This window comes from Medicago truncatula, chromosome 6 (assembly GCF_003473485.1).
Source record: "Medicago truncatula cultivar Jemalong A17 chromosome 6, MtrunA17r5.0-ANR, whole genome shotgun sequence".
Taxonomy (NCBI): Eukaryota; Viridiplantae; Streptophyta; class Magnoliopsida; order Fabales; family Fabaceae; genus Medicago; species Medicago truncatula.
In genome coordinates, this window is record NC_053047.1 from 41059048 (window position 1) to 41203226 (window position 144179).

At 31.9% G+C, this 144179-nt stretch overlaps 9 protein-coding genes and 1 long non-coding RNA gene across 11 annotated transcripts; 3 read left to right on the forward strand and 7 right to left on the reverse strand.

Moving 5' to 3' along the window:
* Nucleotides 1–21053: 21053 nt before the first annotated feature.
* LOC25496945 (lachrymatory-factor synthase) lies at nucleotides 21054–22121 on the reverse strand. The gene has a single exon (XM_013597694.3). It carries the CDS (start codon nucleotides 22051–22053, stop codon nucleotides 21544–21546), a length of 510 nt encoding a protein of 169 aa, XP_013453148.1. The 5' UTR covers nucleotides 22054–22121; the 3' UTR covers nucleotides 21054–21543.
* A 6059-nt stretch (nucleotides 22122–28180) lies between these two features.
* LOC25496946 (disease resistance protein RUN1) lies at nucleotides 28181–32060 on the forward strand. Its single transcript, XM_013597695.3, has 4 exons — nucleotides 28181–28913; nucleotides 29096–30200; nucleotides 30313–30582; nucleotides 30679–32060. Exons 1-4 carry the CDS (start codon nucleotides 28414–28416, stop codon nucleotides 31768–31770), a joined length of 2967 nt encoding a protein of 988 aa, XP_013453149.1. The 5' UTR covers nucleotides 28181–28413; the 3' UTR covers nucleotides 31771–32060.
* A 4350-nt stretch (nucleotides 32061–36410) lies between these two features.
* On the reverse strand, nucleotides 36411–37257 carry LOC25496947 (lachrymatory-factor synthase). Its single transcript, XM_013597696.3, has one exon. The coding sequence runs from the start codon at nucleotides 37202–37204 to the stop codon at nucleotides 36695–36697; it is 510 nt and encodes a 169-aa protein (XP_013453150.1). The 5' UTR covers nucleotides 37205–37257; the 3' UTR covers nucleotides 36411–36694.
* Nucleotides 37258–40322: 3065 nt separating this feature from the next.
* LOC120575954 (uncharacterized) lies at nucleotides 40323–41073 on the forward strand. Its single transcript, XR_005642199.1, has 2 exons — nucleotides 40323–40434; nucleotides 40768–41073. It is a non-coding gene; the product is annotated as an uncharacterized lncRNA (long non-coding RNA).
* Nucleotides 41074–49919: 8846 nt separating this feature from the next.
* Nucleotides 49920–50960, reverse strand: LOC25496950 (uncharacterized). Its single transcript, XM_013597699.3, has one exon. It carries the CDS (start codon nucleotides 50871–50873, stop codon nucleotides 50283–50285), a length of 591 nt encoding a protein of 196 aa, XP_013453153.1. The 5' UTR covers nucleotides 50874–50960; the 3' UTR covers nucleotides 49920–50282.
* Nucleotides 50961–60474: 9514 nt separating this feature from the next.
* Nucleotides 60475–61584, reverse strand: LOC25496952 (uncharacterized). The gene has a single exon (XM_013597701.3). The coding sequence runs from the start codon at nucleotides 61472–61474 to the stop codon at nucleotides 60887–60889; it is 588 nt and encodes a 195-aa protein (XP_013453155.1). The 5' UTR covers nucleotides 61475–61584; the 3' UTR covers nucleotides 60475–60886.
* A 10005-nt stretch (nucleotides 61585–71589) lies between these two features.
* On the reverse strand, nucleotides 71590–72762 carry LOC25496953 (uncharacterized). The gene has a single exon (XM_013597702.3). The coding sequence runs from the start codon at nucleotides 72661–72663 to the stop codon at nucleotides 72073–72075; it is 591 nt and encodes a 196-aa protein (XP_013453156.1). The 5' UTR covers nucleotides 72664–72762; the 3' UTR covers nucleotides 71590–72072.
* A 6158-nt stretch (nucleotides 72763–78920) lies between these two features.
* Nucleotides 78921–79933, reverse strand: LOC25496954 (uncharacterized). Its single transcript, XM_013597703.3, has one exon. It carries the CDS (start codon nucleotides 79869–79871, stop codon nucleotides 79284–79286), a length of 588 nt encoding a protein of 195 aa, XP_013453157.1. The 5' UTR covers nucleotides 79872–79933; the 3' UTR covers nucleotides 78921–79283.
* Nucleotides 79934–109942: 30009 nt separating this feature from the next.
* LOC25496956 (golgin candidate 1) lies at nucleotides 109943–120053 on the forward strand. Its single transcript, XM_013597705.3, has 21 exons — nucleotides 109943–110348; nucleotides 112105–112185; nucleotides 112639–112688; nucleotides 112766–113389; nucleotides 113482–113544; nucleotides 113690–113767; nucleotides 113869–114072; nucleotides 115255–115311; nucleotides 115407–115481; nucleotides 115561–115632; nucleotides 116253–116315; nucleotides 116431–116529; nucleotides 117789–117866; nucleotides 117977–118045; nucleotides 118199–118246; nucleotides 118327–118422; nucleotides 118503–118579; nucleotides 118968–119013; nucleotides 119098–119196; nucleotides 119283–119327; nucleotides 119458–120053. Exons 1-21 carry the CDS (start codon nucleotides 110321–110323, stop codon nucleotides 119539–119541), a joined length of 2136 nt encoding a protein of 711 aa, XP_013453159.1. The 5' UTR covers nucleotides 109943–110320; the 3' UTR covers nucleotides 119542–120053.
* A 1329-nt stretch (nucleotides 120054–121382) lies between these two features.
* Nucleotides 121383–125363, reverse strand: LOC25496957 (uncharacterized). Of its 2 annotated transcripts, none has more exons than XM_024785556.2 (3): nucleotides 125222–125363; nucleotides 123204–123409; nucleotides 121383–121885 (listed from the first exon to the last, which is right to left on the reverse strand). In XM_024785556.2, exons 2-3 carry the CDS (start codon nucleotides 123384–123386, stop codon nucleotides 121625–121627), a joined length of 444 nt encoding a protein of 147 aa, XP_024641324.1. In that variant the 5' UTR covers nucleotides 123387–123409; nucleotides 125222–125363; the 3' UTR covers nucleotides 121383–121624. The 2 variants fall into 2 exon arrangements, with proteins under 2 accessions (XP_024641324.1, XP_013453160.1); XM_013597706.3 differs by having other exon boundaries at nucleotides 121387–121885; nucleotides 123204–123405; nucleotides 125222–125355.
* Nucleotides 125364–144179: the final 18816 nt, after the last annotated feature.

A 144179-nucleotide genomic window follows, 5' to 3' on the forward strand; every position in this document is an offset into this window, starting at 1 on the left:
TAACCAACCACAAATTTCCAAATATAGGTTCCAAAATTAGAATCCTTAACCAACCATTTGACACTAAATATTTGACAGAAATTTGCTTAGGGAAAAAGATATGCAGCGAATTTGTCTTTCGTAAAATATCACGGATGCTTTTCCACCGTGATACTTTTTTTGACGTTAGATGATGGTTGGTTTTCATTTGCTTATGTTTTTATTTATTACTAAAACGCGTCGAAACATAATTGGCTTTAATCAATTTCATGACATATAGGAATACTCTTTATCAAATAATAATGCAATGGTAAAATTGGGTGGAAAACACAAACAATACATAATGCTTCAAGATTTGGATTCGTCTTTCATGAATCTAACCCAATATACTAATCGACGCTTTCCGTTATTTCTCCTTCTTCTTGATGCTCGTCTTTCTTTCCTCCAATCTCGTTCGATTTCTTTCTGGTTCCCTTGTTTATTTACGGATCTCTCGATGTGGTAACTAGGATCAACATAGTTATTTCTCATGTTTGCAAGTGTTTCTCTTAGTTCTTCTTATTGTCTCGTGCACTTTGTTTCCCTCTATCTCCTTCTTGGTATTCATGGAAGATACTACCATAACTCAAACATGCAAGAAACCAAAATACCTCAGTTGATTTCAACTAAGCTGCTACCATTAGTGATATAATATGAACCCTAAGAATGTTCAATGTGAAATCTCCTTCAGTCACACAAAGAAACTATCAAGATATTATAGGTCAATATAACTTAAAAAATATGCAAAATATCTTCAAATATTAATTTTATCATATAATTTTTGCTAAAAGACAATTAAATATATATTAAAGGTCAAATCATGTATTAACATTTATAAAACAGCCAACTAAGTCACGTATTTTCAAACGGGGCGATGGGTTACGTCAGCCCAATCATGATAGTAATTTTGCTTACATTGCAAGAAACATGCATTATCGCCATTCTATATCTATATTTTTGCTATTTAGGGTGTAGATTTTGATTACTATAGTAAGGAGTGATTTTACGACTTACATATGTGCGTGGGAATAAGCTAAATCGAGTTAAGCTTTGCAAGGCCAAGTCTGGCCCGTCCAAAAATTTTAGGCCTAAATATGGTACGTGGCTTGTCACAATCTATTTTTTAGGCTTGATTCTGACTTTCTGAAAGTCTGATATAACACGTTAGTCTATTTAAAAACCTATTTCATATAAACATATTTAAATATATAATGTAATATAAGTTTAAATAGATCAACGAACTAATATATCAATGAGATTGAACTCTCTTTTGATATTTAACATGAATTTTTAGAAAACATGACTATTTATTAAATCATATTTCAATTTTAGTTTATAATAATATATTTAAATATGTAAAAAAAAATAATGTATACAAATCAGTTTAAATTATCGAAGAAGATAACAAATTATAACTTCATTCAAAGTATAAAATAGAATATAAATAATAATATTATTCATGTTTATTTAATAGGCTAGTCTAACAGGTTGAGAGACGTTTTTAATGACAAATGACTTTACCTTTAATTTTAAACTAAATAAACTTCTAAAAAAAGTAGAAAAAACATAACCTTGCTTAATGTGTGGTAAATTAAACTGTCAATCTACGATAGACCGGTCTGATCTATTGGCACATGTATACTTACCTATTGTAGAGGTTTGAACAGCTATTTGTGTTTAGAATTGTCACAAGAATGCAGGGATATTTTGTCCAAAAAAAGGACATATTTTGTCTTTGGGTGAAAAGAACAGAAAATTTGTGAAAGACGTGGTTACTGGCCACATATACAACTCAAAAACTTTGAGACAAAACAACATCAAACAACAACCACACACCGCCGCAAACAACACCGCAACCCTTTTTATTTTCTTTGACCAATGTCTTTTTCCTTTTATAATAATTGCTTATTGCTTCCAAAGGAAACATTTGACTTAAACTTAATCAACATTTCTTGTCTTTAACTTCGTAATATTGCATCATCATTTTATTTTATGTTGACTCTTACTCCATTTTTCGAGAAATTTGATAGGGATATAATGTACTAGATCTTAAACGAGGCTTTCATTTTAGAATATGCGGTTGATTCTAACACAACTCCATAAAATTGGTTTGTAAATTAAAAATTACTCTAACTTGTAAACATGTGGTTGACTTTATCACAATTTGACGCATTACGGAAACGTAGGCTAACAAGCGCAAAACCTAGATAGAAAAAGAACAAGTTTGCAAGCGACAAACTTGTGAAAATAGGGTTTCAGAATTCACCATAAATTGAAAAAACTCTCTAAAATATTATTTACTGATTGAGTAAAAGTTATCTCTTAAGCTACAACTGTTAAACTTAAATAGGGAAATAACAAACCCTAGTAGGTCTAAAAATAACAAACTGAAAATAAAACAAACAAATAATAAAGATATACTTAAACAATAAAATACTACTAAATTACTAGGGAAACCCTCCTACATCACAACTCCACTAAATCGGTCGGTATATGAACCGAGAATTACCATCACTTGTAAACACTTGTTGAGACCATTTTTCATCCCGAAACTCTAGCACACTCAACCATATCCAATATTATATATAAGCTTAATGTGTGGATATAAATGATAGATGACCTGATTAGAAAACATTATAGGAAATGACCTAACAAATTTTGTTGGAGACTGCAATGCGAATTAACTTATAAAAACGATTTGACCTAATTTTGATGGACACTACAAATGACCTAGCAAATGCCCTAACTTATCATTACAAAACCGATTTGTAAAGTGAAGATAACATTAACTTATAAAACACTTATTTCAGACAAATTTTCTTTCAAAGTGAGACTCATTAACGTATCTTATTATCATATTTTCAATTATATGGACAATGGGGTTTGAAGTGACGAGGAAGAGACACATCGTCGGCGGTGGAACCCCGTAGGTTAATATGTTACTATCAAACATAGAATTGCATTTGTACGAAAAAAGAAGTGAAAGCTCAGGTGAGAGAATGCAGTGTCTGTCGGCATTGTTACCGTCACAGCACGTGCACCCCCATGCAACCACTTCATTTTCTCTTCTTCAATTCCAATATCACTTTTCTCTAGCAAAAAGGTAAATGAAATCTATAGCAAAACACAATATAGTGTGTCTTTTTCTTCTTTGGGACTAGCACTAAGTGTCTTCTTGTTATATCTTGTTAGTATATGAAAAAAATCCAAACTATTTTCAGAATAGATTGAACATAAAACTATGCCTTATATAAGCTTCATTCAATGAGATAGAAGTATTGAAAATAATGTCTTAAGTGAACATTTTTAGAAATCTTTAAGAGAACTACTACTATTGTAAGTACAAGCACATGCATGCATGCCATGATAAATACCTGCTGCTCTCACTGTTGTAAATCACGATGATTAAAGTTTTTTTTTAAGGAACAATGATCAAGAAAAGGGAAATGCTAATAAACCAAAGATAAATGTATTTTTTTTAAACTTGTGTATTCAATATTAAACACACCATCCCACCATCCCATTTTCCATAACCTAATTTGAAAATGTGTATTAATTATATAAAATATTTTAACATATTTTTCTACTAATATATAAAAACATATTGTAGCATGTGAAATGTTGGAATTGTCTCTATGAATATTTTTCAAAATATCAAATTTTATACTTTTTTGTTATAGATTATTAAAAATATTTAAGATTAAAGTTATATATTATCATACGTAAAAGAGGATCAACTATGTCATATAATATAAAACAGATGGAGTATCTTTAACATTCATTTTTTATTGGATGAATTTAAAAATGACTGACGCATATTCATTTCATCCGATGGATAAACAGATGTTAGAGAAAATGTTAGAAAAATGTCGCCTTCTAAGAAATACTGTTGCTAACACTGCTGGCTAGACATTTTAGGGCCCATTCCCTTTTCTGGTTCTTTACTCCTGTGGATTCTAAGAACATTGTATCTCTGTCTACAGTTTCTCCACTTGTCGTTTTTATCTCTTTTTCTTTGGTCTTGCTTCACTCAATTTTTGCGGCTGTACAAATTGTTAATGGAGATTGAATAGTTGAAATATTGGACCCAACAAAAAGGAGAAACTTGTAGTGGAGTTTAGGCCCATCCTCCTCCTAGTGAAAAAAGATCGAATAATTTTTAGAGAGAAAGTTAAGAAAAAAAAATTTTGAGAGAGAAAGTTAAGAAAATTGTTGTTGTCTCTTTCGTTTTTCTCATTTTTTAATTCAACGTGAATTAGTTTACGTTTGGTATTTTTCACATGAGTTAACTCATGCTTGACATTATTTAACATGAGTTAACTCACGCTGACATTTTTAAGATCGGTTCAATCACTTGCTAATCCGGTTCAATCGATCTTAAAAGTATCGCTATCAGTTAATTCACGTTGAAAAATGTCGAGTGTGAGTTAACTAAAACAGAATTAAGAAAATGATCAATTTTAAAAGAGAGAAGAGCAATCTTTGAAAGTTAATTCAACAATTTAAAGGATGTGTACGTGATTCGTATTTTTATATGATTGTCGTTTAATATTAATTTTGTATTTCTTGTCTTTCAATCAAATTAATATTTGTATTGGCGTATAAAAATTTTATACGGTTGTCTCAAAAGTTTTCAATTTTTTGTGGTTCAAGTATTATTCCTCTTGTTGAAATATGTTGGACTAAAAGATTTAAATGAAAAGTAAAAATTTCAAAAGTTTAAATATTTTAATAATATTAATTTTAATTATATATTTTAAAATAAAATCTTCAATTTTGGTGAAAGAAATTATTTCTTCAATTTTAATAACCAAAAATTAAAATACATAAAAACAATGTCACCTTAATTATTATTAGTCTAGGACTATCTTTTATTTGTGTTAAGATGAAAGCCCTTAAGCCAAACTACAAACGGACACAATAGATTAAAGAAAACACCAATGTACTCCTGCCATAACAGGTTAACATAATTCGACGGAAGATGATTAAGATAGTGGATATTTGTAAGTAGAGATAAAGCGAAACTCGCAATCTAGTCAGCAACCTTGTACGCCTTCCTATAAATGTGGTTGATAGAAGACCCGTCAAACACTCATGCTAAGGCGATTCACAAGAGAGACAATAGAAGCACAAGGATGAGTTAGGGGGCATCCTTTATTAATAAGGTCTACCGAAACCAACTCGATGTCGATTTGTCAATATATCCACATTACTGTTAGAATGCCCCACAACTCTAACATAAGCACCGAACAAAACTGCCTAAATTTCAGAAGAAGAAAAAAATGCCTAGAATGGAGTGTGAAGAAGAAATGAAGTTCATTGATGAAATGAAATTTGAAGATGAATGAGAGTTTGAAGATGAAAGCACCGTCGATATAAATTAGGAATTAATAGTGGTAATTATTCCAATTCGAGAAAGAATATATCTCCATAGAAATATGAAAAAGACTAAAGTTTCATTATTTCTTTATTTATATCTTGCTTACACATACAATGGAAAATTCTACGGTGAAGTCATGGGAAATACTTTTCTGGTGAAGTCAACACTATCGCATCAAAAGTGTAGTGAGTAGCAACCCATTATTTGTACGGTGGCATCAAAAGTTCAGTTCTCATAGTATCATCAATTCATCAGATTAACAAGACTGCACTTAATCTAATTTTATCCTACCAGTGTAACACCCTAGAAGTGTGACACTTAAGAGTATCGCATAATATCATCAACTATGTTTGCATGTTAAGTTAAAGATGCCAACGATAAAATAGTACATGTAAGTCCAATATGTTGCAAGCATTACTAGATGAATTACTATTGATCATTAATGATCAGCAATCAACAATTTAAAAATGAATCGAACATTAAGATTAAAATTAACTTTTTAAAAAAAGTCAATTTCCTCATAAACTCCCACAATATTTATATAGTAGAAGAGGTAGTTTCTTAACCACCATTTCCTAACTCCATAAAACTACTAACTACCCATATATAATATATAACTAATAATAATATAATACTGACTACTAATATACATAACAATACATTATTACCAATCTATTACATTTGAATTACATATAAAATACATATTAATATTTATTTATATATTATTTAATATATGTAACACTACGCTCCCGATTCATCTCAAATACGGATTAGGGTCCACAAGCGGCGTAATGGTCATTTCTAACCAACACTCCATCCGTGTTGCATTTTATCCAGTCTCGTTGGAAAATCTCAACCAGTCATCCCTATAGAATGATTTTGAATCATGTGAGGGTAAACTGCATTGCAATTTATCAAATCAGCAAAAAGATTTCTAATTTGTTGCTGCACCTCAAATCTTTTCCCAGAGAAAATCATTTGGTTTCAATATAACCTAATGTACCACATATAGTAACACTAAAAGTCAAATACCTCTTACCAATCAATCACATGATCACCACTTAGTTTCAAAAACTGATGCATCCATTGCATGCAATGATTTTGAGAGTGATCCTTGTGGAATCTAAAACCAAGTTGCTCCCATATGGATTGGACAACATGACAGTCACGCAACAATGGAAAGTATCTTTTGATAATTTTGAACAAGAGACAATAAATAATGGGACGGTGTCGGTATATATATGATTATAGCCTTTTAGGAGAATGAATAAAATGTTAAAATTATTTTCCTTTTCATGAAGCTCTTTGGTGCTGCATGTGTTATCTCTTGCCATTTCTTTTCTTCTTCTACTTGATTGCATTTTGATATCTAAGCATTGTGGTTGTGCCATTTTGACTTTTCAGCGTTTTGTCAATTATAACCCATATATGTTTTTCACCTTTGTGATTTTGTAGTCGCTCCTTTCCAATTTACTCTAAAAAGGAGAAATATTTTGGCACACAAAGGACCTCTTTTCAACATTTTAACGCTCTTATTTAGGTTACAAATCTCTTTTACAAAGCTCGACAATTTTCTCCAAATTTAACTTTAATGTGACAATATTTTTAATATTAAAGAATGGTTACATTTGCAATAAAAGTTGGAGTTTAAGACAATACTAAATAATGCCAACTCAACATAAATTTCATAGAAATATTGGGATGAAAACTACCAAATCACAAAGAGAAAAATACAAGGGTCAAAATTGCTCAAAAATATGGGAGTCTGAAATCACTAAATCTATCGTATTTTTGGATCAAGTGCAATTAGGCTTGTTTTGGGTAGAAGAGGGGCCAAGGACCATGTTTTTGTGCAAATTCTAATCATTTTATTTGTATGTTCAATCGAATTCGAACAAAAATCAAGAGAAAAATCGTGTTAAGCTTGATTTTGCTTTTGAAGAAACCAAACTAACCAACTAAAACTAACATCAGAAAGAATCAAATATCCACACTTTTAAGTGGAGCATACTTCAAAATCGAAACCAACACAAGTGGATAATATTTCGATATTATTGAACAGGTGACAATAAATCATGGGGCTGTATTGGTATTATTTTAGTCTTTGAAGGGCATGAATAAAATGTCAAAGTTAATTTCCTTTTCATGAACTTTCTCCATCAAGTACCTATGATAATCTTTTTTATTTTTTGACAAGTATCTATCATAATCATGTAAGTTATGAAATAACCAAAAAAATAATCTTGTACGGTAATTTTTTTTTTTTATTGTGTGTGAGATGGGTAGCTCACTGGGTTCAACCGAGAGAATAAGGGGGTTAATGAGCTAAAGGTTCATGGGCTGAATATAGACAAGAGAGAAAATAATAATTAACGATTGACATATTAATATTTGTCATTAAAAATAATTTTTTTTCTTCAATCAAATTTGAAATATTTTTTTAGAGAAAGACCACATTAAGCTTAGTTCTTTTGTGTTTTTTTTTTCCATGGATTTCATTGGAGGAAATTCTCTTCAACTCATGTGAGACGGTGAATGTGAATACCTCTCCAAACTATATTGATTTATTACATTGTGGGAGTCTATCCCTTTTCATTAGACACAAGTACTTAAGCTCATAAAGAAAGACTCAACTCCTATCGGTGCAAAGTTTATTTCGTGACTTTTGTTTAACACAAACTACAAATAAAACTATTACATTTCATGTAAATATATCATGAAGAATGGGGACTAATCGTAAGTTTTTAGATGTAGCTAATAAAAAACATCCCCTTGTCTAGAAGTCCTAGCTCAACTGGCAAATGCCGAAATTGCAAGGCCGGACGTCATGACCCGGGTTCGAACCCGGGACCTCACAGTTGTGTGTGAGTTTAATTTCAGTGGTTTACCACTTCATCTAAGACCAAAAAAAAAAAAAAACATCCCCTTAATTTTAAAAATAAGAATTTAATTACTATACTATATCAGTGTACACTTATTTTACTAAAAGAGTTGGAGTCTAAGACCGTGCTAAATAGTGTTACCTCAACGTAAATTTCGTAGAAAAATTGGAAAGGGAAACTTACTTTTCTCACATGTGTTTTTTTCTAAAAACATATGGAAAATATGTTTTTGCCCCCCACGGTAGTTAACTACCATTCAATCTTTCTGGCTGCAGATAACTACCGTTAGCTCTAGCTGCAGTTAACTACCGCGGATTCAACCGCACTTAAGTGAAGTGCAGTTCCTGGCAGAGCATCAATTATAATTTTGCGTGTTTCGGTCGGAAAAAAAATCTAGATTTATTCACAATGCTACAGAACTTTGCAAATCTGATTTTGCATGTGTTATCTCTTGACATTTGTTTTCTTTTTCTACTTGATTGCATTTTGATATCTAAGCATTGTGGTTGTGCTATTTTTACTTTCCATTGTTTTGTCTATTATGACCCATATATGTTTTCCTTTGTGATTTTGCAGTCTCCTTTTCAATTTTCTAAAAAAAATAAAAAATATTTTGGCACACGTTAAAGGACCTCTTTCAACATTTTAACGCTCTTATTTAAATCACAAACTGGCTTTACAAAAAAAAAAAAAAAAAAAAAAACTGGCTTTACAAAGCTCGACAATTTTCTCTAAATATTTAACTCTAATGCGACAACATTTTTTTTTATTAATGTGACGACATTTATTAATGCAACATCTTATTGACATTTTGGAGTTTTTAATTTTAAAGAACAGTTATATTTGCAATAAGAGTTGGAGTCCAAGACAGTATTAAATAATGTCGCCTCAACATAAATTTCATAGAAAAATTGGGATGAAAACTACGAAATCACAGAGAGAAAATACAAGGGTCAAAATTGCTCAAAAATACAGGAGCCTAAAATCACTAAATCTTTGTATTTTTGTGTCAAGTGCAATTAGGCTTCTTTTAGGTAGAAGAGGGGCCAAGGACCATGTTTTTTTGCAAATTCGAATCATTTTATTTGTGCATGTTGAATTGAATTTGAACAAAAATCAAGAGAAAAGCTTGATTTTGATTTTGCAGAAGGAAAACTAACCTATTAAAATTAATGTCGAAAAAGTCAAATCCAAAAGATTGAGAGGAACACACTTCAAAGTCGAAACCATCACTACGATACCAATATGATAGAGATGGGGATTATTCCTCTGTTATAGGACAGAGAACAGTGGCGGAGCTAGGAAAAAAGTCTAGGGTGGGCCATAAATAGTGATGGAGCTAAATTTTCTTACAAGTACATTTTATCATTGGTTAGTTCCAATGACTACATATTTGTTATTTGTTGAATATAATTCAAACCAGGATTTCAAAATCTGAACCGTTTATCAACCTTGATAAAATACAAGATAATTGATCAAACAACTAGGACATTGAACCTAACGACTGAGTTAAAGAACTCGACTTCAATAAACAGATGAATAGGTATTAAATCGAATTGAATCAAACGACTGAGTAAAAAAGGAATTAAAATAAACTCATGACATACATATTAATGTAAAAAAGATAATTACATAAGAAAATATCCTTATAATCAAGTACAATAATGAAATATATTTTAATTTAAGAAAGAATATAGTTTGTTTTTTTTACCTAAAAAATAATGTTTATACAATTAAATATTTTTATGATATCATGTTTTTTAAGGATATTTTAACATTTATGTTATATGTTATGCGTTATAAAAGATAGTTGAGGTCCTCTTTTATATAAAAAATATGTTATGTGTTTTAAAAGAGAATTTTTTTGACAAAAAAAGAGTTGAAGTCCCCTTTGTATAAAAAAAAATAAAATAAAAGAGTAAAGAGACAATTGTAACCCAAAAATAAGAGTAAGGAAGGAAAATATTATTTTAAATTGAATAAAGGAGTTATGTTTTATTAAAGAAAGAAAGGATTAGGTAACAAAAAAAAAAAGGATTATTTTAACAATTATGAATTATGCTTTTTTTTTATACAAAAGAAAATAAAAGAATAAATGAAAATAGTTTTGGCAAGAGTTCAACCTAGCACATAAGACTTGGGAAGAAGGCTCTTAACCACTACAACATGCTACACAATCATCATAAAATTACAAAACATAATATATATAATAAGAAAAATAAATTGGGGGTGGGCCATGGCCCACCTTAGCCCATGAGGGGCTTCGCCTCTGACAGAGAATGAGAACCTCCTAATAATTGAAGAGAAAGGAATTAGACTTAATTTCATTGATGATTATAAAAGAGAAAGTAAAAGATCTTATATAAAAAATATTATTTTAGATCCTTCCTAACAAACTAGTGAGTCATCAATCCTCTAGAACGATAATGAGTCACAACTAAACGACAACATAATCATTCTACTTCTTGGGTGTAGCATGATCATTGGGTTCGATCTTTAATCTCAAATCATTGCACTTCTTGCTCGTATCACAGTACAAGGGGGTAATCTTTCCATATTTTTGAACAGGTGACAATATATAATGGGGACTGTAGTGTCGGTATGATTATAGTCTTTTCAGGGCATGAATAAAATGTCAAAGTTAATTTCCTTTTCATGAACTCTCTCCATCAAGTATCTATCTATATCTATCTATAGATGATAATCTATTTTATTTTTTTGACAAAGTATGTATGATAATCTTGTATACGCTATGTAATAACCAAAAAAATAATCTTGTACGTTAGATTATTGAGATCGACCGTGTTATTGGTGATGTTAATCAAGTAGCTGATACTCTTTTAAATATTGGCTTAGTTTAGATTTCCAAATAAATGTTTTTCATTTTGTTCGTGTCTTTAGATTGGAGCTGTTTTTTCTAGGGTTTTCTTGTTTGTTTAAAATTAGCTGCTTTTTCTAGGGTTTTTTAGTTTGTTTAAAATTAAAAAAATGTCTATATTCAAATCGAAAATTGAGAGTGAATAAAATTTATAATTAGAATTTCTAACTTATTGACATTTTTTGAGTTTTCAATTTTTAATTTTAGAGAAAAGTCACACTAAATATGAGAGTTGGAGTTCACTAATAGGTTAGTATATTGGGGCTAACTTATTCTTATAAACTTCTCTTATAAGGTGATGTGTGTCTCTTTTTATAAACTCCTCTGTTTAGGTTTTTCCCATAATATCCCCTCACGTTAAACAGTATTGGACTTGATGTGTGGATATAAATGGTGGATGAACTCTGATACCGTAATAAACTTTTATATTTGGTCAAACACGTCTTTCTAAAACCGACTTCAAGGATAACAAAATACCAAATCACAATGAGAGAAACATTGAGAGCCATAAATGCTCGCTCAATCATAATTCTTTTAGGCTGAAGTGTAATTAAGTTTTTTCTTTTTTTTTGTAGAAAGGGGCTAAGACCCATATTTTGTGTGAATTCTAATATATTTTTTGTGTGTGAGATGAGTGGCTCACTTAGTTCAACCGAAAGATTAAAGTAGTTAAGGATCTAATGGTTCATGGTTTGAATATTGAGAAGGGAGAAAATATTAACATAACAATTGACATACTAACATTTATCATTAGAATGACCGCATTAAGCTTTCTTTTGTGTTTTAGTTTCTTTTTCCCCATGGATTTCATTGGAGGAAATTATCTTTGATTCATGTGAGATAGTAAATGTGAATACCTCTTCAAACTATACTGGTTTATTACATTGTGGGAGTATATCCCTTTTCACTAGACACAAGTGTTGTGCTCATAAAAAAGACCCAGCTCCTATTATTAGTGCCGTTTTTTAAAACGTTTGTTTTGTGACTTTTGTTTAACAAAAATCAAACAACAAATAAAACTATTATATTTCATGTAAGTATATCATGAAGAATGGGGACAGATCATAGAAGTACTCAAAGTTTTCAGATTTAGTAAAAAACAACACCTTAGTTTTGGATGATTTCTTAATAGGACCCTTAAATTGCTCATATTTTATGAAAAAATTGATTGGGAGTTACGACTCGGTCGAAGTTTGCACACAAAGTAAGTCAATTGAGAGTTACGATCTAATCAATTGGGGGTGTATGAGCAATCCAAGAGGCCTATTGAGCAACTATCTATATTTTTATATTTTTAGTCAGTTTACTACAAACCTTCGCTTGGACATCAGACATGGCCCAACTAGATGTCTGGAATGAAATTGAAGGCCCATAATTAATAAACTTAACTCCGAACCTTTTTTTTTTTTTTGAGGGAAAACTTAACTCCGAACTATATAGCTTATTTAATCACATTTTCAAAAATAATCCTAATCATTTTTTGTTTTTTTTGTCACCTCTAAATTTTTATTGTCTTATTCATTTTTATTTATTATTTTAGTAATTTTTGGAATATTTTCAAGCAAGGGCCTTTACTTTTAGTTAAATAAAAATAACGTCATATTATCTAAAATGCACACAAATTTTGTCTCAAATTATATAACATTTTGATCATTTCACACAAATTAAGAATGTAAGTAAAGTTGTTTTTATATTTCCATTTTAGCTTGTTCAGGGAAAAATGTTCTATGAAAGAGTAATTATAAGATATTTTATAAAATTATCCTTCATTAATGGTATATATGAAATATAAATTAAAAAATTGAAACAAGAGAGTAATAAATAGTTGATGATATAGTAGAAAAAAAATCATTTAATGATGTAATAACATTGTTAAGCGACTTATAATTTAAAACATATTTTTTTTCCAAAACAACTTATAATTTAGAACGGAGGAAGTATACAATTATTAACCGTATATGAGTATATTATTTTGGTAGAAGAACAAATGACAATAAACCATTAAAAATCACATATGTATGTTGATGAGTCGGGTTTTGAACCGTGATTTTGATGTCTGGTCTAACAATTTCACATTCTGATATTGTTTTTCTTGATCCCTATAGGTTTAGCTTAGTTAATATGATATTATATTATATGTGCAAGAGTTGGGGGTTTGAATACCAAATTCTCCACTTAATCATCTTAAAAAATAAATTTTTAACCGTTAAACAATGACATAAAAAATCTGCAAGTTGAACAAGTGACCATAAATAATGGGGCAGTGTCGGTATGGTTATAGCCTTTTAGGAGCATGAATAAAACGTCAAAGTTAATTTCGTTTTCATGAACCTTTTTGGTGCTGATTGAGGTGGTGTTCTTCTATCAAGTATCTATCATAATCTTGCACGTTAGATTATTTAGAATTTAGATTGATTGTGTCATGGGTGATGTTGAGTGGATGCATGTTGTTCCTAAAGCTAATCAAGTAGCTGATTTTTGGTTTTTTTGACGAACAATCTAGTCACGTAGCTGACGTATTAGTTAAGATTATTATATAAAGGAATGTTAGTAACACTTTCTTTTTAAACACTCTTTTTAACATTCACTTTTTTTATTAGTAATCTAAATTTTGGAAATAAAACTCGCATAAAGTCAGATAAAGTAGTTGGACATACAATAATTTCATCCAATATGTGTTAAAAAAGAGTATTTGTTGACTATCCTCCATTCTCATATAAGGTGGAGAATCTAACAATCAGGTTATAGAGAGAAACCCTGATTTTCTTTCCAATTGCCTTCGGGTCAACTATTAGGTTATTATTGAATCTAACTTATTGTTACAAATATGTCTTGTAAGGTGGAGAATGTCTTCTTTATATATATAAAACTATTTTTAAGCCTTATATATTTTTTCTTAGGAATTATTTTTTTTTTTCCAATAACACCCTTTCACATCCAACATTATTAAACTTAGTATGTATATGAATGATGGATGTACTCGTATTTAGGGTTGAGAATATGCTAGGTCAGCTTACAGTGGTCTACGACCTGACCTGTTTAAGCCTGGTTTGACCTGTTTATGAAAAAGGCTAGGCTTACGCTTTTCAAAAAGTCTATTTGACTAAATAGGTCAGGTTTAGGCTATGAAAAAAAGCATATGAAGTCTGATAGACCGACCTATTTATGCAAATTATTAAAATTTATTTTTTATTTATATTAAAATATAATTTATATTAGAATAAAAATCAAGAAAAAACTCAAATAATGGACTTTTTAAATAGGCTTTGAGGCCTTATAGTAAAATAGGCTTTTAAAGCCTTATAGCAATAGACATGCGTTACGATGAAATAGGCTTTAAGGCTAATTTGACCTATTTATAAGTATACAAAATTGAATATATAATAACTTTAATATGAAGTAGACATGTAAATATGCTTCTAGGCCAGACCAAGCTTTTAAATAGGTCAGGTCAGACCAAAAAAATAGTCCTATGAAAGGCCATGGGTCAGACTCAAACTTGCAAAAAATTTTGTAGGTCAAACTAAGACTTATCAAAGTCTGACCTAACCTGACCTATTTCCATCCCTACTCGTATATCATAATAGATTTTTATATTAGTTTTAACTTATATTTATAAACTGATTTCTAAGATGTGAATTGTCTATTTTATCGACTCTTGTTAAACCTTGTATATATTTTCTATGTGAAACTTTTGTTTTTCCCAATATCAACATCGCTAAATAATGCTACATAAAGAAATGCCACATAAGCATAAATTGGAAAGAAATTTAGGATGATAATTCCCAAATCACAATGAGAGCCAAAAAATGCTCAATTGTAATACTTTTGGGGTCAAGTGCAACTTTATTTTTGTGTGTGTAGAAAAGGGGCTAAGCTCCAAATATTTGTGTGAGTTGTAATTTTTTTTTTGTTTGGTCAATCGAATTTGAATAAAAATTTGGAGATAGGCCACATTAAACTTGCTTTTAGGTTTGAATTTTTTTTTTCTATAGGTTCATAGGAAGAAATTCTATTCGAGTCTTGTGAGACGCTAAATATAAATACCCTCTAAACTATGATTCAAATGTTGATTTGTCAATTGCTCAAAAAAAAAATTGATTCCTCAAGTTATGAAAGTTTATCTCCATTAATTTCCGGTAGACCTAAATCCTTTTCATGCCTTTGTGAAGTTTTAAACGTTTAATTTGTGACTTTTATTTAACACAGACAACAAATAAAACTATTACATTTCATGCAGGTCTCAAAAAAAAAAATGCAGGTCTCAATTCATGTAAAAATATCATGAAGAATGAGGATTAAACATAGAAGTACTCAAAGTTTTCACATCTAGTAAAAAACAACCCCTTAGTTTCAGAAATAATAACATCTTATTTTGTTGCCTATTTAGATAAAGGAATGATAAATTATTTTACAGGGTTTCTTTGTTTAGCCTAGTGGCTAGAAATTCACTTTTAAAGTGAATAAGTGGGGTGTCCGGGGTTCGAACCCCAGTGACATATAATAATGCATTGTCCCTGCCAACTGAGCTATGTTCACGGGGACGGGTTTCTTTTCCTATCCTATTTGTTTTTTTAAGCACCGTACGAATTTTGGATTATAAAGTAAAACACGTTCAAAAACTCTTTAAAACCCTCCATTTTTTATTTTATTTTATGGTATAAAATATGGTGCACAAGAATATTGGAGGGTGAAAAATAAGCACTTCAAATCAAAATATATTTCTTGAGTTTGTTTGAGACAAACCTTTGCTTGGACATTAGATATGAGCCCAAACAATTTTTTTTTTGAAGGAAGCCCAATCAAATGTTTGGAATGAAAATTCAAGGCCCGCAATAAATAAATAAAGAAGAATGTTGTTCACACTTCACTCAATGCTAGGAAACAATAGTAATTTACCAATATAATCTCATCAATATTAACTGCTGATTGATTTTTGCCGATGGCAGTTAACTGACGCTAGACATTTACGTCTTTTTCTGATGTGTTTCAGCCTTGTTAAAAGTGCGAACAACAATTTTTATAAATAAACACGGCAACCAATCTTATGACATGTTTTTTTTTTTTTTTGGAAAAGCCAAAATGAAATTATATAACAATGTAGTCCCTAAAGCACAAGGTGTGCCATAGAGACTACAACAAGAACCAAGAGTTACAACAAAACAACCAACCCAACAGAGCTACATCAGCCTATACTCAAACACACAAGAGGGCATGACCACCACTGTTGAGTACCAAACACAAAAGTAGTTTTTTAGCTTTCAACCAAGCTAAGGACAACAATTTGACCTTGTCTAACAAACGGGGAATGGGAGTTATTATATTATTAAACAGGCGATTATTTCGTTAATTCCACACAACCCAGGCACAGAGAAGCCAAATAAGTTGCATAAAAGAACGTCTAGACTTAGCACCATCTGTCAAATAAGTAAACTGAAGAAAATGGTCAGATAAATTATCAGCATCCACCCCCGAGCAACCAATCCAATCACGCACCATATGCCAAAGCGAACCAAAAGTGTTACACAACAAAAAGAGATGTTGGGCCGTTTCCGGATGACCGCAACCAGCGACACATAAGGACATGTCATTCGATAACACCCGTCGAGCAATCAAATTAGTCTTTGTCGGTAAACGATCTCGGAGGAATCTCTAAGCAAAAACTGAAATCTTCAAGGGAACATGTTTGTGCCACACCAACTCCGCAACAGTAGTCGCACCAGAGTGGTCCTGAGAGGTTAGCACATTATAAGCACCACTAACAGTGTATCCATCTGACGGAGCAGGAAGTCAAACCCATCTATCTGAAACATTCGGAAACAAGAGAACATCAAAAAATAAAGCCCTACACTCCGCTAACATCTCCTCCTCCCACTGCCACAAACGACATGTTTGAATTTACCTATTTGAAGTTTTTTTAAAGGAAAATTTACCTATTTGAAGTTATTTACTTACATAAGTTTTATGAGATTGTTTAAGAAAATTTATTAAAATAACTTATGACGACTTTCATAAGTTTTTTCTCTGTATGCCTAACAGCCTAAGTGTATATAATGGTAAGCGTTTGTGCTATAAGATGCAAACAAGTAGTTTATTTTAATAGGCCTTTAAACACTTTTAGAAAATACTCTCATGCATTCTTTGTCTTTTTTTTCACCCCTGTATTTCATCGTGTGTACATGTTTGTGTAGAGCAATTCTTACTTAATTACAAACCTAAATAAAAAATATTAGGCTACACATACATAAATGGAGAGAATTAAAAGAAAAATAAATTAGTCACATAATTTTTTACTTTTATCTTTAAGTTTTTCTTATATATGTTTGTCGAACTCATTTTTATTTGTATTTGTGACCAACTTATACTTTCTCTTTAGTGTAATTATTTTTAAATGAACATTGTAAACCATATATTTAAGGTACCTATATGATGGTTCTATCTGACTCAAAGAGATTAGTCTGCTACAAATGAACATAGAGACCACTTGTTTTACTCCCAAATAATAAGTACACAATTTTAAAATATACACTATAATATACTGTCAACCATAAGTATAACTCAGGCATAACCTATAGATCACTCTAAAGTTTCCCAAAATAAAACCTTGTTTTGTGATATCATAGAAGAGAAGAGAAAGGAAAACAAAGTAAAGTAAATTAAACACCAGTAGCAGTAAAAGAAAAAAATTGGAGGCTAAAGACATTCTGTGAAGTAATAGACTATGTGTGTGTCTGTAAAGAAGTTCAAAACCTTCCTAGTTCCTCGTTAGGTGCTTTGAATTTGTTTAGTCAGGTTTCTGAAATCACAGAATATCTTTGAGCTATCACAACCATTGAAACCAGTTAATAATATCAAACAATAATTGAGAAAGTATGTTATGGTACCACTAGTATATGGACAAAACAAACCCAGTACACTTTCTCAATGACCACTTCCATTATATGGTCCACCAGTTTTGTATGAATGGTTTTTCATTTTAATTTAAAGGATCTTGCTACACAATCATTCATGTGTCCCCCTAAAAACAAAAAAAAATCATTCATGTGTGTACAATATGGTAAGGTAAGTTTCTGTGTTAAAACTTACAAAATACTAATTCTTTATCCCTTGATGCATGTGTGTGAGTGTGTAAAGAAGTTCAAAACCCCACAAAACCGGTTTATATGGTGAGGATTGCCCCCACTTATAAACACATCCCCTCACGACCAGCACTATTGAGCTTGGTTAGTGGACATAAATGGTGGGTGTCCCGATAGCAGAAACCTGATATCAGGTGACCCAATAGATCTTGGAGATGCTCTGATATCATCTTAAAAATCATGGTTGGACCTAACTCAACCCCACAAAACCGGTTATGAGGTGAGGATTGTTCCCACTTATAAACACATTGTCAGGTCATCACCTATCCGATGAGATTCTTAACACTTACAAAATACTAATTCTTTATCCCTTGATGCATGTGTGTGAGTGCGTAAAGAAGTTCAAAACCTTCCTACCTCCTCATTATTCATGTTTTGTAAATTGAATTTAAGTGCTTTGATTTGTTAATTCAAGTTTCTAAAATCACAAGATATCTTGTACCTATCTATCGCAGCCAATGATACCAGTTAATAATATCAAATAATAATGGAGAAAGTATGGTCATGTACTAAAGTGACACTTCCTCAATTTCGTGGCACCACCACTAGTATATGGAACAAAAGAAACCTAGTACACTTTCTCAATTAGTACCACTTCCGCAAGTTTTTTAAGATTGGTCTTTCATTTTAATTTATAGGATCTTGTTAATAAATTTCGTTTTATGTCCGAAGGACATTTTTTAATTGTGTGTACAGTATGATAAGGTAAGTTTGATGTGTTAAAACTTTACAAAATACTAATTCTTAATCCCCTGTTTATAACCAAAAAGTGGAAGGAGGGAGAAATATTGGTGATGGATCTTTTTATAAGAAAACTAAATAACATAAATGTCTCTTTCAACTTTACTGTTTTTCACTATGATATTCCACATGCATCCATAAGGTACGATGATTTTTTTTAAAAGAATAATAATTATACGCAATTTTTTTTATTTACTTGCATTTTTTTTATAAATTTTGAAGAAAAAAAAATTATCAATAATGATAGCACTAATTACTATTTTTTACTCCTTCAAAAAAAAAAAATTATTTTCACTTTTTTTATTATAAAAAAATAACTTCATTATCCTTTGAAAATTTGAAAAAGGAGGTTGGAGGATTCGGGTTAGGAGAATTAAAGAATTCAATGTAGCTCTTTTTGGTAAGTGGAATTCGAAGGTGAGGAAAGAGAGGGACAAATTGTGGTATAGAGTTTTGGTATTTTATTACGGGAGGTGGGCGACAGGACTGTTGTAGGTGGAACGTTGGATTCGGTTTGGTGGAAAAAATCTTTCTAGTATTAGTTTAGGAAACGAGTTAGGCGTTGGGAATTGGTTCATGGATATTTAGGCCGTATTCTTGGTGATGGGTCGGCTACGCTGTTTTGGTGGGATCCTTGGTGGATGGGAGTGTTTTAAAAGATAGATAGATTCAGTCGTCTTTTTGATCTTTTCTGAGAACAAATTGGTGACTGCTTTACAAATGAGTCTTTTAGGGTGGGAAGAGGAAGGGGTGACATGGAAGTGGCGTAGACATCTGTTAGCCTGAGAGGAGGAGCAGATCTGGAGTGTAGTTCTTTATTGCATAACATTGTGTTGCAGGTTAATGAATCTAACAGGTGGCAATGGAAAGTTCATTCATCACAATGTTACACAATTAGCTCAGCTTATCACTACCTGACATCTTTGGAATATGGTACAACTCATGAATCTTCAGACATTTTGACATCTTCAGATATCATTTGACATATGGTGGTTCCTTCCAAGATCAACATCTTTGCTTGACGTCTTCTTGAGAATCACATCCCTACTAAAGATAATCTTATGCGGCCTGGTTTATACTTCAAAATTAGCAACTTTCTTTGTGTGGGTGGTTATGGAGCTAATGAAGATATCAATCATCAGTTAGTGCATTGTAATTTCTTTAGATCAATCTGGCATCTGGTTTTGCAATGGTTGAGTGTCGTTTTTGTGAGTCCAGTTATCATTACCGATCATTTATGTCAATTTGATCATTTAGGAGGATTTTCTAAACATCAAATGGTCAACTCTGCATCTGTTTGGTTATCTGGTGTTTAAGTAATTTAGGGTGAAAGAAACAACCGAATTTTCAAGCATATGGAGCACTCGATATTTAAGCTACTTGACACAATTAAACTTCAGACATTTTGGTTGTTGAAAACAAATTACACTGCTTTCTCTTTTGATTACCATTTTTGATGGGCTTAATCCAAAATAATGTTTGAAAGTTATTACTTAAAAATTTGTATCTTAATTTCTCTCATTTTGGTCCCTTTTTAGACTTTGTAATTTATTAACTTAATCTTATTTTCTTGCACATCATGTGCTGGAAAGTCTAAACTCTAAACTCTGTGGTAATATAATATTATTCTAGCTTCTAAAAAAAATACTTCAATTATTTCCGTGTTTGAATATTTGTAGCCTATTGTGTTCAAAACAAACACTTGAGAACAAATAATAAGTGAAAACAATGTGAAATTTCTTTAATCAAAATAAGAACATAACAATAAAAAAATTATCAAATTAAAGAGCTCTAATTTTTTATTTATTTTTTTATCATTTTCTCTAACCAAACAAATAAATAAATTATTTTATTTTATTTTATTTTATTTTCGTGCTTGCATCATCTTCTTCCATAGTTCTACATCATTCTCTCAATCATGTACACATGCCGCTAGAGATATAAATGGACCAGGCGCTATAAATATGCAGTGGATGGATGATATAGAAAAGCAATTAATGTGGTGGAATATAAAATTGAAGGGCAAACCATTATTTTCTTCATTATATTAAACAGTTGAGAACCCAACAAAGTGTCCAATACATACTTATTAATAATCTCAACTAACCTTAAAATAATTTGGACTCCTTCAGATTCAAAGAAAGAAAAGGAAGTGACATGAGAAATAGGGATTAATCAAAATAAGCTAGAAAATAAACACACTTTGAGATCCACCTAATAAATTTGCTACAAATACAAAACACACCAAAACAACACAATCTTAACACGCCTCAATTTTCTACTATTTTTTTTGACAATATTTTCTACTAATAATAAGTAATGACAAACTAATTGATACACAAAAATATAAGTAAACATGAGGGAAAATAGGTCATAGAAATCCAGAATTTGATCGAGATGTAAGTAAATAATGCCCAAATATTATTTTAGCTAGTACTCAAACTTGGGTAGAAATTAAACTTTAATGCATATCTTAGTGATTAGTCAAGATCTGTGACTTCAATTTTAGGCTCCAAGTGCATCTTCCATGGTCTTGAAAGCTTCTTGAATTCTCTTACCCATCACATCCAAGCCATTACCAATGAAAAAATCAAGATACTCCAATTTCCACCCTTCAACTGGTTCAACCTCATATAGCCACTCAATCTCACAACCATCATCTTTTGGCAAAACCTTAACAGTTGAAACATAGGAATAAAATCCAACATTTCCATCAATAATTGCATAGGTAAACACCCTTTGAATTGGATTAATTGAAAGAAGTTTCTGCTTTGTCCAATTCAAAGATTGTTTGCCATCTTCATCCACAGGAGTCTTGAAACCGGCACAAAATCGGACACAACCGGGTTTGCCGGATATTCCTTCAATTGGAATGCATGTAGAGAGAGTTGGAAACCATTTGTCAAGGCCAAAAAAATCCTCCAAAAGTGGCCATACTTGTTCAGCTTTGCATCCTACCACTTCTGTTTTGGCTTTGCCCTTCCATTTTTCTTTTGTTTGTTGAATAGGGTCCATGATTTCAAGTAGGAAGCTGCAATGCCACACAAACACAAGTTAGAATGAGGTGTATATCTTATATATAGTAATAAAAAAAAAACTAATGCGTACTATGGTAACCAATAAAAACAAACTTAAATGCATGTTTAGATTGACACTGAGTTTGATAAAATCGTAGTAACATTGTGATTTTTTTTAAGGTCTAAAATGTAATTTTCACTAAAATTATGATGAGATGGTCCAACCCATCTAATTCATTCAATATTCAAATATGCACTAAAATGCAATGCTAAGTGTATCAATTGTGTGGTGTAGAACCTATGCATGGTTATAACATGATCATATTGATTAAAACGTGCTTCTATTTATTTTACTAAAAAAAGATAATGTGCAATCATTGTACTTCAATCGGCACAAGCTACTTGTGTTATTGGAGGAACGGTCTGGATAACAATTTTTGTGACAACAATTAATTTACAAAGAAAATGAGATAATGGTACAAAATTTAAAACAATAGAAAGAGAAAATAAAAATATTGAGTATGAGAGAGAAAATTGTCACAAAAGTTGTTAAAAAATGGCTGTAAAATCATTCCTCCTACTTTTAATTGTGTAATGATTTTTTTTTTTTTTTTTCAGCAAAAATGTGTAATGTTTAAAGTTTGATATTTATAAAATACTAGATACATGAGAAAGCGCAAGGAGCTTTATTGTAACTAATTATTTGTCAAAAATAAGTAGTTTTATAGACTAATTATTTGTCCAAATAAGTAGTTTTTAGTGTTCCCTATATAGTGGCAAACATTAGTCACATGTGTACTCATTGTTCTAAGTCACCCACAAACATTATATATCTTCTTCTTACCCCTCCATTTGTTCAGAAAATCTTTCCCATCAAATCTACGAGTGCTACACCCGCAAAAATTGCACTTATATTAACAAAAATCTTATTAAAAAAGTTCGGCTAAGAGAAAATTATTATTAATAACGGCATCAATATATGAAGAACAAACATAAATATCGGACACGACATAGACACATCGACATTGACAGTAATTTGAAAAAATGACATATTCATTGTAATTATATATATTGATGTTGTCTTGAATACAATACATATTTGACATTAGGACACGTATGCTTCATAGACATCAAAAAAGGTAAGTTATTTTACCATTTTCTCATATAAGATTTGAACTCTGTCACTAAAGGTAGGTTATTTTTGGAAAAGTAGTAGTCGGTTCTCATGATGTGGTGGGTGATGTTGGACATTGGTTTTTATTTTATTTTTGGGATTGTGACAAAGGGATTTGGATGGATTTGTTTGTGTAGAGCTATCAAGTTTGATCACAGAAGAGATTGTTTTTATGGGGAAACTCAAGTGTTAATACATGTAGATAAAAATACAAATCATATGCAGATAATAAGATTTTAAATGACTCTACTTTGATAAAGAATGTATGAGTATCAATCAAGAAAATCACAGTAGCAGTTGAGCTGACGGCAAAAATGAATAAACACGGCGAAAGGACATGGCAGATCTCCTTCGACGAAGATGGTAGCTGGAGCTTCGGTGATGGAAGCGGTAGACAACTAAAAAAAAAATAATTAGTGAGGGAAGTTTAGTGAGGGAAAACATAAAATTTCTCTATAATTTCATCATTAAATTTTACGATCAAGAAATTTGGTGGTTCAAAGCTGTTTTGAAACCATGTAAGACCTTATTTTAAAAATAAATAAAAAACTAATAATAAGTAAATTTCTTTTGGAGACCTAAAGCCATAATGCATTTGTGTTGGTCTGTAAAGAAATCCAAAATTTTCCAAGATTTAACTTGCTTTCTCTTATGCTTTTTGTGAATATATATATATATATATATATATATATATATATATATATATATATATATATTCCTCCACAATCCTGTTTTGAAAATTTAAGTTAACTGGTTTGAATTATTTATTTATTTCTGAATAATTAACTGGTTTGAATTTGTTAACTCAAGGTTCTAAAATCTCATAATATATTGGACCTATTATCACAATTCATAACCAATGGTAGATGTACTAGAAAGTGACATTTCCATTTTGCCACCACAAATATTTGGACCAAGAAAGGCTGGTCTCTTTTAATCTCGAGCAGGGAGTGTTGGTGGTTGGTTTCCATTGCTATCTACGAGATAAATTTTTGGATAAATACCTCTCTCTTCGTACATATAATATTAGCAAATTTTAGTTTTAGTCTTGTAAATTAAAGATTTAGATTTTGTTCTTGTAATTTTAGATTCTTCCACTTTTGGTCCCTCCTTTCATTACGTCAGCAGAATCTGCATAGATTACGTCCCTGTAATTTCAGATTCCTCCCACTTTTGGTCCCTCATTTTACGTGTTATGTATGCAGATTCTGCTGACGTGGTGGAATGAGGGATCAAAAGTGAAAGAATATGAAATTACAGGGACAAATCTAATTACACAGACTAAAACCGAAATTCGGTAATATTACAAAGATGAAAAGAGGTATTTACCCTAAATTTTATTGAGTCTTGTGTTGAGGTTGTAATCTTTTGGCTGGGACTAGTGAAGTGGGAAGTACTCGATATTATTAAAGAATGTGACTTTATATTATGGGTGTCTTACAACTTTATATTATGGTACTAGTAAAAATGACCAAATATTATTTCAGCGAGTACTCAAACTTGGAGAGAAAATTAGCTTTAATGCATATATTGGTGATTACTTGTGATATACGACTTCAATTTTAAGCTCCGAGCATGGTTTTCAAACCTTCCTAAATCCTCTGACCCATCACATCTAAAGCCAAAACCAATGAAAAAAATTGAGATCCTGTAGTTTCCATCTATTGAAAATTCGTTTAAATTTCAAAACTTGTGATATGAAGATTGAAGATCAATGGTTCTTATAAGGTCTTTGAAGATAATACAAAGTGAATAAAATTCGTTTAAACCCAATACAATATTTAATAATAAATTCAATAGATGCATACATGACACAAATTTTATTCACTTTGTATTATCTTCAAAGACCTTATAAGAACCATTGATCTTCAATCTTCATATCCTTGATCCTTCACTTGATATATTGTTTTGCCGATTTACATGATTTCTCACTAAAACTAACCTAAAATATAATAAAAATGAATTACAATGACTTGAATGAAAACATACTAAATATTTTTCAAACCATTGACAAATCCTCTAAATGGCCTCTTAATTGTATTCAAAAGCAAATAAAATAACTAAAAAAATAGCCTAAAATATCTTATAATGTTCCATCATCAAACTTTAATTATTGCTTGTCCTCAATAAAAAAAAACAAAAAGTCAAAATTTACATGAATATAGAAATTGGAACATACCTTTCTAAATAATGTAATTTTACCACATCCATATTGTTGAGAAACATGGCATCCATGAAAATAGAGAGAAAAAACTTTGAAAATTATTGTCTTGATAATAATTGAAGAGATACAAAAGTTAAAAGAGAGATACAAAAGAGTCAACTTATGACTTATATAACGATTAAACTAATACACTAACTAACTCTAAAATAAGTATAACTCCTATATTTCAACACATATGCTACTAGTTTGGCCTTAATTTTTTTTTTTTACAGGAGCCCATACTTTTTTTTAGAAGGCATACATAATGTGTAACATCCCACATCTAATTAATAACAAGAGCAATTCTTTTAAAAAAATAATAATAATAATAACAAGAGCAATATTAATTTGAGCTTCCGATTGTATATTACACATAAGAATAAAGAAAATTATAATGTGCCAACCCCATAACATAGTTCTTGAATTAGTTGAATAATGGATTGAGGATTAATTACATTATTATTAGTTCCCCTTTATTAATTAGTTAATGATGTTTTATTTATTCTATTTTATATATTAAACATGGGAAAAGACATTGTGAATATGAAACGGTGTTTGAGGGGGGGCATAAGGGAGATTGGTTTGTTCTAACGCTAGGCTAAAAATATTGGACTTGTGATTTATTTTTATTTTTTTTCAACAATCAAAAATGAAATTATATTAACAAGAGTCTCAATAGCACAAGATGTGTCACAAAGACTACTTCAGAGTTCAGTACAACAACAAAAACAAGTTAGCCGATACCCAAACATTGTAACGGGTTTGACCACCAACTAAAAGTGTCAAACAAAAAAGAAGCGTTTCTAGCTTTCAACCAACCTAGGGACAAATATTTAACTTTGTCAAGCAACCTGGGTAAAGGAGTAATAGAATCATTGAAACACATATTGTTACGTTCAGTCCATAATACCCAGGCACAAAGAAGCCAAATAAGCTGGAGAAAAGACTGAGAAGCCTTATTGCCACCTGTTGAGTGAACAAACTGAACAAAGTGATCAGACAAAACATTAGTGTCCACTCCAACAAAACCAATCCAATCACGAACCAACGACCAAAGTAAAGCAAAATACGAACAAGAGAGAAACAAATGTTGTGCCGATTCCAAGGCACCGCAACCAGAGACACACAAACCAGCTTCTGTTGGAATTACACCTCTATAGATCAGATTCGATTTGGTAGGCAACCGATCACGAAGAAGCCGCCAAGCAAAGACGGATACCTTCAAAGGAACCTGTCTGTGCCAAATCACCTCCGCAGCCGATTCCACCAACGGTAAATCATTAGAAGTCAACACGTCATAAGCCCCCCGAACAGAGTAACCATGTGAAGGTTCCGGGAGCCACAGCCATTGATTTGAAACATTAACAAGCAAAGAAACATCAAGCAGAAAAGCCCTACACTCCACTAACATCTCCTCCTCCCACGCCCACAATCTCCGCCTCCACTGCCACGCCTCACCACCCTCCTCAACACCAAGAGAAAACATATCTGACACTGAAACATATTTATTAACAAAAAGCTCAAACAACCTACGGAAACGAACACACAAAGGAACCGACCCCAACCAAGTATCAATCCAAAAAAGAGTATCATTACCATTCCCCACCTTCTTGCTAACACAATCCTTAAACCAATCCCCCCCAACACCACCATCCCCATCCCTAATCCTCCCCACCTCCCGCCACCAAGAAGAACAACTCCGGCCCCCAACCTCCAACCTCCCACACATCTCGCCATAACGGGCGACTAAAACTCTATACCAAAAACCACCCCTATCCACTAACATCCTCCAACACCATTTCCCTAGTAAGGCAACATTAAACTCCTTCAACTGTCTAACCCCTAACCCTCCAAACTCCTTCTGGAGACAAACAGAGTTCCAACCTATCCAAGACATTTTCCTATGATCCTCACTCCCACCCCAAAAAAAATTATTAAATAAAGATTCAAGGGTAGAAATTATACCCGACAGAGCTTTGAAGAAAGAAAGAGCATAGACAGGCAGAGAGGTCAACACAGATTTGAGAAGAACCAAACGGCCACCAAAAGAGAGGAAACGACTATTCCAACCTGACAGTCTAGACTTTATACGATTCACAACAGGGTCCCAGAAACCATCCAAAAAAAGGAAGTTTCACAATTTCCTAAAGTTGTTAATAAAACTATCTAAAAAATAAACTAGTTAATTTCTTCAAAAGGTCAACTAACACCACCACCGCAACCCTAACTTGCGTCGCAATCACCGACGTCGAAATCTGAATTTCCACCGTTGGAATGCAACCATAACTGGTATGTGCTCCCATGTTCATGGTTTGAAAACTCAGGGAAGAAAGAAAAAAGAACGTTTTATTTCAGGAACAACGTGTTACTGTAAAGGTAACTATTCAGTAAACGTTTCAATCTTTAGGCTTGTTGAAAAGGAATTGGGTTTTGAAAAAAATGGGCCAAAAAAATGGCCAATTTTTTTATTTTTTTTTTAAATGTATACTCTTAAAACTCAGTAAACTCGGTAGAGTTTGCACGAGTTTATCGAGTGTTAACTCGGTCAAACCTTATGATTTTACCATTAATTGAGTTTACATCAGAGTTAACACGATTTTGATACCTAAACTCGATAAATTCGAAGAGTTAACACTCGATTTACGAAATATTGTGTACCTCACGGCATGAACCACTCTCTCAATGAGACCAAAACACCAAATGGCCCACGGGGAAGCTGTCAAGAAGGAACCCGTGAATTCCAAAACTCCATTATTGAAAGCAAGAACCATACGGCTTCATTCATGTTTACAAATAGTGATTGACTTATAAACCAATCAATAATTATTGAAAAGAAGGTGCCACGAAATCAACGCTTATAAACTTGTTCATAATATTTATATATGCATTTTTTAAGTTCATTCATAATATTGATATGTGCCTTTTTTAATTGATAGATTCACGTTGCCCAATCAACTTCTCTAAAAATTTAGCTTACTTAGATGGCTAGTAGCAGCAACTCATCTTTAGCTCTTGTAACTTCTTCAAAGAAAAATTATTATGATGTGTTTGTCACCTACAGAGGTGAAGACACTCGCAACAATTTGACTGATTTTCTTTTTGATGCCCTTGAATCAAAAGGCATTATGGTATTTCGGGATGACATTAATCTTCAAAAAGGTGAATATATAGGATCTGAGCTTCTTCGAGCAATCGAAAGATCTCATGTTTACGTAGCAGTCTTCTCAAGAAACTATGCTTCCTCAACATGGTGCCTTCAAGAATTAGAGAAGATTTGTGAATGCATTGAGGGATTAGAAAAACATGTTCTTCCTATTTTTTATGATGTTGATCCTTCTGAGGTACGAAAGCAAAGTGGAATTTATTGGGAAGCTTTTGTCAAACATGAACAAAGATTCCAACAAGACTTTCAAATGGTGTCAAGATGGAGGGAAGCTCTAAAACAAGTGGGGAGTATCTCTGGTTGGGATCTACGTGATAAGTAAGTAATTTACAGTTTTTTTTTTTTGTTTTTGAAAATATAAGGTGAAGAGATGGTGCACGAGTCTAGAACAGAAACTCAAAGAGTGTTTTTTTTTCCTCTAGAACAAATATTTGGAGTTCAAACTTTTTTTTTTTTTTTGTACGTGATGATTTAATGTTATTGAACAAATTGAATTTCAGGCCACAAGCTGCAGAGATTAAAAAGATTGTTCAAAAGATAATCAATATATTAGAGTGCAAGTCTTTAAGTGTTTCAAAAGATTTAGTTGGGATTGATTCTCCTATAAAAGCATTACAAAATCATTTGCTTTTGGACTCAGTTGATGGTGTTCGTGCTATAGGAATTTGTGGAATGGGAGGAATAGGGAAGACAACCCTTGCTACGGCTTTATATGACCAAATATCTCATCGATTTAGTGCATCATGTTTTATTGATGATGTAAGCAAAATTTATAGATTACATGATGGTCCACTCGAAGCACAAAAGCAAATCCTATTTCAAACTCTTGGCATAGAACACCATCAAATATGCAATCGTAACATGGCAACTGATTTGATACGACGTAGGCTACGTCGTGAGAAGGCCCTTCTGATTCTTGATAATGTTGATCAAGTTGAACAATTTGAAAAAATAGGTGTGCGTCGTGAATGGTTAGGTGCAGGTAGTATAGTTATTATCATTTCTAGAGATGAGCATATATTGAAAGTGTATGGAGTGGATGTAGTTTACAAAGTTCCACTTTTGAATCAGACAGAATCTTGCAAGTTGTTTTGTCGAAAAGCTTTCAAACTTGAGAAAACTATTATGAGTAATTATCGAAAGTTGGCATCTGATGTACTACGTTATGCTAATGGTCTACCACTAGCAATTACAATATTGAGCTCATTTTTGTTTGGTCGTAATGTAACTGAATGGAATGGTGCATTGGCTAGATTGAGAGAAGGTCCAGATAATGATGTTATGGATGTGCTGAGTTTAAGCTTTGATGTGCTAAAGGAGAGTGAAAAAGAAATATTTCTTGATATTGCTTGTTTTTTCAACGGTTATCACGAGAAATATGCTAAAAACATTTTAAATTGTTGTGGATTTCATGCTGATATTGGGTTAAGAGTTCTCATTGATAAATCACTTATAAGCATTGATTATTCAATGAGGATTGAAATGCATTCTCTGTTAGAAGAGCTAGGAAAAAAAATTGTGCAAGAAAATTCAAGCAAAGAGCAAAGAAAGTGGAGCAGGCTGTGGTCCAAAAAACAAATCTACAATGTTGTGATGGAGAATATGGTAAATCAGCTGTTTAAAAATAAATAAATAAATAAATATATATTTCCATTTTTTAAAAACTATACATATTGAAAGTAATTAATTTTTTCTTTTATTTTTTTCAATGCTTTAGGAAAAGCATGTTGAAGCCATAGTTTTGGAATATGAAGATTATGATGAAGAGGAAGTTGAATACTTGTCAAAAATGAGTAATCTTAGATTGCTGATCATAAAGTGCGGTTGGCATATCTTAGAAAGCCCAAGTTGTCTTTCAAAGGAATTAAGATATGTTGACTGGCATATGTATCCTTTCATGTGTTTGCCATCAAATTTTCAGCCCAATCAACTTGTAGAATTGTTCTTGAAGAAGAGCAACATTAGACAACTATGGAAAAACAAGAAGGTAATATAAATTCTCTTATATATTATTAATGTTTATCTTACAATTGTCATACAATCAAAGTAATGTATTTATTTTTCTTGGCTTTTCATGTCACAGTATCTTCCCAATCTGAGAAGATTGGATTTAAGTGATTCTAGAAAGCTAGAAAAGATAATAGATTTTGGAGAGTTCCCGAATCTTGAGTGGTTAAATTTGGAAGGATGCGTAAACCTTGTGGAGTTGGATTTATCTATTGGACTTTTAAGAAAGCTTGTTTACTTGAATGTAAAAGATTGTGAAAATCTGGTAAGCATACCCAACAACATATTCAGTCTTAGCTCTCTTCAAGATCTAAATTTGGGTGGTTGTTCCAAAGTGTTTAACAAGTATTCGTTGCCATCCTTGCATAGCTTATATTGTTTGCGTAGCATTGACATTAGCTATTGCCGTCTAAGCCATGTTCCTGATTCAATTGAATGTTTACATTCGCTAGAAAGATTAAATTTAGGGGGAAACTATTTTGTGACACTACCTAGCCTGAGGAAGCTTTCCAAACTTGTATATTTAAATTTGGAACACTGCAAGTTGTTGGAATCTTTGCCTCAACTTCCTTCCCCTACCACTATTGGGCGGGAACGAGATGAGAATGACGATGTCTGGATTTCAGGATTGGTCATTTTCAACTGTTCAAAATTGGGTGAGAGGGAACGTTGCAGGAGCATGACATTTTCATGGATGATACAATTCATTCAGGCAAACCTACAATCCTACCCAACCTACTTTGATAGGACTCAAATTGTAACTCCAGGAAGTGAAATACCAAGTTGGATCAACAATCAAAGTGTGGGTTATTCAATACAAATAGACGAATCTCCTATTATGCATGACAATAACAATAATATCATTGGATTTGTATGTTGTGCAGTATTTACCATGGCACCACGTCGTAGGCGGGTTCCATCGTCGACCATTATGGAACTAGTTTTACCTAAGAATTCCTATATGAATTTTTGGAGAATAAGTGTTCCAGTAATTCTCGATGGTGGTCTTATTACGACCAAATCAAGTCACCTATGGATAATCTACTTCCCTCGAGATTCCTATAATGAATTTGGAAGAATCTATTTTGACATTTTTGAGAGGGAAGGTCTGGGTATGAAGGTGAAGAGTTGTGGGTATCGTTGGGTATGTAAACAAGACCTACAATAGTTCAACTTAACAATGATGAATCACAAAAATATCCTTAGCTCCGAAGTGTAAGGTTTGGGTATGAAGATGAGGCAGAACCACAACCGCAGCCATAACCACTTCACAGATAAGAAGGTAATGAAGAGTCTCAACAAATTGAACAAGAATCATCTATCTGTTGCCACCTACTCATTGTTTGTCATCAACCTGCAAAATACAAACATATTTTCATGGGTATATGTTCTGCTTCATACCATGAAGTGTTTTTTTTACTTTTATGTGAAAATTGAAGTTTTTTATTTTAACGTAAATCCTATTGCATAATTTTACCGTTTTAACCCTAATGCTCACACCTAATCTTATATTTTCATGAACAACCCTAACAACGCTAATGCTCACACCTAATCTCCTATTTTCATGAACAAAGCAAATCGGCATCGCTTTATTTCCCCTATTTCTTCAAAACAAATCGTCCTATTTCTTCAACAAAACAAATCGCCCTATTGGAATAAAAGGGTTTCGAAAGATTATAGCAACATTTTTTTTGTTAATATTACACTTTTCATCCAAATTAGAACTGAACTCTCTTTGTTAAATATTTACCACAAAATGCACCTGAATTTTGCAATCTATATAAACAGGTGGAAGAAACATTTCAACAAACAGTTAAAGGGTATCATTTACGGTAAAGGCCAAATATTCGATAAAAGGAAAATTATTTAAATAAAACATTTTACATGTTGAGGTTAAGAATGAACTATTTTTAGGTACATAATATAACATTAACATATAATTTTTACAAAAGAATGAAGTAACATTTTTTCAAAAAAGAAAAAAGAAAAATATGAAGTAACATACCAATAATATAATATTGACATATAATTTTAACAAAAGAATGAAGTAACACACGATTGATAAAAATTAATATTTTTTTGGTGAATAAGCGTGGTGTCTGAGGTTCGAATTCCAACATCTGCATATATTTGGAACCACATATTTCATTCTCTTTGATATGCATTGAGATTTGTTTTTGTCTACTATATCTACAATGTATATGACCCGTGCGGCAGCACGGGTGGAAAGTCTAGTAGTATTTATTTTTTTCTTTCTTTCTTTTTTTAAATGTACTATCCTCTGAATTCACATTAGCTCCGATCAGTTAATTGCTTCACCTGCTTTAAAACTATCCACGCCTCACCTGTTTTGCCCAGCCCATCAAATGCATTAAAATTACAACATTGTTGTTTGGTTGTGTTATGAACAAATTTAGACTCTATAATTTGAAATAGTCAAAAAATCTTCAGATTATAAGATCCGAAAAGACAAAATGAGGGTTTTGGAGGGTACATGAGAGAAGTAGATTCTCGTGTTTAGGATTATAAATGCTTCAGATTTTAAAAATTTCTCAGGTTTCAATTTGTGTAACACCTCATTATGTTTTTCAAATAAATCAACGAAGGCTAAAGATTATATAATCAAGATTTTTCTAGTTAGATTATCAAATCATCGATAAAATTATTGTATTAGAACCTATCTATATAATCAAAGGAACACATGTTCAAGAATTTTACACCTTTTTGCTTTAAGTGAGAGAGGTAAGTTGAGCCTTTCATGAATAATTGATAAAACTTATAATTTTTAGGGGGTAATTGCTTATTTACTCGATTATGTTTTATAGAATGGTAACGTTTACTTGCTTTCTCTTATGTTGTTTGTGAAGATATATTCCTCTATAATTTTTAGACTTAAATATGTATTTCATTCATCCGTTGGTAGGGATATTGCATATTTATATGCAGGGGTCGGGGTTCGAACCTCGGACACCCCACTTCTCCACAATTAAATTGTGTGAGCTCTAGCCACTAGGCTACTTGACCAAAAAAAAATATATCTATTTCATCCTTACAATTAAGGGTCGTTTAAAAAGTGATCCCTGTAATCGCTAATCTTGCCAATTTACCCTTGCATTATTTAATCATTTAAAATTTCGTCTCTCTCCCCATTTAATCACTGCCACGTCACTAATTTGATGACGTGGCAATCACTGTCACACATGAAATTCCAATTTTACCCCTGTGTTTCCAATTTTTTGTCCTCTTCTTAAGGGCAAAATTGGAATTTCACGTGTGGTAGTGATTGCCATGTCATCAAATTTGTGACGTGGCAGTGATTAAGTTTGTCAAAGGACTAAATTTTAAATGATTAATGATTGCAAGGTTAGTTTGCAAGGATTAGCGAATACAGGGACCAATTTTTAAACGACCCCTAATTGCAAGGATGAAATACATATTTAAGCCTAATTTTTATTTTGAATTACAAAAATTTCATATATTAAAGAATGAACCAACTACAAAGAGTATTACATCCAAGAAAAGGATAAAGTTTTAGGGGCACTTTGCCCTACCAAAAATACATAAAAAATGCAACCTTGTTACTACCTACTATTACATCATTGCTACTTTAGATTACATTCTAGGTGGCATTTCACGTTGGAAAGATCAATCCTTTCCCACAATGGAAAAGTTGGTATTTAACCATTAGATCAAATCAATAAAACAATTTTATCATATTTTCTCCACACTAGATTTTTGTACACACTTTTACTAGCATTCCAAATTAAAAAAGGATCAGATTTTTTTTTCAAACATTCTAAAAAGTTTTTTTCAAAATAAAACTTTTTTTTTTAGTATAAAAACAAAAAACTAGATAATATTTTTTTGAAAATAAAAAACTTATTTTCCAGAATTTTATTTTATTAGAAAAAATACAAAACTTTAATTTAAAAAAAAATTATGATTTTTATTTTATTTTTCAGAATATCTCATTTTATTACGAAATTAAAAAAATAGAAAAATAAAAACTTATCTTAGTTTTCAGAATTTTATTTTTATTGAAAAGTAAATAAATTAATTTCAATTTTTCAAATTTTTTTCTAACATTCAATAAATGAATTACAGAATTTAAAAAAAAAAATTATCTGAATTTTTTTCTTTTTTTTATTTTTGGAAATTAATTTTCAAATTTTTTAAAATTGTTGGAAGATAGTGTGAAGAAAAATCTAGTGTTGAAAGAACACGTTAAGAATATATTCTTCACTTAATTCAATCATTGAATCCAATTTTCCTATGGTGTGAAAGAATTGACCTTTCCCATGTGAAATGCTACCTACATTCGGTATTGAATTATAAACCATTCATAGTACTTACAAGGATTCCTATCACAATTGGCCAAAAAGATATTGCTCTATAATCTTGTTTTGAAAATTGAATTTAAGTTTGAATTTGCTAACTCAAGGTTTTAAACTCACTTAATATCTTAGACATATCACAACCAATGATTTTTTTTTTTGAAAGAAATATCACAACCAATGATAGAAGTTAATAATAATAATAATAATAATTGAGTGAGTGAGTATGATTTGGTCATGTACCAAAAAGTGACATTTCCACACTTCCTCAGATTCCTACCACCACTGATATCTGCAAGGCTTTTATATGTGTTTAGTTGATGTAAATAAGATCATTTAAAAAATGGTCAATGTATTTTTTAATCATGGTATTTTGTCATGTGAAAATTTAATCACTTAAAAATTGATCCTTCAGCCTGATTAATTGCTTCCACATCATTGTAATTACAAAAGTGAAATTACAAAAATACCCCTGTAATTAGTGATGTGGCAGTAATTAAGTGAGGAGAGGGAAGAAATTTTAAGTGATTAAATTTTGACAGAAAAAATGTCATGTTTAAAAGATATAGAGACCAATTTTTAAATAACCTCTATTTACAAAGACTAAACACATATAAAAACCTATGTAGAATAAAACAAACCTATAGTATTGTCCGTCCACCTACATTGCTTGTTCAAAAAAAGTATTGTCCACTTCCATTAATTTATGCAGTCCATGTGGTCCACTCGTTTGCCAAGATTGGCTTTTCATTATAAATTTAAAATTGCTAACGGTGGCCCAAAAACACATGTTAATTAATTAAATAGATGAATTTTTACGAGCATTTCTTTCATATACTTCTTTCGTTTTAAAATAATTGTCTTTTTAATATATTTTTTTTCTCTGTTTCAAAATCACATTAATTAACACTCATCAATGTTCAAACTTTAAAATTCAGAATCCAAAAATAATTGAAAACTCAAATTATTTTTTAAAGACTCGATCATCATCTCTTCTCCTTTCAAAGACTCGTAAATTCAATATTAAAAATTGATTAAATTAAAATAATGTAGTAATAAAAAATATTTATCAAATTGAAGATGCTCTATTTTGTTTATATCATGTTCTCTAACAAAACAAACAAAAATATCTTCTAATGTTCTCTTCATTCTATATATCTTCTTAAAGCCAAACAAACCACTGAAGTGCAAATGTTTTATAGTTCATAGTTTATACTCAATTACAAGTTCATCTCAAAACAAAAGAATGTAATACACAACTGAGTCCTCTTATGCAATCTCAACAACCTTAAAACAGAATTTGGACCCCTGCAGATTGAAAGAAGTAAAACAGGAAGTGGCAAAAGAGACAGAGAATAATCAGCTTAAGCAATAGAATTCTTAAAAAAATTTACCCTTTGAAATCAATCAAGCTTATATTCTAACACATTTATGATCAATTACGGTAAAAAAAATAAAAAAATAATAAAAAACATTTATGATCAATGGAATCCAAATAATAACTTTTTTTTAGGCATCCAAATAAAAACTTAAAATGTACAATCTTCGGAATTCACATTACTTCCGGTCGGTACTTTTTTGCATTCATGTAGTCGACAATATTTGGATATGAGATTGATAGATCCAAATTTCAATACATGATTTGATTATTTAAAGAAAAAAAAAACTAAAATACCGAGTTTAAAATCGTTAGCGTCCGATTTTGATCCAACGGTTAAATTTCATATCTTGGTGGGTCTAACAATGACTACTTCAATTTTAAGCTCTAATTGCATCTTCCATTGTCTTCAAAGCTCCTTGCATTCTCTGACCCATCTCATCCAAGCCTGAACCAATGAATAAATCAAGATACTCCAATCTCCACCCTTCAACATGTTCAACTTCATATATCCACTCAATCTCACAACCATTATCTTTTGGCAAAACCCTAACAGTTGAAACATAGGAATGAAATCCAACATTTCCATCAACAATTGCATAGCTAAACACCCTTTGAATTGGATCAATTGAAAGAAGTTTCTGCTTAGTCCAATTCAAGTTTTGTTTGCCATGTTTATCAACTGGAGTCTTGAAACCGGCACAGAATCGGACACAACCGGGTTTGCCGGATATTCCTTCAACTGGAATGCAATAAGAGAGAGTTGGAAACCATTTATCAAGACCAAAAAAATCTTCCAAGAGAGGCCATACTTGGTCTGCTTTGCATCCTACTAATTCAGTTTTGGCCTTGCCTTGCCATTTTTCTTTTGTTTGTTGAATAGTGTTCATGATTTCAAGTTAGGAAGTTGCAATGCCTCACAAACACAAGTTAGGATGATTTATATATCTTATGAGCCTAGACCTTAATTTATGAATTTCATGTGTATATTTGTGTGATGTAGAACCTATGCATGATTATAATATGATCATTGATTAAAACGTGCTTCTACTTATTTTACTAGGAAAGAAAAAGGTATTGCCCAATTATTGAACTTCAGTTGGCAGCACACGCTACTTTTTGTTGTGGAATCAACAAAGTTAGATTTTTCTTTATAAAATATTTATGTGAGAAAGGACAACGAGTTTTTAGTGTGACTAATACTTTGTCCAAACATTAGTTTTGTAGTCGGTCCAACCTTTATTGAATATATCGATTCTCGAGTTCCACGTGATTCAAAGGTCCTATTACCTTCTTACAAAATGCGCTAGTAGTTTTTCCTTCAGAATACACAAGTAGAGATTAATTATTACTCTCTCGTCTTATTTAAAAGAGAAATGATATTTGAACATCTATTTTGTAATAATTTTTGTGACAACTTTCTCTCTAATACTCACATTATATTTTTATTTTTTATCTCTATTATCTTAGTTTTTGTACCAATACATAATTTTCTTTGTAAAAATATGGTTGTCTATTTGATTGTCAAACAAATGGATGTTCAAATAACACTTTAAATCAACAAAAGTCATAAGGCTTTCACTGAACCAAGGTGTGTGACATACCAAAGTCTTACCTTTGAACATAGAAATATAGCAAACACACTTTTTCGAACGTTGCATAATAATTTCATTCTTCTCCCCAAGGTAAGGTAGATGAGATAGAATTGTCCATTTATAGAACGACTAAAGTAAGAAAGAGTATGTTATGAACTTCTAAGATTCATAAACGAAGTTAAATCTTTTAGATGACAATTTAGGAATTTCAATTCTTTTATGTAACATCCAAATTTAAGTTAAAAATTGAATGAAATATTTTCTATATAGAAACTTTATTTCTCTTTAAAAACTTCATTGAAAAGTTTACAACTTAAAAAATGAAATTTTACATTAACATCTGACATCAAAGTCCTAAAACTCTAACTCTTGACGTGATTCGATTCTGACTGAGACTTGGATGGATGACGAGCTACAAATACTCCCAGTCCTCCAATGTGTACTTCTATATCTGGAAACGTCACCCCAAAAACATAGTGAGCAAAACTCATTAACATAGAATTTAAGGAAAATAATCTAGAATGTTTCCAGCCATGTCAATGTACTAAACATGGAAAAATCCTCTCTTTAACTTAAAGACAAGTCTTACACTTATCATACTTTTAACCATTACAGAAATTTCAACAAAAAAATTAAAATGTAATCTTTTATAATGTGAATTGACGTACTCGATTTCAATGTCAACAATTAGTCATTTCAGTCAACATAATCTTGTACATTAACCTTTTAATATACTTTAACTTTAGATATATCATTAGGGTAAAACCCACCTCATAAACATAATACTTTATTTAATTACATAACTCATTGTTTCCCGAACGTGAGATAATTCAAGAACTCAATAAAAAGCTGATTAGGCTACTTCAAGTTAAACTTATAATATGTATAATATACTATATAATATATACATAAGAAACATTCATACGCAAGGTATGTCTTTAATCCTCAATTTCAACTAATAACCTTTAATATTTCATTACATGAACTTATACAATTCGATACTTAAAAGGACAAGACAAAGCATTCTAAATTCACATAGAATTTATATTTAGATCAACCATCACTAATTAGTATAGTATCTATCATTGAATACCTCATAGGAAATCATAAAACATGAAAATAAACATGGAATACTAAAATAGTACCAACCAGAATTTTCTGCAAAACTATCCATCAGTTAAAACCATGAATGATATTAAAACGAAATCAAACATTTTTGTAGAATTTACTAGAGATAACCAATTAGCATACGAAGGCGATGCAATTGGTCCCATATCATTGAATATCTCTTTCGATTCTCTTTCTCATCCCTCTTTCTCACTTTCACTTCTCACCCTCTCAGCCCTCTATCTCTCTTTTTGTTCTCCATCTCTCTCTTATTTTAAATCCAACAAGTAAATAGAGGAGATTCGAAGAATCCTAACCGCCGTTAAGATTCTGCAATCAAATCAGGTTACTAACTCATTACAGTTTTGCGCAATTAAATCGAACTTGCAAAACCCCCTAATTAAATCAAATTTTATTTTCTGTTATAATAAGTAATGCTAGTTGCCGAGTTGAAACGACAATCTCTATGAAGACGATCTTACTTATTACATTGATACTTGTGAATGATTTGATACACTTGCCGAAATTTTCCATAGGTAAAACTTCATCTACTTGGAGTTTTATGTACACATGAATTTATATTAGAGTATTCTAATTGTTCTCGTATACTTTTGTATCATTTAAAGTTAAGGTCTTATGTTCTTTGACTAATTTTGGCCTAACAACCTTTTGGAGGTGGTTTCTAACTAGGAAAATAGGAAGACCTTGTATATATTTTGAGTGGTTCACAAACCCTCTTCTTTACATTATTTACATAATATTTAAAAATTTTAAATAATCTTTTATAACACCATTTTTATTCCATATATATCATTAATAGAGTTATTAAAAATTATAAATTAAATAAATGACGTAATTTATTTATGTAATAAGTCTAAAATATAATTTTTTTTTTTTTTTTTTTATAATGAATACCACTATATAATAAGAAAAGGGAAATGCTAATGTGTTTCCAAATGACACATGTTAAAAAATTACATATTGAAATTATGCGTTGAAAATTGTGTCAATTTATTTTTTACAAGAATAAAATTTAATTATTTTTAATAATATTTGCTCTTAATGAAAACTTTAACATGTGCCCTAGCATGACCCATAAGAAAAAGCAAGTGCAACGAAAAGTATTTAAAGAGAAATGCAATAATTATTTTTCAGTCAAATATTTTCTTAAAAAAAAGATATTTGAAATAAATAAGATCTTGTTCAAATGACGTATTTAATTTATTGAGTCAAGACAAAAATAATATTTTTTTACTAACAAAGAACTCCTTCATAAATAGTCTATTGTAAAGTGTTATTTGTCAACCTATCAGAAAACAACTCCTTCAGATAAAACTATAAGAAAATAATGGCATCCCACATCAATCACCTTCATTTTACCTTCACAATTATGTGTCTTGCTTTTGTTGTGATTGCAGGTAACAAACCAGTTCAATATTTAAATGTTGTCATATTTTCAATGAAATAACTACAATTGTATAATACGAGAGTGGTGTTCTAAATACATTTTTTTTTTTGTCTTAAATGAAGTGATAATTCATTGAAATTAAGCTCACATAACTGTGAGATCTTGGGTTCGAACTCAGGTCACGACGTATGATCTTGTAATTTTGGCATTTGCTAGTTGAGCTACGACTCCTAGACAAATGCATGTTTTTTTAATCTCTAAATTCTTGGAACTATGTTTTTTTTTTTCTTATATTTCTCCAGAATATTAGATGATATTTCTAAATGTGTTTTATTGCCTGTAGCAAAAGCTGCTGTGATAAATCCAGGACCTTGCTTTTTTTTAGGAGCATGTCCAGATGATTCAGAAAAATGCCACCAATTTTGTAAAACGTCAAAAGGCATCGATAAAGGAAAGTGTCACAAAGACACGAACGCATGTTGTTGCAATAACATTGGATAGATTTATGTTTGATCATTACAATTTTTCAATATGTTTGAACAAATATATCTACAAACAAGTCTTTAAGAATTTTATTGAATAAGTTGGAAAATTGTAATTTCAAATAAAAAATATATTGCTATAAGTGCAGTTTTGCTCTAATTTTAAATGGGACCTTCGCAAGTAAACAGTGGGATTAGGCTCATCGAATTAATCGGTTCTTGAATCGGATATCGAATTTAAAAAAAAAAATGAAGATAGATTTATGAAGAAGCACGTGCTTAAGGGGATCAAAATGTATGCAATAGAAACTACTCAAAATGAAGGCAAACGTTAAACCGAAATATAGTTGATGCAAGCTAAGGGGTTAGACCACCAATGATTGTAAATCGACACAAACAATAACTTTATGCGTCTTCAACCACCACCACGAATGAAGCTTGATGTGATCAAGAAGCTTCTCCAATTTAGACTATTTGTTTAAAAAAAAAAAAAAAAACCTAACATTATGCTCATTCCAAATTATTCAGATACATGCCATCCAACCAACGTGAAGACAAAAACGAATATCCTTGTTGAACACTTGCGCACCACCAAATTGTTGTGCATACTCACAAAGGTCAGCTAGGTGTACAACGTAAATACCCATCAACCTAAGAACAAGATGTTAAATATTGCCAAAGAAATCAAAACCGAAAAAATTGAAGATTAATTGAATTGACTCATATTTTCCACAACCTCTTGAACAAATCACAAAACCAAAAGTACCATTTCACGCCAAATTAATTTATCCTTAGCTGAAATTCTCCTTTTAAAATTACTCCATGCAAATAAAGACACTTTTAGAAGGATTGGCTCGAGAAAAAAAAAAAGAGGGGGGTGCAAAATTGCACAATTAGCAAAAGATAAGGGGACAAGTGCAATTAAGCCTTAATTTTATTACGCAACTTCTTTTTATCACCCGAAGTGAACCAACCCTGAGATAACGGTAATTAGAAAAGTAACATACCTAATATCAATGAAAACCTACATGACTCATGAAGTAACTAAGATAACGGTGTAACCACCTTAATTGGGGGAATAATACTAACAACAGTAACTAAACCTAGGAACTAGTGTGATAACTTTACTCTTCTTATATCTTTGCTAAGGTAGTCGAGATATGGTTGCCATTTTGTAGAACTACCGAGAGGAAGAGTATGTTGATGAACTTCTAAGATTCATAGACGAGTCAATCTTTAGGACCATTGAGAATTTAGGAATTCTAACTTAAGTTTGCGTTTCAATTACCTATGAGAGAGTAAAAACCCCACATACATCTACGTTTGAAGGTGCATCCCTCTATAAGATTGATGACCCTAAGCATTGACACACATAGGAACTCCAGTGTAAGGTTACAACTCGACAGCTCGAGGGTTAACACCCCATCAAACTCATCACTGAAATAGAAGACATATAACCAATTTTTGAATAATGTTCAACCATTAATTAATTTCAACAAATGAATAGAGGGGATTCGAAGAATCCTAACTACCACTAACATTCTGCAATCAAAACAGGTTACTTCTAAACTATCGCTCTGAGCAAGCAAACAAATCAATTTGCACAAACGCTCCCCCCATTTATTGTATTTTATTGTTTTATTTAATTGTTTTCTATTCTTAAATAAGTAATGTGAGTTGTCTAGTTTAAACGACAATTCATGTGGATACAATATTTTACGTATACTTTATTACTTGGTAAACATTTGGTACAGTCGCCTAAATCCAACCATCACTAACTCACTAATGTTTTCTGCAATCAAATTAAACTTGCAAAACCCCCCTAATTTACTCGCTTTATTTAATTTAGTTGGTTTTATTTTCTGTTCTAACAAGTAACGCTAGTTGCTGAGTTGAAACGACAATCTCTATAAAGACGATCTTTCTTATCATTGTATTAATTGTGAATGATTCGATGCACTTTTTAAATTGTCCATCAACATAACTCATTTACTTAGAATTACCTGCACACATGAACACATATTAGAGTATCATAATTGTTCTCATATACTTTGGTATCCTAAAAACTTAAGGGCTTATATTCTTTAACTAATTTTGGTCTAACAACCACTTGAAGGTTGTTTCTAACTAAGAAAAAAAGGAAGACTTTGTATGAATTTTGAGTAGTTCTCAAACCCTCTTCTTTACATTATTTAAATAATATTTACGTACTTTAAATAATTTTCTATAACACCATTTTTATTTTATATCATTAATAAAAAGGGTGTTATTAAAAATTATAAATTAAATAAAAGACGTAATTTATTTATGTAATAAGACTAAAATATGATTTTTTTTGTTTTTATCAGAACTGTTATATCGTGCGAGCAAGGTTCCACGAAATTTCACGAAACAGTTACTCAGGTGCAAAACTTTTAGTTTTTTAATTTTCAAAAGTACGGGAAGTAATTTAGTTAAGAGAAATGATATTTGTACAAATATTTTGTAACAATTTCGTGACAATTTTATCTCTTATATTTATAGTATTATGTTTTTGAGAAATAATATTTGTATAACTATTTTGTGACAACTCTCTCTTTCACTCACATATATTATAGTTTTACTTTATCTCTCTATTGCTTTTGTTTTCATGTCAAAACCTATATTATTTTTTTTGTAAATTTATGGTTGTCAAATAAATTGTCAATCAAATGGTTGTTCAAATAACACATCTCTATATTTTTATTTTCTATCTCTTTTTCTTTAATTTCCGTGTCAATATTTACTTTTCGTTGTAAAATTATGGTTGTCACAAAAATGGTCACATGAATAGTTGTTCAAATAACACGCTGCGTCAATGTCATGAGCTCGTCGTATTCAACTCACACATTAACTTGTTTCCTCCACCGTTCCAGCAGCCATAATGATTCATATCAATGAAAGTGAAACAATGTCTATCACTTATTTATCAACTCTACAAAAAGAAAGATAATTAACTCCATCAAACTCGTTATTTTCTATATGTATTAAATTCTCAATCTATACTCATGCTTGCATAGGAATTCAGCTATGATATCAGGCTATTCTCTATCTCGCATTTGGTGTAATATTTGAGTTTTACACGATTACTTAAAAAACGATTAACCGTGTTAGTAGAAAAAGTAATAATAAATCATGTATTTGTATTATAAACAGAACGAATAATTTAAGACAAAAAAATAAAATCTAATGTGAGATGGATAGAGTATCTAACTATTGTGTTCGCAGTGTGGTTTAGATCGATTACCAAGCAAAAACATATCTTATCCAAAAATTTAAAGACATTCGATTTGGTTTAGATAACTTCTTAAAAAATTTGGTCTAATCCAATTTCATTTTTTTAGGAAACCTAATCCTATTTCATGTATTTCGAAAAAGAAATCCAAAATTTGATAGCTTATGACTTTATTTTAGATCGGTTTTGATGTGAGTAAATTGATAAAAGGAGAAGGGACACCTTTGTGTTTTTTTTGTTTTTTTTGTAGAAGGCACCTTGGTGAATGATTCATAAACGTACTATTTTCTAAAATTGAATATTCCATCATAACCGTTCATTTGATCCTGTTAAATGAAGTATTCCATCATAACCGTTCAATTGATGCCACTAGAAAAGGAGTATGATGTGTCATTGAGGTAGGCCACAATTTCCATTACCGTGCACATCATTCGTGAGCTTTCGTCGAATTTAATTCGCACCATTAAGTATTTTCCAAAAGCAAGTGCAACGAAAAGTATTCAAAGAGAAATGCAAAAATTATATTTCAGTCAAATATTTTCTTAAAAAACAAATATTTGAGTCAAATAAGATCTTGTTCAAATAAGGTATTAAATTTATTAAATTAAATATCCTCTCAAAAAACATTGATTGAGTCAAAGAAAAAATATATTTTTTTACTAACAAAGAAATAACCCCTTAAAAGAATAATGGCAGGTAACAAAGAAATAACCCTTAAAAACATTGTTCAAATAAGGTATTTAATTTATTGCATTAACCACCTTTAGTCATCTTAAATAGTCTATTGTAGAGTGTTACTTGTCAACCTATCAAAAAAATAACCCCTTAAAAGAATAATGGCAACCCGCATCAATCATCTTCATTTTACCTTGGCAATTATGTGTCTTGCTTTTGTTGTGATTGCAGGTAACAAACCAGTTCCATATTTAAATGTTGTTATATTTTTAAGGCTTAATTGCATTTTTCCTCCATTTTTTTTTGTTAATTGTGTAATTTTGCAACCCCTTTTTTTTTTAGCAATTTTGCTCCCCATCTTTTTGCCCCCTTTCTGGTTAGATGGACCTTCTTGTGTTTAATTGCACTTTTGCCCTTTATCTTTTTGCCAATTGTGCAATTTTGCACCCTTTTCTTCTTTTTTGAACGATTTTGCACCCTATTTTTTGCCCCTTTCCCCTCTTTTAATGATGATTTTGAACAAAACACAATTGACAAAAGACGGGGTGCAAAATCGCTAAAAAAAAAGGGTGTAAAATTGGACAATTAGCAGAGGGAAAAATGCAATTAAGCTTATTTTCAATGAAATAACTACAATTGTATAATCTAAGCAGTGGCGTATCCAGAACCTTGGGTCAGGGGATGCAGAGTCTTGGCGTAAATAATTTAAACGACAAAATTTATAATTTCATAATTTTTTTACTTAACCAAATACTATTTTTTCCAAAAAAGTAAGCACATAAATTTTCATGTTTTTCATGATTCAAAAGTATGTAGACAATATTAGTTAGAAGTATAATTAGATAAATAATTAATATAAAATTGAAAAAGCAAAATGATATTTATTTTAGACATTTTTATATGACAAATTGATGATCCACAATAATTTTAGAATGGATATAGTAAAAAGAGAGAAGGAACTATCCGAGAGTGGTGTTTTAAATGCATATTTCTTACTTTTTTGTTCAAATATGCATATTTCTTTAGCTTTAAATTGTAGGAACTATGTTTTTTTTTTTTTTATTTATGAAAAATTATATAAGAAATTTGAAATGCCAAGTATTTCTCCAGAATATTAGATGATATTTTCTAAACGTGTTTTATTGCCTGTAGCAAAAAATGTTGTGAAAAATCCAGGACCTTGCTTTGTTATGGGAGCATGTTCAGTCCCAGATGATTCAAAATGCCACCAATTTTGTTTAAAGTCAAAAGGCATCGATGCAGGAAAGTGTGCAAAAAACAATGCCGATTCCACATGTTGTTGCAATAATATTGGATAGATTTATGTTTGATCATCATTACAATTTTTCAATATGTTTGAATCTTCAAACATAGTCTTTATGAATTTTATAAAAATAAGTTGGAAAATTGTAATTTCAAATAATAATAATATTGCTACAATTTTTAGTTATGAATGAAAAGTTGTATTTTTAGTTATATAATTTTTCTTAAAACACTGATTTCATTGTCACTCTAAACTTTCAACCTCTTTCACCCACAAGCAATCATGACATGATAAATCAAAACATGTTAAATTCATACTCTAATGCATATAGGTAAGTGAATTTTAGTTTTTTCAATGATGTTGAGTTTCTATTTTCTTCTTGATGTTTAACGTTGATATGTTCTGCACGTTATTTGATGGTGCAACACACACACTTGATTTAATTTAAGTAATCATTTTGAGATTAACTTAAATTCAGTTTAAGTACGTATGTTTAAACTCAGTTTATATGATCTACTTAAACTGAAAGATTAAGTTGTACCATCATTAATTTAAGAGGAAACTCGGTTTACATGACCTTAAATTAATTATATTTAAGTAGGTCATGTAAGCCGAAAGAGTTTAATGATGGTGGGTTGACGGTACAAAATAACTTTGCATATACGACCAATAAAAACATTCTGAATTACCCCATAAATTAAAAACACTAATATATATGTGACGATTTTAAAAATTTTGATTGGTTGCGTTTGCAAAAAAAAAAAAATTAGATTGTCGATCCACTACCATTAAACTTTAAAAACAAACTAGAGAAACGGTGAAGGGAAAATTTAAACTGAAATATAGTCAATGCAAACCAAGGGGTCAGATCACCCACAATTGTAAATCAATGCAAACAATAACTTATGTATCTTCAACCACCACGACGAATGAAGCTTGATGCAAGTAAGAAGCTGCTCCAACATAAACTTTCTGTTACCAAAAAACAATCCTAGCATTATGCTCATTTCAAATTATCCAGATACAAGTCATCCAACCAATGTGAGGACAAAAACGAATATCCTTGTTGAACACGTACGCACCACCAATTTCTTGTGCATGGTCTCAAATGTCATATGGGTGTACAATGGAAATACCCAGCGACGGTAGAATATGACATCAAATATTGTCAAAGAAATTACAACCGAACAATAGAAGATTAATTGACTCATATTTTGCACAACCTCCTGAACAAATCAAAGAACCAAAAGCACCATTCCACGCCAATTAAATTGTCCATAGCTGAAATTCTCCTTTTAAAATTTCTCCATGCAAATAAAGACACTTTTAGAGGGATTGCTTTGTTCCAAACAAAATTTGAATAGATATCAATGTTGTGTTGTTTAGTTTGAGTGAGAATGTTATATCTGTTATGAAAATAAGTAAATAGAGAGAGTAATTGAGAGAGAAGAAGAGAGAATAAGGAGAAATATTCTTATTCACCGATGTGTGTATCTCAATGTTACAAATGAACTCTATTTATAAGAAAATAGAGTAGCTTATGAACTAAGCCCAATAACCTAGTAATATGGCCCATAAACCTATTTGCTATTTGGACATCCACTATTAATATTTATAACAATATCCTTGTTGTTAATTCTGTAACAAAGGTTTTTTTAACTAAACTGAAACATAATAGATAAAGTTGTGCCGAGATCGAATTTCAATAACTATTACTCGTATGTTTCCTCTTAATCGATCATATACTTCTTATGCTTCAAATATAACTCAACCTATCCCTTAGCGTACTCTACTAAGGTTAACGACGCGAGATCCATGGAAACTACTGACTTCCAATGCATCTATGACAAGATAAATGATTATTTCTATGACATAAGATCGGATAATTATACCTGAACCTACCCGCTATCTCTAGGGTGATAACACCTACATAACTTAAACCACGTCCTTTAGATAGTCAGGTGATGACACTAGGTCATATATCAGTTTTGTATAGTTTTTATGCAATGTTAGGTGAGTTCAGGTGATTCTACATGAGTTAGAAGCTATAAAAGGACAGTTTTTAAGTACTGGAGCAAAGAGAAAATCGTGCTATGATTTCTGGCATCGTGCTACGATTTTAGGCAGCTTTTGGGAGCTTTTTCTACGTAAAAAATCATGCTACGATGAAATCTCATCATGCTACGATTTTGAAGACGCGACAGTGTGGAATTTGAATTTAATGAGCAATTGTACTACGATTTTTAGCATCGGCTAGTACGATTTTGGCATGATTCAAATTTTTTTTCTAAGAGAATTGTGTTTCTTACCATTTATATCAACAAGCGTTTGTATTGAGTGTCTTGATTGGAATTCATAACCATATTATAATTTATTTTTTTGAAAGAGTAACATATTATATATATTTTTTTTTGGAGTAACATATTATATATAATATGTAGCTGTTACTACACATTTTATAAACTTTTTTCATAACTCAATACGGACACAGTTATACTGATAGAATTAGTATGTAACTGTTGCAGTAACCATACCCCAAAAAAAAAAAAATAGTAACTGTTGATTCTTAAAAAGTTAAAACAATTCAATTACATTCTTTAAACATATTTGATGTAAGATGAATAAATTAAATTTATTGTATTTTTTGATTGTCGCAAAACTTTTATGCATATGTTTATATAACTGAAGGCCTATGTATAATGAGCTACGAAAATGTTTGTTCTAGATTTTTTTTTAAAGAATTGGTTTTAGATGTTAAGTGGTGCAAATGAAATGATATAGTTCAAAACATTTCAAATGTTAAACAAAATAAACTTTACAAACATTCCTGAATTTTTTTAATTATTAATTAAAGACGTTGACATGAATAAGAATTTAGTATCATATGGTTGTGATTTTAATTTGTTCTAGGAAGAAAAGAATATGGTTTTTCCGGAACTTCTTTGCCGTCAATAAAATTCGACATTCGTCGATGTGATATTAACTAATTGATAGGGACAATTCATTGTAATATGTATAGTCGAGGTTTGAACTCGGACACTCCACTAATTTATCTATAAGAGATGAATTTCTAACGATAAAATGCTAAAATGTTTGAAGTTAAAGTTTAAACAACTCATTAATTAAAAAATGATAAACAACTATCTCTTTTTTTTTGGGGTACATTAAACAACTATATCTACCTTAATTTGAATAATGAAAGCAACAATTCTGCGGATATGATAGTCCTAAGGGTCATAGTACAGCTCATGTCTCTAGAGTACAAGGACTATTGACTACGATAGTCATACAAAATTTCAGTTACATGGCAGTCATAATATTTGAGTGATATAGCAATGTTTGACTGCCAAACTATTTCAGTTCAAAATTGTATCTACAAATGAATAACAGTGGTGTTTTCAGTGATTAGTCAGAAAATAATAGTACACTGGTTCTCTAATATGAGAAAAAAGTAAGCACGCTGATTTTATAGCAGCCAGCCATTTTGGCATATGCCTTATGATTTTTAGGCCGAATGAGTTAGCGTTAGACACGACTTATTTTGAGTTCTGTGGACGATTTTCGATTTTGAACAGCAGAAATAATTGGTGTTAACGTTGCATATACGTGCTGCATAATTGGTCGTTTTAAGCATTCGATCAGACAACTCATGTTTCAAGATTCAGCGAGTAAAATAAAATTCAAAATTTTATCTTAGAAAGACAAGAAAATAACCGATGAAAGTTAAACCTTTTTACTATCAACACAAGAAAATATAAAAACATACATATATGATATATGTATCTATACCAAATACATATATGATAATGTACAAAAGACAGTTTTACAGAGATCCAAAACCATATATAGTGTGAATTAAACACTAATCAATTACATAAAGACAACATCATAAGCACCACCAACACCTCTCCATCTTGAAAAACCATGATCCAAGTGGGGGCAAAGAAAAAACCACAACATCATAGTAAATCAAACCATGTGCTATCAGACCCATCATCACGTGACTTTTTACTTGACAAAGTAGTAAAATGTAAAAGATGCTTATACATATGTCAAAAAAAGAGAGAAATCCATAACTAATTAAATAGATGGAAAAAAATTAGTCCAATTAAATCTCACTAGTTGAATTGAATCTTAATATCAATTCAAATCAACCATGCAATTTTAACTGGACTGATAATATTCTATCTATTGCGGGAGTTGTTATAAGGTGACTGAATCGCAGCTAATTTTTGCTGCAAGTTGAGATTTTTATAAAACCTTTTAATAAATTCTTCAGCTGCAACATCAACATGACTATGATCATCACCTTCTTCATCCTTTAGGGGAAATGGTGAATCAGCGACTCTAATTTTTTTCCCAATGGGACTTTTTCCAAATCCAGGAAATGTCACTAAAGGAGAAGGAGAAGAAAAAGAAGAAGAATCAACATCATTAAGAATTTCTAGAACCTTTTGAATGGTGGAAACATCGTTGTGGTGGCGGCCGCGGTGATAGTTATTATTTTTGTTGTGGAATTTAATGGCGGCGGGGCTGTTGCTGCAGCTGAACTCGTAGTCGTGGGGAGAGACGAAGGAGGCAGTCGAGTGGTGGCGGAGAGCTAGAGTGTTGGCTATGGCTTTGATGGCGGCGAGTTTGCTACGTTTTAACAAGAGATTTAATTCTGCTACCATTTTGCTTTTGGCAATGTTTTTTGTAAACATGAAGAAAATTATACGTAGTGTGTTCCATACTTTCTTTGTAACTACCATTGTTTGGTTTGTTTCAATTTCCATTGTTGTAACGGTTTGATAAGTTTGTGAGTGTTTTTGTTTTGTTGAGAGAGAGAATGAGAATGTGTGAACGTGTGTAATTGGATTGTGATATGGTTTGTGTTTGTGATAGGAGAGTTGGAGTTAGGTGGTATATAAAGGGGTTCCAATTACAAATTATAATTATCCACTAAGAAATTAGATTATGATAAATTTATAATTAATCGTTTCTAAAAAGATAACAACACTACCTGTCAAAAAAAGAAACAAAAGATAACAACACTAACTTAAAAGTTCAACTTTTCCAATGTATGAGCATTGACTGCTATGGCTATACAAATTCAGTTATATTGTGGTTGCCAAATTATAACTGTTCAAAATTGTACAAAGGAATGGCACAGTGCTTTTTACCTTGTTAGAAAAATAGTACACTCTTTTTTCTTCATGAGCTAAAAAACAAAAGTTATTTACATAGATAACCTTATCTTTTTTACTCATTCAAGATTTCTTCATTTTTGCATTTCTAAAATATGGATGCATACATATATTATGAGAAAGAGAGATTAGTTATAAGAAATATATGAAGAAGAAATGTATGTTATATTAATATCGTGATGTTAATCCATTACTTTGTGTCTAGGATGAAAACTTGAGCAATTTGAACCGCACCTTTTATTCTCTTTAGGGTTTGCCTGGTTTTTGGTTGTATTACTGAGCTTTTGTTCTGGGTATCCATATGCAACTAAGTTTTTATTCCCCGGTCCTTCTTTGACACAACTTGTGCTTGAGCGACTAGGATTCTGGTGAATTTATTCTATTATAGTTTCTTCAAAAGAAAAAAATTGAACCACGGCTACGTGTTTCTTATAGTGGTCTAAATGGCTATATGTGGGCTTAATATTAGATATGTCTAAAGCTTATGGTATGATGATTCATTGAGTGGTCTTTTTTTAAGGCAGTTTTGAATAGCATCAATTTTCATCAACGCCTGATTTCCTTGATAATGAATTGTGTTTCTAATGTGTCCTTTTCTGTTTTGTTGAATAGTGGTCTTTGTCTACCATTTGTGTCCATTGTGTGCTGAAGTTTTTTGAGATTTTTTTTTCTTCTTCTAGAGCTATTGAAAGGAACACTCTCCATGAAATCCATATTGCAAGAGGAGTATTTGTATATTCTCATTTATGATTTACCTTCTCAGTGTACTATTTGATATTTAATGAAATGGCTTAAGCTTTCCTTTGCTAAAAAAAAGAAAGAAAAAAAAAGATCAGGCTAGACCACAACTGATGTATCCTTTTCAATATCTAAGGCGATCAAGACTAGGTTGTGAAATAAGATGGGAGGTAAGTTAGTAAATGAAAGCATTATATTACTATTTTAAATTTTTAAGATATGTAATTTAATTTTTTTTTATATCAACTTTGTGTTTAATGTTATTACAACATAAGTTTGACGTTTTGAAATTCTAGCGCACTTGTTTTAATATGTTCTGTATGATGTTACGGTGTTTGCAATGTTACGATTAATGTTTTAACATCACACGATAAACAGAAATAAAAACAAGAAAATAAATGATAGGAAAGTAAATAACACAATGAGTTTGTTGACCTAGTTCGGTGACAAACACACCTACTCTGGGGGCTACTAAGCCAGGAAGGAAATCCACTAGTGTAGTCCTTATTCAATAGCTCTCAGCAAACTCCTCGTTTACACTATATGACATAGGACCTACCCGTATAGACTTCAACCAAGGAACTCCTAGATCTGAGATCTCATCTCACTATCCTAATGATCAGTCAAAGCCCCTATGACCTATCAGACCTAAACCAAAACAAAGTAGAAGTTACATTCCAACACAAACAACTAGCACCTTGTTTCACAACTTCGGTGTAGTACAAAGGAGTATCAATACTCACACACAATCCTAACAAGTATCACAAACGATACAAGAAAGAACACACGATATATTCTAAACTTGCATCACAAGCGATACAAGAGCATAATACATGAAGACTCAAACCCTAAAAATCTAAACTTTTAGAATGATGGCTTGAATAAACAATTAGGTCTTGAAGTCTTCCTTATATACTGAAGCAGCTTGGGCTAAATAATTTGTTGGGCTTCAGCAAAATGCAGATCGGTTCAGCTTAATCTGCAAAACAATAATCAGAAACAAATCTGGAAAGTCCTAAAATGTCGGAACATTATAGGATCGTTCCAAACAATAATAAATATTTCCTAAAATATAAAATACACTTTAGAAATATTCCACAACTGATTCTTAGAAGTTATGCGCGTTACTTGATCAATAAGATAAGGAAATATTGTTTCCTTAAACAATAAAGGGTGCGCGTAAAAACAGGCGAGAACTCAGGCACACTGAACCGTGCCAGGATGTTGGAGCATCATATCCAACATCTTCCAAAGACGCCTAAACACATGTTGAAACATTGGTTCCAACTTACATCAAGGATATTTGTTTTAGCAACAATGCAGCCAATACAAATACCCAACACATTTATATATATATATATATATATATATATATATATATATTAACAATAAAAAATGAGATATATTACCACAAGGATTAACAGTCCTACTCTCTAGTTCAAGGTGTGCAAAGGAGAGCAGAACAAAAGTCTACAAAGAATCCTGAATAATTACAGACAAAAAAGAGTCAACCAATGCCCAAACAGACAAGACGTTGCTGCCACCACATATGGTAACCAAAAGGAAGACACGCATTTGTAGCGTCCAGCCAATGTAAAGTAGTAATTTGGACTTTTTCCAAAAGTTGCATAATAGATTTAGCTTTATTAGAGAACAATATGTGATTCCTTTCATTCCATAGCACACAAACGCTGCAAAAACGACCGACGGAGTTTAAAGCTTCCTGTGGAATAAGCAAACTGAGAAAAATGATCCAAAATATGTTGGGAATACACTGAATGAAAACCAATCCAAATTTTGACTTGTTGCTAAAGCACACTGAAAATAGGACAATGAATTAAGAGATGATATGCGTTTCATTATAACCACATCCGGACTCACATTGTTGAGCATCAACTGGGATGTTACCTCTCCGCACCAAATTGTCTTTTGTAGGCCACCTGTTGCGGAGAAGACGCCACACACAAATAATTTTAATGGTCGACCCGTATATATTTTTTCTTTTAAATTTCTAGCTTCGTCATTGGTGTTTTTATTAGAGATCAATTAATGTATTAAAGCTCTTCTAAACTTGATTTAAGGCTAACGATTCGGGCTGTTTTAGATATACGAGGGTGATGTTTGAAGGTGATTTGTTTATTCTTTGAAGGAAATTTTGGATACATGCTAGATATTATATAAAGGCAAATGTTAACATATGCCCTAAAGGCACATGCTAAGAAATTTGAAATAGAAAATTACATTTTAGTAAATCCAAACAATCAATTCTTTGTTATTAAATTATTATTTCGAGCTCCCTATGGGACATTCATGTACCTGAATTCAGCGCATTTGGTTGAAGAAATACGAACAAAAACTTGTGTGTATTTTGTTAGCAACTTTATATTAAAAGAATACATGAAGAAAAGTGGCAATTTAACAAAAGAAAAAGGAAAAAAGCAAAACACAAGCTAGTGGATAAAATTACTCTAATAAAAAGTTGGTGAGGAATTGAGATATGGTTGTGCTCTATAATTGACGGAAATCACTATAAGTGAGTCTTTTCTTCCTCTCAATGTTTTCTTTGATTTATAATAAACTAGTAGTTGATACTTATTGCACGTAACCAACGTGTAACGTACATATACAATTACTTAACAAACTCATCACTTTGAACTATTGTTGATATTTTTAACTTTTTAATTCTTGCAGTTAATTTTGATATATACTTACCATTTTTCAACACATGGCATACAAATTATATGGACGTCAATCATTATTGACATAAGACACCTAGTCACATCAATATCATTTTTTTAACATCAATCACATTCCAATTGACGTTGATATCTAAACTTGTCTCAACGTAACAACCTATAAATATAGGTGGCATTTCACATGGGAAAGGTTAATCATTTCCCACCATGGGAAAGTTGGATTCAATGATTAAATTAAGTGAAGAACATATTCTTAAGATGCTCTCTCAACACTAGATTTTTCTTCACACTATCTTCCAACAATTTAAAAATTTCAAAAATTAATTTTCAAAAATTAAAAAAATCGAAAAAAATTCAGATAATTTTTTTTTTTAAATTCTGTAATTCATTTATTGAATGTTAGAATTTTTTTTTTTGAAAAATTGAAAAAAAAATTCCAGAATTTTATTTTCTTAGAAAAATAAAAAAAAAATTAATTTCAAAATATTTTTTTAGGATTTTTATTTTATTTTTCAGAATATCTTATTTTATTATGAAATTAAAAAATACATTCTTTTTAAAAAAATAAAAACTTATCTTAGTTTCCAAAATTTTATTTTTATTGAAATAAAAAAAAAATAATCTAACATTCAATAAATGAATTACAGAATTTTAAAAAAAAATTATCTGAATTTTTTTTATATTTTTTCGATTTTTTAATTTCTGAAAATTAATTTTCAAAATTTTTAAATTGTTGGAAGATAGTGTGAAGAAAAATCTAGTGTTGAGAAACATGTTAAAAATATATTCTTCACTTAATCTAATCATTGAATCCAACTTTTCTATGGTGGGAAATGATTAACATTTCCAATGTGAACACACACCATAAATATAATAAATCTATTTTGTTCTAGTTTTCTTTATTTGTTTTTAATAACTCTCCGACTTCTGTTTTATGTAATTATTTTTTTAATGATCCCACATTTTTCTTAGACAAATATAATCCCTCTTCTTTTTTACCAACACATACAATATCACATTGCTTATTGATAGAAACGAGATAAAGTCTTAATTAATAAAAAAGAACTAACTAATTTAATATATTTTACTAGATTAGTTGATAAGTCAGGTATTCCCGGCCACAAGCAAAAACGGTAGTTTCTTGGTCATGACCAGCTAAAGCTAAAGTTCTATTAAAGAGCGTTTCCACGTGGTAGAACCTCATCAGGGAGTATAAAGCTTTCATGAGGTTGATCTTGAGCCGCCTTCCACGCACGAATACCTTCATTTAGGAAAGTATTTTTGGTGTAGAAAGTCTCAAATTCAGGATCTTACACTGCAAGGGTTTCTTAAGAAATGAAGTCGTAGACACATAAGTTCAGGGCTAGACTGGCTACTCCAAGAGAATTCATCCATAAACCAATTACTTAGTTACTGGTAAAAATAACATAGAGAAATGTAACTGACATTTACTGGAAAAAGGAACCCCAGATTTTTGTGACCAAAAGTGGTTAGCGGTGATCATTGAACAAGTTTTTTCCACTTGAGTTGGGTTAAAAGCACAGAATGTATTTGCGCCACCATCATCTTCAAATAATGTATTTTCTACTAACACTGTGAATAGTCAAGATTGTTACATTATCTGGACATAATTAAAAGATGTTTTTATATAACTCTGTAAAAGGGTAATGACTACTCAATGATATAAACACACATTAAATTAAACAAGTACTTGTATATTTTGGAGAATAAATGTGAAGACATAAGACTTCTCATAAGGGACAGTTATTTAGTGTGACAATATTTAGAGGTAGTAGTTGATTGGTTTGTCGATTTCTTATATAAAAAAGAAATATAGAAAGCAGTGGAAGTAGCAGTAGTGGAACTATTTTCTAAACAACGAAAAAGACAAGTTGATTTGGTTTATCGAATAGGAAAACTTGGAATTGTTGCTTCAATTAGTAAAGAATGGGATAAAAGGGACTTTATAAACTTTAATGTTCTAGTTTATATTTATTTATTATATAGTTGTATATGTGGTGTGTCTATGAACACATGGAAAGCCCTCTCTACTTTATGCAAGAGATAAAAAGCTTCGTAACGGTATCTTAATGGATTCAATATTTGTATAGAATTATAATATTTTACTAATTCAATAGTAAAATTTTGAAGCTATACTAGGTTACGTATTATATCTAATTCTTGGAGATTATTGTAATATGAAGGCGCATGGTTTCTACTTTTTGGACCAAAGAGAAAAGACATGTGGGATCAAAGTGGAATCTCTTATCCGTTTTCGAGAAGAAGTTTACTAGATTAATTCATGTCAATTGAAATTTGGTATAGGACAAGAATAAAATGACTATTACTATTTTTACCCTATAAGTTTTTCACAAGTTCTACTTTTTATCTAACATTTGTATGGATTATATAATCGAAAACTTTTTATAGTGATTTTTTGGATTTTACAATCTGGAACCTTGTATTTGTTAGTTTGTTTGGTTAAGATCACATAGTAATCAAGTTAGTTTTGTTTGTTATGAAATTAGTTACATTTTTGCTAGATTTTAGCATTATGTTGTTAGGGTTTGAGAGATGACTTGTTTCTCAAGCAACTCAACAACACCTTGTATAAAAGCAATTGTATTGTATGATTCACATCTAAATGAAATCACATACTTCATAATTCTAATCTCCTCATTCTCTATTTCTTCTTATTCGCTCAATTCCAATAAAATCAAAACCCTAGCTTGAAGAACAAGCTTTGAAGCTGCGCTAACAGTATTGCCTAGATTTTTAGAACAACATTGACATATAATGTTAAAAAGACATAATTGAAAATGATCAAAAATAAAATTAGTTTAAAGAGACAAAAATGAATCAAATTTTCATTTTATTGATGGATCATATATTTCGTATTACATTACATTAACGTTGAAGCTTATTTCACAAAATTATTACACATCTTTTACAAATTATTTTTTATTAAACACCTAATGCTAAATTTGTGAGGGAAGGAGACTCGGGTAAGGTTTCTTTTCTCTCTAGGAAGAATGAGACGTTGATGGTCAACCTTACGCCCAAACAGATTAACCTTACCTCCGCACAGATGGTGCAAATTTACAAAGTGACACATTGCCCTTTAACCATTCAAACAGCCCTTAAAATATTAGAGTAGTCTTTTTTTTTTTTTTTTTTATCAAAGGCCAATGGTGGAGAAGCACATATTGCATGATTTTTCGGTAGTCCATATTGCATCGACGGTTTCTGTGGTTCACAATGCACAAAAACTTGTATAAATAGATGTGTTTGGCTCATTTAATGTAAAAAAAAAAAACACAAAGTTATGAAAAATTATCTAGTAGATCTAAACACCGAGAGGTTGTCATGAACTTAATCTTACTGCCCTACCAATAGACCTATGTCAGTTCACATGACAGCATGATCAAGCTCAAAAAAATATCTTGAAACACCTTATATGGCACCTTATATGAGTGATGAACTTATATCATCGCTCATCTTATTATGTTATTTTACATCATCACTCATCTTATTACGTTGTTTACGCTGTTGAATTGTGTCATTTAATTTTTTTTTGCTATGAACATATATGTAAAACTCTTAAAACCTCAAGTTTTAAAACAGTTTGGGATAAATATTTATATTATATAATCCGAACTATCTTTGAAGATTTCAAATTATATAATCTGAAGCATCTCGGATTGTGGATGGTGGCGTTACAACCTATGGTTTGGACGGTTTGTTATGCGTTTAATTTTATTTTTAGTCGGTTTACATTTTGTAAACGTTTCCTTTGATTGTACCTCGACTCTGCATATTACAGTGAATTATCCGTACCAATTGTAATATGCAGAACCGCGGTTTGAATCTCAGACGCCTCACTTATTCATCTTTATAGAGGTTAATTTCTAACGATAAAATGTTTGAAATTAATGGGAATGACATAATCCCTCAACATATGCTTAAAGTTTAAACAACTCAATAATTAAAAAATAATTAAAAATTTCTTTTTTTTTTTTTTTTTTTGTACCTTAAACAACTATATCTACCTTAAATGGAATAATGAAAGAAACAATTCTTCTGGGACAAATTATTATTGCAAATGTTACACCGAAAACGGTTATATGTTTCATTATGCGATATGATATGCCTAAGGGTCATAATACAGCTCATATACATATACAAGGACTCCTAGAGTACAACCAATGTATAATTATGTATGACTATTGACTATACCATAGTCATACAAAAATTCAGCTATATGGCAGTCATAATATTTGAGTGATATAGCAATGTTTGACTGCCAAATTATTTCAGTTCAAAATTGTATCTACAAAAGAATATCAGAGTGATTCTTTCACTGATTAGTCAGAAAATAATACTCGTACACTGATTTTTACCCTAAAAAATAATAGTACATTGATTTTATAGTATGAGCAAAAAGTAAGCCATGTAGCTTTAGATCAGGTTCCCCGCCGTAGAAAAATCCTACACTTACATGCAGTTTTAGATCTCAGCCATCGATTTCATATGTCGGTTTTTATTACATCTTCATAAAACAAGTACTAAACAATCTCTACCATTGATTTAATATCCGACAGCTAATATTCATTATAGCGACAAGATGTAACTGTGTGTGACCCGCATTTGATTTTTAGGCCAAATGAGTTAGCGTTAGACATGACTTATTTTGAGTTTGGGAGACAATTGTTGATTTTGAACGACATAAATAATTGGTGTTATGTATTCTTCAACGATACATATTCGTGCTACATAATTGGTCATTTTAGACATTCGATCAAACAACTCATGTTTGAAGATTCAGCGAGTAAAATAAACTTCAAAATTTAATCTTAGAACGGGTGTCATCTAATCGTTATGAGGTAAATGTAGATTTCTAACCGGTGATACATATATTAATAATAAGGGTAAATTACACTGACCTCCCCTGAAATTTCTTTAAATGACACAGACACCTCCTCTAGTTTCTTAATTAGTACTAACCTCCCTTGATATTAAACATTGTTTAACTTCTGTCAAATTATATTAAGGAAAAAAACAAAAAACAAAAAAGCACTCATGTTAATGTTGTCTTTTCATCTCCTCAAAGCCCAAAATTTTCATTCCTCCATGGAAGCAACACAAATGAAGCTCATGTATGTCTCTTTGATTCTTGTCCATTCCATTCTCGTACATCATGCTTTTGTGGATATATATTTCTCTGTTCGTTTTGCTGGCATCAAAATCCAGGATCAAAAAAATGTCAGTTTCATGGCACAATTTATTTGAATATTAAGTTCGTCCCAAACCCATTTGCCTTTGGAATAATCACAAGATTCAATTGGTTGAAATTTTTGTGAATTGTTTGGAGGAATATGTGACAAGAAATCAAAGCCAAAAAAACCTTTCCATTGAAGGTTACAAAAAATGGCTAATAGAACGAGGAAAAAAAGCTTAGAATTAAAACGGTTTGCAGATTTTTTTTTTTAGGTAAGAATTGTTTGCAGATATTCTACGGTTTAGTAGATGAAGATTATCATAACTAGAAATAGAAAAAGTAGTGACTTTAATTTTAACGGATAATTAACGGTGTTAAGTTGTAAAGGGAGGTATCTTTCTAATTATGAGACTTTGGAGGAGGTTAATGTCTATTATAAAATTAGAGGGAGTGTTTGTTTCATTTAAGAAAACTACGAGGGAGGTTAGTGTAATTTATCCTAATAATAATAACCAATGGAAATTAAACTTTTATACTATTAACACCGGAAAATAGAAAAACATACATATATGATATATACAAAAGACAGTTTTACATAGCTCCAAAACCATAGTGTGAATTAAACACTATTCATTACAAAAAGAGCAACATCATAAGCACCACCAACACCTCTCCATATTGAAAAACCATGATCCAATAGGGAGCAAAGAAAAAACCACAACATCATAGTAAATCAAATCACGTGCTATCAAAACCATCATCACGTGAATTTTTACTTGACAAAGTAGTAAAATGTAAAAGGTGTTTTTACATATGTCAAAAAAAGAGAGAAATCCTTGACTAATTAAATAGATGGAAAAAAAATTAGTCCAGTTAAATCTCACTGGTTGAATTGAATCTTAATATCAATTCAAATCAACTGTCCAATTTTAACTGGGACTAATAATATTCTATCTATTGCGGGAGTTGTTGTAAGGTGACTGAATCGCGGCTAATTTTTGCTGCAAGTTGAGATTTTTATAAAACCTTTTAATAAATTCTTCAGCTGCAACATCAACATGACTATGATCATCACCTTCTTCATCCTTTAGGGGAAAAGGTGAATCAGTGACTCTAATTTTTTTCCCAATGGGACTCTTTCCAAATCCAGGAAATGCCACTAAAGGAGAAGGAGAAGAAAAAGTAGCATCAACATCATTGAGGATTTCTAGAACCTTTTGCATGGTGGAAACATCGTTGTGGTGGCAGCTATGGCGGTGGTTTTTATTTTTGTTGTGGAATTTAATGACGGCAGGGTTGTTGCTGCAGCTGAACTCGTAGTCGTGGGGTGAGACGAAGGAGGAAGACGAGTGGTGGCGGAGAGTGAGAGTGTTGGCTATAGCTTTGATGGCGGCGAGTTTGCTACGTTTTAGCAAGAGATTAAATTGTGCTACCATTTTGCTTTTGGCTATGTTTTTTGTAAACATGAACAAAATTATACGTAGTGTGTTCCATACTTTCTTTGTAACTACCATTGCTTGGTTTGTTTCAATTTCCATTGTTGTAACGGTTTGATGAGTTTGTGAGTGTTTTTTTTTTGTTTTGTAGAGACTTGAGAGAAAGAATGAGAATAGGTGAACGTATGTGATTGGATTGTGATATGGTTTGTGTTTGTGATAGGAGAGTTGGAGTTAGGTGGTATATAAAGGGGTTCCAATTACAAATTATAATTATCCACTAAGAAATTAGATTATGATAAAATTATAATTAATCGTTTCTAAAAAGATAACAACACTACCAGTACAAAAAACAATTCAAAAGATAACAACACTAACTTAAAAGTTCAACTTTTCCAATGTATGAGCATTGACTGCCATAACCATACTTACAAATTCAGTTATATCACTGTTTTTTACCTTGTCAGTAAAATAGTACACTTACTTTTTCTTCATGAGCAAAAAAACAAAAGTTATTTACATAAGAAATGTATGGTGCTAATGAATTGTGTTTCTAATGTGTCCTTTTCAGTTTTGTGAAGTTTTTGTATATTCTCAATTGTTTTTTGCACATCTTTTTTAGAGCTAACCAGTCACACATGCTATCAGTAGCCAAGGTATTCCCCAACTATAACAATATTCTTCTAGTCAACTTGTGAACTTCGACAAAGCAAAGATCTCTTTTAGAAGAAATATTTATAATGAGCAAAAATTGACTTCCAATGATGGATCTATTTTAATATTGTGGAGATATAATCAAAATACTTGGGACTCATTCTCATGACATTTAATTTGCTCGTAACAAGTCTTGTTTTGATAGAAAATAATTTCTCGTCGAGAATTTTTTTTGCTGCGCTTGGGCTGCTACTTGATGACTATGATTTAATGTTGAACATATAGATAATAAAACAATTTTAAGTTTTTCAACTCCCTTATTTCTTGAAACCCTCGTCGTTCACCATGTTAGAAAGTTATTGATGATGATGATGATGATGATCGCCCGATCAACGATATATGGGGCATTGTGTTTAGTAACGACGATATGTATACGCCCAGGTGGGTTAGGATCCACCCCAAAAAAAAATCTATCCGGGTAATCATCAAAATACTTTTGACTTTAAAAAAAATCAGGCTAGACCATCTTTCCCAACTTTGTATTTAATGTTATTACAACATAAATTTTACGTTTATATATCAAAATAATTTTAGTGGCCCACCCGTATATTATTTTCTTTTAAATTTCTGGCTTCGTCACTGGTGTTGTGATTAGAGATCAATTAATATATTGAAGCTCTTCTAAATTTTACTATACACAAAATCTGATTTAAGGCTAACGATTAAGTTTGCTTTAGACATATACAGATGATATTTGAAGGTGATTTGTTTACTCTTTGAAGGGGATTTTGGGTACATGCTAGATACTATAAATTACTACATTGTAGTAAATCCAAACAATCAATTCTTTTTTATTAAGTTATTATTATTTCGAGCTCCCTATGAGTAGACATTCATTGTACTGAATTTAGCGCATTTTGTTGATGAAATACAAACAAAAACTTGTGTGCATTTTGTTAGCAGCTTTATATTAAAAGAATACGTAAAGAAAAGTGGCAATTTAACAGAAGAAAAAGGAAAAAGCAAACACACAAGCTAGTGGATAAAATTACTCTAATAAAAAGTTGGTGAAGAATTGAGATATGGTTGTACTCTATAATTGACGGCAATCACTATAAGTGGCCTTTTCTTCCTCTCAATGTTTTGATTGATTCATTTTAAACTTGTTGATACTTGTTGCACGTAACCAACGTGTAACGTACATATACAATTACTTAACAAACTCATCACTTTGAACTATAAGTTTTGCTTTTAGCCATTGTTGATATTTTTAACCTTTTTAATTCTTGGAGTTATTTTGATATAAACTTACCATCTTTCAACACATGGCATACAAATTATATGGACTTCAATCATTATTGACACAAGACACGTAGTGGCATCAATATCATTTTTTGCACACCAATCACTTTTGTGTTGACATTGATATCCAAACTTGTCTCACTCTTAACAATTTATATAAATATATCGATTTTGTTTTAATTTTCTTTATTGTTTTTAATAACTCCAATTTTTATTTTTTTTTAATAATCCAACTTATGTTTTATGCTTTATTTGCGAGTTTGGAGGGGAAAGAAGGAAAAAAAAAAAGGAAGGAGTTAGTGGAAGAAATAGAGGACATTGGAAGGAGCTCTTTGTGGGCTTATTTTTCTTCAAAATATAAAACTCTCCTCATTTTAGGGAACTAAACAAGTTGAATTGGACTAGGGTTTTTGGGGGTTTGAGAGAGTTTATATGAATTCTTTAAATTTAATTGTGTTGTTATAATATTCTTAAAATTAAAAATATATTAATCATAAGCATTAATTTATCACTCTCTAAAATACTCTTTCAAAAAATGTGACAGATTTCTCATCAATTTTTCTCTATATTTCTTTCCCCTAAAGTCTTTCCTTCCTCTCCCCTCCAAACACCCAAACAAAGCCTTAAGGAATTATTTTTTTAATGACCCCACATTTTTCTTAGACAAATATAATCCCTATTCTCTTTTTACCAATACATACAACATATAACATTGCTTATTGAAAAAAAATTATTGAAGGAAACGAGATAAAGTCTTAATTAATGAAAAAGTACTAACTAATTTTAATTTATAGTTTACTAGATATGTTGATAAACTGGGCATTCTCGGCCAAACAATAGTTTCTTGGTCACGAACAGCTAAAGCAACAGTTTCATTGAAGAGCGTTTACACGTGGTAGAATCTCCTGATCAGGGAGTATAAAACTTTTATTAGGTTGATCTTGAGTCGCCATCCATGCACGCATACCTTCATTTAGAAGAATATTTTTCGTGTAGAAAGTCTCAAATTTAGAATCCTCCGTTGCGCAAATTTCTTAAGAAACGAAGTCATAGACGTGTAGGTTCAGGGCCATATCGACTACTCCATGAGCACTCATCCATAAACCAGTTACTTACTGGTACAAATAACATAGAGAAATGCAACTAACGTTTATTGGAAAAAGCAACCATAAAGATTTCTGGCCAAAACGGTTAACGATGACTATTGAATAGTTTTTCTACTTGAGTTAGGTTAAGAGCATGGAATGTATTTATGTCATCACCATCTTCAAATAATGTATTTTCTATGGTAGCACCGTCGATAACGAATGATAACGGGTAAAAGTAGTTAACCTATGATTTTTTTTTTTTTTACACAAAAGTTAGCCTATGATTGTTAAAACATGTTTTTATATAATCCTGTGCAAAAGGAAAATGACTACTCAATGATATAGACCACATTGGATTAAACAAGTATAGTTGTATATTTTGGGGAATAAATATGAAGACATAGGGGACCGTTATTTAGTGTGACATAGTGGATTGGTTTGTCGATTTCTTATATAAAAAAGAAATATAGAAAGCAGTGGAAGTGGCAGTAGTGGACTTTATAAACTTTAATGTTCATTATATATAATTGTATATGTGGCTTATACACGTATCCGTGCTTGTCAATGAACACATGGAAAGCCCTCTCTACTTTATGCAAGAGAGAAAAGCTTTGAACGATATCTAAATGGATTTTAGATTTGTATAGAATTAATATTTTTTTACTTAATAGTAATATTTTGAAGCTATACTAAGTTACGTATTATATCAGATTCTTGGAGCTTATTTTAATAGGAAGGAGCATGGTTTCTCCTTTTTGGACCAAAGAGAAAAGACGTGTGGGATATAGCTAGGCCAGATACAAAGTGGAATCTCTTATCCTTTCCTGAGAAGAAGTTTCCTAGATTAATTCATGTTAATTTCAATTTGGTATACACGAAATTTAGGACAAAAATAAAATGACTAAATTATTTTTTCTACCTTGTGAGCATTTGTGAGTTTCTTACGTGTCCTTTTTTTTTTTTAAATATCATTTATTCTGATTATACAATCTAAAATTTTGTATTGTCCAAATTTTTAGAACAACATTGACATGTAATATTAAAAGGATATAATTGAAAATTTGTTTAAAGAGACAAAAAAAAATTATTACATTAACATCGAAGCTTATTTCACAAAATTATTAAACAACTAATGCTAAATTATTGAACACATAATGTTAAATCTGTGGTACAAAAGGATAGACGGGGAATGATAAATATTTGGCAAGTGTACCAAAAAAACTATCGAAGTAGTACTAAAGTTCATATCCACGAGGACCGTTGTTAATTTCTACTTAACAAGTTAGTTAAAATAAAGGATGTATGAAATTTATGGGTTGCCCTAGGACAGTTGGATTTGGTTTTATAAAACTTAAACAAAGTAAATAAAATGGGTTGATAATTGGATTAAAACAGATGATCAAGCCTTTCGAATTCTTTATTGCTCACTGTGAGTAATTTGGCTCTCTTCTCTCTCAAAGAAATTAATCTAGCTTTACGACGGATTAACTAAGTGGTTTTGATCAATCTCTTAACTCAAAACCCTTTCGTAAGTTATAACATTTTAATCTCTTAAACCGATTGAATAACTGCGGAAGCATGGTGAGAACGTTAATCCATATGTCATAACCTTCAATTTTCTATATCTAGGTTCCTAGGTTGAATTAACATAATTACTATTTCAGGATTAAAAGCTAGGGTTAGTAGTCATTCAATTCCTAAGATAAATTTATGTGATTGAAAGAAGTTAGGGTTAATAGTCATGCAAACAATCATACGAAAAGCAATGAACACAAATAATTCTAAATAAAGACTAGGTTTTCATTGATGTCAAAGAGAGTTCTTAACAAATTACATACTTACATATTACAAAGATTCATCTCATGGCTTAATCAATCTAAGAGTTTAGCTACTCATAACTAAACAATCAAATACATAGAAATAATATAACATACATAAATCAGAACCAACTATTAGTTGGGTGAGATCCATTACGTGTTCTTCAACTTCCTGGTGTTGTCTATGCTCTGTTTAGGTCTCTAAAATCGCATACTAAGCTTCTGGTTGCATCTGACTTTTATAGACAAAGAATTAGAGTTTCAGAAAAGCCCACCATCGTGCCACGTTTCGAGACCATCGTGGCACGATTTGCTCATTAATCCTACGTGGCAGCAAATTTACTCAACCATCATGGCACATTACACATCCATCGTGCGATGATTTTTCTAGTATTTTCAGGTAAATTCCACGCTTCAAACGTGCCATGATTCAGGTCCATTGTGGCACGATTTAGGTCCATCTTCAGGTAAATTCTTGCATTCTTCTCCAATTTGTGCAAAACTTCTCTTATGTGAATCTTGAGCTGATTTATCCATGTATTCAAACATTTGACTCTCAAAACATTACAAAAAGGACACAAATATGACTAAAAAACTAGTGTTGACGTACTGTCATCAGAGAAGAAAGCTCGAGTAAGGTTTGTTTCCTCTCTAGAGAGAATGAAACTTTGATGGTCAACTCCACACCTAGACAAATCAACCTTCACTTCAGACAAATGGTTCAAATTTACAAACTGACATGCCCTTAAACCATTCATACATTTCTTAAAATATTATAGTAACCTTTTTTTTTGCATCAAAGGTCAATGATGGAAGCACAATGTAGAAGAAAAGAGAAGGAGGAAATGTGAGATGAAATGAGAATTTGTAAAAGATTGGTGGGTATTTATAAGATGAATTTTTGAATAATTAGTACATAGAGTGTAACATCCTTCAATGCATGGTCAAAAAACATTTTAAAGTCTTGTTGATCAGTTAATTCTTGTTGTCGAACCCAAAAAACATGTTAAATGAGTCGTGCTTGATGATCAAGCCATTGTATAGTTTATGTGGTGGTTCAGATCATATAATTCAGAATATACCTATAATTGTTCGGATTATATAATCGAAACTGATCCTAGACTATGTTAAAATTCATACTTTTTTGGGTGATGTAAATTTCATATTATATAATCTGAACCAGTCAAGTACATAATTTTTCTGTGGTCCACAACCTACTCAACTGGAAGCATCTAGTTCATCCAAATGAAGCTCAGGGATGACGATGATGTGAAAACCATGTTATTGATATTTGGTCAGAATAGTACTAAAGGACCAATTGAGTTGAACACTGAATTGGTCAAAGATTTTGACGATATTTGAATAAGTTTGACCGGACTCAAGAAATTAGGACTCGTGTAGATATACCAGATGAAGAAATAAGTTTGGCTGATCTATGACCTTTTATGTTTGCACTTCATTATGTTGTTTTATGTTAGTGTATTATGTAACACTCTAATTTTTATTTAATTATTTTTAATTGTGTGGTGTTATTTATTTGGTTTTGGTGAGTTATGTGGTGTGTATATATATATATATATATTATATGATTATTTTATTAAATAATAAGAATAAGTGGAAAATATGATTAATTAGAATTTGGGGGTTATGAAATAATTAGTATAGTTAGTGGGAGTTAATTGCTAATTAGGGGAGTTACACTTTGGGAGTTAAGGAAAGAAAAACAGAGAAAAACGTTTTACGTGAAAACAGTCAAGTTTTGGGGAGAAAAGCTAGTGCAAGGGAGAGGAGCTTAGGAACCATTTTCTGCTGTGTTTATTCTGCAATTCTAAGGTAAGGGTGAGGTTTACCGCAATTCTATAGGTTCTGAATTCTGATTTTGTTCTAACAGGTTTATGTGAGAATTGGGAGAAGTTAGGTTTTGGTTGATTAAGGGGTTTTGGGTGTAGGAATCGTGGAATTGAGGTTAGAAGTGGGTTCTGGGTGCATAAAACCTTTCATTGCATATCTGTAAACTAATTTGGGGAGTGAATTGAGGAAAAATGGAATTTTTGGGAAAAACCTGCATTCTGCCCGTACAGAAGTTCATCGCTCGCCTCGCGAGTGATACAACTCGCCATGGCGAGTAGCCTTGTGAAAATCTGGATTTTTAAAATGTTGTTATAAGCCGTATTTTGGGTAGTTTCATGTGCCTAGATGATTTCTAAGAGGACTGGAGCAAGTTTTAGGTTTAAAAGATGATTAGGGAGCTTAGAATTGAGGTTTGAGTGAGAAAAATAGCATTTTTCCCGAGAGCACCATATTTCTGTTCGCCTCGAGTTCGCCTCCAACTCGCCATGGCGAGTACTTGATTTTCTGAGCTCGCCATAGCGAGCAGATGTGCTCGCGAGGCGAGCTGCCCAGTATTTTGTTGGTTGATTTCTGTTGTTGTTTGGATGGTTTATTTGGTTGAATTATTGCATGGCTTGTATGCTGATATATACTTCCCTGGATGCTTTGGTTGGTTGTGATGAATGGATGCTGACTGAATGTACGTTGTACTTAATTAAAATTCCCTTAAAGTTGTAAATTGGATGGTGAATCATATATTATGTATATGTATAGGTTGGTTGGTATGTAGATATACTCAAGGGGATTAGTTGCATAAACATAACAGTGGGAGAGCTTTGGCTCTGGAATGCTTAGTCGTTCAAAGTGGTGGAGTACTAGTTACTCAAAGTGGTGTAGTGGTGAGGACTTATGTCCTGATGAGAATGCTTTAACCATTCGACAACGGTGTGGGTCACGGCCCTGATTTTTGGTACCACATGCATGGGTGTTTAGAGGAGTCTTAGTGGAGTGGTGATAAGTTGCATTTGTTGTTGAGAAGTTTATGAATTAATATTGTCGATAAGATGCGAAAATGATGTTATGTAAATAATAATGTGGATGAATTATATGATAGGGTGTTAGATTCAATTGATGTATTCTTTACCTATATTTTGTTGTGAATCTCACCCCTTCTGCTTGAAAATGTTGCCCTTCCTATGGGTAACTTGCAGGTGATCCTGAGTAGTTGGTGGTGGCTCAATGTGTCTAGGACTCTGATGCGTGGGATGGGATTTATAGTTTAAATTTCTACCTATGTATCAAATTTTGGAACAAGTTAACGTAGTCCATGTTTATTGTTGAATTTTTATGTTGAGGCCTAGTGCCAAGATTAATGTTGGATAATAGAGTTTAATTTTGAAGAATATTCCGTTGCAGTTTAATGAAGTTTTATGAAGGATGTTGTTAAATAGTTTTAATCTATTTAAGAATTTATGTTTAGTAGTGTGACATGCTGTTTGGTGTTGAACTCTGATTTTATAATTATAATTAAATTGATTTTGGGAAACGGGGTGTTACATATTATGTCGTTTTTATTTTAAAGTATTTAAAATTGTTATATTTACTGTATGTTGCTGATATTAAATTACATGTGTTAAAACTCGTGCTTTATAGGGTGAAGGACACGATTTTACAAACTGAACCTGTCAAGTACATGATTTTTCGATTGCTCATATTGCATCGACAGTTTATGTAGCTCACGATGCCCAAAAACTCGTATAAATAGATGTGTTCGGTTCATTTGCTATAAAAGACAACACAAAGTTATGAAAATTATTTGGTAGATCTGAGCACCAAAAGGTTGTCATGAACTTATTCTTACTACCCTGTCAATAGACACATGTGAGTTGGCATGACAACAGGATCAAACTCAAAAAAGATCTTGAATCACCTTTCCTTTCGCTTTCGTCATCGATCATATATATGATATTATGTTCTTTTATATCATCACTCACCTTATTATGTTTTTTCTACATCATCGCTCAACTTATTATGTTGTTTTACGCTGTTAAATTATGTTGTTTTATTTTATTTTTTTGCGAATGTACACATATTTTGGAAAAGATAAATGATATTTATATATTTATTTTTTGACAACTTTTGAAACTACCCTCTCTCTCATACTCACATGTGTTTTTATTTTCTTTCTTCTTCTTTCTCTCTCTATTGTTTTAGTCCAATAAAAAGAGGAAAAAAAACAATTGTGAGAAGAGTTGTAAAAAATTAATTGTACAAATATCACTTCTCTTTAAAAAATGATTATATGTTTCATTCTTTGGATATGATAGTCCTAACTAAGGGTCATAGTACATCTCATATACAAGGACTCTGTCTCTAGAGTACAACGATGTATAATTATGTATGACTATTGACTACCATGGTCATACAAAAGTTCAGTTACATGGCAGTCAAAATATGTGAGTGATATAGCAATGTTTGACTTCCAAATTATTTCAATTGAAAATTGTATCTACAAAAGAATATCTCAGTGATTCTTTCACTGATTAGTCGGAAAATAATAGTACACCGATTTTCGCCCTAAAAAATAATAGTACATTGATTTTAGGGTTAAATATGTTTTTGGTCCCTATAAATATACCAATTTTTCCTTTTAGTCCCTCTAAAATTTTCCTTCAACTTTTAGTCCCTATAAAATTTCAATCACTACTTTTGGTCCCTATTTTAAAGTTAATTTTAGTATTTTTGAATGAAATTGTGCAGAAATGTGTAGAATATTGTAAAAATATTTCCCAAAAAAAAATTAGAATTTTTTTAACTAAACATAAATTTAATATGAACTTTTAACCATAAAAAATATAAAAATTCATATTAAATTCATGTTCTTTTAAAAAATTCGAAATTTTTTTGGGAGAGATTCTTATAATATTATGAATTTTTCTGCAAAATTTTATTCAAAAATACGAATTCTACATATGATTTTATTTTAAAGGAGGGACCAAAAGTGAAGATTGAAAATTTTTAAGGGACTAAAAGTTGAAGGAAAATTTTAGAGGGACTAAAACGAAAAGTTGGTATATTTATAGAGACCAAAATCATATTTAACCCTTGATTTTATAGTATGACAAAACGTAAGCCGTCTCCCTATGTAGAAAATAACTAAGGTTACATGTAGTTTTAGATCTCAACATCGGTTTCAGATTCCAGTTCTTATTACATTTTCATAAAATAAGTATTAAACAATCTCGACACTGATTTAAAATCGACTAATATTCATTACAGCGATAAGATGTAACTGCGTGGATCGCATTCAATTTTTAGGCCAAATAAGTTTGCGTTAGACACGACTTATTGAGTTCTATGGAAGATTTTTGATTTTGAACGGCAGAAATAATTGGCGTTATGTATCCTTCAACGATGCATATACATGCTACATTAATGGTCGTTTTAGACATTCAATCAGACAACTCATGTTTCGAGATTCAGCGAGTGAAATTAACTTTAAAATTTCATCTTAGTACAGGTGTTGTTTAATCGTTATGAGATAAATGTAGATTTTTAGACTGTGATACATATATTAATAATAGTATCCAATGAAAAACATACATATATGATACATGTATCTATACCAAATAGATATATGATATATACAAGAGACAGTTTTTCATAGCTCCAAAACCATAGTGTGAATTTAACACTATTCAAATACAAAAAGACCAACATCATAAGCACCACCAACACCTCTCCATCTTGAAAAACCATGATCCAAGAGAGAGCAAGGAAAAAACCACAACATCATAGTAAATCAAATAAAGTGCTATCAAAACCATCATCCCGTGACTTTTTACTTGACAAAGTAGTAAAATGTAAATGGTGCTTATACATATGACAAAAAGGCTGTAACCCGTGACTAATTAAATAGATGGAAAAAAATGAGTCCAGTTAAATCTCAGTAGTTGAATTGAATATCAATTCAAATCAACCGTGCATATTTAACTGGACTAATGATATTCTATCTATTGTGGGAGTTGTTGTAAGGTGACTGAATCGCAACTAATTTTTGTTGCAATTTGAGATTTTTATAAAACCTTTTAATAAATTCTTCAGCTGCAACATCAACATGACTATGATCATCCCCTTCTTCTTCCTTGAGAGGAAATGGAGAATCAGTGACTCTAATTTTTTTCCCAATGGGACTTTTTCCAAAACCAGGAAATGCCACTAAAGGAGAAGGAGAAGAAAAAGAAGAAACATCAATATCATTGAGGATTTCTAGAACCTTTTGAATGGTTGAAACATCGTTGTGGTGGCGGCCGCGGTGATAGTTATTATTTTTGCTGTGGAATTTAATGGCAGTGGGGCTGTTGCTGCAGCTGAACTCGTAGTCGTGGGGAGAGACGAAGGAGGCAGTCGAGTGGTGGCGGAGAGCTAGAGTGTTGGCTATGGCTTTGATGGCGGCGAGTTTGCTACGTTTTAACAAGAGATTTAATTGTGCTACCATTTTGCTTTTGGCTATGTTTTTTGTAAACATGAACAAAATTATACGTAGTGTGTTCCATACTTTCTTTGTAACTACCATTGCTTGGTTTGTTTCAATTTCCATTGTTGTAACGGTTTGATGAGTTTGTGAGTGTTTTTTTGTTTTGTTGAGAGAGAGAATGAGAATGTGTGAACGTGTGTAATATGATTGTGATATGGTTTGTGTTTGTGATAGAGAGTTGGAGTTAGGTGGTATATAAAGGGGTTCCAATTACAAATTATAATTATCCATTAAGGAATAGATTATTACAAATTTATAATTAAGCATTTCTAAAAAGATAACAACACTACCTGCCAAAAAAAGAAACAAAAGAGAACAACACTTACTTAAAAGTTCAACTTTTTCAATGTATGAGCAATGACTGCTATGGCTATACAAATTCAGTTATATTGTGGTTGCCAAATTATAACTGTTCAAAATTGTACAAAGGAATGGCACAGTGCTTTTTACCTTGTTAGAAAAATAGTACACTCCTTTTTCTTCATGAGCTAAAAAACAAAAGTTATTTACATAGATAACCTTATCTTTTTTACTCATTCAAGATTTCTTCATTTTTGCATTTCTAAAATATGGATGCATACATATATTATGAGAAAGAGAGATTAGTTATAAGAAATATATGAAGAAGAAATGTATGTTATATTAATATCGTAATTGTTGAACATTAATGTGATGTTGGAAAATAAATTGGAAGATTAAACATCAAATAATTATACTTTGATCTAATTTTGTGTGAATTGAAAAAATAGAGTGTGGGGTTCCACATAAAATAAAACTTACAAATTAGTAGTGTTTAAACTGTGGTATTTAGTTTTAAATACTTGGTAATGATAAAAATAATAGTAATTATTATTTTTATTCAATAATATCACTTTCCATAAATTTAGTTTAGGGTGATTGTGATAAGAATAATAATTAAATTGAATTTCTTATATTTCATTCATTCAAATCTAATAGTTTGTTTCCTCCACTTTTGTGGATCTGTTTCTTTTGATCATATCCACAACTGTTGTCGAACTGATTAATGGATAAACTCCCTTTTAATCTTAACCATTAGAGTAACTGCTGTCGCAATTTTTGTTAAAACAATTACAGAATCTCTATATAAATAGAGGACTCCACTCAGTTCAAAAACACACCAAAGAGTTTCATTGAGTTGTCGGGAACTCTTTTTCTCTTCTCCCTTTCTTGACTTGTGTTGACGAGTCTTTCTTTTCTTCATCTCCTTTTTCCATCCCTTCAGAATTAAGAGTCTTCTTAAGACCATAGTCCCTTTTTCGGTTTAATGTCCCTTCGCAATTAAGTATGGTCTTAAAACATAGTCTCTTCGATAATATATGTTCCTTCGGAATAAAGAGTACTTTTAAGATCATAGTCCCTATTTGGAATAACAATGTCCCGTCGGAATTAAGAAAGGTATATAAAAATTATTTCAATATTTTTCTACTTGAGGAGAAATGGTGGTATCACCATATTTGAGTGGTAGAATGGTGGTAACATCATATTTGAGTGGTCTCGGCACCATAACAGAGTGGTGACAATATCATATTAAAGTGGTTTCAATATTAAAGAGTGGTTTTAGTACCATATTTGAGGGTGTAAATCTCGAAGGATTTTCTACAATGCAGTAGTTAACCGCACAGTTGTAGTTGAGTTTGTTTTATCCTGGAGACGGCATGGTTGATAGTCTGTCTTGCACAATTTTGGCCAGTGCCACGAAACGTCTTAAAGAGAGCGACCTGGTGGTAACTCAACCTAATAACAATTTCGGTAGATAACAAAATTTAAAAATCCAAATACAACAGTTTGGAAATCCAAAAACAACAGTAATGTTAATCAAATTACTTGGTGTCTAAGATGAAATCTCTCTTTTGGTGTTAATCTTGCTGAAAGAAAAAAAAAATTGAATCACGGTTATATGTTTCTTATAGTGGTCTAAATGTATGTGGGCTTGATATTAGATATAGTCTAAAGCTTATGGCATGATTCATTGAGTAGTCTTTTCTTAAGGCAGTTTTGAATAGCATCAATTTTCATCAACGCCTGATTTTCTTGATAATGAATTTGTGTTTCTAAGGCGTCCTTTTCAGTTTTGTTGAATGGTGGTCTTTGTCAACCATTTGTGTGCTGAAATTTTTTCAGATATTTTTTTCTAGAGCTATTGAAAGGAACACTCTCCATGAATTCCATATTGCAAGAGAAGCATTTGACAACCTCATCTTTTGTAGAGCTAACCAGCTAGATGATATCGGTATTCTCCAACTGTGAGGTCTCGGATTCGAATCTGGGTCACGACGTCCGGCCTACTTTTAACTCCTAACTTTATGTTTAATGTTATTACAACATAAATTTTACGTTTATATATTAAAATAATTTTTGTTTCCCACTTATATATATATATATATATTTTTTTTTTTTTTAATTTTTAGCTTCATGACTGGTATCGTTATTAGAGATCAATTAATGCATTGAAGCTCTTTTAAATTTTACTATCGTCAAAACTTGATTTAAGACTAACAATTGAGTCTGCTTTAGATATATGCGGATGATATTTGAAGATGATTTATTTACTGTTTGAAGGGGATTTTAGTTACATGCTAGATACTATAAATTATATTGTAGTAAATCCAAACAATCAATTATTTTTTATTAAATTTATTATTTCAAGCTCCCTATGAGTAGACATTCATTGTACGTACCTAAATTTAGTGCATTTGGTTGATGAAATACAAACAAAAACTTGTGTGCATTTTGTTTGCAGCTTTTATATTAAAAGAATACATGAAGAAAGGTAGCAATTTAACAAAAGGAAAGGCAAAAAGCAAAACACTAGTTAGTGGATAAAATTACTCTAATAAAAAGTTGGTGAGAAATTGAGATGATAGTGCTCTATAATTGAATGCAATCACTATAAGTGACTCTTTCTTCATCTCAATGTTTTGATTGATTCATAATATGATAAAGTAGTTGATACTTGATGTATGTAAGGTACGTAACCAACGTGTAACTTACATATACAATTACTTAACAAACTCAATACTTTGAACCATAAGTTTTGCTTTTGACATTGCTGATATTTTAATCTTTTTAATTCTTATAGTTAATTTTGAGATATACTTTTGCATTAGCTAATAGTTTTTCAACACATGGCATGCAAATTATATGGAGATTAATCATAATTATCTAAGACACGTAGATCACATGAATATCATTTTCGAAACATCAATCACATTCCATTTGACATTGATATGCAATCCTGTCTCATTGATGTCTATATACATCATCCGGTCACTATTATAAGCAAAAATCAATATTTTATATTCATTCAATTAATAATGTATATAGTATTTATTATAGACTACATACATCATTTAATAAATGAAACTAAATGTTGATTTTTGCTTTTAATAGTGATCGGAGGATGTGTGTGTATATATATATATATATATATATATATATATATATATATATATATATATTTTATTTTATATTTTAATTTTCTTTATTCTTATTTAATAATCAAACCTTTTATTTTTGTAAGAATCCCACTTTTTTTTTAGGAACTCTTTTTTTAATGATCCCACTTATTGTTTATCAACATGTCTAATATATTACATTGCTTAATTTAAATTGAAATTTTTTATTGATGGAAAAGATAAAGTATTAATTAATGAAAAAGTACTAAATAATTTGGTAATCCCACTTCTTGCTTAGCAACATATCTAATCTAATATATGACACTGCTTTTAATTGAAAAATTATCGAAGCAAATGATAAAAGTTTAATTATTGAAGAAGTACTAAATAATTTATAGCAGCAAATTGTGATGTAACACCTCTACCACAATTCCTTATACTATTTTTAGACACTATTACTTTTTTTTAATAGCAAATATTAGTAGTAGAATTCTGAGGGTCAAATTAAATTTTCAACCTCTTTATCACTATAATTTTTAAATTCCACAACACAATTAAGTACTACCAAATCACCATATGTCATATATGTATCTGAACATGCTACTAATGAATAATAAACTGTAAAAGTATTTAGGCTAAGATTGTTACATTATCTTGACATAGTTAGAATGTGTTACCATATATTCCTGCTTAAAAAGGAAATAACCACTCAATGGTATAAACACACATTGGATCAAATAAGTACTTGTATAGATTTAGGGGAATACATGCGAAGACATAAGACTTCTCATACATAGCAAACTTTACAATAGTCGTAGTGTTAAGGAGCATTATTTAGTGTGAAATTATTTAGAGGTGGTAGTGGATTAGTTTGTCCATTTCTTATACTAAAAAGAAATATAGAAAGTAATGGGACTGGCATAGTGGAACCATTTTCTAAAAAACAAAAAAGAGATGTTGCTTTGTGTTGAAATTGATTAAAAATTTGATTTTGAAGGTTTGTCAAAATCGTAGTGCGATTGGTGTTAATTGTGGTGCGATTTGATTCAACAATTTAGAGGTTCTGGTGTGCATTTTTTTGTTTCATGAAGAGGTCAAATCGTGATGTAATTTGTGGATCAAGTTCAGTATTGTATTGTGGTACGAGCTCTACATTGTGCGCGATCCATCAAATTGTGGCTCGGATTTCATGGGTCTAATGCACTATATAAGTTTTCATTCTTGTGGGAATCTTATCAAAACCAAAGGAGAGAACTTTTATAGTAAAAAGGTAAGGGTTGAGTGAGAGCAATCCTTAGGTTGGAAAACACTTCACAAATACCTTGGGTAGTGAGATCTCAATAGAAAAATGTTAAAAATTATTTTTTTGTTGTTTTTTCTTAGGATTCATCGTGGGTTTGAGTGACTTGAAAAGTGTGTAGAAATTAGAGCTTGTTCTTTTTGAGCTTAGGATATAATTTCTTGTAACATCTTTGTATCACACATTTTATAGTGAATTGTAGAGCCCTTTGGACTAGATACCCGCTCTCTCCCCGAAATGTAGGATAAATTTATCATAACTAGGTAAAAAAAAAACTTTGTGTGTTGATTTTTCTACTTTCTTATCTTTGTTGCTTTGGTTATACATGTGGGTTGCTTCACACATATCTAGGTTTCTTTGAGATGTGGTTGATAATGAAGTTGTATTTTAGGCTTTCCAAGTTAGCATTTGTCTTAGGTTTGAATAAATTTCTTCTTCTCCTAAAAGTCCTTTCCATTTCAGAATACACATGAAACCCTAGCGACGATAGTGACTTGTACATTTAAGTCACACCTACTAGTAATCACCAAAACTATTAGTAAACAAAAAAATAAAATTTAACAACTTTTGAAAAAAACTTCGAAAATTTAAACTTTTTTTAATTCCTGACAATGACGTCAAAAATTTGATATGTTGAGTGTTAATGTTAAAAGAGATCGAAAATGGAGAAGACAATTCATGCATAATCAACTTCAAAATTTAATTTTAGACCGTGTGTTGCGAATTAGGATCCTCTCTTATTCCTCTCACTTTTTGGATAGCAATAGGGCATAAGTCCAATAAAGAAATAATTACCGTCTAATAAGATGCGGAGTAGAAACACAAGTTAAATCAGTTAAAAATAACATATTAATTTGAGCAGGACCATTTTCATATAACATCAAAGTCAAACCTCCCACACAAGCTATATTTTCAAAAGTGCCGACACAAGCATGAGCTTGTCTCTACGAAGGATAAATCCAAACTTCCCAATTCACATCCAACCAACGTTTAATGTCTTGCAATAAAATCCAACATGTAGTGGCCACTACAAAGAATCAACATGAAGCTCCACTCTATTAAAACCACGAGCTCTAGCGAACTTCAAACGCACCCCAAAGCTCAGCTACATATGCATTACGACTCCCCAATCCTTTTGTGAAACCACAACACTCCTCCACAACCAACTATATATCCCCCTTTAGATGCGTCATCGGTATTAAGATGGATCGATCCTATATTTGGTGGCTTCCAATATATATTCTCCACCACGCTCCTACGTACTACTAGCAATCAGAAGATATTTGGTTGTCCATGAAACAATTAACCCTTCTTATAATCTCATTCCTTGAGTTAAGAGGCATAATAGCTTCACTATCATGACTTAATTTGTAAAAATTCCTCTCCCCAAAATTGATATCAGATAACCAAAATTGTATAATAAACATGAATAAATGTTAATTTTTAAACGGTGAAACATATATTAATAATCAATGACCGATGAAAATTAAACTTTTTTACTATCACACAAGAAATGGAAAAACATTCATAATATATATATATATATATATATATATATATATATATATATATATATATACACACACAAAAAGACAAGTATTACATAGCTCCAAAACCATAATGTGATTTTAACACTGTTCAATTACAAAAAGACCAACACCATAAGCACCACCATCACCTCTCCATCTTGAAAAACCATGATCCAAGAGGGGGCAAAGAAAAACCATGATCACATGATATCAAAACCATCATCACGTGACTTTTTAACAAAGTAGTAAAATGTATAAGGCGCTTATACATATGGAAAAGAAAGAAAAAGTTGTAACATGTGTCTAATTAAATAGATGGAATAAAAACTAGTCCAATGTTGTTTATCCCTCCATTAGTCCAGTCAAATCTCATTAATTGAATTGAATCTGAGTATCAATTCAATTCAACCGTCGATATTTGACTAGACTAATGATGTTCTATCTGTCGCGGTTGGTGTAAGGTGATTGAAAAGCCACTAATTTCTCTTGCAAGTTAAGATTCTTATAAAACCTTTTAATAAATTCTTCCGCTGCAACATCAACATAACTATGATCATCACCTTCATCTACCTTTAGAGGAAATGGCGAATCAGTGACTCTAATTTTTTTCCCAATGGGAGTTTTTCCAAATCCAGGAAATGTCACTAAAGGAGAAGGAGAAGAAAATGAAGAAGCATCAACATCATTGAGGATTTCAAGAACCTTTTGAATGGTGGAAACATCGTTGCGGTGGCGACCATGGTGGTGGTTTTTATTTTTGTTGTGGAATTTAATGAACGCGGGGCTGTTGCTGCAGCTGAACTCATAGTCGTGGGGAGAGACAAAGGAGGCGGACGAGTGGTGGCGGAGAGTGAGAGTGTTGGCTATGGCTTTGATAGCGGCGAGTTTGCCACGTTTTAGCAAGAGATTTAATTGTGCTACCATTTTGCTTTTGGCAATGTTTTTTGTAAACATGAACAAAATTATACGTAGTGTGTTCCATACTTTCTTTGTAACTACCATTGCTTGGTTTGTTTCAATATCCATTTTTTATTTTGTTGAGAGAGAATGAGAATGTGTAAATGTGTGTGTGAATGGGATGTAATATGTTTGATATGGTTTGTGATATGAGAGTTAGAGTTTGGTGGTATATAAAGGGGTTCCAAATATAATTATAAGGAATAGATTATAATAAATTTAAAATTAAGTGTTTCTAAAAAGATAACCACACTACCTTAAAAGTTCAACTTTTGCAATGAATGAGCATTGACTATTTATAGCCATAGAAATTCAGTTATATCGCAGTTGCCAAATTCTTTTTAACAGTTGAAAATTGGTCAAAACAATAGCACACTATTGCTTACCTTGTCAGAAAAATAGTACACATAAATTTTTCTTTATGAGCAAAAAAACAAATGTTATTTACATAGATAGTTATATTTTTTACTCCTTCAATGATGGAATGATTGAGCGGTCTTTTCTTAAGGCAGTTTTGAATGGCATGAATTTTCATCGGTAACTCATTTTCTTGATCATGAATTGTGTTTTGAATATGTCCTTTTCAGTTTTGTGGAATGGTGGCCCAAATCAACCGTTGTGACCCACAGAAGTATGAGAAAGAGTGATCTAATATAACCTTTGTCGGACACTAGGCGCAGTCGAAAGCGGAGGCTAACAAATGCAAAACATAGATTGAAAAGAAACAAATTTGCAAGCAACAAACCTGTGAAAATATAGTTCGGAATCCACGGAACTTGATAAAACTCTTTGAAATAATATTGAATGAATAAAAACTACCTCTCAAATACAACTCAAGTGTTTAAATATTAGTGAAACCCTAATGGGCTGAAAATTCAAAACAGAAATAATAAAGTGCAAATTATTCAAATTGGACTGAAATAATTATACTAAGGAAACCCTCTTAAACCAGTTGATTTATTGAATTGAAAAGTGTTTCATTGTTGTTTTCCCCTTGTTGATTGTTGATTTATCAAGTATTAAAGAATTTTGTTGGTGTTTGGTTGCAACTAACATCAACAAAATTTACTTATTGATTGATAGACTGTTTTGCCTTATAATGACTCTTCTAGTTTCTATATTCACAACTGATAGATCATTTTCAGCAATGAGGATTATCAACATTAGGTTGATAAATATGATGGGAGGTGAGTTTCTAATTGATAACATGAAAGTTTATATTGAAGGAAAAGTTAGTGAAAGTATTACTTATAAGTCTATTATTGATAAATTCAAATCACTCGAAATATGTAGAGTATTAATTTAAAATTTTAAGATATGAATTTAGTTTTTTAATGATCAACTTTGTATTTAATACTTATTAGAACATAAACTTAACGTCTAAATTTTAAAGTTAATTTTGGTGTCTCACCATTGAGTGCGTGTGTGTTTTTTTAATTTCTGGCTTGCCACTAAAACTGTTATTAGAGATTGAAACGATTACGTTGAAATATTGGTCACTTAGTGTATTGAAATTCTTCCAAATTCTACTACTGTTGTAGCTTGGTTTAAGGCTAGCGATTTAGTTTGCTCTTAGATATATACGAGGATTATGTGGGGTGATGTTTGAAGGTGAGTTTTAAAGTGATATGCTAGATACTTTTGTCAATTGACTTTTTCGGTGAAGTCGTTTGAATGGACCAATCAGATTTTAAGTGATGACACGTTAGATAATGGAAAAATTTTAATATGGATCACTTGCTCCATATGTTCCATCATAGACAAATTTATTTCATGATCTTAACAGTTAGATTTATTTGGCCTCTATATTATTGTGGTACACCCTCTACATATGATTTTTCTTATAATTCCATTTCTCTCTCTTCTTTATCACTCATTCATCTCTCTCATATTTCCTTCTCTTTCTTTTTTTTTTTTTTGGTACAACCTTCTCTTTCTTTATTTATACATATTATTTTTATGATGGAAAATGCTAGATATCAAGAATGATTTTATAAGAAAGATTTAAGAATGACATGGCACAATAATCACCTTTAGATTTCAGTCTCATTTATTAATCTTTCATAAAAAAAAAATTACATAACACCCACCACCCCATGATTTCCGGCCAGGCTGAGATTTTATTGGCTAACATTAATTTCAGGACTATTTCTTGATAAAATCTAAGGGTGATTATTCTGCCATGTCATTCTTGAAATTTTCTTGATAAAATCTTTCTTGATATATAGCATTGCTCTACAATTAATGTCTACTCTCTTTTTTTTTTCCGACAAAAATGAATACTCATAAGGAGCCCGAAATACTAATTTAATAAAAAAAATTAAGGAGAAAAAATAAGGAAAATTCTATGGTGAAGTTATTCAATTGACTTTTTCGGTGAAGTTAACCCTACATCCAATAATAATGTGCCACGTTTTTAAATGATGTCATATCAACTGATGGTTACCGTGTATCTCTACAATTTTCTCAATATGTTCCACCATAGACTAGTTTTATTAGATTTTTTGAACCATCAAATTAAACATCTCACTATTTTTATTGTGTTGCCTTTCACGCTGTATTTATTTCCTTTCTCCTTTTTTCTTTCTTCTCCTTGATTTCAACAACACATCCGTTCTCATTTTCTCTTCTTCATATTCATCATAACATTAATACGTGTTCATAACAAAACTAAAAGATCCTTACAAAAAAATAAAACAAAAAAAAACAAGAAAAATCTAGAAAATAAAATTAAAAAACCAAAAATCATAATCATAATAACAATAACAATAACAATAACAATTTTTTTCACTAAAAAAAACATCACTTTCATTTACTATCTAACAACACAAATTTCACACTGCATGTTTATTCCCCCTTTTAATTTTCAAACCCCCAGCAACCAAAATCTCCAAACCCTCAAATTAAGGTTTCTATTCGCTTGATCTGCGTGAATTAGGGTTCTTTCATGAGTCCTTCAGCTAAAACGGAGATTCAAAATTAGAAAGAAAAGAATACATTGATTTTTACATGTATGTATCCATTACAGAAATTACAGATTAAAGCTGTTTTTTTTTTTTTTTTTTTTTTTTTTGTAAATTAAGCCAAAATAGAAAGAAATGGAAAATTGGTGCTTGCTTTCTCTAATGGGTATTATTCAGGAGGGGGTTTCGATTGGGGTTATGGAGTGTGATTATTTCGACATTTGATTTTTGGGGATTTAAGGGATTTGAAGTGGATTTTCGCTTGAAAGAGAATGATACGGGAAAAAGGCTTCTGATATACATGGGGGACATGGTTTTAATGAGAAAGAAAATAGTGTAGAGAGATGTACTCCCTCCGTCCCTATATCTAAGCACCCATTTGATTTTATTTTTGTCCGTAAATGTAAACCCCTTTTCAAATTACTAGATGCATTTATTATTTTTTTTCTTAAACATACCCCTAATTAATACTACTATCTTGTCTTGAAATATGAAAAGTCAAATTTAATACACATACAAACAAAGGACAATTTCGTAATATTAACATACAAAACAGACACATTAATTACACTGACAACTTTTCTTAAAAAATATGAAAAATACAATGGGTGCCTACATTAAGGGACGAAGGGAGTATGTATAAAAATAGAGCAATGCTATATATCAAGAAAGATTTTATCAAGAAAATTTCAAGAATGACATGGCAGAATAATCACCCTTAGATTTTATCAAGAAATAGTCCTGAAATTAATGTTAGCCAATAAAATCTCAGCCTGGCCGGAAATCATGGGGTGGTGGGTGTTATGTAATTTTTTTTTTATGAAAGATTAATAAATGAGACTGAAATCTAAAGGTGATTATTGTGCCATGTCATTCTTAAATCTTTCTTATAAAATCATTCTTGATATCTAGCATTTTCCTTAATTGTAATTTAACGCATTTGGTTGATGAAATACAAACAAAAACTTGTGTGCATTTTTATTTTTAGGGAACTAGTGTGCATTTTTTTTTGGTCAAGTACCCTAGTGGCTAGAGCTCATATAATTTAATTGTGGAAAAGTGGAGTGTCCGGGATTCGAACTCCGACCCCTGCATATAAAATGCAATATCCCTATCAACTGAGTTAAGCTCACGGGGATGAACTCGTGTGCATTTTATTAGCAGTTTTATGTTAAAAGAATACATGAAGAAAAGTAGAAATTTAACAAAAGAAAAAGGAAAAAGCAAAACCCTAGCTAGTGGATAAGATTACTCTAATAAAAAGTTGGTGAGAAATTGAGATATGGTAGTGCTCTATAATTGAAGGCAATCACTATAAGTGGCACTTTTTTTCCTCTCATTGTTTTCATTGATTCATTATAAACTAGTTGATACTTGATGCACATAACCAACGTGTAACTTACTTATACAATTACCTTACAAACTCATCACTTTGAACCATAAGTTTTGCTTTTAGCTATTGCTGATATTTTTAACCTTTTTAATTGATGGTAATTTTGAGATATACTTTTGCAATAGCTAATCATTTTTCAACACATGGCATGCAAATTATATGGACATTAATCATTATTGACCTAAGACACGTAGTCACATCAATATCATTTTTTTGAACATCAATCACATAGACGGTACACCATAACCACAAATCAAAACCAAGACAAATGGTATGGACGAAACATCAATATCAATCACATAGACGGTACACCTAAGACACGTAGTCACATCAATATCATGCAAATTATATGGACGAAACAAGATACAAATGGTGCCGCATATAGACGGTACACCATAACCACAAATCAAAACCAAAATAAAAACCTCCTAACAACACCACCTGAAATAAATTCCTTCACGAAACAACCGCTGAAAAATGGTATCCAAACCCATCATCGCCACCACTCCTCCCGAAAAAATCCCTCTAAATGAAACACCTTGTCCTCATCGCCAAAGTTGAGCCCATATTGAAGGAAACATTGCTTATTGAAGTTTTTTATTGAAGGAAACGATATAAAGTCTTTATTAATGAAAAAGTAGTAAATAATTATAATAATCCTACCTCTTGCTTAGCAACATATCTAATATATCACATTGCTTTTAATAGAAAAATTTATCGAAGAAAATGGGAAAGGTTTAATTAATGAAAAAGTGCTAAATAATTGATAGTGCCAAATTGCAATGCAACAACTCTTTAAACTATGTCCAGGCCAGACATATGTATTTAAACTATGTCCAGACATATTTCTTTTTAATAGTAAATATTAGAAGTATTATGTTAAGGGTGTGAAATGTAAATATTGAATTTTCAACCTCTTTATCACTATAATTTTTTTATTCCTCAACACAAGTAAGTACTACCAAATCAACATGTCTCTTGAATGTAAACATGCTACTAATGAATAATGAATGATAACCGGTAAAAGTAGTTGAGCTAAGATAGTTACATTACCTAGACATAATTAAAATATGTTATTATATAATCTTGTTTAACAAGAAAATAACTATTCAATTTTATAATCACATATTGGATTAAACAAGTACTCCTATATTTAAGGGAATAATTGTGAAGACATAAGACTTATCATATATAGTAAACTTTTGTAACCAAAAAAATATATATATATAGTAAACTTTACAATAGTCGCATTGATAAGGGACCGTTATTTAGTGATAAATTATTTGTAGGTAGTAGTGGATTGGTTTGTCCATTTCTTACATAAGAAAAAGAAATATTGAAAGTAGTGGAAGTGGCATTAGTGGAACCATTTTCTAAAAGACAAAAAAGACATGTTTGCTTTGGTTTATCGTATAGGAAAACTTGGAATTGTTGCTTCAATTAGTAAAGAATGGGATAAAAGGGACTTTATAAACTTTAATGTTCATTATATAGTTATATATGTGGCTTATATACATATCTGTGCTTGTCAATGAACACATGGAAAGCCCTCCCTACTTTATGCAAAAGAAAAAAGCTTGGAAGGGTATCTTAATGGATTTAAGATTTGTTTAGAATTGTTGTTATTTTTACTAATTCAATGGTAATCTCTTGAAGCTAGAAGATATTAGGTTGCGTATTATATTTGATTCTTGGAGATTATTGTAATAGAAAGGAGCATGGTCTCCTCTTTTTGGACCAAAGAGAAAGGACGTTGGGATCTAGGCTAGATACAAAGTGGAATCTAATATTCCTTTTTATCAAATGAAAAAAAAAAAAGAAAAAAAAAAATTGGTATACAAGAAACTCATTGAAAGAAGGTTATTGTTCTTCTCCAATCTGTTTTTGCTTGTTCCCGTCAAAATAGGTGAGCGTGAGTTAACTCACGCAGGTTAACTCACGTTGGACGCATTTCCAACGTGAGTTAACTCACGTAGGTGAATTTTTCAACGTAAGTTAACTTGCGTTGGACGAGAATGAGCAAAAACAGATGGAAGAAGAGCAATTCTCTTAAAAACAAGCATTAGATATGGGCCTCAAAATCAACTTTGTAAAGTGGAAAGACTTGTAGCAAGTAAAACAGTAGGGGAGTAAGTAGCAAACCTCAAAGATAGAGAGTTGTCCAATTTTCATAGATTTTGGCCTTTTGAAATCCAACCAAGCATGGATTTTTTTCTTTGATATTTGATTTTCTTATCAATATAATATGAATTTTTTAGGAGTGCTGCTTTTTTCACCCTATGGTTTTTAAATTTCACCATTTATATGGACTCTAAAAGTAAATTGACTTTTTAAGAAATCCAAGATCTAGAAAAAATAATTTATATCAAAAACTAATTTTTCTGGATGATGGACTTACTAAAATAATCAATGCACCAAAAATTATGACTAATCAACAATATCAACAGTAAAATATTGATTACTGTGTCTGAATAGTTACTTTGACAACGTGTATACATGGTTCTTTTATAGGTAAATCATCCTCTTGTTTTTTCAGCGTAGTCGATGATATTGGAATGAAATCAACTACATGGAATCCATGTTAGATGTTCACTCCTAACTCATACAAATGTTGAATTTGTCAGATGGACGCCGTGATCGAGGTTCGAATCCAGGATCCTTTACTAATGTGTTTGAGTTGTAAGTGTGATTATTGCAATTCCGTCAATCGACAAAAAGAGAGGGAAAAATTAATGTTTTTTTAGATAACCACTCCATATCGACATAGACATAGTTGACATTTTTATGATTATCTAATTCACTTATGTATTAACCAGTGTTCTAGTCACCAACTCACCAAGTTCTTTTGGCTCAAGTAAATCAATCTCTCCTTATCATTTAATTTTGGATACAAAGAGGGTCGATGCCCAAAACGAGAAAACTAAAAAGGAAATAACCCACGAGTAGAAACTTCGATACAACAAACTAAAAGTAAATGACTAATTTAAAGTGTTGAAAACCCCTCTTGAGTCAACATGATTTGTATTTAAAATATATATTTCAAACCTTCAAAATAAAGTGAATTTCAACATGTACCAGTTTTAGGATCAACATAGTTGTTGAGAAATAGGAGTTTTAAGTATAGCAGTCTAAATTTTACGGTCAGGTCTTTTGCAAATTATATTACTACCTTATGTGATAGCAGAGATTTTAGGTTAAAACTAGCTAGAAACAGATTGAAATTGACAGGATACTGTTGGAAGTTATATTATAAGTACCATATAGCAACAAAATAACAAAAATAAAAAAGAGCAATAAATAACTCCAGAGCGAAAAGAAATGAGACACTAACTTCAACACCGACACATGTGTTTACATTCAATTAATACATTTTTTCAAATTATCGTCGGTGAAAACATATCCGTGTCAGTGTCAGTGTCGTGTCCGTATTAGTGCTTCATAGGCAAAAACTCTCAAGCAAAAGACAACAAGAACGTGGCTTAAACACGACACTGACACATGTGTTTACATTCATGTTTGTGTGTGTCTCCATGTTCGTATCTCATAGACAATATCTCCTTAGAAGGAATGAGACCTTGTTAAATTTATTTTTCAACCCAAAAAAAAAAACAGAAAAAATAGTTTTGCTTAAATAGTCATGCATGACTATATAAGCAACCTATTAAACATTCAACGTTTCATTTTATCTATATTTCTTCCTTCATGTCACATTATACCAACCTATTATATCTACCTCGTCACACTGTTTTTTCTCTTTATACCAAGATGTATATCAAACATTTTCCTTTCTATTCAACAAAAGAAAAAATAAATTTAGAAACTCCATTTATTTTAGTAGATTGATCTTCAAAAATACCAACATATGAAAATTTAAAATTTAGTTTTTCCAAATGTCGGATACTTTCGAGAACCAATGCACCAAAAGTTATTACATACTATAACCACTTTTATAAACTAAGTGGAGATAGCATAATATACATTTCATTTTTGGGTCTAAACAGTTGCAGCACAAGGGTCTTTTATAAGTAAATCTTCTTATCGTTGTTTAAGCACTATTGATGTGGGACTGTTCAGACCAAAATCCAGAGTATACTTCTTCGTCCTGCTCATGTTTCTAGTGTTTTATATGTCTTGGTGTTTAGAATTTCTATTCTATAGAATTTTGATCTTGTTAAATTTTGGATTAGGATGGGTTTCGTTGCATAGATTGTGACTATAGAAAGAGAAACGAAAAAAAAAAATATTGAGAAAGTCTAGTGTTAAGGAAGATGAAAATGATAAAAATGTTTTTTAGATGCACATGAAACAGTTTATATAACTTACTACGTAATATTATCATGGTTAGTCAATCGAATACTTAAACTCACCTGAAAGATTTGTTAACTCTTTATTATGATTCGTGAAATTTAATCATTGCTCTCTACACATATAACAGTCTTTATGCAGTATAAATATCTCATTTCATAGTAAAACTTTTGACTATGGGTTGTACCAAATAAAACTTCTGACTATAGATACTTCAAAAATAATGTCATTTTGTTCAACGGAATCTCACGATTAAATCATATTTAATGTTTCATTAAACGGACTAATTAAATCCCTCAAGTTAACAGAACAAGTTACATTAGATAGACTTGCTAATAACCTGATATTATCATAGCTTGAACAATTGGAATACATGTCACATTACTAGACAGCCTTGCACTTCAAGGCATGACATTATTCAAAGTCATAAGGAATATAGTATCAGATTTACAAAAAAAAAAAAAAAAACTTAATTCATTAGTTTTCAGTTAGTCATTAATGTTTAACACAGCAACACTAGTCTATCACCACCAAAACCTTCATTTTAGGCAAAACAACCTTGAGCACACTACATTTCATCTTAGCTCTAATCTGATCAATCTTGTAAGATTTCCCTGTTAAATCAAGTGTGCAAGAGGATTTACGACCACCTCTCTCGCCTTTAATGCTAAGAGTGTTACACATTGATATTCACATCTTCCTTCAAGCGTTCAGGCATATTTACTAATTAGTTATTGTTTTAGATAGTATATAGAGGTAAAAAAAATTATTTAAACCATCACAGCTAGGGGTGGGCATGGTTCGGTTAACCTAAAAAACCGAACCGAACCGAAATTTTGAAATGGTTTGGGAAAACCGAACCGTTTCAGGTATGGAGCTAACCGAACTGAACCAAAGTTATGGTTCGGTTAACCATTTTCTTACCTAAGAACCGAACCGAACCAAAACCAATATTTTGAACCGAAATGTATTTTTTTTTTATCCTTTTGTGAATTTAATTGTGTTTTTTTTATCCTTTTTTTTATCCAAAAGGCAAAATATTTTTTTATTTACTTTTTTTTTTAAGAATATAATTTTTTTATTAATATTATTATTACACAAACACAGTAAAATAATAAGTTTAATGCAAAATATATTAAGAAATAAAAATTATAGTATGAAAATTATTATCGATTATTTTTTGAAAGATATGAAGTAATAATAATATAGATTAAATTAATGTAATACATAAGATTAAACACGGTAAAAAAATATGTATTAATATTTACTTTCACGGTTAGTTTGCTTCGGATTTGAAACAATTTACTACGATCTCTTTTTAAAAATATCTTACTCAAAACCGCTTATTTTATGCAAAACACCTTATTTTAAAAAATAGCGTATTCAAAACAGCTTATTTTATGAAAATACCTTATTTAAAAAAATAATAACTTATTCAAAACAATTTATTTGATAAACAACTTATTTTCTGAAAAACAACTTATTTTATAAACAACTTATTCAAAACAGCTTATTTTATGCAAAACACCTTATTTTAAAAAACAGCTTATTCAAACAGCTTATTTTATGAAAACAACTTATTTTAAAACAGCTTATTCAAAACAACTTATTTTATTCAAAACATGTTTTGAATAAGTTGTTTTTTGAAAATAAGCTGTTTTGAATAAGTTGATTTTAAAATAAGGTGTTTTTCATAAAATAAGTTATTTTTTAAAATAAGTTGTTTTTCAAATAAGCTATTTTGCATAAAATTAGCTGCTTTTTAAAATAAGTTGTTTTTTAAAATAAGCTGTTTTTGCATAAAATAAGGTGTTTTTCATAAAATAAGCTGTTTTTCAAATAAGTTGTTTTTTTAAAATAAGTTGTTTTCATAAAATAAGCTATTTTTAAAATAAGGTGTTTTGCATAAAAAAGCTTTTTAAAATAAGCTATTTTAAATAAGTTGTTTTTTTGGAAAGATCCAACAAAGAGTTCAAGTAGTTTCCTTAAAAAAAAAAAAAGTTCAAGTGGTTTGGTTCGGTTCAAACGGTTCGGTTCGGTTCAAGATGGTTCGGTTATGGTTCAAGAACTGTTAAGAAATTAACGATTCGGTTCGTGAACCATTATAATGGTTCGGTTATTTTTGGTTCGGTTCATGGTTCTTTTTGTCCACCCCTAATCACAGCCATAGGATATTAACATTAATCTTTTATTAAAATGATAGAAGAAGTCCGACTCACGTTACTGATTTAGCATAGGTTTGTCAATTTCTGTCAAAGTTTGACTTAACTCTGTTTAGGGACGGATCCAGAATTTAGGTATATGTGGGGGTAAAATTTCAAATAAATAATAATACAAACTATTTTTTTTTAATCGACAAATATTATTACCTCATTGTTTGATACAATACATTACAATAAAAATTGTCTTCTATCTATTTGTTAAAAATGAGCTAAAAATGACATCATTGTTAATTGTTAATAAAACTTTCGTCTAGAAGTCCTAGCTCAACTGGCAAATGCCGAAATTGCAAGGCCGGACGTCATGACCCGGGTTCGAACCCGGGACCTCACAGTTGTGTGTGAGTTTATTTTCAGTGGATTACCACTTCATTTAAGACCAAAAAAAAAAAACATCTCTTTCTATGTAAGTTACAAAACAATCATTTAACTATATGAAAGTGAGTGAGTGATTGTGCTGTATGTGTTTTATCTATTAAAAATAAATAAAAAATAAAAAATATAGGGAAAGCATGTGGAGCTATAGTCCCACATAGCTCCAACATGGATCCGTCCCTGACTCTGTCTACAATGCCCACATGGCACTCCCCGTAGTTATCCATGTGTGCGTCTCTCTTACTCACGTGAACGTTTATACAGAAATTTGATTAAAAGGACTAGCTTATTGTAACGGTAGTAACATAAGTGATCAACATAAAAGGTGGAGATCCCGTAAATTGTTGAAGGAACTAACAACCTCCAGCAGGTTTCATGGCTTTTAACTGTGATGGAACTGTGTGGCGATCGACATAAGAATTGCTGGCTGCGGAGGTGTCATACGCGATAGTGAAGGTAATTTCATGCCAAAACCATTACCAAGAAGCCACTGATAGGATAGCACTAAACATGGACTTAATACTCTTTCAGTTAGATGAATCAGTATAGTGTAGAATATAGGAACAATAGTTCACATAACTCTAGCATTTGATCCCATTGGTTATTAGAGGTGAGAAGATCCCAGAAGTGCTTCATTAATCTGTGTGAAGGATCTAATTCCAAGGGGCACTCCTTAATGGAAGTACAAAGTTTATGTCAAGCAACATTAACCAATTTTCTTTGGTTAATATCCCCTAACAAAATGAATTTTCTTATCCATTTATCAACATTACTCATGAAAGAAAGTATCATGTCAAATGTTGAATTATGATCAAATTGAATTTTAAACTATGATCATGGCTTTGTTATAGAATCAAAGGAGATCTTTCTACATAGCAAAAACATAGGGATTCCTTCTGATTCTACATAGCAAATTGAAGGTAAATATGTAGAAGAAGAAGAAAGAAAATAAAATTTAGGGACTCTTTTTTTTTTTTTTGTATACTGATTATAGAAAAAAAATAGCAATCGAAAGAAAAAATAAAATTAATCTTTCTCTCGAGCACTATTTTTATCTAAAATCAATGCACCAAAAAGATACTATCAATGATCAGCTTTATAAATGAAATGGACTGCACAATGAGAATCATTGGGTCCGAACAGTTACTTAACCAACATGTATACAAGGGTCTTTTATAGGAAAATCTTTGTGTTGGCTGTTTAAGATCATCCAATGTGGGACTATGATAACCAAACTATTTTATATATATTGTTCTTCCTTCTGCTCATGTATCTAGCTATTTTATATGTCATGTTGCTGAGAATTTTGATTTGCTATTCTTTACAACTTTGAAAGTAATAGAACCTGGAACATACAAAGGAATTGGAAGATCCAAATATCTCAACTTCCTCTTAAGAAACATTCAATTACTCCATTCTCAAGGGGCTCTTTTCTTCCTTTTAATCTTTTCATTAATTCATGGTTTAAATATGTCTTTAGTCCTTGCACTTTCATCAGATTTTGGCATTGGTCCCTACACTTTTTTTTGTTTGGAATTGATCCCTGCACTTTGTAAAAATATTGGTATTGGTCCCTCTGTTAGCTTCCTGTTAAAAAAAAAACATAAAACTATTGGTTTAGGTCCCTGCACTTTGTAAAAATATTGGTATTGGTCCCTGCACTTTGTAAAAATATTGATATTGGTGCCACGTGGCGTGAAATGATTGGGCCACGTGACACTCCGTTGGTTTTGTGTTTTTTTTTTTTAACAGAAAGTTAACAGAGGGACCAATACCAATATTTTTACAAAGTGTAGGGACCAATGCCAAACAAAAAAAAGTGCAGAGACTAATGCCAAAATCTGATGAAAGTGCAGGGACCAATGACACATTTAAACCTTAATTCATTATAAACTAGTTGATACTTAATGCATGTAACCAACGTATAACGTACTTATACAATTATTTGACAATATCATCACTTTGGACCATATAGTTTTACCAAGAATAGATTGTGATATAGAGAAAGAAAAAGAGAAAGGTTGTCACATTTAACATAATTTCATTTTAAATACATTATGTAGTTTATCATTATCATATATCTAAATCCACAACCATAGAAATAAACATAAGTTATATGGTTCAAGCCTTCTTTGTTTATGGAAATGGATTCAATTTAATCAAGCCATTGCACCATTCATCCTTTTTCAGTTGTGAGATGTTATATAGTTACAGTGACATGTTCTTCATTATAACTATGACATGCAAGTGAATGATAAGAACAAATTCATCCACTTGATGACATCAATTCCAGAGTGCTCTCTCTAATAACTTAGCTTAGATTGAACAATGACTTTTTCAATTCCTAATCATTGTAAAGGAAAATGAACAATTGACTATATATAATAACATAAAAAAGTTTAGCTGTTGAAATGAATGTTTAAGGATTTACTTTCACATTTAATGCAACATGCTGCCATTAAGTTAAATATTATGAGGAGGGATATTTTGACTCCAAGAATAAGTGTTTTAACTTACTCTAAATCATGACCTTTAATTCCAATATTGGTTAATGGCTTAGATTAATTGATATAGTAGATTTTAATTTCATTCTCTATTAGAGTCAACCCTCATCACCAACGATTAATGTCTTTTTCTTAAAAAAAAAATAATAATAATAATTAATGTCTTTTAATTGATTGATTTTTTTTTATTCTTCTCCCTTTGCTTTTTTTTTTCTTTCTCAAACTAAGAAATGGAAAAGGGTTAACATTAACAGCAAAACGTAAAAAAACCCTATCGTGGCAAGGTAGTAATACTATTTAACATTTTAAAGAAACTAAGGGAGTAAAAATTTAAAGAGTTTCATTTCACGAAGAAAAAAAAAATCCCAAATACATACAATTCTTTAAAACATTTTAATTCAATTAGTCTTTTAAGATTTTCGTTTCACTGTTAACATATTAACTCAATTTTTTTTTACACTGTTAATACTATTTTGGTAATAAAACATTTCAGCTGATCAATAGATAATCCGAATTTTACAATTTTTGCTGATAAACATTTTTGCCATGAAAGAGTTTTTATATTTTTCTGTTAAACCTTTTCCATTTCTTTTAGCGTGAGAAAAGAAAAAGCAAAGGGAGATGAATAAAAAAAATCAATCAATTAAAAGACATTAATTGTTTTATTATTTTGTGGTGATGAGTGTTGACTCCAATATAGAATAAAATTAAAGTCTACCATATTAATTAATCTAAGCCATTAATCAATATTGAAATTAAAGGTCTTGATTTGGAGCAAGTTAAAACACTTACTCTTAGAGTCAAAATATCCCTCCTACCACATATATATATATATATATATATATATATATGTATGTATGTATCAAATTAGAAACAAACAATTTTGAATCCAAAACCTAATCCCATTGAAACACTTACAAATGGTGAAGTCAAATAAAGGATGAGTGCATTATAAGACTTATTAATGTAAAATTCTTCATCACAACTCTGCTTTCTCATATCACAGTTGATTTCACTATATGGATAGTTTATTTGACATATGCAAAACAAATGCACTAGTGAAATTATTAAAAAAAAAAAAGTGCACTAGTGGAATAAAAATATACACTAGTGAAAGAATTTTGAGAGGATTCCTGGCTTCATATATGCTTTTACATATAGCCTGTTATCGACTATGATCACAAAATTTTCATTATATATGATTATTAAAAAAATTAAATTCCCGTCCGATTGATCACAAAATTTTCATTATATATAACAAATTAATAAGAGTCGAGTTTCGAACAACTGAGTAGACCTAATTCTGAGAGATATTTTATAGTCACCATAATAGAGGATTAGACACATTTATAGAGAAGGTATGGTTCAAAAGATTCATGTTTTGGTTAAGAGAAAAGTTAGTTTTAAAATCAAATATCCCTTCTCTTTGGATAATATGGTGGCATATCCATCTATTTGATCACCGCTTTTTTTTTTTTTTTTCCTTCAGATTAACAAATACCTATTAATAATTCTTTTGTAGAAAAAATAGCTATGAAAAACTCACTGAAAAAAGTGGAGGAGTCGAATTCCAAAATGTGTTTTCACCAATTGGGTTAAAACTTAGAGACAATTACCACAATTTCCATTTAACATGAAAGGAGAAAAATTATAACTCAAGTTATTTTGATACATTGATTTTTGAAAAAAAAATTGACATAGTAAAAATAATTAGGGTTAATAGTGCTTTACCTTCCTGTAATTTAGGTTATTTATGGTTTCTCCCCTGTAAAATAATTTTTTTTGAATTTTATCCTTGTAATACGAAGAGTTTTTGGTTTTGGACCTTCATGGAAAATTTCACCTCCTATAACTTGAGAAAATTTAGGTTTACCCCCCTTGTAATTTGAGCAAATTTCAATTTACCCATGTTAATTTGAGCAAATTTCAGTTTACTCCCTGCCATGTCTTCGATTTTGTACAGTCAAAATTCATGAAGGTCCAAGATCAAAAATATTCAAATTACAATGACGAAATCCAAAGAAAATAGTTTATCGGGGATAAAATCGAAAATAGTTTAGAGAGGAGTAAAACACTATTAACCCAAATAATTATTAACATCAATTTTTCAATGCCGAATTTCCTACAAAAACTAATGCACCAAAATTATTACTAATTCCTTCAACAAAAAATTAATGAACCATTTAATCAATGAAGTGAACAATAAAGTGTGACTTATTAGGTTCAAACAGTTATTAAGCCCACATGTATGTATACAACGTTCATTTATAGATAAATCTTCTTCTTGGTTGTTTCAAAACCATCGATATGGGACTATTATATGTGGTGATGCTGTTAATTTGTATATGGTATTCTTTAGAACATTCATGTCTTGTTTAATATCTACAGGCATTGCTTTCGATTATACTTATCTTGTAGTTTATGGTAGTGTTGTTTATGGCATTGGACACTTTCATCAAGCATTGCACCCTTTATCCTTTCGATTATACTTACCTTGATTATATATAATAACAATGACATGTTCTCAGTATAACTATAACATGCAAATGAATTATAATAACAAATTTTAGGAGAAGACTCACATTAGAATGCTGTTTGAAAATTACTACTCACAAAATGCATCACATTTTATTCACACCGGATCCAAACAAAACTCAATATTTTAGTTATATTAAGATTATATGGGGAAGGATCAATCTGAATATTTTGGCTAAGAAAATTTGGGCCAAGGTTAAAAGTCGACTTAACGGAACGACCCGAGATAATCTAAAATTTAGAAACTAATTATTTCAGTACATAAATTTTTGAAAGACAAAACGAACAAAACAATGAATAATTAATATCAATATTTTTTTTTTGTTCATTTTCTCCGCCAAAAATCATTGAACCAAAAATTATTTCTGAGGACCATTTATTCAATTATTACATCTCCAAACAATGAATAAAAGGGTGTTTTATTGGTAAAAACTTCTCTTGGTTATTTCAGCACTTTCGATGTGGGACTATTAAAACAAAACTATTTTATATGTTTTGTTCTTCCTCCTGCTCTTGTTTTATATGTCTTGGTGCTGACAATTTGTACATAGTATGCTTTAGAACTTTGGAAGTTATAAAAAGAAGATGTTTGATTAATAATAGAACATGTTGCAGTGCCCTTCAATTGGGAGCATGTACCTCAAAGATGCAAAGGTACCCATGGAAAATTTACCAAGCCATTGAATGATTCATAATTTTTCAGTTGTGAGATGATATATGGTTATTTTTAGAGTGACATGTTCTCATTATAACTATAACATACAAGTTTAGATTTTATATGGCCTATCCTTTCTGACGATACCAATTACCAACCATTAAAAGTTAGCTCATAATCAAATGCAATTCTCTCATCCTGTCCACTTTCTATATCAATACACAAAATGTCCTACAATTCCTGGCTTACAATTGTTCTGCCACTACTCCAAAAAGCTAAAATTGAAAAAACTCAACACCTCCATATAATGTAAATGTTGTCTCCACTTTTGTTTATCACACTATTTTTGAACTTTTTGATTATTGGAGTTAATTTTGATATGCATCTTTATGTAAGCTAACCAGCTTTGGCAGAAACTATGAACACGAATCATTATTGACTTAAGACACGTAGTCACATTAAAAGATGAATCAAATTATTTGACATATGTCTCATTAAAAGTTTTAAAGATTAACTGATGACACATTAAATGGTGGACATTTGTTTTTTTATTTCTATTAATAAAATATATTATAATAATCTCTTCTAAAAAAATTCGTAGGTGAAGAATGCTATAAAGTTTTAAACTGTTAGTTTTTTAGTTCTCTCAATCTAAATAGAGTGGAAAGATAGAAGGGAGAGGGATTGAATGAGAATGGAAGAATGAGTGGAAACCATAATGTCAACGAGAATATTAAAGTATTCTCTCATTCTTCAAATGCTAGTATTTTTAATTTCTTTTTTATTATGTTTTTCATTTTAATTGATGAAATTTGTTGGGTTAAAAGTTTAATTTAACCTTAAATAAAATAATAAATATTTGGGGAAAAGAGGAGAACTGTTGGAAGATTGAACAATTTCGAACATTCAAACAACCTCTAGCTCAACTTTAAACAAGTTATATATTTTGAAGTATATAAGCAAATCATAGCATTTCTTTTAGTTAAGATGGGACTATTTTTAGTGCTCTTTTCTCGCTTCTTTATATTTAAGTCGAGATGAAACATAAAAGAAGAATTTAGTAACAACTCATAATCTTACAATCATAAAGCATTTATCCATTGGATGTGCTCCTCTACAACAACAACAACAACCAGGTCTTATCTTATTAAATGGGATTGACTATATGGATCAAATTACGTCATCATGTTCTACCCGAGACCATATTTAAATCCAACTTATTAACCTGTAAATTTTTCCGTATAGTCTTATCTTATTGTTTAATATATTAAGTATAGAAACCGGTACGTAAGAGACATTCTTATTGTTTAATGTACTACAGCATGTAAATTCAGAAAGAAAAAAAATTCAATACATTTTAACTAATATGCATTCATTACTACTCAAGGTTGCTAATAGATTAGATCATTCTTTTTTTATTATTTACCAAATTTAAATTAATTAAACACTCAAGTCAAAGAAGAAAAGAAACAAAAGTTATACAATAACTTCAAGAAACAATATCAAACAAAGAATAATTTTACAGTAAGAAACATAATATGTAGGAAACAGTAGAAAAATGCCAATTTTCCTTTAAAAAAAAATAAAAAAATAAATCACACGACACTCACCTATATTTAGAATATCATATAGAATAAACACAATAAATTCTAATTTATATGATTTGCTAATTTTAATCCTAATAATATTATTTGATTCCAAGTTCTAACAAGGAAATTAATTATTTTTAAAATAGTCATATTTTAATTTAACGGAATGAAGAGGAAACATATATGATAAACACTAATGAGCATGAAGAACTATCAGAAAATACTTTCTGAAGCATCTAACAGAATGAAGAGTATAATCAAGCTGTAGATTATACTAACCATGTAATTTATGGTAGTGTTGTTTATGGCATTGGATTCACTTTAATCTAGCCATTTGCATCATTTATCCTTTCCCAGTTGCGAGATATTATAAGGTTATTTTCATGTGCTCAATGTCCTGGCCTATCCTTATTGATGATACAAAACAATTAAAAGTAAGCACATCACAATAGAACAAAGCATACTTCTTGAAGCAATCAAACATGGCAGCAGGAACCTGCTAGATCTTCGAATTCTATCCAATAATTTTGTAATTAAATACAATTCTACGATTATGAAGTTCTAAGTTCTAATAGTCCTCGGCGCAGCTGGGCCATCCTGGACTTGAACCAGAGACCTCGGTCCATCCAATTGAGAGAAAAGTTGTTGGTGCAATAAACTTATCACAACTATTACAAATATTGCTCATTGTATTGATATATGAGAAATGATATTTGAACAACCACTTTTTGACAACTTTTGTGACAACTTTCTCTCTCATACACACATTGTTCTTCTACTTTCTCTCTCTGTTGCTTTGATATTTGTGCAACTACCTAAATTTCTTTGTATAATGTGGTTGTCCAACAAGTTGTTACATAAAAAGGTTGTTCAAATAACATTGCTCTTGATATATTTAGTGTTAACAAGATATAAGATGTATACTTGAAAAGAGAGAAAAAAAAATGCATAGATAGTCTTATATTGAAGGACAAAATTTTTGTTTTTTCAAATGATCTTACATAGGAAATTAGGAATAGAATAGAGTTTAGTGTTTAAGCGAAGTTAAATATGATCATATTGTCTATGATTCTGTCCAAAGAAGAAACAAAAAAAAATTAGGGACTCCTTATTCAATACATTGATTTTTGAAAAGACTCAACAATAGAAAAATATAAAATTAATTGAAAATCAATTTCTCTCAATGTTGGACCTATTCAAGATTCATTGCACCAAAATTTATTACTAATGTACAACAGAATTAAGTGGACAGAACAACGTGACTTATTAAGCCCTAAAAGAGTTAATTAATTTCAGTGTATACAAGGATCTTTATATAGGTATATCTTCCTCTGGTTGTTTCAGCACCTTCAATGTGGGACTGTTTGTAACTATTTTTTATGGCATTCAAACATGGCACCAGGACCTTCCAATTCTATCAATAATTTTGAAATTAAATGCAACTCTTCCAACCTGAAGTTCTAACATTCCACTTTTGAGACCAATTACACAAAATAAATCCACTGTCCTACCACTGATATAATGTAATGTTGTTTCCAATCTTGACATTTATATGCAAACATGTCTCAGAGAAACACAAAAGTTCAACAATTATGACTCTTCTGATATTACTGATGTGGACAACGTAGATAGTAGATTTGCTATTTTTACATGGCCAGAAACACTAGCATAATTAATCAATAATTGCTTAAGATCTCTCTTAAGTTAGATTAAGTACCCACGCAAAAAATCATCACATCATCTACATTAAAAAGATCGGAGGGGACATAAGTCATAGAAGTCATGGTTGGGCCTAACACAATCCCATGAAGTCGGTTTTGGTTGGATGAGTTAGGCCTAAATTTCAACAATAAGAACCTCTAGGACCCTTAATCGAATTAATAGTACAATCTTGCACAAGCTGAACAATGCATCTTCTCAAAACTCCTGCAATACAGAAAAGAAGTGACAAAGTGTCACCTTGTATCACTCCCGTTTTACAGAAAAAATAACAAGCTGATTAAAGATTGCTGACCATAGGAGCAAGTACCAGTCCTTTCAACTCGTCCAGGACATTCATAGGATCTATAACGACGCAGGCACGATCATGTGGAACAATATTTGCAGAGAGGCAGACCAAGTGGCAGAAGCATTAGCTAAACTTAGTCTTTTATCAAAGCATCATATAGTGAGAAAAATTTATTATGTATTTGAAAGTAGAAAATGAAATTCATATTGTTACAAACTAATGTTGAAATGGAAAGGTACCATTTTTTGACAGGTTCATTTATTTCCCAAATCCTTTGAAATCTAGTTATCTTATCTGTACAAAGAAATTAATTACATTTTGATCAAAAATTTAAGCCATAAGTTCAATCAGATAATACTCTCTTGTTCTCAAATATTGGTAACTATGGCTTGTACAGAGTATGTTATATTTGATTAGCCTACAATATAGTCTGTTAGGAACTGCGTCCAAAAGGCATCAAATGCGTGTATAGAGAGAAGCTTGAATTATAGCTTCACAAAATTCACGTTCATAGCAAATCATTACACGAGAAATGTGAGGCAGACGCATATCCAAATACTCACCAAAACATGTTCAATCTACCACTAATAAGGGTGAGTTTTTTTTTTGGTTATGATGAGACTAATATTGTGATGTTACAACTACCTCTACAAATAATGAGCCTGTCAAAGAGAATGCTTCTCTTTCTCCCAAAGGAATAAAAGACCCCTACCATCAAACCATCTTGTATGTCCTGTTATTCATCCCTGCTCATATTTCTAGCTCTTGTAAAATTAATTTATAGTCGAGCTAGTTTAGCTCAGCTTACGATTACGATCATTGGCACTTTTCAGTTCCCGGTTCAAAATTAATTTATGGCTAAATAAATCTTTTCGTCCCTGTAATATTAGCGAATTCCGGTTTTATAGTCCCTGTAAAAAAAAAAAGATTTAGATTTTGTCCTTGTAATTTCATATTCTTCCACTTTTGGTCCCTCATTCCACCACGTAAGCAGAATCTGCATACATGGTACGTAAAATGAGGGACCAAAAGTGGAGGAATCTGAAATTACAGAGACCAAAAGTGAGAGGAATCTGAAATTACAAGGACGTAATTTATGCAGATTCTGTTAGGGACCACCGATGTGGGACTGTTCAAAGCAAACTCCAGAGTGTGTTACTTCTTCCTCCTGCCCATGTTACTTCTTGGTGTTGAGATTTTCTATTCTTTAGAACTTTGAATTTGTTAAATTTTAGATTAGGATGGGCTTTGTATAGAGAAACCGAGAAATTAGTCTATAGCAATATGGATTTTCTTGATTTTTTTATATAACTTCACTTCCTGAACAATTTACTAGTTAGTCATTTTTGTAGATAGTATATAGAGCTATGGCTATGTTACATAAAAAAAGGTTTACTTTCAAATTGTTGAGCTTATAGATGGCAAGGTTAATTTATTGTTTTAACTGAACCATTGCAGTGCAGCCATAGGGTATTAACATCAAAGTTTTTATTAAATTAATGATAGAAGAAAATGTGTTGGGCAGCTTGTTTCTTGTGTTGATAACGATTTTCTGCGATGTAATGTACACGAGGAATCCCTCCTTCGCACATTGCTAGTACTATTTATGCCATGAGAGATGGAAATCCGGTAAATAGTAGAAGGAAGTAACCTCCAGCAGATTTTGTGGCGAATGACAGAGGAGTTGCTGGCTGTGGTGGTGTCATACGCGGTAGTGAAGGTAATTTCAAGGCTGTCTTTTCCTTCTACATTAGGACCTGTTTGATATGGGCCACTTTAGAGGTCATGAGCACATTCTGGTTGAATCAGACTCCTTAATTGCTCGCTCTCAAACTGATTAAAGATGGTTATCCAAAGGAGCACTAGTCCTTTCAACTCGTCCAGGATATTCATAGGATCTCATATATACCAAGCTCTACGATAGTTGCAGTGATAAGGGATCTTTATTTGGTGTGAAACTATTTAGAGGTAGTAGTTAGTTACGTAACTATTCATTTCCTTGTGACACAAGCAACTGCTAATGTATTACATTTTCACATTTAATAGAGTTTTAGAAAGAAAGTGTTCTTGATATTTTCCATACAACCAATTCTATTCAACATAAAAATAAAAGCGAGTTATATTCAATAGAAAAAAAAAAAAATTATATACTCTGATTATTCAGTACATTGATTTTTGAGATATACAACCAGCTGAAAAATTAATTTAAAACTAAATTTTCAGCTGGATATATTATCAGTAAAATCAATTAACCAAAAAAAATACTAATTATCAGTTTAATAAATTAAGAGGACATCACAGTGTGAATTATTTTGTCCAAACAGTTACTAAGATCGCATGTTTGTAAGGATCATTTATAGGTAAATTTTTCTATTGATTATTTAAGCACCATCAATATGGGATTGTTGAAACAAACTCCACAGTGCTAGCTGCTTTGCTACTAATGAAAGTAATTGACTATGCTCACAAAACTATCACTATAGCCTCTGATTATTGATATAGATCAGTAAGTAAGATTTTTAATGAAGTTAAATTTTCCTTTCAAATTTCTGTTTCTTGGTAATACGTTAACAAACATAATATTTGGATGAAATTAACTGCACGGAATGTTTTCTACAAGTCTTAAGTCAACTAGGCTGAACGTGGTGATTGGGATTTGAACTCAGGATGCTTTCTAAATATCCACACTACATAGTTGACATTTTTATGATTATCTAATTTGAAAGGAAGATATTGGTTTAGTAAGGAAGATATTTAAAGGAATACCATGTTCCCCTTTTTTTCTAATTTGTTTCTTTTCTAGTAAACTGTACCCAAAATTTGAGTGGAAGAAAAAGATGACTCACCATAAAAACTAAAGGAGAAGCATACATTTCTATTGACACCCCCAATCCTACAATACCAACACGTGAATTGTTACTAATGACTTGTAATATCATTGGAGACTTGTATATGCTACTTCTTTAATATTATACATGTTACTTACATAGTAGTTAGTTGAAGTTGACTATATAAGTCCTAATATACTACTTTAAGGTTCTAATATTGTCTTCCACAAATTAGGAGTATGCTCCTATTGGCTCAAGTGTCATTGTTAGAGAGTTTTTTATATTGTCTTCGACAAATTATCTTTATTGTCTTCCACAAAATGATAGAATTAAAATAAAATCAAACGTACAAAGGATATAGCTTAATCTATTTTTTAAAATATTTATTTTAAAAAATTAAAGGTTAATGTATTTTTTTTTTTAAATATATAATTGAACTAGTTGAATGGGAAATAATCATTGAAGTGTCAATGCATAAGAGACTTAAGACGAAAATTAGAGTTATCCACCTCTCACCTTCTGTCAATTCTTTTTCTCCTTTTTGTGTCATTGGTTGGTTTTTGGCAAAAAAAATTGCATGAAATCACCCCTCACTGTTTCTTTCTCTCTCTTTATTTTAATAAGTGGTTATCAACAAATATTTGCTTCTTCTTTTTTATGATTTTTTAATGTTTTTATTGTCTTAGTAGTACGATGGTGTTTGTTTGTCGTCTTGTACGATGGTGTTGTGTTTAATCATCGTCACATTGTTCGTTGGTTCACATTGACACATTCACATCAACTCAATACAAATTTGATGAAAACTTATTCGTTGGTTTGCATTGAAGATTCATCATTTCAGCTTATTTGTAATCATTTGTTTGTTTTGAATAAAAAAATCTTTTTTGGTAAAAAAAAAAAAAGGGGTAGGACTCAAACTCCCATTAAATTGCACTTGCTGAGTTGGCTCTTAGAAAAAAATAATAATTAGGGACTCATTATTGAGGGCATTGATTTCTGACATCATCAAAAATGGAAAATTTAATTAGTTAATTAATTTTCCAACTTTGATACCTTCAAAAATCATTGCACCAAAGAGTTAAATGGACACAACAATGTGAATGGATCTGAATAGAGTTGCTTAATTTTTGTGCATACAATTGTCTTTTAATAAGAAAATCTTCCTCTTAGTTGTTTCAGCACCTTCGATGTGGGACTCTTGACAATTTTTATATCCTATTCTTTATAACTTTGAACTTGTTCAATTTTGGATTTAGAAAACAAGATTTCTGAGAGGAATGTGAACATCAATTCTCTTAGTAATTCTTGTGTCGTAAAAAAAATAGACGCATTATGGATGAAGAAATAATCAAATAATATCTTTTAAAAATCATTAAGTAACGTATATTTTGTGTGTCTAAATAAGGAGTGTTTAAACTTTTGTGACCACACAAAAATTATTCCAATGCTCCTCTAATGTCTGTGAGATGTAATTCAGATACATATCAAATAAAAGAAGAAGACGTTAGAAATCAGAAATAGCATAGAATAATAGAAGTGTAACTACAATTGAAATAGTTATGATTACTAATGCAAGAACTAGGATACTAATTTCTTACATAATTGTTTGATTACTAATTTCTTACATGAACAATTATGTAGCTCAAATTTTGATATCATAACTCCTGAATTGTATGAACTAAAAATATCTATCTAGTCTATTAATAATTTTAGAATTCATTACAATGTGATAAGCTTAGCTCAACTCAACTTCTTCTTTTTTTGACAAACAGCTCAACTTAGAATTCATTACAACGACTTTTTCAATTCATCTGATCTGATCAGCCATCCGAAAACATTGTAAAGGAATGAGTAATAGGGCTTATTAATGTAAAATTCTTCCTAACAACTCTGTTTTAAATAACATAATTGATTTCACATTCAATACTACACATGTATAGTTTATTTAACACATGCAAAACAATTACACCAGTGAAACAATATGGAAGGTCTCTTGGCTAGTTTTTTTTTATAAAAAATTTGATATCCGATCCAAGAATCGACTAATCCGAGGGGATCAATCCCACCGTCCACTTGCAGAGGCCCCGTTTAAACTCTGTATGTACTTAGTTCACCAAAATTTGCACCAGAGAGAATCGAACCTGAGATCTCTGGAGAAGTAAACTCCAAGATCCCAAACCAACCACTAGACCAACCCTAAATGGGTTTTGAACTATAATTACAAAACTTTCGCTATATCCTCTAAGTATTGCTATAGATTAGCTTAGAAATGTTGTAAGTGTAGGCTTTGGCATAGTAAATTGACTACTATACAATTGGATATTTAAAAATTCATGTAGTAAAGTGCAGTATAAGTTGTTGCAAATTTAGGGTTTATATTTATTTTGCACTTCAAGTGTTTGATGAAATGTTTGAATGAGTTTTTCATTGATTGTTTAATTTTTTATGATGTAGGTAAGTTTGAAACAATGACCGATTTGTTCAGTGTTAGCATACGCTTCAACGGTAGAAATCCTCATATGTTCATGGTTCGGTACATTAATGTCACGTTAAGAGGTCTCAACGATCAACTAGAGGAAATCAACTAAGGAATCAACCCCGGAGATATAAGGAAGGTGAAATACATTTGGTATGAACGTCCAACGTTGGACGATGGGATAATAACGTTCAGTCATCTAGAATTAAAGAACGACGACGACGTGAGAAGCATATTCTCGATTTTTTGGCAGCACAGTATAGTTTCATTTATCGATATGTTTGTCATGTTGCAAAGACACTACCAGTTAGAACAAAGAATACTGCTTGAAGCATTCAAATATATCAAAGATGCAATTCAATAGTTATGAAAGTAAATGCAATTCTCCCAATCTGAGGTACTAACAATCATTAGAGACTAATTTATCTATAAAATCTAGGTGACCTAAGGAATACAATGCACTGATTCATATAACCTTAAGGATAAAGGTCAGTTAATAAACCTTTTTGCGTAAAAAAAAAAAATAACGTAATTAGAACTTGTATAAAAGAAGGCTAGAAAAAACAACATACTTTTCATGGGAGAATATTGAATAAAAAATTAAAGGCAAAGGTATTTAATTTTTTTAGAAAATAATTAGAGGTTCAGTTCATCACTAAAAGTCGAAAATTAATTGTATATTCTATTTTTCAAGACCCCAACCACCAATCCCGTGAGTACTAACCAAATTCAGATACATTGGAAAGTTAGAAATCAGAAATGACAATGGATCCCGTTCCTTTCAATTTCCTCTTAATTAAGAACGAATCGGGTCATTGGAAAGACAAGGGTTTATCCTTTGTTTTGTATTGCCTTGAACAATAATATAGATACAAAATTTACAGTATTCTGTTGTATTAAATTTGTTGTCAATGAAAAGTAGGTTGTAAACAGACTTGTAATTTCATTGAAATTGCCATTCTTGAGTAATCTCTTGTTTATCACAATTTTTTTGATGTATTTGTATGTGCTTCGAAAGTTTCATATGTTGATCTTCTTTTCTTTTATTATGCATATTCGTATTTAGACTTAATTGCACTTTAAACCCCTATTTTTCCAAAAATTGCAGTTATGGATCCCTAACTAATTTAAATACAAAACAGCCCCCTATATTTTGATTCTTTGACAGTTTTGAACCCCCAATCCATTGTTGACCAATGAAAGGTGAGAAAAAAGAAATTGTACCAAAAATTATCTAAAATGGTTGTTCAAATATCACTATTCATTCAAAAATTAGTGACAAAAATTATAACTAATGCACCGTGTAATCAATTAAGTGAACAACACAGTATAAATTAGCAAGTCCAAAAGCCCATAAGTATACAAGGGTCTTTTATATGCACATCTTCTTCTTGGTTGTTTCAAAACTATCGATGTGGGACTATTTATATATGTGTTAGTCTTGCAAATTTGCATATTGTATTCTTTAGAATTTTGAACCCTTCAATCACTCCAATACAAAGGCTTTCCCCAGAAATCAAATGTTGCAAATAAATCCAATTACTCCATAGAAACATTATGTTAAGGAAGAGATTGTGATAGATAAAGAGAAATTTTGGAAAAATTTGAGGATAGAAAGTCTAATGTTAATGAAAAGGAGCTTTCAGATGATACCACTTTCTATATCAATACACAAAATGTTATGGTGATAGAGGCATCAAGCAATTTCAGGGACATGTTCTCATTACTATATGATCCAAGTAAATGACAAGAACAACCTAGGATGTTATCCTTGCTGAGATTGATCAGCTCCTGAGAATTCATAATGTCCTGTCCTCTATCCAAAGATGCAATCCAACATGATAGTTTCTTTAGCATATATATGTAAAACAAGTATATTATCTTGGCTTTATATATGCTTATAACTATTCTCTTCTAGCTCTTATTCTGCGCCTAAATGGGCATCTCAGAAGAATACTGCTGCATATGCTGCTAATGACACATGTATTGACGTTTTAAGAAGGAATCTTGTCTTTCAATTATCTACCTTCACGATTCAACAAAGCATTCAAACATGAGCAATCCTCCAAACCAGAGATATAGTGTAATGTTGTCTCTCAACTCTAGTTTCTCAGCTAACCAGCTTTCTTCCTCTAATTAGTGCTATAGATTAGCATAGAAATGAAAGTATATGGAGTAGCAATCTTTGATAAATTAATAGAATTATGATAGGAATCATTGCTGTGGGAGTTTTTATAAGACAAAAATCGGGGCATGAATGTATAAAATCGGAGCACAATCTTGTGGATAACGGTCAATTCCTACTGTGTACGAACTGCAAATCGGGGCACGAAATTTCTCAGGACATGACCACTATTCAAGGCTTCGTTCTTCATGTTTTGAGGTGACTTCCATTCGGACAAACCGGAAAAATTAAAGGAAGTAACTTTAGAGTTTAGTGTCTTTGCTTTGGTGATAGGTTCTCTTAGGTTGGGAAACATTTGTAAACACCTTTGTAGTGAGATTTCATTATTGGAATGATGAAAAAGCTCCCTTTAGTGTTTTCTCTTAGGATTCATTTAGGAGTGTGTGTGACCTAAAAAATGGGGGAAAATTAGGTTTTGTTCTTTATGAGTTTTTAAACTAATTTCTTGTAACCTCTTTGTATAATTCTTATCATAGTGGATCAGAGAGTTGTTCTCTTCCCCATAGTAGATCATTTTGGACTAAACTGGATAAGTAATATTGGTGTGTTGTTTTTCTTCCTTTCTCTCTTATCTTTGTTGCTTTGAATATGTTTGTGGTGATGTTTCACACTTAGATCTAGGGATGTTTGTTGTTGTTGCTTGAAACTACTTTACTCATCGATTACTACTTCCTTTGTTCCACACATCTGGTTTTATTGATGTGATTATTTGTTCAAATTCACAACAACAATGATAATATTTTAATTAATATCTCTCACAGCCACTAATATTAATATTTTAGACAAGATCCACCATCAATTTGTAGTGCCAATACTTTTAAACAGAATATAAAAAAAAAAAAATTGATTTCACAAAAAAAAAATAAAAAAATCAGGGACTTGATTATTTCGATTCATTGATTTCCGAGAGTATAAGTGGATTAAAAAATAATTAATAATATTAGATTTTAACCCACCCAACCTCTCCAATATCAATTAACCAAAATATTTATTACTAATGAACCGTTTATCAACAACAACTGCAACTGCTGGACCTTCCAACAAATCTGGGAAAGGTGGAAAAAAGAGAAGATAATTATGTGTTGGAAAACTTGTTGAACATTTTCATACTGGTGCCTGTCCGAGTATATTATTCATTACAGTTTTGAAAATATATATCCTAACTAAATTGAGGTTGTACCGCTCGGAAATGGGTTTTGTGCATAGGATGTAACATTTTGCTTCATACAATATATAGTCTTTTTTTTTCTTCCAAAGTTGCAAGAAGAAACACATCAGGTTTGGAAGGAAAATGACATGTAATAATGATGACATATAAGTATGGGACTATTGAAATCAAACAATTTTATATGCCATGTTCTTCCTCCTGCTCATGTTTCCGGCTTTATTTATTTTTTTTTTTTAACAATCAAAAATGGAATATATATATATATATCACCAAAAGCAACTCCTCTAATACAAGGTGTGTTAAAAAAATTACTTTACAAGTACAAAGTCATACAAACTACCAAAACAAATCGTTAAGTAATGCCCAAGCATTGAAAGAGACTTGAGCACCACTTATCTGTACCAAACCTAAAAACAACATTTTTAACTTTCAACCAGGCTAAAAACATATATTTAACTTTCCGACTGTATTCTTTATAACTTTGAAAGTAACATAACCTACAAAATAGTTCTGATTAATGCATAAAATGATATTAATATGTTGGATTCTAACTACAGTCCAAAGAACTAAACTCTTTGTATTGTTCTTGGTCCTCTCTCCAACAAGTGATTCCCAAGAAAACATGAACGAAAATGGAAACGGTTACTATGCTTAGTTATGGATTTGGAATTCAAACTCTTCTATAAACTCAAGATCTCTATAAGCTTTTGTAGCAGCAAGTTGTTTATTCAAACTAGGCTTAAATATATTATACTCTAAAAGTGAACCTCAAGTTGTCTATAAGCTTTTCTATTAACAAATTTTTTTTGGTAGAATTTCAAATAACAATTTAAATATTAACTTAAAAATAAAAAACATGTACTTTTTTTTTATATATATTTCTTATAAATAAAAATGGGAAAAAAAATTATGGTTGTGTCACTAACACTATTTTTTATTTTATTTTTTACCAACAACATAAGACATGATACCTGAAAACCGCGTTTGCGTAAAGATTCATTCATTTCTGGAAAGTTAACAATAATTCGGTGGTTGAATCCTGAAAACACAACAGAAGCAATTTACTACACACAAATAATCGATTCCAGAAATAATCACTTATTCAAAATCACACTCTTTAATTTCCATTTCATTATTTTATTATCTTTTTCTGCTTCTCGCGATGGAACGTGATTAATTCAGAGCAGAAAGAGAAAGAGAATAGTGACACAGTGTTATGTTGTTTGATTTGATTCAACAAAAGCGACGTCGTTTTATAATGGAAGCTCTGAACCATTTCTTCATATAAAAACGAATCTGATACGTTTTTGTTACAATGGCGTCGTGGCTCAAAGTTGCTGAAGGTAACGTAACGGATCTCGTTTCTCTTTGATTCGTTTATTCAATTCGTAAATTTCAATTTTGATTCGGTTAATTTTCAAGATTGTTTAGTGTTTTGGTTTAGTAGTTGTTGATTTTGATCTCAATGCTTGACCTTGATTCATCGTTAAATTGTTTATTAAATGATTAATATAGTGTAAATGATGATTAATGCTTAATTTTAATCTTAATTCAACAATTTCTTTTTTCATTTGGTTAATTTAATAGCTTCTAGTGTTTAGATTTTGTAGTTGTTAATTTTTTATTGCAATGCTTGAGCTTGATTGATTGTTAAATTGTTGATTACTGATCAATGTAGTGTAAATTGATGCTTAATTTCAATCTTAGTTAGATTTGATTAATTTTAATAGCTTTTAGTGTTTTAGTTTAAGTAGTTGATGTAGCATGGAATGTTGTTTGTTAATTTTGATCTTAATGTTTGATTCATTTTTAAATTGTTGCTTAATGATTAATGTAATGTAAACAATGCTTATTTCAATCATTATTCGATTTTTTTTCTGGATTCGGTTAATTTTGATAGTTCTTAGTGTATAGGTTTAGTAGTTAGTGTGGTATGGTTAGTTGTTAATTTTGATCTCAGAGTTTTGATTGATTCATTAAATTGTTGATTAATACTTAATGCAATGTAAAATCATCTTTAATTTTGGCAATGGTTTGTGATTCTGTTGTATTGGAAATAGCTTAAAGTGTTTAGCTTTAGTAGTTGTTGGGGTATGGCTTGTTGTAAATTTTGATCTCAATGCTTGATTCATCATTTAATTGTTGATTAATGCCTAATGCAATGTAAACTATGCTTAATTTTAGCAATGGTTTGTGATTCTGTTATATTGGAAATGAAGGAATGAAATGAATCATTGAAATGGTAAAGGTTAATTTTTAATTTTTTTTTTTATTGAAAACTCGGAATCCAGCCCAGTGACCAACTAGTCTGAGGGTTCCTATCACACCGTCCACTTGCGGGGGGGCCTATTTAAAGGCTTTGTATGAATTAGCCCACCAAAATTGGCACGAGGGGTAGTCGGACCTGAGCCCTTGAGAGCACACTCTAAGGTCCCAAACCAACACCATTAGGCCATCCCAAGTGACTTGCTCTCTCGTGGAAATAGACTTTCTGTAGTTGAAATATTATTTAGTTACTATGGTTAGTTAATTAGAACAGTGTTGGATGAAAGATCAAACGACTTGTATTCCAATTTTCTTTCAAAATCTGATTTTGTTGAGCTTAAAATATGATCGGTCCGATTTTGGTCCAATGATTTTGACTCACTGTCGGGAAAATAAATGGTATTGTGACTACAAGTGATCAATCTAGAGGTGTTGTTAATCAAGGATCGCAGATAATAGTGGTTTATTCAAATTCTGCTATGCTACAACACTATAGCGACTCTATAGCTGCAATATGACAACACTTGTACTAAATTGTGCACTGTGGAATAATAATGGTTTGTCCAAATTTTGCTACGCGGTGCTATAGGCTCTATTTGACAAGAATGTCTGGATTCCAATCTCATGCATACTTCATTAAGTACTAGTCTAAGGAGCATGTATTAATTTAAAGTGTGCATTTTGTTTTTCTCTTTTATTGTTTTTTGTCTAGTAGAAAGGGAGGGGGAATTGTTTCACTGTAGGGTGTGCAATGATGCTCTGGATGGTTCTTTGTCCTACCTTTGTTGCTTTCCGACTCTGACATGTTTTCTTTTTGTGGCCCTGATTGATCAGATTTATTTGAAGTTGTTGATCGAAGGGCAAAGCTGGTTGCTAATGAAACAGGAGAAGAACAATCTGATTCCAAATCTCCAGGTTTAGATTTTTTTATTTTTTTTTATTTTTTTTAATATTTTTCTTGCCCCCTTTGTTTAGCAATCAATTCGTAGTCAATACTTAATCTGGAATTAGATCTGGGTTCATTCCTGTATAGCTGTGCTGCCAATATAATTGAAAGATTAAACTCTTGAAGTTAAAACGACTCGTGATTTTTAGGTTTCTTCTGTTGTAGGTCTTGATTCTAGTATTGTTTGTCCTTAAACCCATAGATTGGGAATTACATAGTTAGAGAGAAAATAAGGGTAACGCCTACTTTAAAAAAGATGGTAGAGTCTCACCTTTGGCATGTGTAGACAAAACCCGTAGATGTTCTAGTAAGGAGGGCTGGGAGATAACAGAAGGAATTATGTTTTTCAGATATAAGTTATGTATATTCTCCTAGTATTACTAGTGCTTACATTTGTTCTATTGCTACTTTTTTGTAATTAGCTTCAAATGGGCAAGGATCTCAAGGCAAGAGAAAGAAATCAAAACCTAAGGTATTGCCACTGAATTTCTATCCTCAGATAATGTCACATCCAACTATAATTAAATGTGTCTTCTTGAATTTTGACAGGCTCAAAAGGGACAGTCCGACTCATCAACTATAATTAGTGATACTACTAAGGAGAAAAATGAATCTCCAGCAGCAACATCGGATGTAAGTGTAACAACTCCAAGCGACAAAGTTGATCCTGTAGCCAAAAATGATGGGAGTGATTCCATTTCTACAAATCAATCAAAGGAGCAGCAACCGACTGATGCAGTATCACCTGTATTAGGAACTTCATTGTCAACAAAGCTAGCTAGCGATACTGTTAAACACGACACAGGTGATGTGGAGGTCTTAGGAAATGATACTGATGTTGATGTTACCACTACCTCTCCAAATAATGAGCCCGTCAAAGAGAAGGCTTCAGATATTAATGAAGTGGATCCTTCTCCTTCTCCCAAAGGAATTAAAGACCCCAACCATGAACCCACCAGTACTGACCAAATTACCAAGGCTGTAGATTTGGAATCCAATCAAAATATGGATCAAGAAGAAACTGAAACTGTGGCTGATGATGTAGCTCCTAGTACTAGTGATACAATACTTAAGGATTCTGATATAAAAGCTGAACCTATTGTGAATCGAAAGAGCCAAGAGGATCATAAAACCGACATCTCCCCCAAAAAACTACAGGAACAACTTGAAGAGGTAAAACTTATTATGGAGAAATTTATTCATCATTACTTAATATAACATCTTTAAAAAAAATTCTTCTGACTAATTTTTTAGTTGGTACATAGGCTCAAGGATTGCTCAAAACAACTAGATCTACTGGTCAGTCTAAAGAGGCAAGGCTAGCTCGGGTAAGAATGATGTTTAAACTGCCATTTCTGTTAGCTAAGACCTCTTCAAATGGGAAAAGCTGTAGATTAGTTCTGGAATGTCAAAATGAGTTTCTTCCTAATTGCTTCCAATAGATGCCTGATGATATTTTCTAATGTTGCTCAGGTTTGTGCTGGACTGTCATCTCGCCTTCAAGAATACAAATCCGAAAATGCACAGTTAGAGGAACTTCTTACTGCAGAGGTGAAATGCTGTTGCTGTTTCTTGTTTAAGCGACTAGAATGTCTTGTTACGTGCTTGAAATAAAATAACAATACTTCCTGTAATTAATTCTAAACTTGCAGAGAGAGCTGAGTAAATCATATGAGGCTAGCATAAAACAGCTGCAAAGGGATTTGTCTGAAAGTAAAAAGGAAGTTACAAGAGTTGAGTCAAATATGGCTGACGCCTTGGCAGCAAAAAATGCTGAAATTGAGGCAGTTCTAAGTTCAGTGGAAGCAATTAAGAGGCAAGCTGCATTGTCAGAAGGAAGTCTAGCATCCATGCAGGTTCTTAGTTAATTTATTGAAGTGTGTCTTGCAATATTTTGTTTTCTCTGTGTAGCTACTGTATCCACCAGAACTAAATTTTGTAGCATATGATTTACTCTTGTGAAAGTTTTTTCTTTCTTTATTAAACATATTGAGTTGCATGAGTATTGTTGTCCTACTTTTTTATACATAATCTTGGCTAGTTGACAGATTGTTTGAAATTTGAATAATCCCTTCTCCAAGTCGACCTTTGAATATTAAGATTTTTATTGGACTACCAAAAGTTTTGGTCTATGAATGATATGGGTTGATGCTTGCTAAAAAAAATATTTATATTCATCTATTCATTTTTTTAGCAAAAGAATAGTTATGCAGAGGCATCATATTAGAGCAAGACATCTTGACTATGTTTACACCCCTAACAATCATTTGCAACATACCCACATATTAGGAAAATATAATGAAGAGGAATGCAAAAAACATGTGTGTGTGTGTGTGGGGTGGGGGGTCGGGTGTCAAACAAACCCAACATGTGAGAAAGCAAATGAGGCAAACCAGTTATTAGGCATCCCTGTCCTATTATTGAAGCAGTCGGATCAAATAAAAACAGGTAAAGAATCCCACCAACAATATCCGAAATGGCTAAACCATGAGACACTAGTTTTATCAACACAAGCGTCGCCTTCTCAATAAATGTAGGTGACTTGAAATTCAATAGCCTAGTGATATGAAGGCAATTTCTCCATTTATTTCGTAAGTGCCAAGGAACCAAATTTGAAGAAGACAAAGATTGAACAACCAACAGAGTCAGTCACCAATTCAATTTGTTTCCATCATCCATAAGATAACTGCCACTAATTTCTTCAGAACATTATACAACCAGCTTCATGCACATGTTATAGCTATGGGCTTCATTTATCCATTTGCAAATGTGTGTCTGTTGTGTATGGTGTCTGTTAAAGTTTACACATTTAGCAGATTTTGGGGAACCTTTATACTCGATGAAATGGGAAAATATTGGACCATTATAGTGTGTAGGATCCAGTATCTTGGGAATCTACATATTTCAGTTTTCTTCATCAATTTCTTTTTAGACATATAGGATTTGTTGTTGTACCATAGTCCACAGCTTCGTTTTATTCATGTTCTGTTTTATTTATAATTTTTAAGGCATGAGTAACACTGGTTATATCTTATCAGGCAAACATGGAGTCTATGATGAGAAATCGGGAACTAACAGAGACAAGGATGATGCAGGTAATCAGGTTCTCCGATGCATGTAAGATTCCCATAATTTTTTATGTCCTATCATATGTATAGTATTTGGCAACATAAAACGGTTGCTCTTGCAGGCTCTAAGAGAGGAGCTAGCATCTGTTGAGCGAAGAGCAGAAGAGGAGCGCGCTGCACATAATGCTACCAAATTGGTCCGTGACTTGTATTGTTTAGTTCTTGTGTTTATGCATTTGACATTGCTTTTTAATGATTATGTGATTTGTAGAGCAGGCTTCTATGGAAAGAGAAGTGGAATTGGAGCATAGAGCAGTTGAGTCATCTACTGCCCTTGCAAGGATACAGGTGACATCATCACTTACTGCTGTTAAACTTTTAAACGGAATGCTATTACAAATTATGTTAAAAGCGTAACCGATAACATAATAGCAAATATAATTACCGAGAAAACTCATAATTGGATTTTAAGCATAGTTGGAAATTTATCCATGAGAAAATATTTGAAAATATCAGTTCGTGTATTTAGGATGGTAGTACCCAGGCCCTGCACAGTTTTCAGGCTGCAAGGGGCTGGTCATATCACTATTTGGCATCCTTGTTTATACCAAAAGTGTTTTAGAAGGAAATGGGGGAAGTTCTGAGTATAAATTATTATCAATGCTACTACACAAGTCTGACAACATTCCCTCAAGCTTTTTCTAAAGTTTGTCAACTGGGATCATCGTACAGGCATCAGTGATGCTATTTGAGTCTTGCTATTTTAAATTTTAAACAAACTAGTAAGACTTGGTTGTTGTAGTTGATCTGTTTTAAAAAATATTAATGAACAATAGTAACAAATTCACCAGCATAAGTCATGTACGGCTGTGTTGGTCCCCCCTTTGAAGCTATTTTGATCGTAGATTTGTTATAGACATCAATGTTGAACATACACATTGATTTTTTTTAGTTTCTTCTTTTTTCAGAGAATAGCAGATGAAAGGACAGCAAAGGCCACAGAACTTGAGCAGAAGGTGGCACTTCTCGAGGTACTTTGTAAAGAAGTGAAATTGTTTCTTTTTTAATATGAAGGCTGTTTATTAGTATTTCTATTTGAAATATGGATCTACTGAAAAGTTTAATGACAACCTCGGTTATTATCAGGTTGAGTGCTCATCTTTAAATCAAGAATTGCAAGATATGGAAGCTCGTTTGCGACGGGAACAAAAAAAATCACCAGAAGAAGCAAATCAAGTAATTCAGGTATAGACTCAAATTTCTAAGTAGGCTGTTTTGAATCTTCATTAGGCCTCAAATTTTACATCTTTAAAGATTTTTTGACAAATATGAATTTAAATAGTCGATACTCTTTTGATTGATTGTCAAAACACAATTGATATGCCGTGTATATGAAAATTGAGGACATATACACTTTTGTTTTTCTTCGAAAAAGTGTCATTGCTTAGATTATGAGGACGAACTAAGTGGAAATTGGTATTGGGGAAGATGAATATTAGTGTATAATTATATTATGTTTTTTTAGGGATTGAATTGATAACTGGGTTTTTTATTTATGAATTGAATCTTGAATTATTTTAAAATTCATGTATAATGTATTTGCTCCACTTAGTGATAAAAAATTATGTATAATTTCATCCATGTAGCCGACCCCACTTAGTGGGATAAGGCTTGGTTGTTGTTGTGTTGTATAATATATTTACTCATGTTTGTAACTGTTATTTTTATTTGGAAAAGTTATATTTTATTGATCATGTGTCTAACGATTCAGAAAATGATACAATACATGATTCGAAAAATAGGTCATCCATTACATGATATGATACAATACATGCTAACAACTTTTATTACTGCTTTTTGAAATATCAAATATAATACCTTATCTTTTAAAAAAAAAGAAAATATATATATATAGGGATTTGCTAGAACACACCCACTAGTTTTTATGTGGGAGTGTTTTAGCAAGCTACACCTTAAGGTGCATTTAACTACTTTTTAGTTATAACTTGCTAAAACACACCTTCTAAAAAATAAGTGGGTGTATTCTAGCAAATGCCTATAGGAGTTGCTAACATACTCTTATTTTTTAAGAAGGTGTGTTTTAGCAACATTCACCTTAAGGTGTATTTAACAACTTTTTAGTTATATCTTCGCTAAAACACACCTTAATAAAAACTAGTGGGTGTATCCTAGCAAACCCCGTATATATATATATATATATATATATATATATATATATATATATATATATTAAGAGTGTGGGAGGAGGAGTCGTGTTGTGTGCATAAAATTTCAAGGGACATAGTTTTCCCTGGACATAACTGATGAATACTATTCAAAAATTACAATCTTCCACAGCTTGTCCAGCTCCAACTGGTCAAAGGCTTGTTGGGCTATTGGCATGTATCATTAGTATTCAAACTTTTGAAGTAGCAATCATAATAATATTAGTGATAAATATTCATCCTTATGAAATCATAACCTTGCAAGCTTGGTATATTTAGATACAAGCATGGCAGGAAGAAGTGGAGCGTGCTCGTCAGGGTCAGAGGGAAGCTGAAAACAAATTATCTTCCTTGGAGGTATATTTTTAATATTTCCTTATGAAGTTTATTGGAGATAATGATCCTCTGTCTTATAAATCAAGGTTTGATTCATATTATTCATTACATGTTTGGTTTCAACATTTCAGGCTGAACTACAAAAGTTGAGAGTTGAAATGGCTGCCATGAAGAGGGACGCTGAGCATTATTCACGTCAGGTAATAATGTTGATGTTTCTTTGTAAATATTCATGATCATAGATGTTTTTAACATTATTTTGTACTGAGTAAAACTCCTACAAGTTTATGAGTTGAGTCCATAAAGATCCCAAATTTACATTACTTGTGCTAAACATCATGTTCTTGTAACAGGAGCATACAGAGTTAGAGAAACGCTATCGGGAACTGACTGATCTTTTGGTAATTTCTGGCATGGTTAAGTTTCAGGCAAGTTTTTGTGATGTCAAAATTTTAATAGATTTGTGTTATTTTCAATGCAGTACTACAAACAAACACAATTAGAAACCATGGTCAGCGAAAAAGCTGCTACAGAGTTTCAATTGGAGAAGGAAATTAAGCGTCTTAAAGAAGCACAGGTATGTGTTTAAGCTCCTGTTGCCTCTTGATTATTAATTTGACTTGGCCTGGTTCTTGACGCCGTTTTCATGTTGAACAGGCAGAGACTGAAAGAAGTAGAGTTTCTCGTCGAGCATCGTCATCTTGGGAAGATGAGACTGATATAAAAGCCCTGGAGTATGTTTTCACTTATTATTATGTTAGAATTATCTTGTTTCTCTTTAATTTGTTTGATCAAAATAATCATAAACTTAACTCAATGGTCATGTTCACTGCCAGTAGAGAAAGAAGTATCTTCAAACCCATTAAAATGCATTAATCTCTTCTGGAACTTATTTGTTTACATCCATGTATTAAATTATCTCTTATTTTTTCTTCATATTCTAATTTGCTCATTACTACATGTGGTTTAATTTTGATTTGCTTATGACATCTTTGTTAAACTATTTAATTACTTTGCTGGGCTTCTTCTATATGCTAGTCTTTTCTCTCTAAAATGCTACGCCATTTTGTGCTTTTTGGTTGAAGACTTCGAAAATTGATCTTATGAAGTAACTAATTGCAGGCCTCTTCCTTTGCATCACCGTCACTTGGCTGGTGCAAGTATTCAGGTATGACATCCATCACATTTTATGTCATTTTCATTCTCAAATCAAACACTAATTTTAACCATGTGTTTTGCATGCCTTATGCAGTTGCAGAAAGCAGTTAAACTGCTAGATTCAGGGGCAGTCAGAGCCACGAGATTTCTCTGGCGTTATCCAACCGCTCGAGTTTTTTTATTTTTCTATTTGGTGAGATAAGTTAATTAGCTGTTTGATTCCTGACATGAACCACCATGGAAGGATTTGAATTCACTAACCTTGAGATATTGCAACAGGTCTTTGTACATCTCTTCTTGATGTATCTCTTGCATTGCCTTCAGGTAAAGATGCTCATTTAATTGCAACATGCGACAATTTTTTATACATTATACCATCTTAACCCTATCCCAGCGGATATTTTTTCAATCAAATTTCGTTGACTCTGTATATTTTCCATCCTCTATTATGTAGGTACAGGCGGACAGTATGGCTGATAGAGAAGTTGCAGAATCTATGGGACTTTCTATGGGACTTTCAAACCATAGTTTACCTTGAATTATCTAAATATTCTATTTATGACATTTCTGACTACATATTTTCAAGTGTACATTTATAAAGCACAGCTGGTTTGGGTGGCTTGATAAACAGTTCAGCAAATACTCAAGTATGCAAACCAAAAGAGGAACTGACAAGCATATGTCAGAGAAACTGCTGTAGATTGAAGCTGGGAAAATTAGATTTCGTTGTACTGAATGATGAATATACGGATCGAAGCATCTCTTTCTCGAGTAGACATTCCCTGGAATCCGATTGTTAAAATATGTTTGTTCTGTCCGTTTTTTTATTCTTCTGCTAAAGTTTGTATTTTGAGGAGGAAGTAACAATGTTGTAGATACAAATTTCTTTGGTTATATCATTATTTTGTTATTTACAACACTTGAAAAAAGAAACAGTTGCGCTTACTAGATAACTTGTTTAGCCTGAGAATCTGAATGTTGCTCTTTATGAGATATATATGAGAATATCAAAACTTGGCAAATGTAATAAACTTCTATTGTGATGGGCCATTCATGTTCTTTTATTTCATTCTTCACATAAAATAAGTAGTAGTAGGTATGTAACAACATTTGTCTGAACATTAAAGAGAAAATGAGAAATATCTTTAGAGTGTGTTTGGATGGGGGAATGTTTTGAGGGAATGTAATTAACATTACTTTAGAGTTAATTTTGTGGAATTGCATAAGAATGGTGAGAATTAAAAAAATGTTTGAATTGTATAAGAATGAAAATTGTTTGATTTGCGTAAGATTTGCCTTGACTGAAACATGAATCACTCTTGAACTAGTGATTTCACTGCAAGTATCCTTTATTACTTTTCTTTTGGTTCTCAAAATACAATGAAATTTTTCCAAGAATTATGACTCTAAAGTAAAGTATAAGGATAATTGAATATTTGATTCAATTTGATTTCATTTTTCAGGTTTAAAGTGTTTTTCTTAATAAAGCTAAAAATGAAAAAGAGATGATATAGCCATCAATTTCAAGCAACAAATGATGATATAGCCATCGCATTTTATGCAAGGTTTTAGACAAAAGTCACATTTGCATAATAATATACACTCAAATTATAAAGAGATGAATGGACCTATATTGTTGGTGTAAATCAGTTTTACACCAAGATTCAATCAGAATTCATTATTTTTTGACCAATTACATCAAGATTCAATCATAATTCATTATTTTTTCACCAAAAAAAATCATTATTTTATTGCTTTGTATCAATTATTCCTGAAGCTGTTAAATGGATTCAACAAATGGGTTTCGTGAACGTTATTTTTTAGGGTGATTAAATTTTTCAGCATCTTTAGAACAATCAAACACTTGCTTTAAATTCAAACATTGTGGTTAAATTTATTAGAAGACGCACAACTATGGTTGTTCATTCTCTTGTCACGGTGGCAGTATCTTTGAGTAGTCACCGTGATTTTTATTATTTCCGTTTTGAATAAGTCTTTTAAGCTTTACAATTTCTCTTCTACAACAGAATCAGAAACCAGTTCAACTCTTTCGGTATGTCCTACTCAAAACAGTAACTTGTTCGTTTTCAACAAATTAACGCACGTCTAGACTCACTACAATTTGTAGCTTCGGGAAATTCACAGGAAAAAAAAAATCAGGTAACAAGATTTGGATTCCAAACAAGTGCTTAATCGGCTAATAACATGTTTTGATCTGAGTTGGGCAAACTTTTCTTGCATTCCAAAGCTATACGACTGATAATATAGAAGCAATGGATTCTGGTGTTTTTTTAGTAATGCAACACGGCAGCTCCACCGCACGATTAATCACCATTTCAAAGTGTAATGTTTTTTTTTTTTTTTATGAATTCCAAGGTATAGCTAAAATCTAAACTCGACTGTTCAAAGCCGTACATTTGTAAATCAATCATTTTACCAAACTACAAAGAAATTATCTAAAATCAAGAGACATCATGCAGTTTACTAAACATCTTCAAGGTCACTGATTATGTCTGATTGTTATGTAAAACTATCAATAAGCACATGTTTGGCACCTATGATGCACAACGATTTTATCCTCTCCTAATGGAAACAAACAAAATATTGAATACAACCATATTTTAGTTCACTTTATTTTCTTCTTCATTCACTTCATATTCATCATCATCTCCGTCTGTATCACTATCCTCGCCATCATCTTTATTTATTACAGAGAATCTGTTTGGCTCAAATCTACCTTCATCTCCCATGAACTCAAGCCCAATCTTTGTGTCGCGCTGCTTAACCAGTAGCCAACGCAGTAGTTTGTCCTCCTTGTTTAGGTAATGCAGCTCTTTGTTGATTTCGGGTGTAGCCATCATGCTCACTTGCATCATTTGGCCCTACATTCATTAAAAATAGAAAACAACAACACATTACTTAATTTCCGTTCGAAGTTCCAGAAGAACATGCAACTCTTTTTGTTTCACCAAAGACAGACTCTCAAACTAAGAAATATGTAAGTTTGCTGAAACTTCATCAGCAGCAAGTGGAAAACAGCACATTCAATAAAAACTTGACTTTTAGAATTTTCAGAAGGATGTTCTTTGAATTCATGTTATTGAGTCACATTGACTATAATAGTCAGTGTTGTCAACCGTAGATATAGTCGCTATTTGACAACATTTTGTACTAAATAGCATATCACGGAACAAAAGTGGTTTGTTAAAATTCTGCTACCACTACAGCTGCTATTTAACAATACTGAAAATAGTAATATTCATATGGGGCATCTAGAAGAGCTTGATTAGAGTTTTTTAGATGCATAACATGACATCAGTACTTGTTTATATAGTATTTGGAAGAGTTTACATAGTACTTGTTTAGGTAGTGTTTATAAGAGTTTACATGGTACATACCCATGAATTGATTTAATCCTTAAGATAGTTTATAAAAACAGTTTAGGTAAAGCTTATGCCAAGCTTATTCATCGTCCACTTTTTGTCTCCTATCCATATCAAATTCTATTTGTTTACTTGAAGAATAAATATTGAGAACACAATAGTATTACAATGCTTATATCCAAATACAAATAATCTATTTAATTTAAACATCCAACAAATTAACTCCCACCCCCAAACCAAGAGTTATGTCGTGTGAAACATCTAATACACTATCAAGTATCAAAAAGCCATTTCACATCGACCTATGCACAGAGTTTGAAACAGCGGTCAGGGTAACTACTGCGGTCGCATCACAATCCTTGGTATTGTGATATTGTAGAGAATTTCAATCAAATACGGCTGATGCAACCTCAATCACAATCATGTTTTCGTTTCGGCAACATTAAAAGCATTATGTTGTTGCGTGTACCACAGTTTCAAACCATTTTTTAAAACCCTGCCTATATGCATCACATTAATTTGTAATTTTTCTATCACAGCTCTGTCCATCACATCACCTAGATTATATATAAAAGAAAGAAAAAAGAATAAATCATATCATGCGTGCATTGGGTTGGAGTACCTCTTGTATTCTATTTAATTAAAAAGTTTTCTTATAAAAATGCGATGTTAACCTTGACGCACCTCAATAATATATCAAATAACTTTATATTACTTCAAAGTTTATACAAATTATTTATATGATAAAAAGTTTCAATCGAATAGTCAATTTTGCAAAATATGTATCCGGTGAAAATAATGAGTGTGAGACTCTCACCTGATAGAATCTGCCATCACGCTTTTTCACACCATAACCCAACTGAATCGTTCCAAAACTCTTAACCTCAGTGACAACCCCATTTCTTTTACACACATGTTTCCCAATCCTTGAAACTAAACCAATTAGAGCTTCTTTTTTCACATTCGGCTTGAACAAAAGCATGCAATCATAAGGTGGCATTTTTGTTCCTTCCTCCTACCTATCTGCACCATTAATACCAAGTTAACTATGAACCTTTTTCAGCTTAATTTGATGTTTATATAGCATAGGCACTTATCATGATCAGCACTTATGTATAAGTTATTTCTATAACATAACATAAAATAAAGTTAAATTGCCTTCGTATCAGTTATAAGCTATTTACATTAGCTATCTTGAAGATCCTGTGAAAATCAGGTGAAAACAACTTATGAATGTGTCATAAGTCATAAGTTGTGTTCATAAGTTCTCTCAGAAAGCCTCACAAGTGTCTATGTCGGTAAACAAGCTCAAATGCCTGAATAGGTCAATCCAAACAGGCCATATGCAACAGATACTTCAAATTGAAGGCTTCTCTGTTAGAATTAAGATAAAACTCTGATATTTGATTTCATAAATGTGAATTTTGTTACAATCAGTTAAGCCACCTGCATTTATGGTAACAGGGTGGTGACCTGCAATAGCAAGTGCAAAGCTAATCCTGACTGGCAACTGCCAGTAACTGAACAGCTAGCATATATCTGGCATATACACCAGTGTTTATTACAAGACTGGTCTAGTTGCTATACAGACTCTAACTTAACTGTAAGCAATTCTAGCATACAACTCTAACAGTGCCGTGTGTCCAACGCGACATTGTCACATCACATGTGGTAGTATTCACATTTGGCTTGAACAAAAGCATGCAATCATAAGGTGGGCATTTTTCCCTTCCTTCCTCCTACCTATCTGCATCATTACATACCAAGTTAACTATGACCCTAGTTGTCTATCATCGCCTTTAAAGCTATGACCCTATTTCAGCTTATTACATAAGCACTTATCATGTTAAGTGCTTATGTATCAGCTATTTCTGTAACAAAACATAAAACTAAGCTAAATTGTTTTCGTAAAAGCTATAAGATATTTTGAAGAGCTTGCAAAAATGAGCCGAAAACAGCTTATGAACATGCCATAAGTTGTGTTCATAAGTTCTCTCAAACAGTTGCACAAGTGTTTATGTCAATAGATAAACTCGAATAAGTCATTCCAAACAGACCTTATGTAACACCGATGCTTCAAATTGAAGGTGAGTAGTGTGTCTATAACTTATGAAAATAAGCTAAAACCAACTTATGAACGTGTCATAAATTGTGTTTATAAGTTCTCTCAAGTGTTTATGGTAGTAGATAAACTCAAATAAGTCAATCCTAACAAACTATATGGGTGTGTTTAAAATTAAACGAACAACATGATATACTTCAAAGCCTTCCCCTCCCAAACCCTCCAAAATCCAACTCGCAACGCACCCTATTTAACACAAATAGTTCAAATTGAAGGAGTATCGTGTGTCTATAGCTTATGAAAATGAGCTGAAAACAGAGTATGAACCATGTTCTTAAGTTCTCTCAAACAGTCTCACAAATATTTATGTCAATAAACAAGCTCAAATAAGTAAATACAAACTGGCCTTATACAACCCCGATACTTCAAATTGAAAGCATGTAAGTCCAACGCGACACCGACACATTAGTTATATTCAATCACTTTTATATTTAAAAAAATATTATCAATATCTACGTGTCAGTGTCAGTGTTGTGTCTGGTGTTTTCTAACAACCAAGAAATTTAAATGAACATTGCTGCTTAACAATCACTATTCAAGTTATGAAATCAAATACTAATCATCTATATTGAATAAATTTGAAGCTTGTATAACATTTAAATCAGAAAAATAAATTCCATGGCAGAAAACAAATATATGCAGATTTCGTTTTCGTGATGGTAAAAAAATTGAAAGCAAAAATGACGGAAGAGAAAGAGAGGATAGATTCGAACCTGAGGATATCAAAATGAACGATGATGATAACTCCGGCGAGCTCAGTAGGCGGAGAGACGACGGCGCTGTTGAGTTGATACTATAGTATTAAGTGTTAAACGGTTGCGAAATTCACTTTAAAAAAATAAATAAAGTAAAAAATAATAAAAAAATGTCAAATAAAATATGAAAATGCTGCCAAAAAAATCTAAAAATCAAATGAAACTAGTGCAAAAAAAATTTGGAATTTTTTGAGAATATGAAAAATAGAAAAATAGGTTTAAATGATAGAATTTTGGATTTTGAAGAGGCGGACACATGTAAGAATACCTTTTAGGGGAGTCTTAATCGTTGATTTTTTTCGACTTTTTTGAAAAGTTTCGGAACAATTTTATCAAGCAGCCTGAAAATTAAATTTTTGACTGAGGACAACTAACAATGATCTAAAGACTAAAATACAAGGGTGATAGTTAGGAAGATTAATGTGATTTTTAAACTGACTATCCATGTTTAGAATTCGTGCTAATACAGTTCGGACTATATAATCCTAGTTGTTTTCCCCTAAATAAGAGTGTTCGAATTTTATAATGTAAAAGAAAAAAACATGGAACGCGCCATATTTTTTGGGGTGTTTGTTTTAAAAAAAGTCGAATTGGTGAAAAACTCTTTTTTTTTTCACCCCAACACAAAGGAGAACTCAATACAAATTATAAAATCCAAAAATCACATGGACATTTTCATAAAAAAAAAATAAAATAAAATAAAAATAGGGCACATGAGTAATAGATAAGGTGAAAAAAGTAATAGTAAAAAAATAATAGTGATTTTAGAATTTAAGAATTGGTTTTGATCTACTAAAAAATAAATTTGTTTAGAAGACATTACAAATTAGTGGTTGAGGAAGATGACAAAAAACTATCCTTTACTAAATCACACCACAACTTTTTGTTCAAAGTTCAAGTTGTCTAAAGTAACAAAATAACTTATATTTTGTATAAAAAATCGTATATGACAAAATTACCAAAAATTGTTGTGTTGTTTTGTCTAGTGATTCACTTATGTGTTATTGTCTTGTGTTTACTATTTAGCATATCAAACGCACACCTATAAATCTTTTTTTTTTTAGAATTTCTTATAGCATTATCCAAGTTTTTTATTGTCTTGTGTTTACTATTTAGCATATCAAACACACCCTTATAAATTTATTTATTTATTTTAGAATTTCTTATAGCATTATCCAAGTTTTTTGCGCGTCCTTTATTTTTTTCAATTTTGTCATTGTTCAAATTTTATAATCTAAAACTTAAGTAACACGCCGAATAATGTTAATATAAAAGTCTTATGTAGCCTCTTTACATCATTCAATTATTTTATGATGTGTGTTGTTGTCTTCTATTAGTCAAACACATATTTTAGATGTTCGATTTATAGAATTCGAAATACATCAATATAATGAATCTTAGTATCGTTAAAATATGGTCCCATGGTTTTTTTTACAATTCAGATTGTATAACCTGAAATAAATATGGATGTTAAATATTTATTTGGATTCTATATGTTGAACGAACAAAACACGTCACTTTTTTTTTTTTCTTCTGTTGAGGTAAACGTAATTTATAGGGGGGAAATTTGGTATGTTGTCTTTTAATATTGCAAATGGATTCTATAATTTTTGGATTCCATATAGGGGAAAAATTTAGGATTTTATATTATTTTTTTTATATTACAAATGTTATAGACTTGATTGATCGAATTTTATGATTTATATTGATTTACTCTCGGTGGTCTCGAATATAAGCTAAAAAAAATCAAACAAAATATACGGATCCATTTCAAATTTTTAATCCGATATACATCAATTTATTTTTTTATAAAAACAAAATAATATTCATTCATTTAAATCAAGAGATTACATCATTCAACACTGCTAAAAACGTAAAGGATGAATCTGCGAACAAACTCACATTATCCAAGTTAATAGCATATAACGGCATAATGCCTATAAAAATATATGATAAAATTAAAGTGACCGAAATATCCATGGCCTCCGGATCTGCAACGTTGACGCTCAAATCTTCGATTGAATAATCGATCTTTCAATATAAATCAAATGAACACCGCACGAGGACGGTAAATGAAACAACGCCGCACAAAACGACGAACAACAAACCGCCACACTTAGATGATGAAATCACAAAGAAAAAAACCTAAATCTATGTGAAAATCACTTATTTAGATTGAAATAGAGAGAAAAAGATGAAGAGGGGTGATTTTAGGTCAAGAATTGACCAAAAACCACCCCTCAATGAAGAAACAGTAAGAGAAACTCTTATTAGGGTCTTGCTAACAAATGATTCGAGCAAATTGTTTTAAGAGACCAAGATTTATTTATTATTATTATTATTATTATTATATTATTATTATTATTATCATCATCGTTATGTGTAAAAAAAATGTCTTTGATAGCTTCATCCATGCAAAAGGACGGTTTGAAGTTTCAACTAGAACTCTCAAACAAAATTTATTTGTGGACTTTTTTTAATATTTACGGTTCAATCAAAACTAGAATCATGCTATGTAAAAAAATGTCTTTCATAGTTACATCCATGTAAAAGGACGGTTTTGAAGTTTGAACTAGCACTCTCAGTCATGGAAAATTATTTGTTGTCTTTTTTTAATTTTTAAGGTTCAATCAAAACTAGAATCAAACTATGTAACATTCTTACACCACTCCGAAAAGACCATTGTTGACCTCATACTATGTTTGTGTCATGACTTTTCCTTTCACTCAACCGTGAAAAACCACTCACTTCACTTCCATTCCCAATCCTTTATTTATACATCTTCTTCATCTTCTTAAGTAAAACACTCTCATTCTCTTCATAAGTTCTCAATCACAATTACCATTTTTTTTCCCTACAATTACCGTTTGTTATGGCGGAGCAACCGATAATTTTTTCGGTATCAATAGAGAATTTGATAGATAAAATATGCAAGGAACAAACGCAACAACCACTTGATCATTTAGCAAGACGACGTCTCGCTGCGATCGAAGAACAACAAGCTTTTACACTTCTTACTAATATTTCCAAATGTAAAATTACAAAAAGTCTTAATGCGTACGTTATGCACATGCTTAAACAACCTCCTTACTCACACTCTCCTTCCAACCCATCCCCTTCGTCGTCGTCTACACTCTCTCCTTCCCAACCCTACTCTTTGTCAGCACCTCCGTCTACACCTCCTCCTGTTGCTAGAGCTTCCAGCATTCATAATACAAATACATATCGAATCCAACTTCCAAAGAAAGAAAGGTTGTTCAAAATTGCAGATTTTCCACAACAGGTGCTAAATACTACTCTACCCCATATTTCAACTCTTGAAGCAAATCACCTTGTTGATAATCCTGAAATGGTATCCCAAAATCCTCAAAAAACTCCTCCATCTCCTATAATCAACTCCCATTCTAATAAACATGAACCCTTTGAAACCATTTCTCTCATTGCAACTACTAATGCTGTAAATCTTTTAGAAGATGAGCAACTTCTATGTCCAACATCACCTATTGTCTCTGATGGGAATCTACATGATTGTCTAACACTTTCATCTACACATCTCCATTTTCCATCTTTTGACAACTTTGTTGAGGAGCTAAGTCACAAAGTCACCAACATTAGAAATCTGAACAAAAGTACAATGAATCCATATATAATTGCAGACCAATGGAAAAATTGCATTGCATTTGTGAATGATTGGATGAACACCAATGTGAAATGTGGACAAAAGATTGCTGAGAAAAATATGGAAAATCCACAAAAATTTCTTTTGGGAATTCCTAAAATTTCTACATCAATTCCTCATATCATTACTATGGAAGAACCCACAATGAATTTCACTCCACCAATTCAAAGAAAACCAGTGCAATTCTTTGCCACCAAAGAAGATCTTGACAACCTGGAACAAATCAAGAAATCTCAAGCTCAAATCCAGCACACCCTTGACCTTTTGCTCTCTAAATTTTGTTAAGCTTTAGTAACTTTTAATTATATTTTTAGTTCGTCGTATGTTATTTTTAACATTAATTAGAAGTCATTTTCAAAATCATTTTAGTAAGTTTTCATTATGTTTTAGTTGAGTTGTGTAAATAAATCAATGTACGAGCATGGCAGAGCAATCATGCGTACAAGGTCTTGAACCATGTGAAATCACTCAAACAATACAACTATGTGGTTTATTAGAGTATAGTCACCATTGGTGTTTCGGTAATGAGAAATGGGATAAGAGACGAAGCAAAGTTGAAGGATCATTTACTCGTACATGTGTAATGGATACTATGAGTTGTGTGTCACAGAGCATGGAAAGAATTTGAAGGTGTTCAATCACTGTCTCATGCACAATGTGCACAAGGATATACGCATCGCACACAAGGTTATGTACGTCGTGCATAAACTATTCCAGAAATATTGGAAATGCTCGCCTCGCCTATAAAAAGAAAAGTTATGTCTCGTTGAAAAAACACTCTAGGACAATCATATAACCCTTCAAAATCGTGATTACGAAGGCTATGAGTGATCAGAAACATCACAGAGGTGAGGATTCATGATAAACTAATCCTTTGTTCATGCATTTATTTTCATATGCAATTGTTTATGTTTAGTTAGTTTCCTTTGTTAGGTCATGTGGATGACCTACTTTTTAAGTACTTGTTATTTGTTGAGTCCTTTTGAATGTAATTGAGTTATTTAATTTTATTTGGTTAATGTATGTTATTAATGTTGTTTATGTGTTTACCAATATTCATAAAATGATCTAAGCCTCTTAAAAGATTATTTACCCTAATGTTAACCGTTTAATCTGTAATAGCTTTAAACATTTTTTACTATTACATTTGTGACAACAGTTTTAATGCAAAATCGGAACTTCAATGCTTACATATATTCACCTAAGACATCATGAGGTTGTAATAAACGAAGAGGGTAAAGTACTAAAACATTGGGTTTAACTATTTTTATTAGACCATCGTGAAACTAAGTAAACAATTGTAGACTCTAGACCTAGTTACTGAGTAGCGAAAAATAAGGCAATTGAACATAACTTAACCACTGTTTAGTATGTTTTTACTTCGTTAGTATAAATCAACCATTTTCTAGTGCAACCCCCCACTCCAATTTACACATCCTCATCAAAATTGTAGTAGTTGAGTAGGAATTTCAAAATCCATCCGAATATAAACTTTTATAAATATTATTACTTGATGATAATTTAGTACATTTGCTATATTCACCATCAAATTTTACGTGGTGTTGTGGGGGATCGTTGACAATTTCAACAAGTAACTGTGATTTTAGTTAGGATTCTTGTTACCTTTAAGTCTTCTGTTTTGCTAAATTCAGTTTATTTTATTCATAAACTGTGTAAAAGAAATAAAGAGATTTGTAATCATAGTTGACTGTGTGCAGTGTTACTAAGACATTGGTTGTTTCATTGTGCAAGGTATAAAAGTAATTAAAAATGGGAGACAAATTTAGTCAATCATTTGAAACCTTTGCAGGCAAGGCAACACAATTGTGGACAAATTACACATGGGTTCTAGTTGCTAAATCTACTAGCAATTGAGATAAAAATGACCCCATGAGCATTTGAGCACTAATCTTGAGTAGACGAAAAACTACTCACTCACAAGGAAGAGGAAATACATGGAGTTTTTCAAAGGATTAATATGCTTAGAGCTCAAATATCTTTTCATTAATAATCCAAAGCTTCTCCAAAGTAACCTTATACTTTCAATGGCTACATTTTTATGCATGTATTCTTTTTTTTTTTTTTTAACGATTCAACCAAATTATTTGCAAGCTGAGAATATTAGATATCAACTCATTATCTTGAAGTTTCTTTTCTTCAAAAAAATAAAAAAATTCATTATCTTGCAAAAGATATACCTCAAAAGATTTTGAAAAAATTATTCAAAATAGCTCTTTTGAAATTTTAAACTCTTTGAAAATTGGTTATCAAAGAGGATTGATGGATGTTTATTATAAGCATTATATTATAAAAGGTTAAATATGTTTTTGGTCCCTATAAAATTGCGACCTTTTAAGTTTAGTCCTTACTTAATTTTAATAGCTTTTTTAATCCCTACAAAAAAAAAATTACTTATAATTTTAGTCCCTGCTAAAATAAATTTTGCTTAATTATCCTTAAACTCTTAAATTTTTTAACGATTTTTTTTATACAAGTTTAGAACACTATGAAAGGTTCATTTACTAAAATCTATAATTTTTTAACATGAAATAAATTAAATATGAATTTTTTAAAACGACAAAAGTTTAAGATATAAGTAATAAAAATATGGACGTAGAAATCAAATTTTTGCGATATTTTTTTCGGAGGACCTTTTAATAACGTTCTTAACACGTCTGTAAAACATTGTTGAAAAACTTAAGAGTTTAAGCATAAATTAAACAAATTTGGATTGAGTAAGGACTAATATTAAGTGCAGAATTTTTTTGTAAGGATTAAAAAAGCTATTAAAATTAAATAAAGACTAAACTTACAAGGTCGCAATTTTGTAGGGACGGAAAACATAATTAACCCTATTATAAATGAACTAAATAATTGATATAATCAATGGACAAAACTTAGATACATTTTCTTAAATGTTTTTTTGTAGGATTTGTAATTAAAAAATATACTTTTTTGTTATAACAAACCTTAAAAAAGAATTATAGATTTAAAGAACACGAGAATGGTTTAGTTGAAAGTCATACGAAAAGCATGGATTGATAAAAAAAAATGGTCCATATTAGGGGTCTCCCTAAACAAATGCATCTAAGTTTTGTTTTTATTTAATTTAAGATGTTTTTTATTTGTAGACTAAATGACAAACACTTATTAAAATTGACACGCATATTCAATAAGAAAAACGTTAAATGAAAAAAATTCACAAACACAGTTACGAGATATCATTATTATCAATTGAAATAGACATTATAGATAAAAGGTATATATAAACACACACCGTAAACTTTCGAGATGAAATTGATTAAATTTTACAATTTATGCTGATTTTTTAAAAAAAAAATTAAAATGAAATATATATTACAACAAACAAACAGTCCCAATAGCATAAGGTGTGCCAAATAAACTACAAAAGATACACAAAGTCAGTCTATGAAAGTCAAAAGTAACAAAACACTTAGCCGATACCCAGACAAGTAAAAGTGTTCGACCACCAACTAGTAGTCCCAAACACAAACATGACATTTTTAGCTTTCAACCACCCTAAAGACAAACCTATAACCTTATCCAACAACTTGGGAATGGGAGTTACATAATTATTAAACAGACGATTATTTCGCTCATTCCACACAACCCAAGCACAAAGAAGCCATATGAGCTGAAGAAATGAACGTCTAGCTTTTCCACCACCTGTTGCATGAATAAGCTGTATAAAATGATCAAAAATAATATTAGAGTTCACCCTCGAGAAACGAATTCAGTTCCGCACCAACGACCATAAAGATGCAAAAATAGTGCACGAGAAAACTGATTTATTTATTATTAGCGAAATGATAATAAATGTATTTAAGGTTCTTGTTAAGTAGTCTAACGATGAAATTGTGTCTAAGAAAGTGTACATTTAACACTTTAAAATGTAACTTTTGCTACATAAAATTTATCATTTATATTTTTATATTTTTAACAAGTATCTTAAGGCACTCGTTAACATAACTCTTATTATTTTCGGTCCAAGATTTATTTATTAGTATTATATATGTTAAAAATGTCATTCATATATAGTTTTTTCATCCATGCAGAAGGACGGTTTGACTTTGAAGTTTGAACTAGCATTAGCACCTACATTCAAAATCTATTCATGAAGTTTTTTTAATTTTTAAGGTTCAATCAAAACGAGAATCTTACTGTGTAACATTCTTAAACCACTCCGAAAAGACCATTGTCCTACTAGTGAACCGAAGTGAGGTTTTCTTCTTCTTTTTAAATCAACATCCTCCTCATTCATTATATATTCAAATTCTCTCATCTTCAATTAGCATTTTTAAGATTTGTTATGGCAGAGCAACCAGTGATATTTTCAGCATCAATAGAGAATTTGATAGATAAAATATGCAAGGAACAAACGCAACAACCACTTGATCATTTAGCAAGACGACGTCTCGCTGCGATCGATGAACAACTAGCTTTTACACTTCTTGATAATAATTTCAAGGCTTAAATATTGCACTCGTCCCTGCAAATATGGCCCGTTTAAGTTTTCGTCCATGTAAAATAAAAATTCAGAAATCAATCCCTGCAAAAAAATCTGTCTTTTAAAAATACCCCTGGGCCCATTTAAGTCATGACAAGTCACCAAAATGCCTACGTGGCGCACGCTGATTGAACCCATTTTGTAGTTTTTGGTCCCTGCAAAATATTTTGTTTTTTAAAAACAAAATATTTTGCAGGGACCAAAAACAATTTTTTTTTACAAGGACGAAAACTTAAACGGGCCATATTTGCAGGGACGGGTGCAATATTTAAGCCTAATTTCAAATGTAAAATTGAAAAAAGTCTTAATGCTTATGTTATGCACATGCTTAAACAGCCTCCTTACAAACCCTCCCCTTCGTCGCCGTCTACAATCTCTTCTTCCAAACCCTCCTCTTTGTCAGCGCCTCCGTTTACGCCTCCTCTTGTTGCTAGAGCTTCCAACATTCATAATACGAATGCATCTGGAATTCAGCTTCCAAATCTATTTCCCTTACATTCTCCTGTCACTACTAGTCCAACGAAAAAGGAAGAAAAGTTGTTGAAAATCGCAGATTTTCCACAAGAGGTACTAAACACTACTCTACCTCATATTTCAACCCTAAATACCTTTATGTTTCCAACATCACCTAGTGTCTTTGATCAAAAATTTCATGATTGTCTAACACTTTCATCTACACATCTTCATTTTCCATCTTTTGACAACTTTGTTGAGGAATTGAGGCACAAAGTCACTCACATTAGAAATCTAAACAAAAGTGCAATAAATCCACATATAATTGTAGATCAATGGAAAAATTGCATTGCTTTTGTGAATGATTGGATGAACATCAATGTGGAATATGGACAAAAGATTTTTGAGGAAAATATATCATCGAATTCATCTGCTCAGATAATTGAACCCATTACTAATTAAGTTGGGAGAATTCCTAAAAAAATTACGTCAATTTCCGATATCATGTCACCTAGTATCATTACTCGGGAAGAACCCACAATGAATTCCACTTGACCAATTCAAAAGCCAACCAGTGCAATTCTCCGCCACCGAAGAAGATCTTGACAGCCTGGTAGGGGTGTTCAAATTCAAACCGATCCAAAATAAAATCATAAACCGCTCAAAAACACTTTTGGATGTGTTTAGAAGTTGTTTTGTAGAAAGCGCTAAGATTGGATCATATTTCGGATAGCTTTTTCAAAACCTAACTGAACCGCAAAAAGTACATATTAATACTTATTTATTTTTGGGTTAATAGGTGTTATCATGGTTTTTGGGTGCCAAGCCATTAATTGGACTTGAACCTTTTGACCGTTGATATTCTCTATTTTTCTTGGGAAGGGCAAAATTGAGAAAAACCCTTAGATTCTAAGTTCGGGGGTCGGTTTTACTACGGGAAGGTGTTAGGCACCCGGAGTAACTATAGTCCTCTATAGGAGCCGTTTTCCTAAATCTATATTCACGCTTATTTCTACTTACTTTTAAAAATGGGAGGTTTATTTAGTTAAGAATGGGGGAGAGAAGTTGTAAGACTTGATTTTTACTTCGGCTTGGATGAGTTTTGACTCATTGCCTACGTACCCTTTTAAGGGATCAAAACCGCTCGTAGTTCTTGCTAAAAAAAAACTTGTTTTTGTTTTAATTGTTTGATTTTAGGTTTTGAAAATGGTTTTGAAGAAGGAGATTGGGAGGCTTCATGAGCGTTAGATTTAGCAAAAAAAAGTGAGGTTTGGTTAGTGATTAGAAAGAAAGTCTAAATGGTTAAGATGAATTGAATTTTCCTTAAGAAAAAAAGAAAGGGAAAAAATGAAGTGTTGACTTCATATTTATTATGAAAATTCTTGAAGTGAAGTTCAATTGTTTTTTTTGAAAAAAGATGGATTTTCTCTAAGTGTTTAAAACCTAAACGCTTATTTAACCATACAATCCTATGCATACATCTAAGGTGAGTGTGTGCGTGTCGGTGCGTCATAGTGTCCATAGTCCATATTACAACATTTCCTAAATACATTCTATGGCCTCTTTGCCAAGCTACAAACCAATGGTAAAATATTACATCACCAAATGAATTACAATTTGTAAAAGAGAAAACTAAACTAAAGAAGACAATAGTGAGGATAATGAAGTGCTATGAAGTGATCAACATGAAAGGAAATGTTAGTAGAAAATGGTAAAAGAAGAATACGGCATAAAGTGATAGAAGAAAGTATGGCATAAGACGATAGAGTGACGATGAAAATAAGCCGGAAACATGTGATGAATAATGCGTATGATGCAAGAATAAAACCTAACACACCAAAACAGTGACATACGCATAGCAAACAGTAGCAGAATTCATATGAAATAGTATGCAAATCAAACATGACGAATACAAACATTATGCATACGAGGTAACGGGTAAAAATGCGAGAAAAGTGACTCAAAATAGTAAAAACCCTTGACAAAACAACACTAAAATTTTTATCAACTTTTCCAAGTAAAATACCACTGAAAATTATCAAGAAAAATAGTAAAATGACGTAGTAAATTTCTTGGAATTTATTGATAAAAATTAACATGAACAGAGGTGCAAACAGCAGGCAAGTATGGTGCAAGTAGCAAAAAAGCAAAAAAAAACGTGAAAGAAAACTAAACCCAAACTCAAGCCCAATCCTCAAAAGATCCGGATGCACAGGGGACGTACGATTGATCCAGGGTTCTGAAACCCTAGATCAAACGGCCAGGAACAAAGGGACTGGACCGGTCTTGGACCGGTCCGGTTCACTAGCTTATAAAAACAAGAGAGCACCGGTTTTTTTTTCATTTTACAAATCCTTTCTCTCTCTTCATACAAGAACCTCCTCTCTTCTCTCATCAGTCTTCCTCACCGGAGTTGATGAAGCCACGGCGGAAACCTAGGTGGTTCGCCGGAAGCTTCATCTTCTCCGGTGAACCAGCGCCCAGAATCCAACCAAACTTGCATCAAATCCTTCGCCTCCTTCTTCTAAACATGAATCCATAATCCGTTTTCGCATTTGAATCGTGAATCAACGCAGATCTGATGTTTTCTTTTACGGTTTCAGAAAGTTGAGTTTTCGTTTTTTGATAAAATTCCATGGATTTGGCACAGATCTTCGTTGATTCACTTGGATTGATATTTTCCGAAAGAGATGAAGTGAACAAAGGCTTTAAACGATGTGGATCTAGAACTTTGACGCGACGTGAAACTGTTTTGAGGTTTTTTTTTATCCTTTTCGAATTGAAACGTTTTGATTCGTACAGATTCACATCACGTTGGTCTCGCCACTGTTCTTGATGAGGAAAAACTGAGAGGACACGTTCTTGTTTACGATGTAGATCTTATTGATTTCAGTTTCGGTTTCAAAGGTGTTTTTGGTTTTCGAATTTTCTTAAACCAAAACGTTTTTTTTTTATCACTAAGTTCTACATCGTTTTCCAGTGATTGAACTTCTTTATGATCTTTATGAGAAAAACGAAGTGTTTGAAGTTATACCTGAGGTTTTAATGGAGATTCTGGTTAATCCTCTTCAGAAAACCGTGATCTGCTTGCTGCGTTTTTGATGATTTTGTTATTGAGCTACTGAAAATAAATCAGTATTTTTGCACGTGAATCTTCATCTTCTTCACCGGTTTAAACCTAGCTTCTTCCCTCTTCTTTCTCTTCACTGTTTCCTCGTGATCAGTGCTTGAGTTCGTCGCGTTTCAGTGATGAACTCGCACTTTGAATTGCGAGGAAATTGATTCTGTGATGATGATTCCGTATCGAATCTCTGAGAACCAACGCGTAATCAAAGAAACTTTGTTGAATTCTGTTGAATTTGGTGATTTTGTGTTGATTTGGTGGAAATCAATGGTGGATTGAGGCGGTTAGGGTTTCTGCCATTGCTGAATCTTTGAAGCTTTTTGTTGATTCTGTTTTGATCTAACAGAAAAGAGAGAGAAAGTTGAATTCTGTTTTGGTGAGTTGGCGTGTGATTGTGGCTCTGCGTGGCACTGTGCACCTTTTATAGCATGACATGTGTGCCTCTGAACAAATGAGAAAGTGACACCTGGACCTGAAAAAAAGAGTGACACGGCCTTGTACAAAAAATGGACTTTTCTGCAAAAAACAACACTTAAGGACTAAACTGTAATTGACCAAAAAAGGACTGAAATGTAAAAAAAGAAAATTCTGGACTAAAAATGCAACTTTGGGACCTCAATTGAGGGACCAAAATGCAATTAAAAATGAAATTGAATAAAAAACGTAATTTGACCAAACGTAAAGCGAAACAAAAATAAAATTGACAAAACGGACTAAAACGAACCAATGGCCTAAATGAGGTACTTCAAAGTAACCTCCCCATGCCAAAATTTCATGTGAAATGACCAAAATGCCCCTAGGGCTAAAAACGACCTAAACTGAATCAAATTGACTTGACACTGACTCAGATGTAAGTTTGAAATGAATTTTAACAAAGTTTACTGATGAAATGTTTAAAAGTAATCTGAAAAGACTCAGAGACAGTCACAAGGATGAAAATGGGTCCCACTGCAGGAAATGACCAAAATACCCTTCTGTACGACTTTTTTGCAAATTTTGAAATAAACTGTAGAAAAAGCAATGTAATGATTCAGAGACACTTTTGAATGACTTACAAGACAAGTAAAGACATTTCGAAAGGTTTTATGCAAGAAAAACATAGGTAAAATTGTGATTGAAAATACTGCGAGGCAGAGACAATTTGAACTGTGCAGTTGAAATTTGATAATCGACAAAGTTTGAAATGAAATTGGGCCCAGTATTTTTAGGTCCAAAAACAGGGTATAACAGCTGCCCCTATTTAAGTTTCTTTGTCTGGAGAGTCAAGAGACGGAGTCTTTGGCTTGACAGGACGAAGATACTTAAATATTAGCATTTGCACTGTGTTTGGACGTAAAAATACGCCTACCCATTTTCAAATAATATGCATGCCATGCATCATTTGGATTATGAATGCAAGACCTCATGGGGATGGGAATTAACAAAATATGTCGTATCCATTGCGGGATTGATAGACATTGACAAAGATAGTGAATAGCAGAGTAACGGGAAACTAGAAACAAGTTGGACAGGTACAAGCTGTTCTTGGATTCGAACTAGCCACTTGACCGGGGATGAAACAAACAGACAACTGCGAGTTGTTCTTATGGATTCGAACTGGTCACTTCACAGGGGATAGAGGTTACTTGGACAAACATGAGTTGTTCTTATGGATTCGAACTGGTGACTCACTTGGGGATATTGGAAAGTGCGAGTTGTTCTTATGGATTCGAACTGGTGACTCGACTGGAAAAAAGGGAAAATTGGCAAGTACGAGTTGTTCTTATGAATTCGAACTGGTGACTCGACTGAAAGCAAGGCAAATAGACAGGTGCGAGCTTGTTCTTGGATGTGAACTGGTTACTCCACCGGAGACAAACAGATAGATAGGTACAAGCCGCTCTTGGATTGAGCTAGGCACTTGACCAAACGGAAACATATTGACAGGTACAAGCTGCTCTTGGATTGAGCTGGTCACTCGACCGAAAGCAAAGGCAAATAAACAGGTGTGAGCTTGTTCTTGGATGCGAACTGGTTACTCCACCGGACAGAAACAGATAGACAGGTACAAGCTGCTCTTGGATTGAGCTAGCCACTTGACCAAACGGAAACATATTGACAGGTACAAGCTGCTCTTGGATTGAGCTGGGCACTCGACCGATAACATAAGCAAATTGATAGGTACAAGCTGTTCTTGGACTTGAACTAGCCACTTGACCAAACAGAAACATATTCACTGGGGATTGGTTTTTATTTGACCAAATATAGATTGAGATTGACTTGACGTCGATTTGATTTGAAAGGTAGAAATTGAGACTGATGTTGACATTGGAAATGCGATATGCATGGATGATATAACAGTTTCATTAAACGCATGGGTACGCAATATGCATGATTATGCATGTATGAATGCTTGTAATGCATGACTGTTGGCAGTTTGTAGGCACGACTTTACGGGGAAGACAAGACATTAGAGTATTGGGCACGTAGTGGCTCGTGCTACATTACACATTCTTGGAAATCCTCTTTGGAGATGACGTCGTTGGGAGACGTTTCGGAACCATGGCTGAGGGCAGGTAGCTATGCATCTTGCTGGGGATAGAATCTTGGAAGACCCGACTGGGGAAAACGCCGTTGTGCTGGGCATTTCAGCGCTGGGTATGTTGTAGACATTGCATCTGTGGTCAATGCTTTTGCATGTTATATTCTCATTTTCATTCGTTCATTTTTTGCATCCCATTTTTGCCTGGATCGCCCTTTCGGGTTTTCGATCCACCGGGGCAATAAATTCTTTTCAATGCCCCATTTTTGCCTGAACTGCCCTTTCGGGTTGTCAATCCAGCGGGGTGCTCATTTTTGCCTAAGCCGCCCTTTCGGGTTTTCAACTTAGCGAGCTCATTTATTTTCATGCATTTTTATTCTGTTTTTTCATTCTTGCCATTGACCACAGACTATCCCGGAGGAGAACCTGCTTGTAACATATATTGAAATAGACATCAACATACTCTCGCTCATGCATGTTTCATTTGAATGTACCCTGTTGCTCAGGTTTGCTTTTCAAAATAGACAAAAAGTTTTCAATTTTCAAAATGTTTGTTTCAAGCATTGTCATTATCAAAATAGAAAGAAAATGTTTTGTATATAGCTTTGAAAGTGGAAGAAGAAAAAAAAATAGAGTTTTCAAACAAAAGCAAAGGCTCAAATTGATGTATAAGAGTGGTGGTCAGCCAAAGGCATGACTCCACGGATTCACAAAGCTTGGAAAATGGTAATTTTATTGGTTGGTGGTACATTGAACACAGTAATCATTACATTTCCTGGAAACTTTGAATTCGCAAGTGTAGGAGCTTTTGATGAAGATGGTCATTAACAGCTGCAGATGCCCCAAGGGGACGGTGGTTAGCCAGATATAGTTACTTGCCTTTTGCTTCAATCTCATTTTTGCATGAACCGCCCTTCCGGGTTTTCGATTCATCGAGACGCTCATTTTTGCCTGAGTTGCGAACAATCTCAGCGAGCTTTTTCATATTTGTTTTTTGTCCCTTATTTTTGCCTGGACCGCCCTTTCGGGTTTTCGATCCACCGGGAAGCGCATTTTTGCCTAGGCCGCCCTTTCGGGTTTTCGACCTACCACGCTGTTCTTTTCACATTTCTAGGCAAAGTATTTCTTGACTATATCGGCATTCACTGGATTTGGAAGTTCCACACCATCCATGTGTGTAAGGATTAAAGCACCACCGGAGAAGGCCTTCTTGACAACATAAGGACCTTCATAGTTAGGCGTCCACTTGCCCCTTGGGTCGGGTTGCTGGCTTATCCTCCTTTTCAATACAAGTTCCCCTACCTTGAATTCTCGAGGATGGACTTTCTTGTCAAAGGCAGTCTTCATTCTTGCTTGATATGACTGTCCACGAGCCATGGCATCCATACGTTTTTCCTCAATCAAATTCAACTGATCATACCGGCTTTGGCACCATTCAGCCTCTGATAACTTTGCTTCCATGATCACACGGAGAGACGGGATCTCCACTTCCAAAGGAAGAACTGCTTCCATACCATATACAAGAGAGAAAGGGGTTGCCCCGGTTGAACTGCGCACAGTAGTGCGGTAGCCATGCAGAGCATAGGGTAACATCTCATGCCAGTCCTTGTAAGTGGTTACCATCTTCTGGACAATCCTCTTGATATTCTTGTTGGCGGCCTCAACTGCACCATTCATCTGAGGTCTATAGGGAGAAGAGTTATGGTGCTCAATTTTGAATTCTTCACAAAGAGCTTGCACCACATTGTTGTTCAGGTTGGTACCATTGTCAGTAATAATCTTGCTGGGAACACCATATCGACAGATGATGTTGTTCTTGATGAACTTAGCTACCACTTGCTTGGTCACATTGGTATAAGATGCTGCTTCAACCCACTTGGTGAAGTAGTCAATTGCCACTAAGATGAAACGATGACCATTTGAAGCCTTCGGTTCAATTCTTCCAATCATGTCAATGCCCCACATTGAGAACGGCCATGGGGATGACATAACATTGAGAGCATGCGGAGGCACATGAATCTTATCAGCATAGATTTGACATTTGTGGCATTTCCTGGCGTATTGGTAGCAATCATGCTCCATGGCCATCCAGTAGTAACCTGCCCGTAGCAACTTTCTTGACATAGTATGCCCTGTAGCATGGGTCCCGAAGGTACCGTCATGTACATCATGCATTAACTGCTCCGCCTCATGTTCATCAACACATCTTAACAATACCATGTCATAGTTCCTCTTGTACAGAATATCTCCATCTAACAGGAATCTACCGGCCAATCTTCTCAAGGTCTTCTTGTCTTGTTTGGGAGCACCCGGCGGATACTCACGGCTCAGCAAGAACTGTTTGATGTCGTAGTACCAGGGTCTATAGTCAACCACATTTTCGCCAGCCTGATCGATCACATCCCCAATAGCAAACACATGGGAAGGTCTTTCAAGGCGTTGCACTCTGATTATCGGCACATCATTCCAATGGTTTACTCGAAACATGGAGGATAGAGTAGCAAGAGCATCAGCCATTTGGTTCTCATCACGAGGAATATGGTGCAGCTCAACCTTTGTAAAATATGTCAGCAAACGTCTCGCATAATCACGATAAGGAATCAAATTAGCATGGTGGGTCTCCCATTCACCCTTTATCTGATTGATGACGAGCGCAGAATCTCCATAGATGTCGAGGTGTTTGATTCTCATGTCAATTGCTTCCTCGATCCCAAAGATACATGCTTCATACTCAGCCATATTGTTGGTACATTCGAACAAAATTCGGGCGGTAAAAGGAATGTGATGCCCCTGCGGGGATACAATGACTGCCCCAATTCCCTTACCATAAGCATTGACAGCACCATCAAAGACTAAACCCCACTTGCTATTGGGATCTGGACCTTCATTAACCAACGGTTCTTCGCAGTCTTTGGATTTCAAATACATGATCTCTTCATCAGGGAAGTCGAATTCCATTGGTTGGTAATCGTCAAGAGGTTGGTAAGCAAGATGATCGGCAAGAATGCTACCTTTGATTGCCTTTTGAGTTTTGAACACAATATCATATTCAGACAAAAGCATCTGCCAGCGTGCAATCTTTCCAGTAACGGCAGCTTTCTCAAAGATATACTTGATCGGATCCATTCTGGATATCAACCAAGTCGTATGATTCACCAAATAATGACGCAGGCGTTTGGCAGCCCAAGCTAGAGCACAACAAGTCTTTTCAAGCATTGTATACCGAGTTTCACAATCGGTGAACTTCTTGCTTAGATAGTAGATAGCATGCTCTTTCTTTCCGGTTTCATCTTGTTGACCAAGTACACATCCCATGGATTCATCAAATACTGCCAAATACATGATCAACGGCCTTCCTTCCACGGGTGGGACAAGGATAGGTGGTTCCAGCAGGTAATTCTTGATGCTATCAAAAGCTTCCTGGCATTCATCATTCCATACAACAGGCTGATTCTTTCTGAGTAGCTTGAAGATTGGCCCGCAAGTTGCGGTCATGTGAGATATGAATCGAGAGATGTAATTCAAACGTCCGAGGAAGCCTCTGACTTGCTTCTCCGTCTGTGGAGCCGGCATTTCTCGGATGGCCCGGACTTTATCAGGATCGACTTCAATGCCCTTTTGGCTGACAATGAAGCCTAATAACTTCCCGGATCTGACACCAAATGTACATTTGTTGGGATTCAAACGCAGCTTATATTTTCTCAACCTTTCAAACATCTTTGTTAAATATTCAACATGCTGCTCCTCATCTGCTGACTTCACAATCATGTCATCCACATATACCTCAACTTCCTTGTGAATCATGTCATGAAACAGAGTGGTCATTCCCCTTTGATAGGTAGCACCAGCATTGATTAGGCCGAATGGCATCACCTTGTAGCAGAAAGTACCCCATGGAGTGATAAAAGATGTCTTTTCTCTATCTTCAGGAGACATCTTGATCTGATTGTAACCGGAGAAACCGTCCATGAAGGAGAACACCTTAGACTGAGCAGTATTATCAACAAGCACATCAATATGAGGTAATGGAAAGTTGTCTTTTGGACTGGCTTTGTTCAAGTCCCTGAAGTCAACACACATGTCATGAGGAAACCTGCATCAATTTGCTTTTGAACCTCGCTCTTAATCTTGAGAGCCATATCAGGACGAGTCCTTCTCAATTTCTGTCTGACGGGAGGACATTCGGGCTTGGTAGGGATCCGATGCTCCACGATCATAGGGTCTAGACCTGGCATATCTTCATAGGACCATGCAAAAATATCCGGATATTCCCGGAGGAGTTGGATGACCTTCTGTTTAACCCCTTCCTCTAGAGTAGCACCAATCTTGATTTCTTGCTTGTTTTCCTCGGTACCTATGTTGATAAGCTCAATCTCTTCCTGGTGAGGCTGAATGGCTTTCTCTTCTTGCTCAAGTAACCGAGTAATCTCATATGGTATATCATCACCTTCCTCATCCTCGGCTTCATACACAGGGAAATCAAAATTTGGAGGAACCGTAGGATTACTGTGTTCAACGGGTTTATTATGGTTCAACCTGCATATAATGATTGGATGGTTTTAGAAAGAGTTTTTTTTTTTCATGCAGATTTTTGAAATTAATAAGAAAATA

Bases quoted from the DNA above. Each gene is read 5' to 3' on its own strand.
- LOC25496945 (XM_013597694.3), bottom strand. From the start codon at position 22,053: ATGGACCCTATTCAACAAACAAAAGAAAAATGGAAGGGCAAAGCCAAA.
- LOC25496946 (XM_013597695.3), top strand. From the start codon at position 28,414: ATGGCTAGTAGCAGCAACTCATCTTTAGCTCTTGTAACTTCTTCAAAG. The intron at 30,201-30,312 runs GTAAATCAGCTG...TCAATGCTTTAG, and splicing joins ATGTTGTGATGGAGAATATG to GAAAAGCATGTTGAAGCCAT. The intron at 30,583-30,678 runs GTAATATAAATT...TTCATGTCACAG, and splicing joins AACTATGGAAAAACAAGAAG to TATCTTCCCAATCTGAGAAG.
- LOC25496947 (XM_013597696.3), bottom strand. From the start codon at position 37,204: ATGAACACTATTCAACAAACAAAAGAAAAATGGCAAGGCAAGGCCAAA.
- LOC25496950 (XM_013597699.3), bottom strand. From the start codon at position 50,873: ATGGAAATTGAAACAAACCAAACAATGGTAGTTACAAAGAAAGTATGG.
- LOC25496952 (XM_013597701.3), bottom strand. From the start codon at position 61,474: ATGGAAATTGAAACAAACCAAGCAATGGTAGTTACAAAGAAAGTATGG.
- LOC25496953 (XM_013597702.3), bottom strand. From the start codon at position 72,663: ATGGAAATTGAAACAAACCAAGCAATGGTAGTTACAAAGAAAGTATGG.
- LOC25496954 (XM_013597703.3), bottom strand. From the start codon at position 79,871: ATGGATATTGAAACAAACCAAGCAATGGTAGTTACAAAGAAAGTATGG.
- LOC25496956 (XM_013597705.3), top strand. From the start codon at position 110,321: ATGGCGTCGTGGCTCAAAGTTGCTGAAG. The intron at 116,530-117,788 runs GTATAGACTCAA...TGGTATATTTAG, and splicing joins AAGCAAATCAAGTAATTCAG to ATACAAGCATGGCAGGAAGA. The intron at 118,580-118,967 runs GTATGTTTTCAC...AACTAATTGCAG, and splicing joins ACTGATATAAAAGCCCTGGA to GCCTCTTCCTTTGCATCACC.
- LOC25496957 (XM_024785556.2), bottom strand. From the start codon at position 123,386: ATGCCACCTTATGATTGCATGCTTTTGTTCAAGCCGAATGTGAAAAAA. The intron at 121,886-123,203 runs GTGAGAGTCTCA...TAATGAATGTAG, and splicing joins GTGATGGCAGATTCTATCAG to GGCCAAATGATGCAAGTGAG.